The sequence below is a fragment of the Mirounga leonina genome, unplaced genomic scaffold (genome assembly GCF_011800145.1).
Source record: "Mirounga leonina isolate KUSES-001 unplaced genomic scaffold, KU_Mleo_1.0 Mir_93, whole genome shotgun sequence".
NCBI lineage: Eukaryota > Metazoa > Chordata > Mammalia > Carnivora > Phocidae > Mirounga > Mirounga leonina.
Genome location: NW_023270854.1, coordinates 46,882,776 through 47,025,434, shown reverse-complemented (window position 1 = coordinate 47,025,434; position 142,659 = coordinate 46,882,776). Strand labels below are relative to the sequence as shown.

General features: G+C 44.3%; 4 protein-coding genes and 1 non-coding gene across 11 annotated transcripts in view; 3 read left to right on the top strand and 2 right to left on the bottom strand.

Moving 5' to 3' along the window:
- TMEM241 (transmembrane protein 241) overlaps positions 1 to 15,012 on the bottom strand; it is a 113,587-nt gene extending 98,575 nt beyond the window's left edge. Inside the window, exons 1-3 of one of the 2 annotated variants that reach the window (XM_034996277.1) lie at positions 14,862 to 15,012; positions 13,594 to 13,640; positions 6,209 to 6,286 (exon numbers count right to left, since the gene is read on the bottom strand). In XM_034996277.1, coding sequence (XP_034852168.1) covers positions 6,209 to 6,286; positions 13,594 to 13,640; positions 14,862 to 14,933 — 197 coding nt within the window. In that variant the 5' untranslated portion in view covers positions 14,934 to 15,012. The remainder of the gene's footprint in view (positions 1 to 6,208; positions 6,287 to 13,593; positions 13,641 to 14,861) is intronic. The other variant, XM_034996276.1, reaches the window with a different exon arrangement.
- A 10,411-nt stretch (positions 15,013 to 25,423) lies between these two features.
- RIOK3 (RIO kinase 3) lies at positions 25,424 to 49,999 on the top strand. 2 transcript variants are annotated; one of them, XM_034996191.1, is made up of 13 exons: positions 25,424 to 25,714; positions 32,965 to 33,080; positions 33,693 to 33,838; positions 33,932 to 34,039; positions 34,249 to 34,358; positions 35,938 to 36,081; positions 36,651 to 36,778; positions 42,276 to 42,473; positions 43,693 to 43,852; positions 45,738 to 45,818; positions 45,910 to 45,999; positions 46,978 to 47,085; positions 48,355 to 49,999. In XM_034996191.1, exons 1-13 carry the CDS (start codon positions 25,652 to 25,654, stop codon positions 48,460 to 48,462), a joined length of 1,560 nt encoding a protein of 519 aa, XP_034852082.1. In that variant the 5' UTR covers positions 25,424 to 25,651; the 3' UTR covers positions 48,463 to 49,999. The 2 variants fall into 2 exon arrangements, with proteins under 2 accessions (XP_034852082.1, XP_034852083.1); XM_034996192.1 differs by lacking the exon at positions 42,276 to 42,473 and having other exon boundaries at positions 25,489 to 25,714.
- A 14,692-nt stretch (positions 50,000 to 64,691) lies between these two features.
- On the top strand, positions 64,692 to 86,172 carry RMC1 (regulator of MON1-CCZ1). 5 transcript variants are annotated; one of them, XM_034995901.1, is made up of 20 exons: positions 64,692 to 64,934; positions 65,658 to 65,734; positions 68,025 to 68,109; positions 69,264 to 69,320; positions 70,392 to 70,478; positions 73,224 to 73,364; positions 73,692 to 73,795; positions 75,186 to 75,275; positions 75,364 to 75,469; positions 76,457 to 76,568; positions 79,887 to 79,931; positions 80,197 to 80,250; positions 81,427 to 81,555; positions 82,310 to 82,416; positions 83,987 to 84,103; positions 84,388 to 84,465; positions 84,716 to 84,820; positions 84,916 to 84,984; positions 85,079 to 85,304; positions 86,046 to 86,172. In XM_034995901.1, exons 1-20 carry the CDS (start codon positions 64,833 to 64,835, stop codon positions 86,117 to 86,119), a joined length of 1,965 nt encoding a protein of 654 aa, XP_034851792.1. In that variant the 5' UTR covers positions 64,692 to 64,832; the 3' UTR covers positions 86,120 to 86,172. The 5 variants fall into 5 exon arrangements, with proteins under 5 accessions (XP_034851792.1, XP_034851794.1, XP_034851793.1 ...); XM_034995903.1 differs by having other exon boundaries at positions 84,938 to 84,984; positions 86,046 to 86,137; XM_034995902.1 differs by having other exon boundaries at positions 84,938 to 84,984; positions 86,008 to 86,096.
- NPC1 (NPC intracellular cholesterol transporter 1) lies at positions 85,876 to 134,234 on the bottom strand. Its single transcript, XM_034995898.1, has 25 exons — positions 134,112 to 134,234; positions 120,253 to 120,375; positions 119,501 to 119,607; positions 117,309 to 117,484; positions 114,307 to 114,474; positions 113,491 to 113,740; positions 111,394 to 111,467; positions 110,482 to 110,852; positions 108,655 to 108,881; positions 105,635 to 105,735; positions 103,025 to 103,127; positions 99,335 to 99,524; positions 98,546 to 98,728; positions 97,319 to 97,433; positions 95,003 to 95,130; positions 94,769 to 94,909; positions 93,468 to 93,557; positions 92,838 to 93,025; positions 92,384 to 92,499; positions 91,606 to 91,735; positions 90,125 to 90,325; positions 88,883 to 89,114; positions 88,038 to 88,151; positions 87,253 to 87,415; positions 85,876 to 86,665 (listed from the first exon to the last, which is right to left on the bottom strand). Exons 1-25 carry the CDS (start codon positions 134,166 to 134,168, stop codon positions 86,583 to 86,585), a joined length of 3,831 nt encoding a protein of 1,276 aa, XP_034851789.1. The 5' UTR covers positions 134,169 to 134,234; the 3' UTR covers positions 85,876 to 86,582.
- Positions 99,749 to 99,857, top strand: LOC118004852. The gene has a single exon (XR_004677727.1). It is a non-coding gene; the product is annotated as a U6 spliceosomal RNA (small nuclear RNA).
- Positions 134,235 to 142,659: the final 8,425 nt, after the last annotated feature.

The following is a 142,659-nucleotide window of genomic DNA, read 5'->3' as shown; positions in this document are numbered from 1 at the left end:
CAAGAGTCTGGCGTTCATGAAGACTATTGGAATTGCCTAAAACAGTAACACCTCGCAACTGTACAGTCAAATTTGCTTTATAGTTTGCAAGGACTTCTGCATTTCTCCTCCTCCTCCTCCTCCTTCTCTTTCTTCTTCCTCCCCTTCTTTTTCTTCCCCCCGCCTCCTCCTTCTTCTTCCTCTTCTTCTTCTTTTGACTTCTACATATATTAACTCCCTACTTACAGCAGAGGCCTAGATTTCATTTGTTGGGGTCCATTATTGGGAGATATGGTCCTCCAAGAATCTTACTCACTATTCTCCCTCTTTCCTACTATTCTTAGACCTCTCCTCCTTCATTCTTTATTCTTCCTCTGACTCACAGAGGGTCAACTCCCTTGACAAAATTCAGCCCTAGTATTACTTGAACTCAAGAACCCCGTGATGATACTGTTTTTCACAAAGCATAACCTAGAACAAGGGTCAGCAAACTATAGCCCACGGGCCAAATACCACCTGTCCTGTATTACCATAATGTATGCTTTAAACCTCTTACAATTTAATTTGATAATTATACCTCAATAAAGCTGAAAAAAAAATCCTGTCCTTCCACCATCCCTGGCCTCATGGACTCTTCTCCTGAGAACTACCATAATCACTACACCAACACCAATCGGATTTTATTCAATATTATGTCCCTTCAGTGGTTCTCCATGTTTCCTGAAAATGCTTTGAAAGCTAGTTTTATTACTCCCAAAAAGTCATTCCTACGTATCTACATAAAGCATTCCTCTGGAGAGAAAAAAAAAAAAACCAACAGGAAAAATATCAAAAACTCAAGAATTTGAGTGTTAACTTTCCTCAGTGGGCAAAGGTAACTGTTCGTCAAACTGTAAGAGTCACTCAAAATGAAATGCCAACACATTAAAACATATTTGAGAAATTCCAAACACTAGTAGCTTTGATGAAGGTGAGCTATCTCACTTAAAAACAAATAATCAATCATAAAAAGAACTATCCTAATTGATTTGCTCACTGTTCTTTAGGGACAGGGCTGAGTTAATTTGGAGGTTTTATCAAAGAAATTGTTTATGGTTCTCCAGCAAAGATTCTCAATGGAAAATTTCGGAGTGGGGCTTTCTTCTTCATCTGTTAGAAACCTCTAGTCATGGGGCACCTGGATGGTTCAGATGGTTAAGCATCTGCCATCAGCTCAGGTCATGATCCCAGGGTCCTGGGATCGAGCCCCATGTTGGGCTCCTTGCTCAGCAGGGAGCCTGCTTCTCCCTCTCCCTCTGCCCCCCATTCATGCTTGCTCTCTCTCTCTCTCAAATAAATAAATAAAATCTTAAAAAAAAGAAACCCTAGTCACAAAGGTATCGTGACACAGAATTATTAACTTAGAACTTCTCATACTTGAAAACTTGGGAGTTAAAAATTTGCTGTCTTAGGTATAGTGAACAAAAAGTAGTAAGTACATTAAAAAGTACTCTCCAGATGTCTTTATTTAAACATGTAGTCTGGTAATAAAGGAACCAGAGGATGGTGTGTAAAGTCTCCAATGAAATCACACCTGATTCTATAAGCAATGGTTCAAGAATCTAGTAAAGAGGGCGCCTGGGTGGCTCAGTTGGTTAAGCGACTGCCTTCGGCTCAGGTCATGATCCTGGAGTCCCGGGATCGAGTCCCGCATCGGGCTCCCTGCTCGGCAGGGAGTCTGCTTCTCCCTCTGACCCTCCCCCCTTTCATGTGCTCTCTCTCTCATTCTCTCCCTCAAATAAATAAATAAAATCTTTAAAAAAAAAAAAAGAATCTATAAAGAATGCCGTGGTCTCTCTGCCAGATGTCCGGTCACAGTGTTCTGGATGACATTCTGGAAACAGCCTACAGCACAGGACTTCAACATCTGCTAAAAAATCACATCGACGTTCGGCAATGGTTTGGCCATGGCAGTAGCTGCCATATAAGGACAAACCGGTGCCTAAAAACCAGGGCTCAGACTCCTCCCGGAGACAGAAGGCCTCAGGGCATCGCCCAACCCTTGGTGATAACTGGTTGCTGAGTAAAACTCCTGGAGAAGATTGATCCCATTGGGTCACTCAATGGAGTCAATACATGACATGGCCGTGACTGACCAACACAGCAGATATGGCCTCTCTGCAGAGTAGGAAATGTGGTGCCAGGATCTGTGACCTGGTTTTTTGTTTTGTTTTGTTTTTTAAAGATTTTATTTATTTATTTCACAGAAAGAGAGAGAGCGAGAGCAGGAACACAAGCAGGGGGAGTGGGACAGGGAGAAGCAGGCTTCCCGCCGAGCAGGGAGCCCGATGCGGGGCTCGATCCCAGGACCCTGGGATCATGACCTGAGCCGAAGGCAGACGCTTAACGACTGAGCCACCCAGGTGCCCCATCTGTGACCTGTTTTAAGAGGGAATCTGGGATTCTGCTGTGCTCCAGGCTATCAGGAGGCTAAATGAGCTCTCCTGGCATATGTTATTAAGTACCAATTTGGAGACCACCCACCAGCCCCACTGGTACAATCCCCAGTCCACAATGACCTCAGGGACTCCAAGCTGTCTGCCTGCTGTTTCCATTTTCAGTAGAGTCCAGCCTCTCCTATCTCCACCCAAGTGCACAGTCACACAGCAAAGCTGGGCTTTGGTTCTCTACTGACACGATCAGAAAGCCAAGCCCAGTAGGAAACAGCAACCATGGCAAACACAAACCTAGCCCAGGCACACACGAAGGAACACCAGTGCCGGGTCCTTGCTGCTAGCCATCTGGGAACTCCCCTTTGCCAAGGGCCCCTGGCAACTGTAAATCCTGAGCTGTACCCGCAGTTATTAACCACAAGATCCACTACAAAATAAGATGCTATGATCTTTGACAGGAGCTTAACCGAGCTGACATTGTGTGTAAGGCTGTGAATCCACCTAAGAAGGTCCAGGAGGTAGAAGTGAGAAGGTCTCTGAGAATTAGCAGGGGGACTGAAAGGGGACATGACCACAGGTCTGCAATGGGGAGAACCTAGCATCACGCAAGTTCAAGGGACAGCAGTGTCTAGTGGGCCTCCAATTTCTACCGTTGGAGGATCACTTCTTCCAGGGAAAGAACCTGAGAATTTTTTACTTTACCCAGTTCTATGAGTCATTCCTCCTTCCCCTCCCCCAAAAGGCAGAAAAATAATTCTGTCAATGGATGGATGCATAAACAAACATAAAATGGAATATTATTCAGCCTTAAAGAGGAAGGAGATCCTAACACTTGCGACAATTCTGAGGACGTTATGTTAAGTGAAATAACAAGTCACAAAAGGACAAATACTGTATGCTTCCACTTAAGTGAGTTACCTAGAGTAGGCAAATTCATAGAGACGAAAAGTAGAACAGTGGTTACTGGGGGCTGGAGGGAGGGAAGGCAGGATGGAAAGTTACTGTTTGTTATGGAATTTCTGTTTGGGATGATAGAAAAGTTCTGCAAATGGATGGTGGTGATGGTTGCACAACATTGGGAATGCACTTAATGCCACTGAATTATACACTTAAAAATTGTTTAAAAATGGTAAATTTTATATTACGTATATTTTTCCACATAAATTTTTTTAAGTATGACCAATAGCATAGCTTTTAAGGAAACATGGCTAAAGTAATGTTTTGGGGTTTTGGGTTTTTTGGTTTTGTTTTGTTTTTTTTTTAAAGATTTTATTTATTTATTTGACAGAGAGAGACACAGCGAGAGAGCGAACACAAGCAGGGGGAGGGGGAGAGGGAGAAGCAGGCTCCCCGCAGAGCAGGGAGCCCGATGTGGGACTTGATCCCGGGACTCCAGGATCATGACCTGAGCCTAAGGCAGTCGCTTAACCGACTGAGCCACCCAGGCGCCCGGTTTTTTGTTTTTTTTAGAGAGAGTATTATTAGTTTCAGAGGTAGAGTTCAGTGATTCATCAGTCTTATATAATACCCAGTGCTCATTACATCACGTGCCCTCCTTAATGTCCATCACCCAGTTACCCTATCCCCCCACTTCCATCCTCTCTAGCAACCCTCAGCTTGTTTCCTATGATTAAGAGTCTCTTATGGTTTGTCTCCCTCTGTGATTTTATTTTTTCCCTCCCTTCCCCTATGATCCTCTGTTTTGTTTCTTAAATTCCACATATGAGTGAAATCATATGATAATTGTCTTTCTCTGATTGACTTATTTCACTTAACATAATACTCTCTAGTTCCATCCACGTTGTTGCAAATGGCAAGATTTCATTTTTTTGATGGCTGAGTAGTATTCCATTGAATATATATCCTACATCTTCTTTATCCATTCATCTGTTGATGGACATCTGGGTTCTTTCCATAGTTTTGCTATTGCGGACATTGCTGCTATAAACATTGGGGTGCAGGTGCCCCTTTGGATCAGTACATTTGTATTATTTAAAAGACTATTATGAAGTAAATAATTCACATCAGAAATTATAAGATAATTATCAGGAACACTGTAAACAGAGTGGAGGACCCATGTTGATGAGCATGAGTGGACCCCAGTCCCCAATCTGATAGTTCCTTCATTCTAGTCCAGTCTCTTGCCTCTGTGAAGGAATAAACTGAACCATGTGGAATCAGGATGCTTCATTATTTAACTAAATATTAGAACTATCACAGGCCTTGTGGATTCAGGGCACTATTTGTTTAAATGAAGACCCAGCTCTCACTGAACCATCCACCGAAACAATGGAGTATAAAGTAAGCCCTCTGCTTAATATCACATATAAAATCCCAAAAGTATCTTTATTTTATGAAGGTGAGGATGTTATACAGGTGAAGGTCAATGACTTGATCATTCACTAGGGCTGTTTGTCTTGTCCATATAAAGCTGACTTCATTTGCTTGTCATTTTGTGCATCATGCCAGGTGAGGCATGATGTTCTGGAAGAATCGTGAGAGTTTATCTAGGTGAGGCAGGAGTGGATAGCCAATTCAGGTTATAATTTTGGCTGAAAAATGTCACGGTCTTTGAGATTTCTTTTAAATCTATTCAACAAGTTGTCTTAATAGATTCATAACAACTAATTTAATGTGTGATGTGAAATGGACCCTGGATCAGAATCGGACAGGGAGGAACGTAATAAAGGATATTATAGAGAAAACTGGAAAAATACAAATTTAGTCTGGAGATGAGATAATAGTATTGCATCGATATTAATTTCCTGATTTTGATTACTGAGCTGTAGTCATGTAAGAAAATGTCCTTGCGGGGCACCTGGGTGGCTCAGTTGGTTAAGCGACTGCCTTCAGCTCAGGTCATGATCCCAGGGTCCTGGGATCGAGCCCCACTTTGGGCTCCTTGCTCAGCAGGAGTCTGCTTCTCCCTCTCCCACTGCCTGCTATTCCACCTGCCTGTGCTTAATCTGTGTCAAATAAGTAAATAAAATATTTAAAAAAAAGAAGAAGAAAAGAAAATGTCCTTGCTCTTAGAAAATACACATGAAAGCAGCACCTGGGGGCACAGTTGATTGGGCGATCAACTCCTGGTTTTGGCTCAGGTGGTGATCTTAGGGTCGTGAGATAGAGCCCCACATTGGGCTTTGTGCTCAGCACAGAGTCTGCTTGAGATTCTCCCTCTCCCTCTACCACTCCCTCTTTTGCACTCGAATGCTCTCTCAAGTAAATAAGTAAATCTTAAAAAAAAAAAGAAAATACAAACTAAAGAATTTAGAAGTAAAGAAAAGAGGCATTTTACTCTCAAATCTGCAACTTACTCTCACATAGTTCAGGAAAAAAAAATATATATATATATATCTCAAGAGCAAATGGTGGGAGAGGCGTGGTAAAATAATAATTGAGGAACATGAGTAAAAGGTATGGAAGTTCTTTGTACTATTTCTAACTGTTCTATAAAGTAGTAAATAATTTCAAAATTAAAAATTTACCAAAAAAATTTAAGTTGATTTAGAAACTCATTCACCGTGCTCCCATGATCTATAACAAAGCCCAATTAATACAGTGTTATAAATTATGTATCTTGATTAATCTTAATATCATTTTAGTAACTAACCAGGAAAACACTCCTTGAGTTCTATATGATTATAAAAGCACTAAAATCTCAAGGTTAGAAGGGAACTAAGAAATGAAGCAACTCAAATAAACATCCATGTCTCCCAAAGTAACACCAGAAGTTCAATAATGTGAAAAGAATGCAGGGTATGAATCATGAATCAAGCAAGAAGAGGCTGTTCTACCTTAAACTGCTGTTGATCTCGGCCCAGCCCAGTTTCCATGACACATGAAGCAAAAGTCCACCAATTAATGTCTGCCACCTGAAAAGAATACAAGCCAATGTGAATTTGAGAGAGTGCTATGATCTCCAACACCATCCAGCCCCAGCAGACCCACTGGCTGACGTAAATATACACACCTAAGCCCTCCTACATCTCTTTTCTCCCATTCTCTCCTAACTGGTATCCCAGTTCCCAGACCCTCCTTCTCAACCTGTACTATTCTTGAGTCTAGCTGTACTGTTCAGTGCTCACACTGATATTCTTCTCTTCTTATTCTAGACTTTTCCCCGAACAATCTCACCCACAGCCCCCACTTCTCCCAGTGCCCTGCACTGATGATTCCCAAATCCCTGTGCTCACCTGGATACTGCCACCTTGATACCCTACAAGCTCCCAACGATAACTTCCCTAAAACATGACCTTGAACTTCCCTTCCCCATTCTGATCTACTGCCCCATCCCTAACCAACCAAACCAGAGCCCAGATGTCATCCTAGCTCTTCCTCCTCAGTCACCTCCCTCATCTGTTCACAAAATTCTATTGCACGTAATCCCCTAACAGTTCTCAAGTGCCACGCCTTCTCTTTCCCATACCTTCTGCCTCTGCCTAATGAGACTCCCCTCGTGGCACACCTGAACCGAACATCAGTCCCCTAACTGGTGTCCCTATCCCCAGGATGGTCCCACAACATCCATTCTCTACCTTGCAGCCACAGGGCTTGTTCTAGAATGCAAACTTAATTTTGCCACTCGCTCATTTTAAAAATGGTTGATTCTTCCCTGGTGGCCGGCAGCAACTCCCAATCTCTTTTCTGCCACGACACACCGGGGGCCACGTAGCTCATGTGAGACGCACTTCCTCAGCATGCAGAGCACAGGGGGAACCAGGCTGTGAATTACGCACCCCGGCCCCTCCCATGGCACAAAGCACAGCAAAGTTCAAAATGAGTGAGAGGCTACTACAGGCATGACTTCCCCTTGTTTCACTCTAATTGCTTTATTTTTGGTGAGCCATTCATAGACTTCAAAACCTTATTTTATGACTTGAGACACCTCACCTCGGAAGTGATTACAACACACCCGTGGGTTGTGACATAACAGTGGGGAACTGCTGGCCTCCAGGATAAAGTCACTTGCGTGTGACACACAAGCCTTCCCAGACTTGCAGTCTCCCCTTTCCAAGACCAGCTCCTGTCCATCTGCCACAGGCAGCGACATTCCAGCCATACTGAACCTCCCACAGCCTCGGGAATGTGCCAGGTCATTCCATACTTTTAAGAGTTTCCATGTGCTGTCCTCTTGACCCATCATATTCTCCCATCTCCTTTTTTTTTTTTTTTTAAGATTTTATTTATTTATTCATGAGAGACAGAGACAGAGAGAGAGAGGCAGAGGGAGAAGCAGGCTCCCAAGGAGCAGGAAGCCCGATGTGGGACTCGATCCCAGGACCCTGAGATCATGACCCGAGCCGAAGGCAGACGCCCAACCATCTGAGCCACCCAGGCGCCCTTCTCCCATCTCCTTGTGTGTTGGCGAACACCTGCTCATCCTTTAAGATCCAGTTTTTACGCCTCCTTTGTGAAACCTTCTCTAACCCAGCCAAGCAGAGCAGACAGATATGGTCATGCCCTCCAACAGCGTAATCTAGAGCAGTGGCACTCAACCGTATGTTCCCCCCCACCCAGGGGACATTTGGCAGTACCTAGAGACATTTTTGGTTGTCATAACTGGAGGTAGGGGAAGGGAGGGTGGCAACTGGCATCTGGTGAGTCGTAGCCAGGGATGCTGCCAAATATCCTACCATGTGCAGGACAGCCCCATAACAAAGGGTTACCCAGCTCAAAATGTCAATAGTAATTTGAGAGATGACAGTGGCCCGTGAAGGGGCAATTTGGATGAAGAAGGTGGACAGATTCTGAGGATATTTAGGAGGTCCTGGTGGTTAACTAGATGTCAGGGATGAAGGGGCACCTGGGTGGCTCAGATGGTTGAGCGTCTGCCTTCGGCTCAGGTCATGATCCTGGGGTCCTGGGATCGAGTCCCGCGTCGGGCTCCCTGCTCGGCGGGGAGCCTGCTTCTCCCTCTGCCTCTGCCTCTCTCTCTCTCTCTCTCTCTGTCTGACTCTCATGAATAAATAAATTTAAAAAAAAACATTAAAAAAAAAAGATGTCAGGGATGAAGGAGACAAAGGAATCAACTCCCACGTTTCTGGGAGTTCTTCAGTCAGGCAACTGGATGGAAGGTACCATTCACTGCAAGTAAATTTAAGGGACAGGCAGGAGAGAAAAGAAAGCTGTACGAGGTCAGGGATCTTTGCTTTCTCCACTGATGTACCTCTCATGTCTAAAACAGTGCCTGGCACACAGTATGCACCCAATAAGGATTTGTAGAATGAGTTACTCTGCCCAATTGTGTAACTCCTACATTCCAGGCATTGTTCTAAGCACTGGGGATAGATACTCCAGTGACAAAAGAGATTAAAAAAAAAAATTCTTCCATTTGTAGACCTTACAATCTGTTGGAGGAGGGACATTCAGTCTGACTCATCCACAGATACACAGGGGAAAAGGCAATCCAGACGTAGAGATCCTCCTTTCCCACCTAAGTTCCCTAAGGCTCTCTACCTGGAGAGAACTGCAAGACAGTCAGGACCAGAAAATGATTCCTATTCACTGAAAGAGAAAACAACATCCCAGCTTTATTGACGGAAATACAGTGGTTCCCCCCCTTACTTGTGGGGGATCATTTTAAGATCCTTGGGGATGCCTGAAACTGCAGATAGTGCCGAACCAAATATATGTTATGTTTTTTCCTACACGTACATACCTATGATAAAGTTGAATTTATAAATTAGGCTCCGTAGGAGATTAACAACAATAACCAATAATAAAACAGAACAATTATAACAATATGCTGTAATAAAAGTTATATGAATGTGGTTTCTCTCTCAAACTCTCTGTACTCACCCTTCTTCTCACAATGCTGCAAGATGATAAATGCCCACATGGTGAGGTGAAGTGAGGTGAATGAGGTAGGCATTCTGACATACCCGTAGGCTACCATTCACCTCTGACAAGTCAGGGGAGAATCATCTATTTCCAGAGAGAACTGACTGCGGGTGACCGAAACCGCAGAAAGCGAAACCGTGGATAAGGGGGGACTACTGTATATGTAATCATAAACAATATTTTTTTTAAGTTTTGCTATGAAATATTAGGGAGAAACTTGACAAGGTCATTCTGAATTTTACCTGAAGTAATATATTGGTGATACTATAAAGAACAAAAATCCAAAAGTATAAAAAAGGAAGTGCTGTAAAGTCTTCTTCCCTTGCCTGTCCACTCTCTGCGCAGCTTCCACCTTTCTAAGGGTAACCACTCTTGGTAGTTTCTTCACCTTTTTTAATTTTTATTTATTAATTTTTTAAAGATTTTATTTATTTATTTGTCAGAGAGAGAGAGCACAAGCAGGGGGAGCGGCAGGCAGATGGAGAAGCGGGCTCCCCGCTGAGCAGGGAGCCCGATGTGGGGCTCGATCCCAGGACCCTGGGATCATGACCTGAGCCGAAGGTGGACGCTTAACCGACTGAGCCACCCAGGCACCCCTTCACCTTTTTTTAAATAAGGAAAACATACACACACATTTCTACACGATGGTATTGTACCACCCTGTTACAGACTTGCTTTTGTCCCCCATTAAATGCATTTTGAAAACCTTTTCATTTCAATACCTGAGAGTGTCCTTATTATTTTTTGCCATTTGAATAATATTCCATTAAGGCTATAATATAATTTATTTAATGGGTTCTGTAGAGATGAAAATCAGGTTGTTTAAAAATGCTTGCTGTCACAGAGCTGCAATGTTTCCCACGTATGTCTTCGTACATATTTTATTTACAAAAGTGCAAGTAAACATCTCTAATAAATCCCTGGAAGTGGAACTGCAGAAGTGAAGGATTCAAACTGTTGCGATAGTGTTACATATTGCCAAAGTGTCACTCACAGATACTGTACCAATTTGCCACCCCAGATCCATGTAGGAGAGCACCTGTTTTCTACATCTTCACCAACGTTGTGTTATCAAATTTTGAAATTTTATTTTGCACATCTTATAGGCAAAATAGGATTTTTCAATATTGATTTTAATTGTATTTTTCTTATGAATGAAGAATTATTTGTAAATAGAGATTTTTGGTTGTTTTTTTTTTTAAAGATTTTATTTATTTATTTGAGAGAGAGAGAATGAGAGAGAGCACATGAGAGGGGGGAGGGTCAGAGGGAGAAGCAGACTCCCCGCTGAGCAGGGAGCCCGATGCGGGACTCGATCCAGGGACTCCAGGATCATGACCTGAGCCGAAGGCAATCGCTTAACCAACTGAGCCACCCAGGCGCCCGAGATTTTTGGTTTTGATATTAAATTCTAGCTTTACGGGCACCTGGGTGGCTCAGTCAGTTAAGCATCTACCTTCGACTCAGGTCATGACCTAGGGGTCCTGGGATTGAGTCCTACCTTGGGTTCCCTGCTTAGCGAGGAGTCTGCCTCCTCCTCTCCCTCTGCCCCTCCGCACCACTCTCTCTCGCTCACTCTCTCTCTCAAATAATTAAATAAAATTTAAAAAAATAAAATAAAATCTAGCTTTAGGGCAGTAAGATTATATAATTGTTACTTTGGGCAAATTATTGCTTGTTTTATTCATAATGAATATTCCCTGGGCATTTGAGAAGAGGGTATAGTTTCTATTTTAAAGATGCAGGGTTTAATATTTACCTATTAATTGTATTATTTAGCTTATATATATATACATACACACATACACACACATGGACACTAGCTTTTTGTTTGTCCAACTGAATGTCATGGAAAAATAGTGGCAAATTTGTCTCCTATTAATTGTATGTTTCTATGTATTCCTGATATTTCTGCCCCATTGTCTGGCTGGTAGATATTCATCACTATTTTATTTTCATTTTGAACGGCACACTCCAACATGTCTTTTCATAACATTTATGATGTATCTTTTCATTTTGAACTGCATGCTTTATTTAGCATCATAACACATCTTTCTTCATATGTTTAGTCCTTTTTGTCCTGGACCTTGTCTGGCAAAGATCATGACCCCTGCTCTTTTGTTTGCATTTGTATAATATTAAAAAAAAAAAAAAAAAAGAATGAGGGATGTCCTGCTCTATGACATATTTAAATGCTATAATAATTAAAACAATTTAGCAGTAGCCCTTTTTCATAAAAATTGACAAATACTCAAAAATAGACCGTAGAAAAATAACTTTATATATGATATTAACAACCCAAAGGCAAAAGGAAAGATTATACAATAAAATAGAAAATACAGGGCTAGTATATGAGGCTCAGTCAGTGGAGCATGCAACTCTTGATCTTGGCGTTGTGAGTTCGAGCCCTGCATTGGGCTCTATGCTCAGCATGGAGTCTGCTTGAGATTCTCTCTCCCTCACCCTCTGCTCCTGCCACTCATGCTCTCTTTCTCTCTCTCTCAAATAAATAAATAAACCTTTTTTAAAAAAACATAGGGCTAGTATAAATGAAACTAGGGGAGGGATGATTTCCTCACATTACACATTTAAATAAATGGACAATGATTAAAAATTGAATAAAGCTTTAATGAAATGTACGTAAATATCTACATGAGCTTGTGATGGAGAAGAATAAACATTAAAGCAATGGTACCAATCACAATCATCAATATTTGTCCACTATAAAAATAAAACAATTTTTTAAAGATTTTATGTATTTATATGGGAGAGAGACAGAGGGAGAGAGCAAGCATAAGCAAGGGGAGGGGCAGAGGGAGAGGGAGAAGCAGGCTCCCCACTGAGCAGGGGGCCTGATGCAGGGCTGGATCCCAGGACCCTGAGTTCATGACCTGAGCCAAAGGTAGACACCCAACCGACCGAGCCACCCAGGCACCCTAAAACGACTTTTTTTTAAAAGCTTGAGCGGAGGGGCACCTAGGTGGTGCAGTCAGTTAAGCATCCAACTCTTGGTTTCAGCTCAGGTCGTGATCTTGGGATCGTGAAATCAAGCCCTGCGTGAGGCTCCGCACTCAGCACAGAGTCGGCTTGAGTTTCTCTCTCCTTCTTCCTCTGTTCCTCTCTCCCACACTCACGCTTTCTTTCTCTCTCTAAAATAAATAAATCTTAACTAAATTAATTAATTAAATAAAAAGCTTGAGTGGGGATGAGGTGAGGAAGGGAAATGTGAGTGCCAGAGCAGCCTGTGCTGCTTCTACAACATCTCCACTATGACCTAGCTCCACACCCCTTTTTCCTCATCTCTTTTGTCTAAGAATGGCATTCTTCAATCATAAGACCACATGCTAGATTTATCTGTAGTTCTTTCTGTTGCTTCCGTCTTACATCTTAGCAATAAATTCTCCATGATGTCACTTAAAAATACATTTAAATAATCAAAATAAGCATGAACAAAATGAAAAGGCAAAGGACAAACTGCAAAAAAAGAAATTTCTAATAAACATGATGGACAAGTGGTTGGCATTCTTAAAATATGAAGAAGTCATTAAATTAATAAGAAAGATACTACAACCCCAGTAAAAATAAAAGGGAAAAGGCACAAGTAGACAATTCACTGATAAAAGCAATACAAATGGGTAACACACATAAGAAAACGGTCCAGCTTCATGAAAAATGTAAGACAAAACAATGTGATACCATTTGGGGCTCATGCATCAGAGAGAGGAGAAAAACAGTCATGGTTTGAGTACAATATTATAGAAACTTGGTCACAATGTAAATTGGTAACACATTTCTGAAAAAGAATTTAATATTCAGGAGGAATACTAAAGAAGTTCATATTCTTTAACCAAAATTTCTTACATAGGAATCTATCCCAAAGAAATAGCTAGAAATTTGACAGATTTGAATATAACAAATGTCTGATAACATCGTTGTCTTTATGCCCCCAAAATGGGACACAATTTAAATGCCCATTAATAGAATGGCTAAATAAATTACCGTATGTCTATTTCATAAAAAAATCTATGTAGTCATTAAAAATATTTTATTTTTTTTAAGATTTATTTATTTGAGAGAGAGAGAAAGCACTTGAGCAGGGGGAGGGGAAGAGGGAGGGGGAGAGGGAGAGAAAGAATCTCAAGCAGACTCCCTGCTGAATGCAGAGCCCAAAGTGGGGCTCAATCTCACGATCCTGAGATCATGACCTGACCAGAAATCAGGAGTCAGAAGCTTAACCTACTGAGCCACCCAGGCACCCCAAAAATATTTTAAAGAACAGCTAATGATGCTGGTTGGACATGTCCCACAAATGTGTATAAAGAGCATAAAAGATACTCACCCTTGGAATAATGTAGGGTAGGTAAATTTCAAGACAGACAGGACATACTGAAAAACAAATACCAGATTAGTGGACATTTTCAAATTATCGAGAATTGATTGTATAATCAAAGAAATGCCTACTGAAGAAACATAAATACACTCAAGTTTCAAAAAGGCTTTTATCCTTCCCCCCAAAAATCACACATTGGGCAAAAATTTTAAAAAAGAAAGACCTTCCAAGTCATACTAAAAAGAGCGGGTCTATTTTTCCCCAGTATTGTCAGAAGCATGACCACCTGTCGGTCGGGGAATGGAACTGGGATCATCAGCAAATTGGGATGCACAGCAGCTGGGTCTGATGCTGTGGAGGTCCAACCACTCAGCCTCTTTCCAGACCCCAGAAGTGCCATGTTGGAACTGCAGCACCTGTTGAAAACTGGACTTAAGTCTCTTTTCTCAGGGTATCCACCTTATCTACTGTCCAATTTACCTAAAAATCCAATCCCCCTTCTTTGTCTCTCTTTAAGCAAGCCAACCTGGTCTGGAGACCAAAAGGAAGCATAACTGTCCTGGTTGAAACAGTGGCATAATTTAAGAGTACAAAGTCCCTACCAGAGTCCCACTGTGAAGGACTACCTCTCCCACCCCTACCAGGAAGGTACTATGTATGGATCTTTAAAGGCCCATCACCAGAACTAAAAATCAACTGGACAGGGGGAAGGAGGGTTCTGGTGCATCCTCTGAGTATACTGAAGACAGCCACTCACATTAAGAGAGAAGGTATAGGGAAATGCTATTTAATAGTTTTTTTTCCAGAGAGCAAGAGGGGTTTGGTGTTTTGGGGGGGCAATGGAGACCCCAGAGTAGGAGAAAGTGGTCCCGGGCCTGGCATCACCACTTTGTCTTGGTTTCCAGCCCAATGTCCAGGACAGGAGGGGATGCCCCACTCTAGCTCACAGCGGTCCAACATTTCCCTGCATGGTACCAAATCCAAGGCCAGTTTCCCCCTCCCAACAAAATAAAAAACATGGTACAATTGCTTTTCTGCCGTTTCACAAACAGGGTTTCATGACATTACTTTAAATAAAATTAACTTTATATTTTATTTTCAAAAATAATTCCACGAATCCTATTCCTAAACAAGGGTTCCCTACACAGTCAGCTTCGTCTCCACCACCATCAGGAAAAATCAGATAAACAGCTGGAGGCTGCATCTGTTCCACGGACGATTTGGGGACCCAGATCTCCCACGTGCAATCATCGCCGCCCCGCGCCCGCCCCCCTCACCTTGTTCGTGAGGTAAGAAGCCAGGTAGCAGGTACAAAAGGTGAGGCCCACCAGGCACCTCCTCACGCACATCGGTGAGCCCTCGCCCCTTCCCGGGGACCCCGGGGCAGCTCCGCGACAGCCTCCGGGAGCCGGGCCACCGCCTCTGCTGCCAGGACAGCCACGTGGCTCCAAGCTCGGCCAATCGGCGAGGCGCCCCCCTCCCCGCCCCCGCGCCCGCCTCTTAAAGGAACCGGGCCTGCGCTGGTTCCGCAGCTGCCCTGTGGGCAAGCGGCTTCCGGCTGCGGGGGAAAGTCGGGGGAGAAATTAGATCGCCCTGCAGGGGCTGCGACCACCTGTGGAGAAAGGGCGGACAGTAGTCGCTGTAAAAAAGTCGAAAATGGTAGACGAGGAAAAATTGCAGTTTACAGAACAGTTCACGACACTCCATTACCGTTTAAAGAAAACTGTCCATCGCTGTCTCTAAAGGATGGACCAAAATGTTGCTTTACTGAATTTTCCCCATATTCTACATTGAGTCTGTATTACTTTTGCAAAAGACACCAAACAAAAAGTTAATGAAAACTATTATTTTAAAAGAAGGAACACTGAGGAGCTAGAATGAGTGTAGTTTTTTTTTTCCCTTAAGTCATTCCACTGTGTTGAAATTTACATAAAATGAGAAATCCTCCCAAAAGTAGAGTTTCAAGCACTGCCCCTATTCCTAGTATACAGGGTGGAAATTTTACCTAGTTAAGCTTCTGGCAAATAGGAGTTAACATACCCAAAGTATGTTGATGGACTTTGTCAGGAACTAGAGGTACAAGTGTTGCCCAAGTGCAGAAACACAGATTTTGGAAATGCCCCCCATACCAGGAAAACTTCACTTTTTAAAATTTGTATTCCCTGTGTAAAATTGTTTATCAAACTATATTATCCAAGCAAACACTAGATGTATTGTCTCTACATAAAAGATAAATAAACTAAAAAGTAATTTTCCCTTGACATTATTTTAGGAAACCTACTTCAGAGCTAAATAGTCCTTACAAAGAAAAGTTTTGCCCAGTAGAATTCCTTTGAAATCAATAGCTGGTACTTCCTTGATATTCTCTGAGCACTTTTAGTACATGGACAAGTTTGGGCCCTGTTATTTCCTAGTTATTACTTAACTTATTTTTTTGACAGAATTTGCTTAACAAGCAGGAACAACAAGAACAGTAAAGAACCATGCAAATAGAAGCTGACATTTGTAGCAAAAGTGCTGATAGATCGTGCCAGAGCCATCGATTTTTCCAAAGCTGTATTATTGTTTCACAAAACAAACTAAACTAAGACTGAGTGAAAATAAAATCATCAGGTCTTACATTGTCGAACAATCTGGCGTATACGAGATTGAGTTAGACCGAAACACACAAAAAGATTTAACTACTCGTAGGGTTAATTGAGATCTTTGAGACCGAAGATCATAGTTAATTTGTTTTTTTGATAATGGATCCATAAGTGCTCAATAAATGTTTGTTGAATAAAAAAAAGGGGAGCTCAGATAAAACAATGCCTTTGGGGGTTTTCCCCCAAGAAATCTTTTTAATAACGAATTTTTTTGACCGCACACATGGAAAATTCTCAAAAGATGGCAGAAGCAGCAGCATTGGTTTGGAAACACCATAAATCCCACTTGAAAAGCAGCCACCTAGGTGGCTCAATTGGTTGAGCGACTGACTCTTAATTTCAACTCAGGTCATGATCTCAGGGTTGTGGGATTGAGCCCCCGCATTGGGCTCAGTGCTGGGCGTGGAGCCTGTTTAAGGTTCTCTCTGCCCCTCCCCCTGCCCTCTCTCTCTCTCTCTCTCTCCCTCTCTAAAAAAAGTAATAACTAAATTAAAAACAAACATCAAGATTTCTTATGAATATAGATACAAAAATCCTCAACAAAACACTAGGGAAAGGAATCCAGCAACATGTGAAAGGAATTCACACCAAGACCAGGTGTGATTTTTCCCAGGAACGCAAGATGGGTTTAACATGCAAAAATCAATTCATGTAATACACCATATCAATAAAATAAAGAACAAAAACCACATGATCATCTCAATAGAAACAGATAAGGCATTTCAAAAATTCAACACCTCTTTATGATTAAAAACATTTTTTTTTAGATTTTTATTTTATTTATTTGACAGAGAGAGAGAGAGACAGCTAGAGAGGGAACACAAGCAGGGGGAGTGGGAGAGGGAGAAGCAGGCTTCCCGCCGAGCAGGGAGCCCGATGCGGGGCTCGATCCCAGGACCCTGGGATCATGACCTGAGCCGAAGGCAGACGCTTAACGACTGAGCCACCCAGGCGCCCCTATGATTAAAAACATTTAACAAAATGAGGAATAGAAGGGAATTTCCTCAATATGATAGAAAGCATCTGTGAAAACCCCACAGCTAGCATTATACTTAATGGTGAAAGACAATGCTTTCCTCCCTAAAATCAGGAACAAGACAAGGATGACCATTCTTGCCACTTCTATTTTACATAATATTGGAAGTTCTAGCCAAGACAATAAGGCAAGAAAATAAAATAAAAGGCGAGATCTATTGTAAAAATGAACAAACAAAAACCCAAAGAAACGGAGGGGCCTGGGTGGCTCAGTTGATTAAGCATCCAACTCTTGGTTTTGGCTCAGGTCATGATCTCAGGGTCTTGAGATCAGCCCCAAGTAGGGCTCCGCAAGCAGCGGGGAGCCTGCTTAAGACTGTCTCTCCCTCTCCCTCTGCCTTTGACCCCCAGGCACACTCTCTCTCAAATAAATAAATCTTAAAAAACACACACACAAAGAAACAAAGAACTATCTCTACTATAGATGAGAAGATTTTGAATATAAAAACCCCTGGGACACCTGGCTGGCTCAGTTGGTGGGGCATGCTACTCTCGATCTCGAGGTTGTTAAGTTTGAGCCCTATGTTGGGTGTAGAAATTACTTAAAAATAAAATCTTAGGGCGCCTGGGTGGCTCACTTGGTTGAGCGACTGCCTTCAGCTCAGGTCATGATCCTGGAGTCCCGGGATCGAGTCCCGCATTGGGCTCCCTGCTCGGCGGGGAGTCTGCTTCTCCCTCTGACCCTCCCCCCTCTCATGTGCTCTCTCTCTCTCATTCTCTGTCTCAAATAAATAAATAAAATCTTTAAAAAATAAAATAAAATAAAATCTTAAAAAGAGTCATTGAGGATGATATGGTCTAATATACATTTAATATGAGTTCTGTCAAAAAAGAATACAAGGGCACCTGGGTGGCTCAGTCATTAAGCGTCTGCCTTCAGCTCAGGTCATGATTCCAGGACCTTGGGATCAAGCCCCGCATCGGGCTCCCTGCTTGGCGGGGAGTCTGCTTCTCCCTCTTCTGCTCCCCCTGCTTGTGTTCCCTCTCTCACTGTGTCTCTCTCTGTCAAATAAATAAATAAATAAATCTTAAAAAAAAAGAATACAGAAAATGTGAAAGAGGCATTTTTTCCAGAACTAATATAAAGAGTGAATCTTCAGATACAGTTTGTGTGTTTGTTTATTTATAAAGATTTTATTTATTTATTAGAGAGAGAGAGAGCACAAGCAGGGGGAGCAGCAGGGAGAGGGATAGGCAGATTCCTGCTGAGCAGGAAGCCTGACGAGGGGCTCGATCCCAAGACCCTGGGACCATGACCCAAGCCTAAGGCAGACGCCTAACTGACTGAGCCACCCAGGTGCCCCTTCAGATATAGTTTAGACAACAAATCCTGAGCAAACTACATGAAAAGAAATCCACTTAGCCATATTTTCATATTTAAATTCATATTTTGATTATAGTAAAAAAACACAACATAATTCACTATCTTAACTTTTTTTTTTTTTAAGATTTACTTATTTATTTGAGAGAGAGAGAGAGCACAAGTGGGGGGGACAGAGGCAGAGGGAGAGATAATCTCAAGCAGACTCCTCACTGAGTGTGGAGCCGGACTCAGGGGGCTCCTGAGCCAAAACCAAGAGTCAGATGCTTAACCAGCTGTGCCACCCAGACACCCCACTATCTTAACCATTTTTAAATGCATACTACAGTAAAGTATATACGCATTGTTGTGCATATATCTCTAGAACTTCGCATCTTGCTAAACTGGGGTTTAGCAAGTTAAACCTGAAACTCTAGGTCTATTGAATGACTCCTCTTTCCCTGTTTACCCCTATCCCCCAACAACCACCATTCTACTTTCTGGGTCTAAAAGTTTGACTACCTTAGATACCTCTTGTAAATAGAATCAATGCATATTTTTATTAAATATTATTCTCCTTTCATTTATCCTTTATAGCCAGATTATTATATCAATTTTTTATATATTGTGCAGTAAAGGAAGCAAAACAAAATACCTGTTATTAAAAAATGGAGTGGGTTGCATAGGGTTCAGAACCATTAAGTCCCAATTTAACCCAACTGAACCATATCCATAACATTGCACTCTAGCAACATTTTTTTTTAAGATTTTATTTTTAAGTAATCTCTATACTTGACGTGGAGCTCAAACTCACAACTCCTAGATCAAGAATCTTATGCTCTACTGACTGAGCCAGTCAGGTGCCCCAAGTAACCTTATGAAAATGCTGAGTTGTTGCTAAATACACCACAGACTTTCCTGCCCCTAGGCCTTGTCTTACAGCATTCTTTCCCCCTGAAACTAGCTTTATAGCTTCTTTCCAACCTTCATGGCGTAGTTTGGTGGCACCTCCCTCCTCCATGTAGCCTTTCCACATCTCAATAACCCGCAGTGAATCCTGAAACATCCACTCTCTATAGATGTTTTTTGGCAATTAATCATGCACTCTTTTGAGATAGAAGTGTGTTATTATGTAATGTGTGAATATATTATCTCTCCAACTATATCTGATAGTTCTTTGTTTCTCCCACAGGGCTTCAGGAGTATTCTAGGCAGTTAATAAATATTTGTTGATTGCCTGAAACAACTACTTGCGAAATAGACTCAATTAGTGTCAGTATTAAAGACTAAAGAGTTTTATATCTATTCTCTTTATTTTTTTAATTATTTTTTTTTAAGTAGGCTCCATGCCCAATGTGGGGCTTGAACTCATGACCTTGAGAGTCACATGCTCTACCAACTGAGCCAGCCACAGATGCCCCTGTTCTCTTTAGATACCAAGAATCTGCTGATTCCATGTGTTTAGGCAGTGCTAATTCTAGAATAGCTTTGTCTCTGCTGAGCACCAGTGAGTTTATCAAGAGGTGATAGGGAGTAAATCTGAAGCTAAATCCTTTAAACATTGTGCTTATTCCATTTCACAGAGACATGGCTGTTACATCATTCAAGGACTCACTCTTAAATTACATAGGACTATATGCCATTGTTCGTAAACCACACTTTTTATATTAATAATATTTCTAAATGTGAACTGTAAACTTTTTCAATATTGTAAATTTCATTCTATCTTTCTTTTTAAGAATTATGTGGTTGGTGGCATTAGGGATATACCTTAAATCATTAAAATCATTAAAATTGTTAACCCACAAGCTCTATTCTAACCTGGAATTCCATCCTATGGTGAAAGAACTTCCCTTATTCCCACAGCCTGCTTTCTCTAAAACTTGAGCACCCTCTGAGACTGTTCATCTCCCGCTGGTGTCCAGGGCAAGGAATAAGGGTCAGCATTCTTTGCTATCTCCAGATCAACTCCCAAAACATTAAACCTGCATCCAACCCCTCAGGAAAATGGCTCTCCTCTGGCATCTCTGACCATCCCTCTCTCACTCTGTCTAAGCTTCCTTACCAGCATCCTCTACAAACCTCTGGGGTACAATCTGCACATATTCGAAAGACTCTGGCACCAGCTCATAGTCATTGCATTCCACCCCAAGCCCTGCCATCCTGCTGGATGATTTTAAGGTCCATGTGGGTCCAACACCCTGACTTTTTATCCTGTTCCCTTAAGCTTCCAAACCTCATCCTCACCATTGCTTCTCCATGACTTCCTCTAACTTGGGAATAACCTGCCTCTGCTCTACCTCTAAAACTCAAAATAGCACTCTCTCTCACTTGTGCTCTCTGTCTCCTTCCCTGAGATGAAATTCACATAACATAAAATTAACCATTTCATATTTTTAAGATTCACTTATTTATTTTGAAGAGAGAAAGAGGGAGAGAGAGAGAGAGAGAGAGAGAGAGCAAGTGCGTGGGGGCGGGGGGCCAGAGGGAGAGAGAATCTCTCCGGGATCATGACCTGAGCCAAAGGCAGACGCCTAACCAAGTGAAGCACCCAGGCACCCAGTTGGTTTCCTTTAAAGGCTGCTCTTCTTGGCTTATAGATGGCTGCCCTCTTGTTGCCCCTTCACATGGATGTTCCTCTGTGAGCAGGTGCCCTAGATGTCTCTTTCTTTTCTTATAAGAACACCAGTCATACCAGATTAGGGCCCCACCTTAGGATCATTATTTTAACTTAGTCACCTCTGTGAGAACTTATCTCTGCATATTCTTACATTCTGAGATACTGGGGGTTGAGACTTCAATATATGAATTTTGGGGGACATGATTCAATCCATAAAAGTTGCTTTTCATGGCTGAATAATATTCTATTGAATGTATATACCATATTTTGTTTATCCACTCATCCACTGATGGACATTTGGGTTGTTTCCACCTTTTGGCTATTGTGAATAATGGTTTCATGAACATTCAGGTACAAGTATTCGTTTAGTACCTGTTTTCGATTCTCCTGGGTATATACCTAGCAGTGGAATTGCTGGGTCATATAATTCTATGTTTAACTTTTTGAGGAACTGCCAAATTGTTTTCCACAGCAACAGCACCATTTTACATTCCCACCAGCCATGTAGGAGGGTTCTCCACATCTTCACCAACTCTTTGCTACTGAGCTCACTACCTCTTCACTCTTCAGCTCCGTTAGGGCTTTTCTCCCACTGAATTTCTTCACTCAACTTCATCAAAATCTCTTGTCCCTTAACTCCTTACATCCCCCTAAAAGCTATCTCCTTTTTCATTTCTTTCCATAGCTAATATAAATAACATAATTCATTATGTGTGACACTGACTCTCCAAATGTCAGTTTTCCAATCTATAAAATGGGGATAACAATATCCCTCAGAATTGTCTGAACAACCAAATGAGCTATGGGGTGCCTGGGTGGCTCATCGGTTAAGCGTCTGACTCTTGATTTCAGTTCAGGTGGTGAGATCAAGGCCTGCATTGGTCTCCATGCTCAGCAGGGGGAGTCTGCTGGAGATTCTCTCTCTCTCTCTCCCTCTCTCCCTCTGCCCCTCCCCCACCTGTGCCCTCTCTCTCTCTCTCTCTCTCAAACAAGTAAATAAGTATATATTAAAAAAAGAACCAAATGAGCTAATCTGCTTGAAGTGTTTAGTTCAACACATAGTAAGCATTCACTAAATGGTAGCTATGATAGTGACTATCAGATTTCTAATTTTAGCCCTTACTTTTTCTCATAAACTCCAGGCTGCCATTGGTCATTTTCAACTGCATCCATTCAGTTCATTCATTCACAGATTTTTTTTTTAAGATTTTTAAAATTTTTTTATTAGACAGAAAGTACAAGCAGGGGGAGCAGCAGAGGGAGAAGGAGAAGCAGGCTCCCCGCTGAGCAGGGAAGCCGATGTGGGGTTCGATCCTAGGACCCCAGGATCATGACCCGAGCCGAAGGCAGATGCTTAACCGTCTGAGCCACCCAGGCACCCCATTCACAGATATTTATTGAGGCACCATACTAGGCATTGATTTCAACAGTGAACAGAATGAACATGGTCCCTGCTCTCAGAGAGTAAAAAGAAAATAGGCAAATAAATGTGTATGTATACATTTTGATAGCTGCTATTTTCATAGGCAACTTAAGTTTAACATACCCCAAATTAACATTATCTTCCCTCCAAACCAGATCTTCAGATACCACCATCTACCCAATCAACCAGTTGAAAAATCAGAAGTTATTTCAGCTCTTTGAACTTCATTGAGATGCCTTACCTCCCATTCCACTACTACCCCTACTCGGTAACTACAAACATCAGGCACCAAAACCCAAAAATAAAATCTTGGAAATAAGAGAAATGAGATAAGAGTTGGGATATCAAAGTTGTCTTATAGAAATAAAAGAAATTTCTGAGACTTGAAATTAGTCTCAAAATATAAACACATTTAAAGAATGTGTCAGTGGAAGTCCAGGCAACCCTCGTCATTAATTGCCTGGCAGGCTTTCCAGTCTCCAGCCTCACCTCTCCCCAGTACACCCATCAGACAGCAGTCAGAATTATCTTCCTAGTAAGCAAATCTAAAAACATTATTCTTCCCATTTAAAATCTTTTAATGACTATTGTCTAAACTCTGAAGTTCTTAGCATTAAAATCTCTTAGACCTGGCCCTTCCCTGCATTCTCCAACCCAATCTTTTACTTTGTCCCTTTTGAACTCTGGGTTCAGTCTATGTCAAACCACTTGCCCTTTTCCAATGCTTGTTGTATACGGTTCCTCCTTCCCTTCTGTGGAAGCCGCCACTTGTCCTACAGGCTATCTTAGTGATGCCTGCTTATCTTTCAAGACTGAGTTCAGTGTCATCAACTCTAAGAAATCATTCCTGAACATCTAAGTAGATCTGACCTCTTCCCTTTATGTCATCCCTGTGTATACTTTTATCATAGCATCTTTAACTTAATTGTACTGTGTTTATGACTTAAAGGTCCATAAGGATGCACACCTATTTTTATTCATATTTGTCACATCAATGTTGGGTACTAAAGAGAGCACTCAATAAAAATGTGTTGAATAAAATGATCTAAAACAAATATCCAGATTCTTAGTTCTACTTTTGACTTCCTGTCCTTTTCTTATACGTCCCCCAGTAGGCCCCTCACTGGCACATTTTTTTTTATAAAGATTTTTATTTATTTCACAGAGAGAGACACAGCGAGAGAGGGAGCACAAGCAGGGGGAGTGGGAGAGGGAGAAGCAGGCTTCCAGGTGAGCGGGGAGCCCGATGCGGGGCTCCACCCCAGGACCCTGGGATCAAGACCTGACCTGAAGGCAGACGCGTAACGACTGAGCCACCCAGGCACCCCTCACTGGCACATTTTTGTCATGCACTGTGCCTCAGCCTTTCTTTCTGATATGCTCTTTTCCCTTTCATCTTTTTCTTTAGAAATTCTTGGCTAATTTTTTTTTTTTTTTAAGATTTTCTATTTATTTGACAGAGAGAGACAGCGAGAGAGGGAACACAAGCAGGGGGAGTGGGAAAGGGAGAAGCAGGCTTCCAGCTGAGCAGGGATCCTGATGCCGGGCTCGATTCCAGGACCTTGAGACCATGAGCTGAGCCGAAGGCAGTCGATTGACTGACTTAGCCACCCAGGCTCCCCTAGAAATTCTTGGCTAATTTAATAGGAACTCCAATAACTTCTCTTGGTTGATTCTCTCTCCTGTTTCTTTCTTATCCTGAATTGAGAGATCCATTTAATTTCTGGTTACATCCATTTTCCCTCAACTATCTATACCCCAATTATAATCCTTTGAACCTTAAGAGGGAATGTGATTTCCACACACATTCACATAAATGTGCAACATTTGCCAAGCATAGGTCTGTATCCTAACATATAGTTATAATTTTGCCTTATTTTAATTTGGGGTTTTTGGAAGATTCAGAACATGTTCTGACCTGGAGTAACAAAAATTGTGTGCTAAGGGAAACCATCAAGGTGGGTATCCTAGGGATCTCAAGCATAGACAATTAGGGATCCTGGCTCAGAACTGCAATTTAAGGAGAACGTCGTTATTCAGTGTTTATTTCTAGAATGTCTGAAAAGTCAACATGTACACATGTAGAGCCAGTCCCCTAGCCCAGGATGCCCGGGTTCACCACTCCTTAGCCTTGACACTCATTAGCTCTATGACCTCCAGCATGTTACTTCAGCTCTGTTGTGCCTACATTCCAGTATCAGTAAAATCGAGATCATGCTAGAAATAGAATGCACCTCTCATGATCATTTTGAGGACTGAGAGTTAATACAGTACTTTGGACAATGCATGAACATAGTAAGTGAAATATAATGCTTGGCTATTTTTACCTGGTCACTTTACCAGAATCTACAAAACATCTAATCAAAACTTTTATTAGCAGTCCTATTTTTGCTCAGTGTTTTATAACACATTTTATAAATTTTCACTTTTTATGCCCCGCTTCCTGACGACAAACTGCAGTAACAACAAAATCCGACCTCTCCACATCAGCTATTTTCTGTCCCCCACACCCTCCGAGTTCAGAATTAACCCAGAAAGTAGTGAACAGAAGCAGCCTCGTTTGTTTGGTGTTATGAACTGACTAACACGCAGCTTAATTCAGTTTAACTAGATCCAGATGGTGTCTCGGGTCCCCAGGTGGGGAAGGAAGGGGAAGGCGGTGCGGCAACAGGGTACAGCCTGGCCAGAGGAAGCCACACCCGACGCCTGCTCCGTCCCGCACGGGCGACCACGACCACTAGTCAGAGCCAGCAGCGCGGGCAGCCCCATCCCCGGGCAGCGGCCGGAAGTGCGGGCCGCCGGGGGCGGGGAAAGGAGGCAAAACCCGGAGGCCCCGGCGGGCGGCCTATCAGAAGCGACGGTCCCAGCGGAGCGGGCGGAAGAGAAGAGATGTAGTTCCGGACGCGGCCGCGCCGCCATCTGTCACCTCAGCTCCGGCACCAGCAGCCCGTCGCCCCAGGACCGCCGCCTATTTTCTCGGCGGAGGCTGCTTCCCGGTCCTGCCACCTGTCTGCCTTGTTCTCGTCGCTGGCTTCTTTTCCAACATGGATCTGGTCGGAGTGGCAGCGCCTGAGCCCGGGTCCGCGGCACCCTGGGGACCCAGCAAGGTGAGTGGCGGTCGGAGCTGACGCACCTGCCGTGGTCACCCGGGAGGCCCGGAGAAGGTGGCAGGCACCGAGGCGGCTCCGCAGGCGACTCGGGAAGTTCTGAGCGGGACTCTGGCAACCTCGGGAGGTGGGGACGGGTGGCGGGGCTGCCGGGGTGGGATGGGAGAGGTGGGGAGGGCGGCCGCGGCTGCCAGTGGCCACTCTCGGCGGTTTGGGCTCTCTGGCTATTCTGCGCCTTGATTTCTGAACCTCCGTGGCAGATATTTGGGCAGGGCTGGCTTAGAGACTCTGACGTTTGAGGAATATCAAGCACGATCTTGTTTTTCACGGGCCAAGTGAGTCAGCCGAATAACATACAAAAAGCCCGACGGAAAGGTCATTTGGGCAGCTGTTTCCTTAACTTGACACATGCGGTTATCCGGCTGAGACCGTTTCTTGTTTTTGAAGGAGTAAAAGGTAAGTCCAGGCGCACCTCCCTCCCCCAGGCTAATACTCGGGCGTACACTACACACTGTAAAAAACGGTTATGAATTCTCATCTGCTTGGGCTTTAATGTTGAAGCTTTTTCCTGTTAACGACCAACTGTTAGGTCTATTTCACATTTGGTTTCTGGTTTTCAGACTGCTCCTTTGCATGATACTTTCATCAGAAGGATGAAAAGACTCCTCTGCCGCTGTATTGAGGGTTTGCTTGAAAGCAAGAGTGCTTCAGTTGGGATGTTGTGTTCCTCAAATTAAGGTTGGAAAGGATCCAACTTTTATAGCTTCCTAAGTGTTTTTCACATGCTGTCACGGAATATCTGTTCCGTTTAAAGGGTCCCTCATTTTATTAGATCTTTAGGCTAGGCCTTAACAGAGAAAAGAGAAATAATTGGCTATTAAAAGGAATTTATGAAAGTTTAATTAAAGTTAATTTTATGAACGTTCTCATACAACTGTAGGGAGAATTTAAGATAATCCTTTGGCAAATGTGGTTACATCTACATGTTATTTTGTGTTATTTCATCTATTAAGCCTTGTTTACAAGGCCAATATCAGTAGACATAAAAAGACAAAATCAGTAGCCAGATACTAATAAATGTATGCTTTACATGTTAAATTCCTTCAGTTAAGCACCCAAAGGCTGATAAAAATGTCAAGTGAGACAAACATTGGTCAGGATACCTAATGTCAGAACAAATTTCACTTACAAAGCTAATTCAGTAATAAAATATTTGTTATCAGTCATATTTTCATTTAAGTATGCATCATCAGAAATACAAAATTTCATTTTCATCATTCAACAAAAAAATAATACTGGGGTTTATTGATATTCTACTAGGAAGACAGCATTTTCACAGCCCAAACAGTTAGATGCGACAAGTATCTCTTAATCCTTTCCTCCTCTAACCTCTTGGAAGACCTGATTATCAAAGGCTTCGTGGATGAGGTGGAGATTTGAGGAAGGTCTTGAAAAATGTAAAGAATGTCAAAGACAAGCGATTCTCAAAACTTTTTGGTCAGGACTAATTTATACTCTAAAAAAATCATTGAGGACCCCAAATTATTTATATTGGTTACATCTGTTGATAATTATCGTATCAGAAATTAAAACTGAGATATTGAAAAATTTTTATTAAGTGATTTAAAAGTCATGTGTTAATATAAATAACATTTTTATATGTAACCCCCCCATTTTCCAAAACAAAAAAAAATTACTGGTGTAGTATTGTTTTGTATTTTTGCAAATCTCTTTAATGTCTGATTTTTTAAAAAGATTTTATTTATTTTTTTTTAGAGAGACTAGAGAGAGAGCGATAGTGAGCATGAGCTGGGGAGGGACAGAGAGGGAGGGAGAAGCAGGCTCAGGGCTCCATCCCAGGACCCCAGGATCATGACCTGAGCCAAAGGCAAACGCTTAACCGACTGAGCCACCCAGGTGCCCCTAATGTCTGATTTAATAGAAGACCTTTTTTAGTCTGTTGTGGGATGTTTTATTTGAAATATATGAAGAAACTCCATCCTCATAGATGCATAGATTATAGCCGATGTAATCAAAGATGGCTAATAAAAGCATAGTAGATGTACTGAGAACAAACTGAACTAATGTTTAAAAATGCACATTTAGGGCGCCTGGGTGGCTCAGTTGGTTAAGCGACTGCTTTCGGCTCAGGTCATGATCCTGGAGTCCCTGGATCGAGTCCCGCATCGGGCTTCCTGCTCGGCAGGGAGTCTGCTTCTCCCTCTGACCCTCCCCTCTCTCATGTGCTCTCTCTCTCTCATTCTCTCTGTCTCAAATAAATAAATAAAATCTTTAAAAAAAACAAATGCACATTTATATCCTAAACTTACTACCTTAGAAATTTTTGGAAAATGCGAGAATATTCAAGTACATATTTCACAAGCCATCAGAGTGCTGTTATCAGATCTGCTGTAGACTGGAAAACTCCACTGTGCAGTCTTGAGAGAATAAGACTGGAAAAGACAGAGAATGTCTTAGTACAAAATAATTTTGATCTCACAGACAGCCTGAAAGGGTTTTGGGGACCCCTCCCCCAGGGTCATGGGGTGCCAGTTATAAAATGCCAAACTGCCATTATGGACAAAGAATTTTAGTGGCTATTCCAAGAATGGAGGATTGGCAAACTGTAGGCAGAAGTGAGGAAATGTGTAGCTCTGTTGGAAAGAGAACTGTAAAAAATGAATTCATGGTACTCCTCAGAACTGTCAGGGTCATCAAAAACAAAGTCTGAGAAACTCACAGCCAAAAGGGGCCTAAAGTGGCATGATGACTAAATGTTATATGGTATGCTGGATAGATACAATCCAGAAGTAGGGAAAGGACATTACAGAAAAACTGAGGAAATCTGAATAAAGTATGGACTTTAGTTAATAATAATATACAAATATTGGTTAATTAATTAATGGCAAATGTACAATACCACCACAGGGGAAACTGAGTATGGGATATTTGGGAACTCTGCTATCTTTGCAATTTTTCTATAATTCTAAAACTACTCTAACATTAAAAGTTAAAAAAAAAAAAAAAAGATTAGTGTTGTATAGACCCAAGTGATGTTTTCCCGAGACCCTTGTCTTGAGAAGTAAAATTACCCACTTAAATATTCTACCCAAATTATATCTTTTAGTTGCATGGACAGAAAAGAGACCTTCCTGTGGGTTATGATTCTCTTGACTTGCTTCAAGTTGAGGACTGAATTTTTGTTATGTGCCTCCTTCATATTTACTGTTTTTTATTTACTTGATTCTTCCCCACAGTTGTCTGCAGGATGAGTAGCTAGGTGTGCATCTTTAGGAGATGTAAGGAAAGGGAAATAATTTCCCTCTAATCTGCAGCCACCCTGGTGTTGAAGACCGTGGTAGTAGTAAAGAACTCCAAGGACCAGAGTTCAGTGGTGGGTTTTCCAGAGGAGAGGAAAACAGGTCAGGTCTCAGAGGTCTTAAGCAAACAGGAATGAAACAATCAGGGAGCTGGTTATGGGCTTGATAGATGTCATTTAAAACAGAATAACTAACTGGGAATGATTGTGTGGGGTTTCCCATCAGATCTTGATGCTGTGGGGAGTTTATGCTGATGAAGGGAATAGTGGGAAGTGACATTAGATAGTGAAGGCAGAGCAAGATTATGGAGGGCTTTTTTTCTTTATCTCCTCAAATTTATTATTATTTTTAACATTTAATAAAGTTTCTCTATTCACAAAGAGTGTTTTTGATTTATTGAGGAGTTACAAGATGATGACAGATGATTCCTTTATATATATCCTCTGGTGCCCATTCATAGGAGGAGCGCCCAATAAATTTTCTGAGGCCCCTTGAAATGGTGAACCCCTCGTGCCCGTGGCGGATTGCTCCCTGTCTGGCAGCTGTCTCTCATACAGCCTAAAAATTTTTATGGAGGGTTTTTGACTGCTGGTTTGAGGAATTTGTATTTGACTTAAGAGTGTGGAAGTTGGCAGCCTTTGTTACCTTATTTACCTTTACCCGTGCAAGTTGTCCCGGTGTGAGTCTGCCCAGCTGAGCTGGTCAGCAGAGGTAAAAGGAGGGGAAGTACAGCTCTAGAGTACAAGGCTCCAAGGAGCAAGATCAGTAGGAGCGGGTGATTCGGATATCTTGGTGCTCTCTGGTGGTCTCTATGTGTTTCCCTTTCTGGTTCAGTCTATCTTGGATTTAGGTCAGTCTCTGCCTCAAAATAATAGTCCCCGCTTGTCAATTTTGCCTCTTCTGAGAAATTGTCAGCTAATACTTTATTTAACATCTTCGTAAAATTAATTGACTGCTGGCAAACAACTAGAAGCACCAGAAGTGGCTGGCCAAAGGGGCCAACTTCAAGATGGAGAAGGGGATGTTCGAATAGTAGGGGTGTAGAAAGGCATCAGATCTCTGCAGCTTGGGGACAGCCTGGCAGTTCCGTGAAATATTTCCAGTGTTTCTTTTTGGCACATGTTATTCAGTGAATACTTGAGTGCCTCTTTACATCTGAAGCTCTATGCTGGGCTCTGAGAATGAGAAGACCCTGCCCTTCAAGGGGCTTATGTTGTATTGTGGCTGATACATTAACTCTAATACAGTCACTGGTCCTGCACTTAAATGTATTTGCACAGTGGTATGGGAGCACAAAGGCAAGGATCTGATTTCATCTGATGAAATTGAGAGAGCCTTATGGAGTTGGTGATGCTTACTTAATTGGAGGAAATAGAGGAGGAAGAAAATCCACTGAGAGAAGAGCATGTGTGAAGGCATGTGGGGGTGAAAGTATGCCACTATCAGCATACAATTTTTGTTATTAGAGCATAGGGTACGGAAGGGGTGAGACTGGAAAGATAAAGTAGGTCAAATTGTGAAAGGCATTCATTGTTGAGGAATTTGGATTTCATAGTGCAGGCGGTATAGACGTTTGCTTCTCACATTCCAGGACAAGGTGATTAGGGATGCAGTATAGCAAAATGCTGAGGGCAGCCCCTTAAGTTCTACTGTCTTGGTTCAAATCTAAAGTGTTATCTAGAGTTAAAAAACCTTTCTGTGTTTCAGTTTCTAAGTCTATAAAGTGGGGATGATATGGTAACCACACAGTGGTTGTGGGTCTCAAATAATTATGCAAATTATGTATATTAGGCAAGTGATTCAAATATAGTGAATATTCTAGTGTTGTCTGTTATTCTATTGTCATTGCAAAATGTGGTTGACAGATCTGAGTTAGAGAATACAGCCATTTGCCTTTTGGAGCCTGGACTTTGAAACTGATCAGACCAGACATTTCTAGGCGAGGGGGCAGCATTATGTATTCTACCTAGAGGATTCAGAAGGAAGTCAGCAGGAGTCATTGGCCAAGAGATAGCTATATTCTCCAGATTACAGAGAACTTCAAGATTCTAGACCTCAAAAGCCTCACCAGGAGAGTACTCGATTGCACTTGAAGATCTGAGTGAATGAAAGTCACACCAGACCTTGAGAAAACCTTCCTTGTTTTCTCCACATCTGGGTTTATGTGAGGCTGGAATAATTGTGCAGTAGGCTAGTATAGGTTTGTGCTGGGTGCATCTCATTAATCTCAGGATGAGACTAGATAAAACTTGATTCTGATTCACTTAGGCATAAATACAGTTATCATTTATCACCCTTAAGAGCTTCATCCTAACAACCTGAACTGAGTAAATTCCTGAGCCTCAGTGCTATGGAACCTGAGCAAGGGTGGTGGGCCAGCTAGAGGACCTAAACTTGACTTATAAGTTTTTGGCTAAAATAGATATCATCATATGCTATATTCTAAATTCTAAATTAGACACTCAGCAGTAGTTAAGGAATGAGTTTGGACTTTATCCTAAAGGCAGTGGAAAACCTTAAAACAATCAAGAGCTGTAAGTAAGGAAACCGAACTAATCAAATCTGCATTTTAGAAAAGCCGTTGTGCTATGGTGTGAAAAATGGAAACAAGCAGGACTGGAAACAGAAAGATTAGTTAGGACTCTCTTATTAGAGTAGCCTGGTGATGGGAGGGTGATACCTTGGAGTAGAATCTCAGAAGGGAGATAGAGAAAGCTGGGTCAGTTCAAGAGAGATTTAGACATATTATTCAATATTAGTGGTCTTAATCACTAGACTATCAAATGTAACCATTTGCTGCTGCTAAGTAAAGCTTGCCCCCTCAAAAATTAGGAATTGTGAAATAAACTTAACGGTTTGTATTTCAAAAGGGCTGAGATAGTGATGTCATTGAGGAAGGCTAACTGGCTGATCGTCCAAGAAGAATCTCACAGAATATTGCTTTGTTGTAGTGGCATTGTTTCAAGACTGTTTCTCAGCTTCTAAAGTTCAGAAATGTAGTTTTTATTGTTTGTCATTGTTATTTTTGTTTTAACATATCCCAGATGTCTTGAGAGGGGCTGACATACACTTTACACATGTAGAAGATTTACTCCTTAAATTAGAATGAGGTCTAACTTCTAAGTGGGTTTTGAATTGTGCTAGTTGGTGTAGTCTGTCCTAAAAGAGAATCTACAGGGGCATTTGCTGGCTCAGTTGGTAGAGCATGCAACTCTTGGTCTCAGTGTTGTGAGTTCCAGTGCCATCTTGGGTATAGAGATTACTTAAAATATTTGGAAAAAAAAAAAAAAGAGAGGGAGACAGACAGTCTACATGGGAAGCCAGATTAAAAGCAGATTATTTTGTGAGCATGGCATCAGAACAGGGTAGTTGCATGAACTCATCAGGTAGTGGGGTGATGCTATATATGCAGGAGCCTGATGTTCCTCCTCAACTAAAAGGACACACCTACCAAACAGGTTAGAAAGTGCTTTTGACAGATCTAGTTTACATATATCTTTTTTTTTTTTTACTTTTTTTTTACATATATCTTTGATTAGATTTGAGCTGGGAGATATTTTTACTTTTTTAGAGATTTGTTTTATTTATTTGAGAGAGAGAGCACCCCTGTGAACCGGGGCGGGGGGAGGTGGGCAGAGGGAAAGGGAGAGAAATCTCAAGCAGACTCCCCTGCTCGGCATAGAGCCTGATGTGGGACTCAATCCCACGACCCTGAGATCACAATTCGAGCCAAAATCCAGAGTCAGATGCTTAACTGACTGAGCTACCCAGGCGCCCCATTATTTTTACTTTTTAGATGATTTCTCTAAGTAGGTAATTATTTATTTTGGGTTGATTTTTTTTAATTCTCAAAAGATAATCCTATTTTCAAGTTTGGAAGGTACTTTAATTTCATGATTATAAATTAACCCCTCCCTTTTCTTTAAATAGTGTCCATGGGCTACCACTCAAAATACAATATCTTGTTCCTTGGCTGACGTAATGAGTGAACAGCTGGCTAAAGAATTGCAGTTAGAAGAAGAAGCTGCCGCTTTTCCTGAAGTGGCGTAAGTAAAATTTGTAAAGAATCTATATTATAGTCTAGCAGCTTTTTATTAAAGTTTTAGGATTTGATTAGTGATTGTCCTGGCCAATGATTAAGAAACACATTTTGAAAAGCAATGTGGTAGAAAGAGTACCATACTGGGAGTTCACCGATATTTGAGTTTTGATCCTGATTCTGTGATTAGTTGTCAATACTTTCTTGGGCAAACCACTCTGTTTCTCTGGGTTTTAGTTGTTACAGCAGTTGAGCCACATGATCTCCAAATTAGCAAATAGTGAAGTAGGATACAGTTTTGATCAAATGCTTGTATTTTATCTTTTCATCCATGTTCTTTCTCCAGAACACAGAACAAATGAGGTTTGAGTCTCGGTTTAGATTTTATTGTAGCCCCTTTAGCTTTCTCTTGCAGCTCTCTTAATCCTAGTTGGTGCTCTCACAAGTGCCTAACATTGGTCAGAGGGCAGCTGGACAGAAGGTAAATGATGTGATCAAGTTTTTCCCATTGCTTCTTCAGTACAATTTGTAACAGTGAAAAGGCACTCTTCTATCATGATAGGTAGCATCTGTTTATGCAAGCACATTATTTTAGTTTATGTTGCCTTATTTTGAATAGTGTCACTGAAGGACCATTTATTACTGGAGAAAACATTGACACTTCCAGCGACCTAATGCTGGCTCAGATGCTACAGATGGAATTTGACAGAGAATATGATGCACAGCTTAGGCGTGAAGAAAAAAAATTCAATGGAGATAGCAAAGGTACTGTGACCTTATTATGACACCTCCATTGGGTGGCAGAAAATGCTTGTACCGTGCTCCTAAGTAAATCTTCACCTATTTTTGTCTTTTAAGTTTCCATTTCCTTTGAAAATTATCGAAAATTGCATCCTTATGAAGACAGTGATAGCTCTGAGGATGAGGTTGACTGGCAAGACACTCGTGATGATCCCTACATACCAGGTATCAATACTTTTATTTTCTGGGGGTTGGGGTAGGACAGGGACAGAGGAAGACTAAGTTTTCCAATGGATCCTTATATTTTATATTTATCTTTGAATCTCATTTGGTAAGTTATTGTCAGATTCAAATATCTTTTCAGACAATATTGAATGCAACAATTTAGTCTTTGCTACTTTTACATAAACTTGGCTTGTCTTAATCGCCTTTAGCAAAACCAGTTCCTACTCCCAAAAAGGGTTTTATTGGAAAAGGAAAAGACATCACCACCAAACATGATGAAGTAGTATGTGGGAGAAAGAATACAGCCAGAATGGAAAATGTAAGTTACAGGAAGTATTATCGCTGAATCAAGAGTTTTATTGGTATGTTAAAAACATGGGATTCTAAATACGATATGTTTTCAACTGTACTTCTATAAAAATTTTTTTAAATTAATCAACTAATTAAAAAAATACAGTATCTTAAATTTCTAAAAATATACTTCATAAGGACGATCTAAAGATGTTGTAGATGATAATATAGCAATACCATGAAAACTGAGCCACTAATGAGAATGTACCTCAGAATAAAATTCTATAACAATATTAAGAAAACTGGTTTGATTTGCATGGATTCTAAAATTAAGAAATAGTTCTTATGAAAGTAGCATATTTATTTTTCAGCATATTATTTTCCAATAGCACCCCTACCCAAGAAACAGAGACCAGTGATGATTGGGGGACAGGGATGGGAGAGAGAAATACCCTTTTATATTTGTTGAATTTTTTAATCTTATGCCTCAACTACCCCTGCAAAATCAGAAATAAAATGTAATTAAAAAAAATTTTAAAAAGAAAAATTAGCATTTTTCCTCCTTTATGAATCTTGTGGTTAATAGAAAACATTTAGACTTCAGAACACAAATACTTAAGTAAACTTATTTATTTATAATTTTTTTAATGCCTTATTTATTTATTTTAGATTTTATTTATTTGTCAGAGAGAGAGAGAGCACAAGCAGGGGGATCAGAAGGCAGAGGGAGAAGCAGGCTCCCCACTGAACAAGGAGCCTGATGCAGGACTCGACCCCAGGACTCTGGGATCATGACCTGAACTGAAGGCAGACTCTTAACCGACTGAGCCACCCAGGTGTCCCAATGCTTTATTTTTTAAAGTAATCTCTGCACCCAGTGTGGGGCTCGAACTCATGACCCCGCAATCAAGAGTCACGTGCTCCACTGACTGAGCCAGCCAGGCGCCCCGTAAACTTATTATTAAATTCTAGAAATAGTCCAGATCTGACTCTAGAACAACCCTCTCCAGTAGAGCTTTGTTTGATAATAGAAATGTTCTATATCCGTATTAACTAATAGTAACCGTATTTGGCAATTGAGCACTTGAAATTTGAGTGATGCAACCAAGGAGCTGAATTTTTAATTTAATTTTAATTTATTTAACTTTAAATACCTACATGTGGCTAGTGGCTACCATGTTGGGCAGTAATCTCTAGAACATAATTGTCATGGTGTGGGCATAGCTTGCTATATTAACCCACTCCTTGAAAATAATTAGTTACAAGTTTGTATTTCTTTGGTAAGATTTGGGGTAGCCTTAAAAATATAGTGTGTCCTTTGTCTAATGTAAAAGCAAGGTGCAGAGCATATGCTGAAATACCTTAGTTTTTAGATGTGATTCAGTATTGTCTGTGCTTTCCTTAAATAGCCTTCCTCTTCTTTCTGTTGGGTTTTTAGTGAGTTATTTTATTTTTTTCTCCCTGTAATACCTATGGGTTCTGCTTTTGTAGCCTAATCATCGACTGAGTAAGAAACCTATTCCAAGTAAAGACTCATCTTGTTTTTTTGTTATTACCATCCCTATTTTAAAGTACTCAGATGTTAATTGTTTTCTTCTTTTTGGCAGTTTGCACCTGAGTTTCAGGTAGGAGATGGAATTGGAATGGATTTAAAACTATCAAACCATGTTTTCAATGCTTTAAAACAACATGCCTACTCAGAAGAACGTCGAAGTGCCCGCCTCCATGAGAAAAAAGAGCATTCTACTGCAGTTAGTATTCTTATATTTTTTTCTTTGATGGAAAGTTCATATTAGAAAACTTCATATTTGGAGAAGAAACAAAACTAAACTTCATGTCAAAACTGACATTTTAGTGGTCATAATTAATTAGAATATGAATGTTTTGAGATTTTAAAAAATCGTTTCTTGTTACACTGTGACATTTATAATTTAATTTCTAATGTCTTACGTTAGTGAAGATAGTATCTAATATCTTGAGAATAAAGTAATTTTTAAAACTTTAGAAAAAAACGAATAGTAACTACACTAGCAGAGCTATTTCAACTTTGAAGATAAAATAAGATTTTGACTAAGCGAGAGTCTGATTTTTAATAGTTCTTTTAGCTATTCACTTTCATAGGCATTGGAGTTAGTTATGGAAATGAAATGTATTTTGACAGCACTCTTTTTTAAGAGCCTGTTATATATACATCTAGGTAAATTAAGTCATAAAGGTAAAAAGAAGCATATATTTTGAATATACTAGATACTAGAAATGGCTTAAAAAATGTTTTGTTATTAATCAGTCATTTTCATTTATAGTGCTTTATCTTTTTCAGGAAAAAGCAGTTGATCCTAAGACACGTTTACTTATGTATAAAATGATCAACTCTGGAATGCTGGAGACAATCACTGGCTGTATTAGTACAGGAAAGGAATCTGTTGTCTTTCATGCATATGGCGGGAGGTAAATGAACAAAATGCAGTACCATTGTGTCAATAAAATCTTAACCCCTTCTCCCTATATAAATGGATTTATGCAAAATCAGCGCTACCTGGCAAGCAGAGTAATTTAAAAAGTGTCTAGAAAGTCTAGACAATATAAGGACATACAAAGAAAAACAATCATCCTAATCCCGCCACCTAGAGATAACCATTAATCAATTTGTGTAGACTCCTTCAGTCTTTTTTTCTATGCATATATTATTTTCTACGTTATTGTAATACTGTATCATACAGGCTGCTGTAAGTGACAGAGCAAAATTTGCAGTTGGGTTTGTCTCAAAACCCATGGTCTTTAAACTATGGGGTCCTTCAGCACCAGGTTGAGGGGGATATGCTTAGATCAGTTACTGATTCTTGCCCTTATAACTCTGATTCTTTAAGAAATACCAACTAAATAATGCTTGCATCATAAGGAAACATCTTGTAAAGATCTTATGCTATTTAGATCTTACCTGCTTCACTTTTGTTAAAAGGGCTTAGATGAGTAAAGAATGGCATGAGGAAGGGAGACATTTTTTAAAGTGGAGCCTGTTTAGAGAACGTGCTTAAGCCAGGAATGTGAAATCATCTGGTCACTTACTATTGAGGTCAACCAGCAAGGTTGGTTACTACCTCAGAGATTCCTTTGCCTCAGTAATGTTTACAAACAAAAATGTTAAAATAGATTCCAGAATTATTTTAGCTCTTTTTAGGTTCAGAAGATATTTACTGTGTACTTAGGGGATTCAAACAATTATTAGTTAGTCCTTGCCTTTGGTTTTCTTTCTTTTTTTTTTTTTTTGCCTTTGGTTTTCTCAACTATTTAACTAGTCTCCCTTTCTTTTCTTTCTTTCTTTCCTTTTTTTTTTTCTAAAGATTTTACTTATTTGACAGAGACACAGTGAGAGAGGGAACACAAGCAGGGGGAGTGGAAGAGGGAGAGAGAAGCAGGCCTCCTGCGGAGCAGGGAACCCAATGCGGGGCTCAATCCCAGGACCCTGGGATCATGCCGAAGGCAGACACTTAACGACTGAGCCACCCAGGCACCCCACTAGTCTCCCTTTCTGTATGAGACATACGTGTGTAATCATATATCGAATTATACTGTTAAGTTTCAAAATGAAAAGGATAAAAATGAATGTTAGGATAAAATAGCTCAACATTTTTCAAGCTATGTGATCTGGAGCAATTTACTAAACCTTTTTAAAAAACTGACCCTTATTACCTCATAGGATTTTGTGGTGATAAATGAGATCATATTTGATAATGACTGGTATAAGGAAATCTTAATAAATATTTACTTTTTCCTTACTTTAAGCTTTGTTGCCCTCTTCCTAAATTTCCTTTAAGGGTTCCCTAAGACCAGGCAGATATAACTCAATGGCACAAATTAAAATGAGAGATTACTCATGGTAGAAATTAAAACTCTATAGAAAGGATTAAAATGGAAAGTAGCCATCATCTTATCAGCTCTCATCTCACAGATCTTTTCTTCAAAGATAACCACTGTTAACAGTTTTTAGTTTAGTCTCCCAGGAATTTTTATGCACATACCCCTAAATTTGTTTATACAAAAGAGATTATACTCTCTTTTCGGGATCTTAGTTTTTCAGTTAATAGATCTTTCCAAGCTTATAGCATCCCATTTTTATAGTAGCACATTCCATTATGTTAATGGGCTTATGGCATAGCCAGGAGGAGAACATTATAGCAATAACTGTTATGGTTGATAAAAGATAATTACATAGTAGAGTACACAGATAGGAATATCCTTGTACATCTACTTTGGTGTGCTTTTGCAAATATATCCTTAAACTGAATTCTAGCTTTGAAATTACTGGGGCACAGACTGTATGCACTCTTTTTCCTTTTTGTTGAATAGTGGAAGGCCTCAATGAATGGAGAGTACCAGCTGGCTTTTGTAGCAAGCAGCATGTCTTGCTTTTATTTATTAAAAATTTCAAAAAATTCTTACATGTCACACCAAAGGTCAGAAATCTTTAATTTGTGTTTATCTTTTAATTTTAATAGTAGGGCAAATGCAATTTCCCTAGGAGCTAGTCAGATCTACAGTTGGTTGTACATTCTATAAATGTTTAGATACTGACATACTGCCCTGTGAGAAGGTTAACTAATTTATGCAACAGTATGAACCTGTTTCCCTCATCCTCATTAATGCTTATTAGTATTATCAAACTTAATATTTTTGTCAGTGTAAAAGATGAAAAGTACCATTTTGATATTTTGGTGTGTATTTATTTGTGATTAAGGTTGTACATTTTTTCCAAGTGCTTTATTGGCCATTTTTATTCCTTTGTCTTGTCAACTGCTTTGTTTATCCTTTGTCTATTTCCCATTATGCTTAATGATACTTTGATATAATGAATGATCTCTCTTTCTTTCTGGTGGAATTGGTATTATAATCTGTACTTGGGCATTTGTAATTTAGCAAAACTAGAGAACATTAGGTTTTCTACAAGCTTTCTAAAAGTAAATGCTTTTAAAAGTGTGCTAGTTTTCTATGCTATGTAGCAAATTACCACAGACTTAGCAGCTTAAAATAACACTCACTTATTATTTCATAGTTTCTGTTGATCGGAAGTTGTAACGGGCATGGTTTAGCTTGGCTCTCAGCTCATGGTCACACGGCTGTCATCTGGGTGTCGGCTTGGTTGCGTTCCTTATGGAGCTTGGGGTCCTCTTCCCTGTGGTTCAGTTCACTGCCACTGTAGGACTGTCTCTACTTTCTTGTTGGCTGTTGGTGGGGCGCCGCTCTCAACTTCTAGAGGGCCCTGCAGGTGCTGGTCATGCTGCCCTTTCACACAACAGGTCACTTCTTCAAAGCTGGCAGGAGAATCTCTCCCTCCAGTCTGCTAAGACTGAGTCTTAGACATTGGAGCATAGTCCTGGAAATGACTATACCATCACCTTTGCCGTACAGTGTCAGCTAATCGAGAGTGTCTGCTCCCCCTGCACTCGAGGGGAGGGAACTGTACAGAGTGTGTACACCAGGGTTGGGATCTTAGGGGCCATCTTGGGACTCTGCCCACCACAAAGCTGTCTGGTTTCTATCACTTTCAGGTTGGCCAAGTAATCAACCATTATTGGGATAGTAACTTGTGCTTTATCCCTGAGCTCATAGAATGTACTTCCTCCCCACCCCAACCCCCTTCTAAGACAGTAATAAATAAGCAAAAAACATCAGATATGTGTTATGGTAGTTAAAATATGGTGATGTCATAGCAACTGGTTCACTACTTTTTATTAGTAGGTCAGGAAAACTTCTCTGAGAAAGTGACATTTAAACTAAGATTTGAATGACACAGTACAGGGTACTGTGTAAAGATCAGGTGGAAGAACATTCTAGACTAGAGAACAGCTAGTGTTAATGCTTTAAGACAGGCACAAACTTGGTATCCCTGAGAGCCTATAAGAAAGCCAGTACGCTGGGAGCACAGTTGTGAAGGGGAGAGAGGAGCTGGAGAAGTAAGCAGAGCTTAGACCAGGTAGGACTCTGTTAGCCCCTCAGGGTAAGGAGCCTGCTCTAACTGTAGTGGGAACCAAAGCTGTGATTTGATTTTTGTTTTGAAGGATTACAAAGACTGCTGTGTGAAAAATGAATTATAGGAGGGGTAAGAGAAGAAGCAGTAAGGCCAGTTAAAAAGTTATTGTAGTAGTTTAAATAAGAGAGAACAGTGGTTTGGACTAAAGAGGTGTAGTGAAAATGAAGAACAGAAGAGACCATAGAGATGCTCTTTGAAGGTAAGAATCAACAGTGTGCTGTTGGATTGGATGGGTGTAAGAGGATACATTCTTGGCTAGAGCAGCTGGGTGGTGCCATTTACTGAGATGAGAGTGTGAAAAAAGGCAGGTTTAGGGTGCAATTAATAAGAATTTTGTTTTGGACATGTTAAGTTTGAGATGCCTGCTGGACATCCAAGTGATGTCAAGTAGGGATTAGGTAAATGGGCCTGAAGTTCTGGAGAATTGAGACTGAGGGTAGAAATGTAGGTGTTATCTGTATATAGATGATTTTTTTTTTAAGATTTTATTTATTGGAGAGAGCACGAGTCGGGGTGGGGGGAGCAGTAGAGGGAGAGGGAGAAGCAGTCTCCCCACTTGAGGAGGGAGCCCAATGCAGGGCTTGATACCAGAACCCTGGGATCATGTCCTGAGCCAAAGGCAGACGCTTAACCGACTGAGCCACCCAGGCGCCCCGGTATATAGATATTTAAAGCCGTGGGACTAGCCCCACTTTGGACTCCTTGCTCAGCAGGGAGCCTGCTTCTCCCTCTCCCCACCTTCTCGTGCTCTTTCTTGCTATCTCTCTCTCTCAAATAAATTCTTTAAAAAAAGTAAATAAATAAAGCCTTGGAGCTAAATGAAATTTCCCAGGTAGAGAAGACAGAAAGAGAATAGGTTGGATTACTCTAACCTGAAATGAACTGGCAGAAAAGGAATTAGCTGGGAAAATATGGTACAGAAGGAAGGGGTTGGGAGTTTGAGTCCTATTCTATCTTCTGGAAATAGAGTTCCTTTCTTTTCCAGACTAACATCCCTTCACATATTTAAAGGTAGATACTTGTTCACACTGCCACCACCATGTTTCAGGCCTTTCAGTGGCTCACTATTGAGGGAACATTACATTAGCATCCTAAGTAGGCTCCACACCTCTGGACTCTTCTGCCCCCTTCTATCCTGATATTATCGTTGACTTGATCTTCGTGAAGTCTGTCAAGCCCTTGATGATTCCTACCACCTTTAGGAATACGTCCACATCTGCCTCCATCCTGTCCCTCAGCTCTGATTTCTTTCATTTCCCCTTTCTAGCCAAGCCTCAACTATAGTGTTTCTTATTCCTCAGATGTGTCCTGTAGTTTCCAACTCTACTTTTGTTAATACCGAGCCTGTACTTGTTCATAGCCTACCCATGGTTCTGGTTCAGTTGCCACCTATATCATGAAGCCTTGTCCGGCCTTCCCAATCCAAAGGGACCTGTCCTATTCGTGTACTTCTATTCTCTCCTGCCCCTCCTTGCATATCCATAGGGCAAGGACCTCTTTACTCACCTTTTGATCTGTTAGAAGTGAAAGAGACATCTTAAAAAGCTATTCTATTTTGTTGCTTTTACTGAATTTTGCCCATAAACCATCCCAGGTAAATTGTAGCCTGTATGTCTTCATTGTTCCTCAAGTTTGATTTGATAGTCATTAAGTGAAGATTATATTATGGATTGTTGAAAACTGGTTGACAATTTATTTGAAAGTGTTTTATTTAAAAAGCCAAATCCTAAAAAATAAATAAATAAAAAACCAAGTCCTAAGGTTTTATTAAGACCCAAAACTTAAAAGCTTAAAAAACCACCAAAGCTTGACATTCTTAGAGAAGATAGATCTACTTTTGTATCATAGAATTTTTATTTTGAAATTGTTTTACTTATGAGCTGGCAACTTACACTGAATTTTTTTCCTTCCACGTAGCATGGAGGATGAAAAGGAAGATAGTAAAGTTATACCTACAGAATGTGCCATCAAGGTATTTAAAACAACCCTTAATGAGTTTAAGAATCGTGACAAATATATTAAAGATGATTTCAGGTTTAAAGATCGCTTCAGTAAACTAAATCCACGTAAGATCATCCGCATGTGGGCAGAAAAAGAAATGCACAATCTCACAAGGTAAAGAAAACCATTGTGCTAGAAGTTATCTAGGGTAATTACTTTTTTGTATTAGGCCTACTAGCCAGGCAAAAAAATCCATGCTTTCTTTTAAATTCATCTGTGGAAATTATGGAAGGCCTCGAAATTCTAGTGTTTAATGAGGCTTTCTGTAAGAAAATATTTCCTGGTATAACCTGAATTCATACTTTTGGGATGAGTAAGTCATTTTCTTTTTTCTTTCTTCAGTAACGTTTGAGGGAAGCAAAGTCATTTTCTGCCTAAGACATTTTGTATATGTCTACATGCTGTCATTGTTCAGCTTTCAATTAGGCTTATTATAAATAATGATTTTTTTTTTTGTTTCAGAAAATGTTTATTACATCTAATGTTGTTAATTTGGTGGAGGCAGTCTGACCAAATTGTATTTTGCTTTATTAGACTTGGTTCTCAATTCTCTAAGCAGAATTTATCAAGGAATTTATCAACCAAGTAATATAGTAATAATCTTTCTCAATAAACCTTCCATATCTTAATCTATTAAATGCTTAATTTTTATTTGTTCTGAAGATGTTTGCTTTCAAATGTAATTATCCATATTTATTAGTTGCAAAATTCTTCTAAATAGTCAGACTTGTAAGTAGAATAATTTTCTAAAAGGTCTTGCTGCCCTTTAATCTCTTCTATACCTTTGAGATCTCATCCCTGCCTTTCTTAAAATTCTCCAACAGTTTCTGTAGTCTTTAGTGTAAAGTTCAAAGGCCTGCTCTGGTGTGGAGCCCACCTGTCTCTGTAACCTCAACCCACATTGCCCTTCTTCCGACTCAAGATCCAGCTATGTTGATTGACACACATTCCCCAAATGGACACTGTTGAATGCCTCTGTGCATTTCCACAAGCTGCTTCCAGCCCTAGACCAGCATTCCCCACACTGTCTTAATTTGGCTAATTCCTGTTCACCCACTGCTTATACTAAGGCTTCCTTGATGCTGCGTGCTCCCGTAGCTCCTACCCACACCGTGTGCCACACGACACCATCCTTGTCTCCTCATCTATCTGTGCCTGCCAGCAGCCCATGGCTCTATAAGGGCAGAGGCTGGATTTTACCGTCTCTGCCTCCCCCAACCCCTGGGCAGAACATAGTGCCAGCTCATTGCAGGCCCTTGTTAGATATTTGTTGAATAAGTGAAATATTCTCTCCTTCTGATTTTTACATTCTTAATTATTTCTTTCTGTGTAGAATGCAGAGAGCTGGAATTCCTTGTCCAACAGTTGTACTACTCAAGAAACACATTTTAGTTATGTCTTTTATTGGCCATGATCAAGTTCCAGCCCCTAAATTAAAAGAAGTAAAGCTTAGTAGTGAAGAAATGAAAGAAGCCTACTACCAAACTGTTCATGTAAGTTGTGCTTTTTATTTTTTTATTTTTAAAGATTTTATTTATTTGACAGAGAGAGATACAGCGAGAGAGGGAACACAAGCAGGGGGAGAGGGAGAGGGAGAAGCAGGCTTCCCACCAAGCGGAGAGCCTGATGCGGGGCTCGATCCCAGGACCCTGAGACCATGACCTGAGCCGAAGGCAGACGCTTAACTGACTGAGCCACCCAGGTGCCCCTAAGTTGTGCTTTTTAAAGCGTTCATATACCAACTTAAAAAATATTTTGTCTAAACCTTAAAAAATTTCCTAAAATAATACTATTTTATGTTCATGTAACAAGGACAAACTGAAGTTTGTGACGGAATATTAACATTGAAGAATTGTCCTTAAATCAATGTGCTGCTGTCTTGAGTCACTAAAGAAAAATCAGAGCTAAGGAGCTCATGAAGCCTCATTGGTTAGCATTAGTGACATGGAAGCATAAAGCTCTTATTCACAAAACAATCTATTAAATAAAAGTTGACATTTCTACATTTGGCAGACAGATGTCATGCCTCATTAGTTTGTATGCCTTCTTGAATGTCCTAGCACTTAACAGCTAAGAAAATGCCTGTCGTTGGGAAGTTGGCAGGGAGCAGATGTAGTCTCGTTATAAGAGTGATGATAGGGCGCCTGGGTGGCTCAGTTGGTTAAGCGACTGCCTTCAGCTCAGGTCATGATCCTGGAGTCCCGGGATCGAGTCCCGCATCGGGCTCCCTGCTCGGCGGGGAGTCTGCTTCTCCCTCCGACCCTCCCCCCTTTCATGCTCTCTCTCTCTCTCAAATAAATAAATAAAATCTTAAAAAAAAAAAAAAAAGAGTGATGATAAAAGGGGAAGATGGGAGGGAGTGGTCTTAGAGCACGTCAGGAATCTTGAAGCCATTTATGCTTTGGGACAGCAGCTGAATTCCATCTGAGATCCTTCCAGCTTAAGAAAATGTTACTAAAACTGTCATTCTTCTCTAGTTTTGTTTTTGTTTTGTTCTGTTTGTTAAGTAAACTGTACCCCCAACACGGGGCTTGAACTCATGAGCCCAAGATCAAGGGTCACACGTTCTACCAAGCGAGCTGGCCAGGCGCCCTGCCTCTGTAGTTGTTTTGATTGAATAGCAAAGAAGCCTCTGTGCTTTTTACGTGGTCTCTGCATAAAGCGTTCATGTCCTGCAGCAGCGTATGTGAATATGGAAGTGTTTGCCAAATGATTTTTTAAGACAGAGCTAGGGAGATAATCCAACTTTCTCTGCTTCCAAAAAACATTGAGAGGAAAATCAAGTTCATTTTTCTGGCTTCATTGGGTGGTGGGGTAACTGGGAAAGAGATGAAGTAGTGATAGGCTTTTCCTACTTGATTCTGTTAAGGCTGAGACATAAAACATTAATGCTGATTTTTGCTATAAGAAATCAGTAATGAATATATAATGCCACTTAATTTGTAAGACTACCTCTTCCCCACTATGTCTGGCAGGAAGTACTTTTTACCTTATATAAAAAGGTGAAAAAAATCTTTCACCCACTTTTATTGAAGGGAAGTGGCTTTTAGATCTTCTGGTTAGTGATCATAATATGGCTGCTTTCTTACTCTGTGGGGAACCAGGTCTGCCATTTGGTCTCCTGACCTCATTGCTGTCACATAGACAAGGAAATAAAGTGTCATACTCATTCCCTTCATTGTCTCAGTGTTCCCCTGCCCTACCTAAAAACAAAAACAAAAACAGCTCAGTGTTAGACTGTACAAAGTAAAGAGGAAATAAGTTCTTTAACCTAGTTTTGCTTTTTCTGGAAAGTATTGGTTGGCATAGACATTTTAGTTGCATAGGTAAATTAGAATTGTTGCTCATGTCCTAAATGTCTGCCTTGCCTCCTCACAGTTGATGCAGCAGTTATATAATGAATGTACACTTGTCCATGCTGACCTCAGTGAGTATAACATGCTGTGGCATGCCGGGAAGGTGAGGAGCACGTTTTTTGTTAATGTTCACACAAAATGACTTGATGTAAATTACTGAATGTATACTGAACGTATGCTCTGCCTTTAAATAGGTCTGGTTGATTGACGTCAGTCAGTCTGTAGAACCAACCCATCCTCATGGCCTGGAGTTCTTGTTCCGTGACTGTAGGAATGTCTCACAGGTGGGCATGTAAGCTAATACATCTTTTTTATAGGATATAACAGATTCAAATATTTTTCTCATCCCTAAGAAAAATAAGATGATCATATTCTTAGAAATTGAAGGAAGGGTTAGGTTATCAACTGCTTTTGAGATAAAGATACAGAGATCAATTTGTCAGATTTCATTTTCAACAATAACTTGATTGCTTGCCTCACATTTGGGCTATTGAATTTAATTTGCAAGGGAGTGAGTTTTTATTTTGACTGCAGATACTTAAGCAGCCAGGTAGACATTTAACATGCACAGTGCTTCGAGTGAAGCTGGTATTAGCAAGCCTACGTGCTTACTGCCATTGTTATTACCATTAAAAGGAGAATAGTCTTCTTAGTGGTACTGTGTCTGATCACTGATTTCTGTGAGGTAGAGTAAACAGATTAGGGAAGGTAAAACTCAATAATCACAGAGTTGTGTCACATTTATTTGCTATTTCTAAAGGAAATTAATTGTTAGCAATAGATTCAGGTAAGAATGGTCTTTCTAAATGATCGAATAACTTCGTATTGGAAATAATTTCTGAACCTACTTAAAGATTGTAATCCACGGGATTTAGTGAATATTTTGTCTACACATTCAAAGCAGTGCCACCCAATTTTATATATGCCACTCATTTATAGCTATAGAAGGTGCATTGTGACAAATCCAGAAGGCAGCACAGATGTGTTCAAGAGGACAAATAGCAAGTAGAACCTGAGCAGCATAGTTAAATTTGAAATGAGAAAATCTGTGGTTTAAAAATTATGGAAGGAATTCACTGGTATCTTACAAGATATGGTGTATCTCATAAGATACGGTATATCTTATATACTATTGTACATATACATATATATAATATATACTATATTACAAGATATAGGGTATCTTATATACTATTCTCTGTTTTTTGTTTTCAAGAGAACCTTGCTATAATATCTTCTACTGACTTATATTTCTTTACTAGTTTTTCCAGAAAGGAGGAGTAAAAGAAGCCCTTGGTGAACGAGAACTCTTTAATGCTGTTTCAGGCTTAAACATTTCAGCAGATAATGAGGCTGATTTCTTAGCTGAGGTAATTCTGTGTGCCTGTTTTTCACCCTGCTAATAGAGAGCTGGATGGAGTAGATAGCAGAAACCCAGAGCTCATTTTCTTCGTCTTCTTTTAAGGTTTTGTTTTATTTATTTATTTGTTTGTTTGTTTATTTATTTATGGATGGATGGATGGATGGATGGACGTATTTATTTTTTTTAGAGAGAGAGAAAGTGTAAGTGGTGGGGTGAGGCAGAGGGAGAGGGAGAGAGAGAATCTCTAGCAGACTCCACACCCAGCGCAGAGCCTGATGCGGGGCTCAGTCCCATGACTCTGAGATCATGACCTGAGCTAAAACCCAGAGTTGGATGCTTAACCAGCTGAGCCACCCAGGCACCCCTCATTTTATCCTTTTATCCCCTCAAAAGCAAAAGTAGAGATTTTTCTTTCCTTGAGATGTTTTGGTCCTTTCCAGACTTAAAACCTAGGATAGACTTACAGCAAAACACTGCTTCAAGGAATTCACAGTTTGGCTAAGATGGACAAATACCACCACTACCAGTGTACTCCTGTCGCCTCTATTTATGAATGAGGGAGTGGGCTGGTGCACACTCCGGGTGATACAGAGAGCAGTCGCACGTGGTCCCTGCCTTTAACTGACTAGAGAAAGTTGGCCGTGGTCATCCTTAGAAAGGCCTAGTCATTACAATATGGATCTGCAGAACCATAAAAAAAAAAATCTTCCAACAGAAAAGTTCTCTTAAAATTGAACAAAACCCCAAAAGTGAAATAGCAGCTAATTATTCCAACAGTATACCAAAGCAGAGAATGTATAGAGTCTGTTCCAGAACTCCGCAATATGATTTGAATTTGGCCAGGCTGTGGTGGAACCTAAGGGCAGAGGAGAAGTCACAGGAAGATGGTAAATCTGACCTCTAGCACAGTACAGTTGCTCAGTAAGTAGGTGTTACTACTGTTGTTGAACCAACATTAGAATCTCCTTTTTCTTGTTTCCTGAAAGCTTTATGGAGTACACAGTAAGACATGTGATCCTAGTTGGTAGATTGATAAAGACACTAAATGTTGATCTTGATAATACAGTCAAGTAAAAAACATACCGTGTAGTATGTGTCACCCTGTAATGCAGGTCTGTGAGACATGTAATGTGTGTCACACAATGTAATTCTTATTCAAGGCCAGTGTCCTTAGGAATGACCTAGTTTTAAGAGAGTAAAAATGCTGGTTCAATCTAAAGTGTGGTTTTTGTGAAGTAAGATTTTGACAAATGGATTCAATGCATTAATTTTGTAGATAGAAACTTTGGAGAAAATGAATGAAGATCATGTTCAGAAGAATGGAAGGAAAGCTGCTTCATTTTTGAAAGATGATGGAGGTCCGCCAGGCCTATATGATGAATAGCACCAACACCCACTGCTTTCGTTGTTAACACAAGGTGGTGATTGTCAGCTGCCAATGGCAAATGAAGTTATGGGTGGCTTGAAATACCAAAACATAAGGAGTGTAAAATGGTGCTTCTGTGCTTTTTTTCCCCCTTGTAACCCATATATATGCCAGATGTGTGGAATTTGTAGCTCAGCATTGGGAGAATAAAATGTCACTACCTCTCATCTTATGAACAGGATAATATAATTCTTTAACAGCTATAGGTTATCTAGCTGAAATCAACCTGATTTTACAGGATTCGTGGTATAAAACGTTTTGATGAGAATTTTTAAAACTTAGGTAACATTTCCAAACATGGGAGGAAAGGACAGGTGTGTTTACAAGGAAGGCTTTTATTACAATATACTTGCTTTTTTTCACCTCCCTGTTTTGTGTTACATCTTTCCTCAAATATTTTATTGGCCTAAAATTAGCCCTTTTTAGTTTTTTTTCAGATTGTGACCATGATTCTAAAGGAAAATCTCTTCTCTTTAGTAGGTGACATAAATGGAAATTTGGTTTTAAAATGACTGATAAAAATAGAAGGTTATTGGTACATCATGAATATGAACTGAATTTTGCTTTTCCATACTCATATCCAAGACAGGGCATCACAGATCTCTGAAAGAGAAAAATGTATAAGAACTTCTTAACTATTCAAAGCCTTTAAATTTAACTTTCAGTTTTTCTACATTTAGATGAAGTGGTTAGGCCACTGTGGTGGAACCTAAGGGCAGAGGAGAGAACTCATGGTGCAGCTGCTTTGCATTTATAATGAAAATGTAAATTATCTGGAAGGGTAGAATATAATAATTAACCATGTTTGACATATTTTAATGAAGTCGGTGAAACAAAGTTCAGTTTACATTTCATTCAAACTATATACATAATTGATTTTGAGAGAAATAGAGCAAGCTAATTAGAAATATTAAATAATCACATCATGAAAAGTATATATAAAACAACCTGGGTACCAAATTAACCAAGTAATTTGAACTACTGGCCTCCTTCCATAATTAGTACTGGCTGGATGTCAGTTCTTAAATAAAGCAAGCACTATAGTGGAAAAGTACATTGGCTTTATTAGGGTTGAAGTTCATTAACGACAATGTAATCATTCCTCCTTACTGGAAAGTAACAATCTAAATATCATTTACACTTGAAAGCTTCTTTAACATTATTTTAAAATGCCAAATACGTTCTTTCTAGAAAAATATTTATTTTTGTTTCTGTTACAACAATAGCTTTTAACTGCATTTCAGAGAAATGTGATTTTGGATAGCTACTCGTTACATTTCTGAAATGTTTACTACTCTGAAACAAGGATTTAGATGACTGGTGATTATTGGCTTTACAGAAATTTCAGAGAACTAATTTTAAAAACCATGAGCCATTTAAAAATTGTTTTGTTTTCTGACATACTCTGTTTGACAAAGCAGCAAACCATTGCTGTGTGGCATTTTTGGAGTGTGCTGTGAACATGCTTTTTAAAATATTAAATATGAAGAGAGCATTCTTTGTGTGGTTTCTTACTGTTCTTTATGTTAACTTATGTCCTGGCACCAAGTTACTCCTTCTGTATAAAATTAAGTAGTGCTACCTTAAGCAATTTTTCCCCCATTCAACTTCTCATATTTATATTTCAATAAATGACCTACTTCACATTACAAATAGGTTTTTCTCTTGTGTATCAGAGAGTAAATATTTCACTTAGGGAAAAAAGGAAGTGGGAGGTGTTGGTTTGCTAAGTAAAGACTCAAATAGGAATGACACAAAACCACAATTTGGAAACAAGGATATTTTGTTTCACTTTACTGGAAGTAGATACATGAATATCTCTTAAGTTACAGAAATAAGGATGATTGTAGAGGATTTTTTTTTTTTTTTAAAGATTTTATTTATTTATTTGACAGAGAGAGACACAGCAAGAGAGGGAACACAAGCAGGGGGAGTGGGAAAGGGAGAAGCAGGCTTCCCGCGGAGCAGGGAGCGGGACGCGGGGCTCGATCCCAGGACCCTGGGATCATGACCTGAGCCGAAGGCAGACACTTAACGACTGAGCCACCCAGGTGCCCCTGTAGAGGATTTTTATATCAACAAAATAAGTCTTCGCATTTCCTTATAAAAAATCAACTTTTTAAAGTTGCTTAAAAAAAAAAGACATGCATGCTCATTTGAATTTAAATATTACAGGAATTCAGAAATGCTAAAGTAAAAAGTCCCTTGGTATTCCAGAAACCATTGTTTATAGTGTGGCATGCATCCCTGCCAATTTTTTCTCCTTCAGTATATGTTATTATTTAAAAATATCTAAACAGAAAGGATGCAGTGAGGCAGCTTTTGGTGAAATGTTGGTCATGGTAGACCTCTAAGGAAGATGAAGGACATGCAGTCCCTAAGATATGTTAGAGGCAGGATATTTTTTGCTGCTCATTTAGGCTACAGACATCAGAAGAGATTGGTATCTGTACCTTCTGAGATTCTGAGCAGTTTTCCAGCACTTTAGAAATTCGGGGTGAGGAGCACCTGGCTGGCTCAGTTGGTAGAGCATGCAGCCCTTAATCTCCGGGTTGTGAGTTCTTTAACAAATAGATTGCTTAAATAAACTTTAAAAAATTGGGGGTGAAACCTCATCTAATTGTATTTTCACCTCAATACTTATGTTTTGAGGATAGCTATTTCTCTATTGGAGCTTTGTATGGATTACATAAAAATTAAAGAATGATTTAAGTTTTCAAAGTTTATTTTATGCTTGGAAACCTCAGTTTATTCATTTGAAAGCCTCTTGTTTTTATTTTTTATTTATTAATTTTTTAAAAAATATTTGCCAGAGGGGCGCCTGGGTGGCTCAGTTGGTTGGGCGGCTGCCTTCAGCTCAGGTCATGATCCTGGAGTCCCGGGATCGAGTCCCGCATCGGGCTCCCTGCTCGGCGGGAGTCTGCTTCTCCCTCTGACCCTCCCCCCTCTCATGTGCTCTCTCTCATTCTCTCTCTCAAATAAATAAATAAAATCTTAAAAAAAAAAAATACTTGCCAGAGAGAGAGTGCACAAGCAGGGGAGAGGGGGAGAGGGAGAAGCAGGCTCCCCACTGAGCAAGGAGCCCGATGTGGGACTCTATCCCAGGACCCCGGGATCATGACCTGAGCCGAAGGCAGATGCTTAACCAACCGAACCACCCAGGCATCCCTTGTTTTTATTGTTTGATTTCCTATTTCTCAATGCAGAAATATTAAAAGGGTACATTGAGAACAGCATTACTTTTGCTGTCCTAGGCTTTACAACTTTTCCCCAAACATAGGTAGCTTTTTGGGAGTTAAGATCAAATACAGTAGAAAGATAAGAAAGTAGCAGATGGAGGGGAAGGTGGGGTATTCATCACAGAATAAAGAATGAGCTACTACTTATAGCTCTGAACTTTATCTTTCTAATGCCTCTGGGACAGAAAGAACATAAAATCAAATAGAATACTTGACAAAATCAAGAACAGTATCTGGGTAAAGCGTCAAATGAGTAAAAATTTATGAAAAATCTGGAAAACATCAAAAAGGGTTTGAAAGTTGAATTTGAAGAAGAAACAAGTCCATTGCTCATAGTATTAGTATATTGTTGTTAAGTAACAAGAACAACTACTCATCAATTTCATTTTTTTTAATTGTATCATATTTGGAAAACGGTAAAACAAGCATTGGACAGAGGAATTGAAGCCTTCCCTACCCCCCAGTTCATATGTTGCCTCCTTAACCCCTAATGTGACAACTGTATTTAGAAATAGGGCTTTTCAGGAGATTAAGTGAGGAGGTTTAAGGAGGCTTTTAATAACAGTTAAGTGAAGTCATCAGGGTGGGGCTTTAATCCTATAGGACTGGTCTCCTTAGAAGAAGGGAGAGGCACCAGAGATTTCTCCCTATACAAGAACAGAAGAAAAGCCATGTGAGGACACTAAGAAGGCAGCTGTCTGCACCCAAGGAGAGAAGCCTCATCAGACACCCCCTGTGCTGGCACTTTGGTCTTGGATTTCCATCCTCCAGAACTGTGAGAAAATTCATTTCTGTTTTTGAAATCATCCAGTCTGTGACAGTATTTTGTTATGATAGTGCAAATAGGCTGATACAAACCTAAGGTAGATACAAAGATTTTTTTGGTGGGCATCCTACTTCAACTGATGTAAGAATTTTGCTTGGACAATAAATATTCCCAATTTAGGAAAATTGCAGGTGAGATTGTGGGAACACTGCCCATGATCGAGGATGAATGATAGAGAATGGGAAGCTACTGGAAATCTGCAGGAGCCACTCCAGGACCCCTTTAAAAGGAAGAAGATATAGTGAGTTGCACATATAGAATTAATTATTAAAATGTTACTATCGCTTGAGCATGCATAAATTTCTAAAAACCTATTAAGCAGGCTTATTAAGAATAGGGAAATATAAGGGGTAGGATTTTGGATACATGCAACCCCCACCCAATAAACGAGAAGAATGTAGACAATTGGGGTAACTTTCGTTAAGATTAGCTGTTGAGCAACCTAGTAGCCAATCATTGTCAAAGCAGATTCAGGAGACTCAAGATGTTCCTATCAACCCTACTTTTTTCAATGTTTTTGACAATGACTTCATTGATGATATAAAGGATCCAGTTATCAGATTTGTGAAATGACAGGAATCTGTGAGTGAACTACACCAGAGTTTGTTCAACCATTCACCCATCGAAAGACATTTGGGTGGTGGTTTCTAGTATCAGGTTGTTATGAATAAAGCTGCCATGAACATCTGTTTACACGGTTTTGCATGAAGAAAATAGTGCAATTGCTGGGTTGTATGCTAAATGCATGTTTAGTTTTATAAGAAACTCAAACTGTTTTCTAGAGTGGTCATATCATTTTACCCTCCCACCTTCAACGTATGAGTTTCTCCACATTCTCTCCAGCATTTTGTATAATCACTGTTTTTCTTTCAATTTTAGCCATTCTAATAGGTGTGTAGTGATACCTAATGAGATCAGTAGTAATATTGACGTGGTTTTTTTGAAAAACACAATGAAATTATCAACATTTAAAAGATCCTTGTAATTTAGTGAACAAGTATTTTCCCAATGACCAATGCATGATGTTACACAATCATGAGTATTCTGGTTTTAAAATATGTCCACAAATTTTTTGATACCTCTCTTTCAAAAGATGGAAGCTAATTCCCTTCGCCCTTGAATGTGGACTCTATTCAGTGAATCTTGTGAATAGAATGTAGCAGAAGTGGTGGTGTGTGACTTCTGTTTAGTTCATAAAAGACATTGTGGCTCTGCCTTGTTCTCTCTGGGATCCCTGGCTCTGGGGGAAGCCAGCTGCCATGTGTTGAGGACACTCAAGAAGCCAATGAGAGACTCGTTCATATGGGGAATGAAGGCCTGACAACAGCCATATGAATGAGGTTAGAGGCAGATCCTCTGTCTTCAAACCTTCAGAGAATGGCAGCGCTGGCCAACATCATAACAGTAGCTCATGAGAGACCCCGAATCAAAACTACCCAGGGAAGTGATGCTCACATTCTGATGCACAGAAACTGTTAAAAAAGAAATGTTTGTGATTTTAAGCCATTAAGTTGGGGGGGGTAATTTGTATTAGAGCAATAGATAACAAATAAGAGATCCATTCAAAGCTCGAGAAAGACTAATGGATTTTACTGTAACAGGGTACAAAAAATTTATTGATAGTTTCAGACGCCACATTGCAACTAATCTTTAAGAAACTACCACTTGGGGGCGCCTGGGTGCATAAGTCAGTTAAGCGTCTGCCTTCAGCTTAGGTCCTGCTGGGATGGAGCCTGCTTCTCCCTCTCCCTCTGCCTGCCGCTCCCCCTGCTTGTGCTCACTCGCACTCTCTTTCTCTGGCAAATAAATAAAATCTTAAAAAAAAAAAAAAAAGAAACTACCACTTGTCGAGTACTAGTGTAGTATTAAAGAATATCTAGTAAAAACCAATGATGTATGGTGACTAACATAACAATAAAATTAAAAAAAATAAAGAATAATAAAAAATATCTAATCTACATTATCTGCAAAGGCGATTCATACACTCTTCCCTTCTCCAATTACCTACCTATATGAGGCCAGCCTCCCCCATATACTTCAACTAAAGCAAGATATCCCAACACAGAGAATACAGAAGCAGATACGAGAATTCAGCTGTCTTAAGTCAGACATTATAAAGAGATTTGCAAAAATATAAAAATGCCATTTTTCTCACTGAGGTTTTGGGAAATAGTTATTTTTCACTTACAAATGTTCTTTATATTAACTTGTAATGGGTTTTGTTATTTGTAAGTGACCAAAATTTTTTCTGTTTTAATTTTTAATATGGTAAATACCAATAAAACCCATAAACAGAATCTCATTGAGGTCCTCAATAATTTTTGATAGTGAAAAGGTGTCCTGAGGCCCAAAACTTAGAGAACTACTGCTCTACCGCATACAGGCACGAGAATGTATTTAAAGGAAAGCAATTAGAATTGGACTCGAAATCATGTTGTATGTGGATTAGCCAAAGAATTTGAAGGTGCTTGCTTGGCCTAGAAAACATTTCGGACCAAATGGCTGACTTCTAAAAGGAGAGGAGTATTGATCCATTTTAAAAACCAAAAGGAATTTTAAAAGTTCAAAGAAGAAAGTGAAAGTCACATGAAAACCTGCCAACCAGTGAGAGCCACTAAAAAAATGTTGGTACCTGCCCTTCCAGACATGTTATAAAGTCTGAAAAAGAATTAAAACACACACACACACACACACAGAAAACCAGAAAAGCCTGTGTGTTGTGCTTAGGTTTTAGAAACTGCCAGAAACACTTTTTCAGCCACTGTAGGAGGAAAACACGCCCGTGAAGTTGCTTATCTAAAACACCAGGAGTTACCCTGAGCTTTGGTGGCTCTGGAAAATACAGGTCCATAATCAAACAAGAAAGAAGAAAACAAACCAATTAATGAACTTACTACTGACTCCCTAACAGCCAGGGGCAGTCAGGGCCGACTGGCTGGAGGCCTCACTTCCTTTTTTAGTTTACCTACTCCCGGTAGGGTTGCCCTTAAGCAACCCCTGATGGCCTGGTGGTTACCAGGACTGCTCTCCCACAGCAGCCCTGAGTGTATCTAAACAGATATTTTGCTCAGCTTTTCAGCATCTCTGATCTTTCCCTTTTCGGCTCAGTGCCTCATCTCCTCAGCCATCGCTTTCAAAGCAGCAAATTCATTGTGGAACAAAGTGACAGCGAATGTCAGACTGTTCTCTGGGCCTTCCCTGCTCTTGAGGATCGTGGCTTCTCCAGTTCCAGCTGCCTTGGTAGCTCGCCAGCACTTTAATGAAAGGTATAAAAACTACTTTCACAAAGTAATGAAAACAAAGATCTTTTTTTTTTTTTTTGCTAATTGTTGTTCCAATTTTTAGTGTTTCCAGTTTCTAGATGAACCAAAAATTGTTGAGGAACCATAAGAAAATCTTTATTTTAACAATTTGTTAAGAGTTCATATTCAGACAGCAATACCATGCATGACTTGATCTTCCTGGGTTAACCCAGGGGGCCATGTGGCAGGCTCTGCCACCGCGTCTACACAGCATGACCAACTGACACACTCATTGTCCTCTGCCTCCTAAGAGCACACATGACTCAGCTGTGGGACATTCTAGAAGTGGCACACACATTGCGAAAACAGCCTGACTGTGCAGTAGCTCTTTTATCTATGACATGCAGAAAATAGCCAAGGAGGGTTCCCGTCCACCTGGGATCTGCAGTTTTCTAAGTTTGCTCTTATACAAATCTTACACACTCTGAGAGAGCTGCTAGGCCCAGCCATCACCCAATATGTCACATTAATAAAAACAACAAGCATGCAAGCGTTACTTTACCTAAACACTTTAAAACCGAGTGAATTCTAGGGCACAACTTGCTCCCACTATTTTATTTTAGTTTATTTAGATTTTATTTATTTGAGAGAGCATAAGTGGGGGAGGGGCAGCGGGAGAGGCAGACACTCCGTTGAGCAGGCCCCCAGGATTATGACCTGAGCATCATGACCTGAGCCAAAGGCAGACCCTTAACCGACTGAGCCACCCAGATGCCCCGTAGCAGTTTTTTATTTTTAAAATGCTATTGGACACCCATAGCAGTTTTTTTGTTTTTTTTTTTTAAAGATTTTATTTATTTGACAGAGAGAGACACAGTGAGAGAGGGAACACAAGCAGGGGGAGTGGCAGAGGGAGAAGCAGGCTTCCCGTGGAACAGGGAGCCCAATGTGGGGCTCGATCCCAGGACCCTGGGATCATGACCTGAGCCGAAGGCAGCCGCTTAACTGACTGAGCCACCCAGGCGCCCCGTAGCAGTTTTAATATAAGAAAAATTTGACTCAAATGTTAGCTCTGAAGAGATGAGATACTACTTTATGCAAAGCTTTTAAGTCACAAAAAGTTATGACATGGTAATAACGTAGCAGTCCTTTCCCATTACCCCTAAATCGTATGGTGTTACTCTAAACTGTTGTATCGGGTAGCCTGTTTCTTCTGCCCCTAGTGTTATGGTGTACCTGTTGTCACATGTTCTTCCTGCCTTCTTCACCTGCCTCTGCATCCTCCAACTGGCCCCCTCCCGTGTTTGACCACACCGGTCTTCAAAGCACGGTGAGGCCGATAAGCCCCTGTAGCCCTTCTTAGCTCTATTACAATATTATATTCCTTAGATTTTTGTGTATCACGTATGTGGCATTATAATGCACTTTTTGGAGCCAGGGTAATAAATACTTGACATGTTCATGTTCTCCAAAGAGCTTAAGGAAATGCTGATACAAAGTGGGAGCTTTAGAAATATGTGATGATTAAATAATCCCTACAGGGAAAAAAGAGTTCATATACAGCTTTGACCTTCACAACTAAACAGTGGTCCCCACATGTTTGTGAACAGGTGAAAATCTGCATGCACACGTTCATTTGAGGAGTTTACTAAGAGCAGAGTAACATTCCCAAGGAAGGGGATGGGGGGGGGGGGGGGGAATGATAGGACCTGGGAATCCAAATTTTAAGAAACTGCACAACTAACTTTGAAATGCAATGAAAAAAAGCTCATTGCTAGTTGCTAATCCAGTATCTATTTACATCTCCCTTACTAAAAATGTATTTTCTTTTCTTTTTTTCTCTTTCTAAGATTGTATTTATTTATTTGACAGAGACACAGAAGAGAGGGAACACAAGCAGGGGGAGAGGGAGAAGCAGGCTTCCTGTGGAGCAGGGAGCCCGATGCGGGGCTCAATCCCAGGACCCTGGGATCATGACCTGAGCTGAAGGCAGACGCTTAATGACTGATCCACCCAGGCACCCCTAAAAACTTGTTTCCTACAGGGCATAATGTACCCAGCTACAAACTACATTTCCCAGACTCGCAGCTAGAGTGGCTATCAGACATCTTTGAGGTCGCTGGGTGTGATCCTCTGGGAAAACTTTTTTTTTTTTAAAGATTTTATTAATTTATTTGAGAGAGACAGAGTACAAGCAGGGGAGGGGAGGGGCAGAGGGAGAGGGAGAGAGAGAGAATCCCAAGCAGACTCCACAATGAGCACAGAACCTGACTCGGGGCCCAATCTCACGACCCTGAGATCACCACCCTAGCCGAAATCAAGAGTTGGATGCCCAACTGACTGAGCCACCCAGGCACCCCACCTCTGGGAAAACTCTTAAAAGTTGATCAAACTCAGCCAGCACCAGCTCTTTGCCTTCTGCCTTTCCCCTTCTTCCTGCCTGGGAACTGTAGACCCCGTGTTAGAAGTAAGCATCCATCCTGCAGCTATCAGGTGATGAGCATGAGGATGAAAGCCACACACTGAGGATGAATGGCTACGTGAGAAAAAGAAGGAATGTGGCTCTCTGAACCATCATGGAACACTAGTACCAGGCCTGAATGGCTTACTTCCAGATTTCTTATTCCTTAAGAAAAATTCAAGTCCTATTTGGGTAAGCTACTATAAGTTGGGTTTTCTGTTACTTGGGCAAATGCAATTCCAACTGATACAATAGTTATAGAATTACAACAGAATAAGAAATGAGAGGGCTCCATCTAGGACCTGTGAAAGAACAACATGGAGTCCATCACACAAACCGGATAATGAACAAAAGCCAGGGAGAGCTAAAAGATACAATGAACACACTCGCCTCTGTCAACAACAAAAAGAAAAGCAAGTAAAAGCTCCAGAAAAAACATAAAGTCAACTTTTGTTGAAGTAAACAAAAACATGCCATGATTTTTTGAGCAAATGGTGAATTTTGACCTTGATATTTGGGACATTATTTTTTTTTTTAAAGATTTTTTATTTATTCATTAGAGAGAGAGCACGAGCGTGGGGGAGGTCAGAGGGAGAAGCAGACTCCCTGATGTGGAGCTCGATCCCAGGACCCCGGGATCATGACTTGAGCCGAAGGCAGATGTTTAACCGACTGAGCCACCCAGGCGCCCCCGGGACATTCTTTTTAAGTGGTCAAGTGTAGGGACCAACAATAACATTTACTTTTCTATACACCCAATAATTCCACATGGTTCTATGGTGAATATCATAATATTTTAAGAAATAATGGTAGTATTTTAATACTGTTACTTTTCAACATTTAGATATAATCCATAGACAAGGAACTGAATTTATATTTATAGAATGTTAATGCCCCAAACCTTGACAATATAAATTTGGACTAGGGAGGGGGAAGCAGAGGAGAGGGGTTGGTATAAGTGCCCTCATCTCCCCATCTTTTTTTTTTTTTTTTTAAGATTTTATTTATCTGACAGACACAGTGAGAGAGGGAACACAAGCAGGGGGAGTGGGAGAGGGAGAAGCAGGTTCCCCGCTGAGCAGGGAGCCACATGTGGGGCCCAATCCCAGGACCCCAGGATCATGACCTGAGCCGATCCCCAAGACACTTGACTACTGGGCCACCCAGGTGCCCCTCCCCATCTTATATAGTGTAGAGTCCCTGGAAACTTCTTAACATTGATGGATCAAAAATGGAGTTCTGGGTGTATCATATGAAGTTATGTGAGTAAATACTAGAAGAACTAAAAATAATAAAAGCAACAAAAATTGAGAAGTATTGGGCAAGGGAGGTGAGAGGCAGATCAGTGTGCTAAATTCCTTATCTTTTCATAGCAGAATAACATGTACTACCTGAAGCTCATAAAATGAGGTAAGTATATGAGTTATAGTGTTATCGTCAAAACCTAAAATAGAACTTGGTAACAGTGGCTTTCTCTGGGTTATGGTCTTGACCATTTTGAGGGAGGAGGGAGAAGAGAGCTTTTTTGCACTTGATATCTTCCTGTACTATTGAAATTATATTGATTTCCATGTGTGCATTGTTTTCATAATTACAATATAGCATGTTTTTATTTTTAAAACCTTTTGAGGGGCGCCTGGGTGGCTTAGTCGTTAAGCATCTGCCTTTGGTTCAGGTCATGATCCCACGGTCCTGGGATCGAGCCCCGCATCGGGCTCCTGCTCTGTGGGAAGCCTGCTTCTCCCTCTACCAGTCCCTCTGCTTGTGTTCCCTCTCTTGCTATGTCTCTGTCAAATAAATAAAATCTTAAAAAACAAAAAAACCCTTTGATTCTGGGGCGCCTGGGTGGCTCAGTCGTTGAGCGTCTGCCTTCGGCTCAGGTCATGATCCCGGGGTCCTGGGATCGAGCCCCACGTCAGGGAGTCTGCCTCTCCCCACATCAGGCTCCCTCCTGACCGGGAAGCCTGCTTCTCCTTCTCCCACTCCCCCTGCTTGTGTTCCCTCTCTCGCTGTGTCTCTGTCAAATAAATAAAATCTTAAAAAAAAAATAAAATAAAACCTTTTGATTCTGACAACCAACTGGTTTGTGGAGCCATTGAATCTTGGGAAATGTCTGAGTTCAAACACCCCTGTGAACTTTTACTCCAATGTAGTCATGAGAAGGGATGGGCAAGTTGCCTACTGGTCTTTCCACGGGTTTCAATGTAAAAACAGGCTTTTAGAAAAATTTTGCTCAAATTATCTTCCAAAACAACGAAATTCAGTTAAAAGAACAATGTTTTGAGATTGTTTAATGAACCACTTAAAAAATGAAACTTTTTATTCCCAATAAAAGTGAATTTTTAATATAAAACATTTGCATTACTCTGGTTTGCATATAAATTTTTGTCTCTGAAAATCAGATCTAGAGCTGACAAAAAGTGTGGCAGCAATAAAAAGACACTAAAACAGATATAGCTTTGCAACCTTTTGTCAATTTAATGTTTAAAGAAGGAGCAGAAATAGGAACTATGAACAGAAATAACTGAAACGAGGAAGGAAACATCTGCCTAAGTAACAAAGGAAACCCACAGAAAGAACCTTCTGATAAATGAAGGAATTATCAGACTGGATGGGGATACAATGGAAAGAATATTCTCACCTAATTCTAATTCTGGTCTGTCATTTATGGTGATTCCCAAGCTGGTATCAGGCACTTACGAATTTGAGTCCTGGTAATATCTGCAAACTCAAAATTCTAGAAATGACTGTTGATCTACTTTTATGGGCTAGTTTCAGAGTCTTAATGTTTACCAAGGAAAAGATAATTTTTTAAATCTGGGAAGAATAGGGAATTCTATATGGGCATGAGGCAAACAATCAATGTCTTTAATGCTCAACTATACAGAAACAAATACGTTTGTGACTGAAAGAAATGGGCCATGGAGAGGCAAAGATTTGGTTTGCCAAGGTAGTTCCAGATCCTCGGATTCTGCGTGGCCTGCAGTGGCTTCCCAGATGCTCTGCATTTCCTGGGCCACAGCCACTGTCAAGACCACTGTGTTCGGGGACCTCTCACCCATCACCCGGCAGTTCTCAGTGCTGCTTGCAGACCCAAGGTGAGGTGCACAAAAATTAAGCCTGGCTCTGTTGGGAACAAAACTCTGCCATAGCTGACTGAATCTAACTCTCTGGGAAGAGGGATAAGATGCCCAGCATTGAAGGAAGGCAAGTCTTTTCTGAGCACCTCGTCCCCTCCCCGCCCCCAACTGCACTACTTCCTCCCTGCTCTTGGCCAACATTCTTGTGGGGCTCTTGTTCCAAATATGCTCTTCTGTAGGGAAGGTTGGAGTAGTGAACCATGGGGGTTCCTCAATCTCCAGATTTTCCTTATCGATGGTCTATTGGCCTTTGGGCATGGGGGATGGTAAGAGGGTGAGAAGTGTCCAGGATGACTCCAGCTTCTTGATTTGTGCACTTGCGTGGGCGGAGGTACCACTGACAGGGATATGGGACCCTGAGAGAGGACCCTGGTGGCGAAGGTCAGGAGGGTTGGTTTAGAGATGCTGGTTTCCAAGTGCTCTGAGGCACCCTAGTGGAGGTGAGAAGAAGTAGGCAACTGGATGTAAGGGCCGAGGGACAGACCGCAGTACAGACACACAGCCCTCCCCTCGTGGATCTCGTGTACAACAGGAACAGATTTACTCAAGGAAGGACCAACATAAATATCAACAAAGTTTCATGAGAATGAGGGAGTGATTAAAAGGTACGGAGTCCATAAAATGACTGAAAAGTTGTCATGAACATAGTGACATGGAGCTCCCTGGGGACCTTCATGAGCGCTCTTTTGTTTCCAGTGATGGGGCCGAAGGCAAACTGGAGTGGGGTAAGGTTGGGGAAGTGGGGGCAGAGCATCACAACTCTTCGGAGAAGTGTGCTGTGAAGGAGAGAAAGGGGGTCATAGCTGGAGACACATAAGGGTTTCAGGAAAGTTTTTTTGTGTTTGTCTTCAGCTCAGGTGTTGTGTTTTTAAGAAGAAAGAGAGCAGCAAAGTGGAAGACCATTTCTAGGAGCCAGGTTGTGAGGAGAGGTGTGATAATCAACACCTTAAGTTTTCTGAGAAAGTGCGAAATGGGATCTGAAGACCTTCTTGGGCAGGACAGGCATTTTTCTGGCTCCATGGAGGCTAGGAAAGGCGGAGGGGCAGCAACGGTGGGCTGGACCATGCGTTACCGTCTGATGACTTCGCTTTTCCCCATAAGCAGAGGCCAGGTAGGTGTCTGGGAAGGGCTGCAGGCAGGCTGAGGAGAGCGGAGAAGGCTTGGCCGTGTCTTTGCAGGGAATGGAGGAGAGCCAGGCAGGACCGAGGGCCGTTGGCGTTCCTACCGCTGCTGCTGCCCGGCTGTGCCGCTCCTCCTGCAGGGGCAGGTGCAGAGAACGCAGGTGGAGTGCATCTGGGCTCAGGCTCTGTCAGGCGAGTGTGACAAGGACCGAGGAGCAAGGATGTTGAGGGTAACAGCAAAACCAGTACTGGCATGGAGGAACACGGAATTGCAGCTGGATGAGGACGGAAGGGAAGGAGGGGGCAATAGACGGGGCAGAAAAGGTAGGACAAAGGAGGCTCCTGGAGGTGGTGAAGAATGGTCGCAGGGGAGCAGCTGGGGGGACAGCATGGGGTGGGATGGGTCTTCCGCACGTATGCTGATAGGTGACGGCAGGACGTGGGTGGAAGGATTCTGTGATCCTGGTTAGTAGATGACAGAGATAAGGACAGGTATGGTCAATGGTAGGAGCCTTACAGGAATAGGTTTTTTTCGTTTTCATCTCCCTCCCTTCCTTCCTTCCTCCCTCCACATTCTTTCTTTCTTTTTACCAGAGAAAGGAGAGGAAGGCCTTCATTTTCCTACCCATAAATCTCCCAGCCTCCTTCTATCCTGTGCTTACAGAAACGACCAACCGCTCCATATGCACTCTGGGTCCTGCCCCATCTCACCTCACTTGGATATCTCGTCTTCTCTGTATATTCCATCGTTGTCTCTCTGCTAAACCATTCTCACACAAAGATGCCGCAGTCCGCTGTTCATAAATATAATCCTCCAACTCTGTCTCAGAGGTCCCTGGCCTCTACAGATTCCTGGGCTCCACAAGAGACTTGGAATGTTCTTATGCTCAGTACAGTATGCACGGCCTTGCTGCTGCTTTCATTTGAAAAACCTAACTCATTCCTACTTCCTCCCACCCTGGGCCACCTCCATGTCCTATTCCTCCGCTCCTCTCAGGGACAAGCTTCTCCAGATCGGTTACTAGGAATCTGCTGCCTATCACCTCTTCCTCACTTCCCATTCTCATTCCAACCCGCTGCCTGCCCTGTGGCTCTGCCTCCCAGTCCCTGCAGTGATGGTCCCCCCATGCAAGTATCAGTGTCTTCCTTGGGGTAAAAGTGGGGGACACTTTTCAGCACTCTCTCTGACTTCTCAGCAGCCTTTGTCAAAGTGGACTTACCCCATCTCCTGAAACAGTTCTTCACTCAGCCCCAGAGGCCTCCCCCACCCCTAGGTTTCTGTGTACTTCTCTGGCCGGCTCTGCTTGTTGTCCTTTACTGATTCCTCTTCTCAGCCTCTGCAGGTTGGTTTTTTCACTTTATGGCTCTATGGGAGGCAATGCCATCCAATTCCACGGCTTCAAATACCATCAGTATTCCGATACTGATTACTATCTCCAGCCTTGTCACTCTTGGTGAGCTTCAGCCCCACATATCCATCTATGCAGATGTCATTTCTCCTCGGATTCACATGTCCAAAACGCAACTCTTGATCTTCACCACTTCCCTGCCAAACTTCTCAAGCCTCTTTATCTTAGAGAACGGTGCTCAACTCGGGGTCATCCGTGATCCCTTCCTTCCTCCCTTCCATCTCCGTTGAATAAGGAGTTTCCCCCACCCTCCCTCAAATGTCAAAGCCATTCAAAACAGGCTTTCTGATTGCAATCTAAACTGGGTTTCCCTGTTACATGCTCACAGCATCCAGGCGCTGGCCACAGCTCTCCCCTCCCTTACTTACTAAGTTCCCAGAGAGAGGCTCAATAAACCCGCGGGAGAGACAGCGTAAGCCTTTCCTAGACCGGGGGCAGCCCTGCCCCAGGCAGGCGCGCGCCGGGCGTAAACCTCCCGGGATGGACTGGGAGCCAGGACCTGCACTTGCCCGGGAGGGCGCAGGCGGGAGTGGCCGTGCCCACACCCGCCCTCGGCTCCGCGCGGCTTCCGGGGCACGCCCTCGCCCCGCGAGCCGGGCTGGGACTCCGCCCTCCAAGAAAGGGGCGGAGCCTCTCGCGCCAACCAGGGTGCGGTCGCGGTCGCTAGGCCCCACGGCGGCCGGTCGGCCGTCGCCGTTTTAAGCGCGGAGGCCGGCGGGTCACGTGCCGGACGGGTGGGGGCGTGGCACCAGGAAGCGGCCTCCGCGCCCGGTCGGATCGCCGTCGCCACCGCCCGGCCCGACTCGTCGCGTCCCTGTGCCGGGCGCCGCTCGCCCCGCTCCACGCTGGCGGCCGCCCCCAGACTCCCCGCCGCAGCGGCGGCGCCCGCTATGGGCGAGGAGGACTACTACCTGGAGCTGTGCGACCGGCCGGTGCACTTCGAGAAGGCGAACCCGGTCAACTGCGTCTTCTTCGATGAGGCCAACAAGCAGGTCCGGGCCGGTCCGCGCCCTCCTCCCCCGCGCGGCCGGACGCGCCACGCCCGCCGTCCCCGGCGGCCCAGGGGCGTCCCGCGCGCACCCAGGTCGGGTGCCGGCCGGCGGGGGACAGGCCTGGGGCCTCCCCTCCGGTCCCGGCGCCGGAGTGGCGGCAGCTCCGGGCTCTTGGGTGGGCCGAGGGACCGGGAGCCACCTTGGCGGGGGCTTTCTTCAAAGTGACAGCTAGGTGGACCCCGAGCCTGCGCCGCCCACCCAGCAGCGCCCTTTGGCCGGTGTGGTCAGCTGTTAGCTCGCCAGCCCTTTCCCGGCGCCTTTGTTGTCTTTGTCATTAGTTACCCTTGCAGTCGAGGAATTAGACGTTGAGACTGCCCTTACTCTCGGGATTTTGGAAAGGGGGGAAAAGCAGTGTGAGGAGTAGCAGGGTGTGCGCAAGTGCATCAGGGGCGCCTTTGCCGTACCGGATTAAAATGTGTAGCCTCGGGGACCCCGGCCGGGTCTTGCCCAGTGGGCTGCACCCGGAATGGCAGTCTTTTTGGTCTCTACGCTTTTGTCCCTTAAAATTGATGTGCACACCAAGCATCTGCAGATTGATAAATGCCACGTTAGTTCAGCTGAACCAGGAGTGGGGTGTAGTGGAAATAGTCGCTTGTAGGCTGGTCTATGTGTCTAAAGTCTTTCAAAGTTCAGACCATTAACGTTGCTTCTTTTCCGTCCCAGGTTTTTGCAGTTCGCTCAGGTGGAGCTACCGGGGTGGTAGTTAAAGGCCCAGATGATAGGAATCCCATCTCATTTCGGTAACTGTTGACGTTCACAGAATAATTGTCACATGTAAACAAAATGATGTGTTTCTGTTTCTCATTCAGAAGGTGGTTTTAAAGGTTTGTCCTTTGGCTGTAAGACGCCTGAAGTGTATACTCACTTGCCAATCCCTGTGTGTAGGGAGAGGGAAGGGGACACCTGCTGCGCGGTGTTGGGGCACAGATCGGTACTAAGTGTCAGTGAAATGTGTGGAGTGGTTCTCTCGATTTGGGAATCAAATGCTCAGATACAGGGAGCCCACTTCCTGGCACTTGAAATTAGCGAGTCAGTTTACTGATGTGCCCATTTTTGGCATCTTGACTGAGGAGGGCCTTCATTTCCTCATCTGGCCCTGGTTTTTTCGAGCCGTGTGGTAGGTGAAGGAGATTTCTGGTTAGTGTTTCCTATATAATAATGTATTTTAAGAAAATCCCAGCTTCCACTAAGAGTGACTGGATATCCCAATTTATACAAGTTGAACCAGTATAATTATGAATAGCCCTTCCTTTCACTTTCAGAAGTATCTCAGTTTGGTTGATAAATTATCTGGTCTTTAACTCCTGTGATTACAGAAGGGGAAAGTACAGTGTGGGCCCTCAGTTCAGTGGTGACTTAAGTTTTTTTGCAGGTGGCCTTTGCTCATAGAAAACAGTTTTTTTTTTTTTAAAGATTTTATTTATTTATTTTTTAGAGAGCGAGCGAGAGAGAAACAGCATGAGAGGGGAGAGGGTCAGAGGGAGAAGCAGGCTCCCCGCTGAGCCGGGAGCCCGATGCCGGACTCGATCCCAGGACCCTGGGATCATGACCTGAGCCGAAGGCAGACGCTTAACCATCTGAGCCACCCAGGCGCCCTGAAAACAGTTTTTGAAGTAGAAAACAAGTCACTCATTGGTTGGACAAACTCTGATTGTAGCCCCTGTGCTAGGCACCAGGCATGGGAAAGTTATGAATCAGCCGGGCACCCTTTTGCAGAACTCATAAATTTAGTGTAGGAGACAAGTGTGTGGACACATTCTGTTGATTGTGAAAAGTGCTGTAATAACACTCTTCAGAGTTTGGGCAGACAAAAGAGCTGAGACATTTATCCTGGGGGAGGCCAGGAAACACCACTGCCCAGGATGGGGAAGGCCTGCGAGAGGAGGGAGCCTTTGAGCAAAACTTTAAAGCTTGAATGGGATGATTCTACATGGGGAATAGAGCAGGCCTTTCAGATGGAGAGAACACCGAGTGTAAAGGCGAGCAAGCATGGTGTTTGGGGGAATTCCGGGTCTGTGTAACTGACATCAGGTGTCCTTGCGGGGACGGGGAGGTGGTGGTGGTCTGGCCACAGGCAGGAGTCAGCTTGAACCGTATGTATTCTACGATGGAATTAGGGCTTTATCTTCTTATTGAAAATTGGTAAGATGGGGCATGGCATGATCTTATCAGTGCTTGGAAAGATCATGCTGTTCACCACACTGAAGCTGCGTTAGTTGGGAGCATATCAGCGTCAGGGATACCACTGAGCGGTGATTGCGATAGTCTGAGCCAGGCGTACTAAAGAGCAGCCCGCAGGCGGAGTAGACTGCTATCCCACAGACACTCAGGAGGTGCCTAGGAAGGTCTTGGGTAAGTTTTGGTGGTCATTTGGGCGTGGAAAATGAGAGTGAGCCCGTGATGATCCAGATTTGGGGGCTTAGTAGGGTTTGAGGAGGAAGATACTGGATTTACCCTCTTTTCAATTTTAATTTTATTGGTAAAAATTTTAGCAATTTTGTGTATTTTCAAGTTTTATTGTGGTAGAATTAACGGCATATATTTAACATACACAGTTGATGAGTTCTGACATGTGTTAACCGTCACCACAATCAAAAGTTTGCTGGTGCTGCCCTGTAATCCATCCCTTGACTTCCGTTTGTAACGTCTGTTGGAGGTCCTGTAGATTGGGAAGTAAACAGGAAAGCTTACACTCCTTCACACACTGCTGTGAGAGCGATGGGGAGGAAAGAGGGCAGTTTCTGGAGAAGGTTGCTGTGTGGGTATTATTTATGTTTTAAGATGAATCTCAAGGGAAAATGCACGTGTTCTTAATTCGTCAGTCACTTGTTAACCACAAAACTGTAAATTTCATCAGCAACTCGTTGCCAGTTGGATTTTGTTGTTTGAAAAGAAGTCCTGATAGTTTCAGAAACATAATTTTCAACTAAGATTTGCTGCTTCCTGAGTATATAACTTTTCTCACAAAATACTAGATGCTAGTATTCGGTTATTAACTTTAACTCATAATATACTTTTTTTCCCTTAAAGAATGGAAGACAAAGGAGAAGTGAAGTGCATTAAATTTTCCTTAGAAAATAAGATATTGGCTGTCCAGAGGACCTCAAAGACTGTGGTAAGACATATCTTTATTTATTTCAAGTTTTATTTATTTAAGCAATCTCTCTACACACAACGTGGGGCTCGAAGCCATGACCCCCCCCCATCAAGAGTCACATGCTCTTTCAAATGAATCAGCAAGGTGCCCCAGGACCTATCTTTAAAGATAGCATAAAGAAAAGGACATTAGAAATATATTTAGAAGAGAATGAATTGCAAAAAACAGCGTTAAAGGAAGCCTTTATTATTTTAATGCCATGAAAGTTATGGTTCTGTTGTATTGTATTTGAAGCCTTTGGAATTCTTGGAGAAAGACATTTCAAGGGATAAATACTCGTGACCTTAGTTTGTCATTTTTGACTTAAAAAAATTTTTTTTTAAGTATTTGGAGCCTGAGGCATTTTTTGTATTGATTGATAGCAGCATAGATTATGTGAGGTGCATTCTTGGCAACTTGGTGAATTAGCTTTACCTGGAATTTACTCACTTCTTGCATCTTGAATGCTTGACCTCCTAGGAACAGACGTTCAAAGTTGGAGCACCGTTTGGCCTTTTTGCCTTTATAAGTATTCACCATCGTCATTGGTAGAGTGAAAGCTGTTGGGAAGAGGCAGAATCTGATTTCCTTCTGTCGGTATTCGTTACTAAAAGTTTTGGAAAGCCCCTTACAAGGTGCAGCAACACTTTCTCTGAAATCAGTTGATTTTCAGTATCAGTTTCTAAACTCTAACTGAATATTTGGATTAACTTTTTTTTAATTGAGTTGTAAGGAGACGGATTGTCCACATTGGTCCTTTTAGTTTTCTTGTCAGTTTTTTTCTGATCACATTTTTTTTTTTGAAGATTTTATTTATTTACGTGACAGAGCGAGAGAGAACAAGAGAGAACAAGCAGGGGGAGCAGCAGAGGGAGAGGGAGAGCAGGTGCCCTACCCCCCCGGGAGGGAACCCAAAGCGGGGCTGATTCCAGGACTCCCAGGATCACGACCGGAGCAGAAGGAAGACACTTAGCTGACTGAGCTCCCCAAGCGCCCCTTTTCTGATCACTTTTTAAATTTGTCTTTTGAAAAAATAAAAATAAATCTGTCTTTTGTCTTGTCTACCAATATAGGTTGGCAGTATGCTGCTTGATCTAAGTTTTCTCCTTTTGTTTTCTTTTTTTCCTTTTCAGGATTTTTCTAATTTTATCCCCGATAGTTCTCAGCTGGAATACACTCAAGAGTGCAAGGTAGGGCCCGGGTCCTTCCCCAGCTGCTGGCCGTTTCCCTGTGTGGCAGGCGGATTGCACACACTTGGATCAGGCTGAGCCTTGCGCTGAGGCCTGCTGCGTGTGAGCTCTGGGACCGCGGACGGTTTTAAAAGGGCTAAAAGCCTGTTTCTTCTTCTATGAGCTGGAGTTGGGAGGATTCAGTGGGTGCCTGGGTGTGGCGCCCGCCCTTCTCCCCCTGCGGGCTGCGCCTCTGGCTAGGACCCTGGGTTCCTTTCGGAGCCGCCTCTTTGGAGGTTTTAGGAAGAGGGGTTTTTTCCTCCTCTCCTGATGATGTTTCCTTTCCTTGATTTGTTGTCCCTGTTGTGTCCTTCCGCTTTTGTTCCCGAAGTGTAGATTCTAATCTGTCTTAATTAGATTTGCTGGGTCTAATGAATGAGGTGAGGGGGGCTCAGCGAAAAGCCGCAGGGTGGCACTGTGGGAACTGGCAGAAGGTGCTAGTAGCTGGGTGTGGCTTCTAGCAGCTTTGTCATCGTTTTGTTAAGTGGAGTTCAGGGTGGGCTCTGCGACAAGGAAAGGCCCGCGGGCCCAGGATCTGAGCCCCTCGCAGACCCACTGATCCTGTGTGTGTGACAGAACCCCGTCCTAGCCCGGTGTGCCCTCGGGCTTGGGGTGCCGTGCGGCACCGGGCGAGGCGGAGGTGTGCGCTCACGGCCCGACCCCGGGTTGCTCAGCACTCACTGAGAACCTTTAGGCCTTTATTCTCTCATAGTGCCTGTTACGGCTGCCTAAGAGAAAGCCGGCTGTCCTTGGATTCCTTAAGGTAGAAGCTGGTATTTGCGAGCACCCATCAGTTACTGTTCTCCGAAATTTAGGCTTTTCCCTCTGTTCTTGAGCAGAAGGAATCCAGAGTCAGGGGCTTCAGTGAGGTGTTTCAGGTGGAAATCTGGGAACGTTGTATTTAAAAGAAAGTTTGATTTGTTAATAAGTAATCAAATATGGGTAACTTAGTAAAGAGTGATAGAGTATTTTAAGGTTTTGAAGGTTATACAAACATTTTTTTATTAAAAAAATTTTTTTAATTCTTTTCAGACCAAGAATGCCAACATACTAGGATTCTGTTGGACCAGTTCTACTGAAATTGTCTTCATAACAGATCAAGGAATTGAATTTTACCAGGTATTATGTTAATCACTTATGTTCGCGGGAGAAAGGTCTCTGATGGCAGTTTGGCAGCCTTTTGAATTCAGTTCTAAATAGATATTTTGAGATTCTAGAGTTTTAGTCTCTTGCTTAGGTTTTTATTTTTTTCTGATTACAAGAAATGTTTTTTTAATAAAACAATTAAACATTACCAGGATATATGGAAGGTGAAAGTCCCCCCTCATAATCCCTAGAAGTAACTAGTATGAAAAGTCTAGTACATATTTATTTTCATACATACATACAAACTTTTTTAAAACAAAAACAGGAATGTTGCATATAAACTATTGTGACTGGCTTTTTTTGCATAGCAGTATGTCTTGGACATGTATCCATATTTTCTTTTTTAATTTTTAGAATTAAAAAAATGTTTTTTAATTTTTAAAATTTTATTTACATAATCTCTACACCCAGCATGGGACTTGAACTCATGATCTTGAGATCAAGAGTCACACATTCCCCACACTGAGCCAGCCAGGCGCCCCTGTCCATATTTTATTCTGACTGAACAGTATTGTGTGGGTGTCATACAGGTTAACTTATTCCCTGTTGATGAACCTCTGGCTTGTTGTCATGTTTTTGTGATTATAAACAATTCTGTAGTGAACATGCTTGCAAACATTTCTTTATGTTCTTGGGTGAGGCAGTTCTTGGAATTACAGCATAGGCATGAACATCCAAAAAGCTGAACAGATATCGCTAAATTTCTTTTTTTTTATTAAAAAAATTTTTTTTAGTCTTTATTTTAAGTAGGCCCCATACCCACCGTGGGGCTTGAACTCACGACCCCGAGATCAAGAGTCACTTGCTCCTCTGAGCCAGCCGGGTACACCCACACTTTCACTTTCAATGTAGGAATCTCCATTTTCCGCATTTTTGCCAGAACTTCATATTATCAGTCCATAGACATATAGTCTGGGTATTAGCCCTTTATCGGATAGATGGTTTGCAAATATTTCCCATTCCTTTTCACTCCTTTGACTTGACTTTGCACCTGCCTCATCAACTTATAATATGTTCCGACTGCCTGACCTTGAGAAATGCATCTGAGAGCTTTCAGTGGAGCTAATCTAGAGGGTGTTAGGATTCTCTCAGGGTTTAATTTTGTTGACCTAATGAAAGCAAGAAAATTTAGAATGTAGGGATGGAGAAAATACACCCGTGTAAGCAAAATGTGAGATGTTAATGCCACGGTGCTTTGCCGTGGGCTGTCATCAAAACCTTTATAATGACCACCAGAAAGAAACTGCACAAATCTCGTACACATGGAGTTTTGTTTATTTGGTAGCGTGGAGAGGATCACTTGCTTTACTGAAGGGTTCCTTCAGTGGCAGTCATATAGCTTTCTGTTCTCTGTAGTGGAAAAGTGTATATTCACGTCATCTGGATGGTCCTCAGCTCTTCAAGAAATAAGTTAAAAAGAAAGAGGACGCTAGCACATCTTTATTTTATTATACCCAAATTGTCCAGATACCTGCGCCTCCGGACCCTGACTTCCATGTCAGTTCTTAAGCATAGTGTTCAATGAGCATTAATGTCTTGGGGCTCTGCACCGTGTTCTTTAACGTATCAGAATATTTACAGTATATTTAATACATGCCTTGACTATAAAATACTAGGTTTGCATGCAGCATCTCACGCACACAATTGTTAGCAAAAGGGAGCTGCTTCTGGGCTCAGTGCTAAGGGGAGTCGAGATGGAGGCCAGGAGGAAGGCCCGTGCTCTAGGCCGGGCGGTGGCGGATTCCATGCATGGGGCTCTGCATGGAATGGTGGATGGTGCCCGAGAGTGTGGAGGCTCAGACCGGGCCTTGCGGTGACCTGGCCTGCCTGGGCTGTAACTGCATTAACTGGTGTCTGAGCCTTGTTTTCTCCTCGGTCAGGAGTCCGTGGTGCCCACGTCTCAAGGTCGTGGTGTGAGTAAATGAGCCAGGATTTGTAAAGCACTGAGCACCGGGATCAGTAGCTGTAACAAACAAAAAATTTTCAGTTTTATTTAGTGGATTTTCTCCTTTTTCTTTTTTTTTTTTTAAGATTTTATTTATTTATTTGAGAGAGAGAATGAGATAGAGAGCATGAGAGCGGGGAGGGTCAGAGAGAGAAGCAGACTCCCTGCTGATCAGGGAGCCCGATGCGGGACTCGATCCCGGGACTCCAGGATCATGACCTGAGCCGAAGGCAGTCGCTTAACCAACTGAGCCACCCAGGCATCCTCCTTTTTATTTTTTTTCTTTTAAAGATTTATTTATTTTAGAGTGTGTGCTTGCGTGGGGGGAGGGGCAGAGGGGGAGGAGAAGCAGACTCCCCACAGAGTGTGGAGCTCTACCACTTGGGGCTGGATCTCAAGACCCTGAGATCACGACCTGAGCGGAAACCAAGAGTTGGATGCTCAACTGACTGAGCCACCCAGGCGCCCCTGTTTTTTATTGTTTTCTTAATTTCCTGTCAGTTGTCTTCCATTTTACTGTTTTGTTTTATTTTTTTAAAGATTTTATTTATTTATTTGACAGAGGGCAAGCGAGAGCAGGAACACAAGCAGGGGGAGTGGGAGAGGGAGAAGCAGGCTCTCCGCCAAGCAGGGAGCCCGATGCGGGGCTCGATCCCAGGACCCTGGGACCATGACCTGAGCCGAAGGCAGCCGCTTAACGACTGAGCCACCCAGGCGCCCCTTCCATTTTACTGTTTTAAACTAAAGATTCCGTTTCTTGAACTCTGCTTCAGGTGTTACCAGAGAAACGAAATCTGAAACTCCTGAAGAGCCAGAATATCAATGTGAATTGGTACATGTACTGCCCCGAGGGTGCCGTGATTCTGCTGTCTACCACAGTCCTCGGCAATGTGCTGCAGCCCTTCTATTTTCGGGTAAGAGTGAGCCTCTCTTTAGGAAAAGTCCCTCTCCGGGCCCCTTCCTCTAACTCCTGAGGTGTCAAGTACTTCAAAGGCGCAAGTTCCTCCAACCAACGAGCTCACCACTTCTGACCACTAGAGGGCACACTCTACCCTCCTGTCACCCCCAAGAGCGACTCCTTGTGTGGGGACGGATCCCAGGGAGTACAGGCGTAGTGGTTGGGACTTTGGAAAGGATGGAAACACACAGTGTGTGCATATCCTCAGTGGTTTTATGTAGGGAATGCTGAAGTATCTGAGGGGCTTACTCGGCTTTTCCTAATACTTGTATCACCCAAACAGGCTGGCACTATGTCGAAGCTGCCCAAGTTTGAGATTGAATTACCAGCTGTGCCCAAGTCAACTAAGCTGAACCTTTCCGAGAGAGACATCGCGATGGCGACCATGTATGTCTGTCTTTTGAGAGAATTCCTGCTTGAAATTGCTTTTGGTGTTAGAAGTAGTAGAATTGCATCATAAGCACTGCAGGGCTGCCCTTTGGCACATGATCAAGATGCCCCCTTGCCCTTTCAGTGCCTAGATTTTATGAATACAGGAAACCTGCCATCGGCCTGGCATTCTTTGCTGATTTTACTAGCTTTGTGACCTTAGGGAAGTTTCTTTTTCTTTTTTTTTTTTTAACCATTCTTGCCTAATAAAATGAAAACTTTGGACTAGTCTATTTTTTAGGTGTCGTAGTTCTAGAATTTTTTTTTTTCTGTGAGTAGTTGAAGCTTATCAAAGACTTTCTTTTAGCTAAAATATATCCTACTTGCCCTAAAGAACATAGATTTTTAACAAACATGGAACTGAATTACTTATGTAGAAAGGTATATCTTTATTTGTAAACGCAGATTATCTCAATTTTTATACTTCGTTATGGAAGTTTTAAACACACAGTAATAGAAACTGATACAAAGAATACCCTGTGCACCCCTAACCCTATTCAAAAATGTCAAAATTTTGTTCCTAGATTACTTCTGATTCTTCTTTGGCCTACAAGAGTGGTTTTGAAGTGTAACATTTTTTAGCAGTTAGAATGCCTTTTTTTTTTTTTTTAAAGATTTTATTTATTTATTTGACAGAGACAGAGACAGTGAGAGCAGGAACACAAGCAGGGGGAGTGGGAGAGGGAGAAGCAGGCTTCCTGCTGAGCCGGGAGCCCGATGCGGGACTCGATCCCAGGACCCTGGGATCATGACCTGAGCCGAAGGCAGTCACTTAACCAACTGAGCCACCCAGGCGCCCTTTTTTTTTTTTTTTTCCTTAAAGGCAGTCTTCTGTGTCCTCCTGGCTTAGAGGATAGGTACGATGGGAACAGTCCTAGCCGCTGGCAGCAGGGACCCACTCCCCCCCTTCATCTCGGCCGCCGCAGAGCAGCGCGCACACGGGAACCACTCGTAGCAGCGCTCGTGGTTCACGAGGCTTACAATGAAGATTAGATTTCCCTCGTATCGAGGAATATACTGATTACATAAAACTTGGAAGACACAGAAAGTTAGAGAAAATGAATGTTACTCCACAATAGCTATTAACACATACTTCTTTCTAGTAGTTTTGGACAGTGTGTTTGTGTTTTCCTTTTAAGGTGTTGTGATTGAGGTATATTTAGTTTTGCATCCCCCTTTTCACTTTATAATCGGCTTTTTTTTTTAACTGCACTTCGTAAATATTTTTGTTGGCTGTGAAATACTCTGTTGGTGAATATGTCATAAATAACTCTGATGACCTCATACGGCATTTAGAATGGAGGAGTTTCAAGTGGCCCGCTGCGACGTCTGTCTCTTTGTTCTCTAGATACGGACAGCTTTACGTTCTCTTCTTGAGGCATCATTCTCGGACCTCTAATAGTACAGGAGCGGAGGTAGTCCTATATCATCTACCACGGTATATTTAATGCTGTCCTCTTTCTCCAATTTTAAAATACGCACTAAAGCTTGTCGATCTATTTTTTGACCTTTGTGTTATCCTACAGAGAAGGTGCCTGTAAAAAGATGCACATATTAAAGTTAAATCGGACGGGGAAGTTTGCCCTCAATGTGGTGGATAACCTGGTGGTCGTTCATCATCAGGATACAGAGGTAAGAGTTGTGTGTGCATGTCTCGTCTGTCGGGGTTGCTGAAGAGCTGTGAAAATTGACAAAACATTCAGAACAAAGACTAGAAAGTGCTTTTGGTGCTAAAGCCTTGGTGTTCTGGATGCAAATAGGTTTGGTATTCTAGATGGTTTAGGAAAAAAAGAGTGATTCCCTGTTGATTACAGTGAATTAAAGACTATTCCAGAAAGTAGCACATGGGGATATTTGAGTCTGTCCCAATTATTTGGTTCAATCAACTAAGCTGGGAATTTACTGCAGAACCACAGTCTTACATGAGCACGTGAGCTTGGTGCTTCCTTTGTGAGGATAGAGGATAATGCTGAGTGATAATGATTTTGAGGCTCTGTGGCCCGAGAGAAAGACTAGAGTAAGGGCGCCTGGGTGGCTCAGTTGGTTAAGCGACTGCCTTCGGCTCAGGTCATGATCCTGGAGTCCCAGGATCGAGTCCCACATCGGGCTCCCTGCTCGGCAGGGAGTCTGCTTCTCCCTCTGCCCCTCCCCCCTCTCATGTGCTCTCCCTCTCTCATTCTCTGTCAAATAATAAATAAAATCTTTAAAAAAAAAAAAAAAGAATAGAGTGGGTCCTGTTTTCTATGTGGTAAGCTGGGTATCTGGTCAGAGACCGGCTGTTCTGTCCCACGCCTCCTGCAGGGTGGGGACACCCTTATCTTGACTGGTGGAGGTGGTGTGAGTTAAAGTGAAAAAGATCTGCTGGAATCACTGCGAGCTCCTCAGGGCTGCCCGACATCAGTGCGAGGAGTGTGCGTGTCCGCGTGAGCGTGGGAACTGTGTCACAGAGTTGTGGTACCCCAGCCCACTCCCCCCCACTTAGAACCAGCCTGTGGGGGTGCGGTGTGCGCAGACTGTAAGCTGACAGGAATGGCAGGGTGTGAGAGAATGGAGGGGCAGGCCTAGCCGAGTCCAGCATGGCCTGTCTGGGCATCCGAGTTTTACTTTTCTCCACTTTAGACGTCGGTGATATTTGACATCAAGTTAAGGGGAGAGTTCGACGGCACTGTCACCTTCCATCACCCGGTGCTCCCAGCGCGCTCCATTCAGCCCTACCAGATCCCCATGGCAGGTAAGGGGACGCCCGCCTGGCAGTTGGAATGACGAGGGCACACGGGTTACCGGGTTCAGGTGCTCTGGGGGAGGGGGGATTGTTTTTTTTATTTTTTTTTAATGAAAGTTCTGATCATATTAGTAAAATTGTGCTGTTGTGAAAAGCATTTTATAAGATACATGAATCTTCTTTTGAAGAAAATGGAATGATTTCTCTGAGCTTTAAAATGGAAAGTTTGGGGGCGCCTGGGTGGCTCAGTCATTAAGCGTCTGCCTTCGGCTCAGGTCATGATCCCAGCGTCCTGGGATCGAGCCCCGCATCGGGCTCCCTGCTCAGCGGGGAGCCTGCTTCTCCCTCTCCCACTCCCCCTGCTTGTGTTCCCTCTCTCGCTGTGTCTTTCTCTGTCAAATAAATAAAAAAAAATGTTAAAAAAATGGAAAGTTTGGAGGGGTGCCTGGCTGGCTTAGTTGGTAGAGCATGTGACTCTTTGGGGTCGTGAGTTTGAGCCCCACGTTGGGCGTAGAGCCTACTTAAAAAATAATAAAAATAAATAAAACAGTCGGGATTATCCATTGAAGCTGAGAGATTTTTTAGTTGTTTAATTATTGAATATGCCCTCCATTTTCTGTTTGCCCATGCTCTATAACCCTGAGATTAAACGTGGCTGCTTCTGGCTGTTACTTGAACCTGGGATCACTTTTCCTTGTCTTTCTCAGACACTCTGTGTCATAGCTTAAATACTGCATTTTCTTCTCATTGGTGGCCACCGTAAGAGCTCAAGGCTGTGCTGCTTTGGTTATTCGAAATCTGCCCTACACGAGGTGGGAGGAGGAAGTCAGAGAAGAGAGGAGGTCAGGATTTCAGGGAAGGAGAAAGAAACCGTTGGGCTTTTGTTTTTGCCTCTTCCCAGTGTAGATGATTTCAAGCTAGAGCTCACGGGAATAACCATTCAGCTCTCTTAAAGGAGATCGGAGTCTAGAGTAAGCTAGTTGAAATTTCAGTGCGTATAGCTAGTCAGAAGGGCACACGTTTGGAGCTTCGGTAGTAATGTTTTCTTCTTAAAAGGGATCCCTGTCAGATGGTATTGCGGGCTTGGGCCCCGCCTGCAGTCAGGAGGTGCTTGCACCTATCGAAAGATTCCAGGCAGGCAGGCTGCGGCTGAGAGTTTAGCAAGAGCACCACCTCCAGTCTGCCTGCCTCGAGTTGTGGAATCAGCCAGAAGCTTAATGACTCTGGCAGCATTGGGGGAAGAAGGAGCTAGTTCTTAGTTTAAGTCTTTTGGCTTCCTGTGTTCCTTCCAGCATCTTCCTTTGCTTGGGTTAATAACGTTAGCATTAAAAGAATAGGTCATGTCTGGGCACCTGGGTGGCTTAGTTGGTTAAGTGTCCCACTTTTTTTTTTTTAAAGATTTTATTTATTTATTTGACAGACACAGCGAGAGAGGGAACACAAGCAGGGGGAGTGGGAGAGGGAGAAGCAGGCTTCCCGTGGAGCAGGGAGCCCGATGTGGGGCTCGATCCCAGGACCCTGGGATCATGAGCTGAGCCGAAGGCAGGCGCTCAACGACTGAGCCACCCAGGCGCCTCTCTCCCACTCTTGATTTTGGTTCAGGTCATGCTCTCAGGGTCATGAGATCCATCCTGCTTCGGGCTCTGCGCTGGGCATGAAGCCTGCTTAAGATCATCCCCCACCCACCCCCATGCGCGCGCGCTCTCAAAAAAAAAAAAAAAAAATTGTGTCAAGTGTTTATCTTGTATCTGCTGCTTACTTGGAAGGCAGCTATGCTCACCACTATACCACCAACGCTGCTGCTTACTTGGTATGAAGGTAACTGCTGGCAAATTGGAGGGAAAAGCAACTCTAGACATTAAAAACCTTCTGCTCTGTTCCGGTGGTTTGGGACTAGTCAGAAGGCAGTCAGGTTCTAATTGGCTAGTTATAATAAATCAAGTGACGGGTGTGATCAAATAATAGTCTAGATAAAGGTTAATGATTCAGAGGTCCATTGAATCTCTGGCCTCCAGAGTGTGGGTTGGCAAAGCATTGTTTACAGTTAATGACTGTCTTGTTTTTCCTGCTAGATTGTAAGCCCCTTGCAGGCTTGTAGCATCTTTGCATCTTGCCCGCCCTGTGCGGTTGCAGGGCGTGCCGTCAGGAAGAGCTTGTTAGGCTGTTTTGCAAGATGACGCCGGCAAATTTGGGATGAGGCAGCTGCTCTCATTTCCCTTCTGTTTTTGGTCTGTTCAATCAGTGCTTCTGGAGCTGACTACACATTAGCATCACCTGGGAGGCTTTAAAAACCAAGGGCATCTGGCTCTGACCGAGGGCAGTTAAGTCCACGTGATTGGCAGCCAGAGTTGAGGCCTATGTGCAAGACCTTCACCCTCAGGGGCTAACTGCAAGCGTTCTTTGCTGTAGCTTGTCTGACCCGTGGGCCCTTTCCTCTTTTGGGTGGTCTTTTCCAACCCGCTGATTAAACACCTATCTTCTGATTGTCCCTGGGTGATGGGAACAGAACAGGGAATGACGTTTAGTTTGCAGGCCTGTGTGTCTCCGGTTCACTGAGGGCTGCCCGCCTGACGCACGGGCAGTGTAACTGGTCATTATGAGTCCTTGTCATGTGAGGTGTTTTGGGGTCTCTTTGCTAGATGAGAGCTCGGCGCCTGGACCTGCTCTGTGCAGTGGAGAATTGAGCTAATTATTTAGACAAGCCACAAAACACTTTTATTTGAAATATCAGCGAAGACTATACTTTGAGGGATCTTTTTTTTTTTTTTTAAGATTTTATTTATTTATTTGAGAGAGAGAATGAGAGAGAGCACATGAGAGAGGGGAGGGCCAGAGGGAGAAGCAGACTCCCTGCTGATCAGGGAGCCCGATGTGGGACTCGGTCCCGGGACTCCAGGATCACGACCTGAGCCGAAGGCAGTCGCTTAACCAACTGAGCCACCCAGGCACCCTCAGGGATCATTTCTGTAGTTTGAAATAATATCAGCTACTTACCTGGGGATTTAATTTTGAATCATCCAGGAACGTTTCTCAGTTCTTTGATGATGACAAGTCATCTTTGGTTATTACAGGAGAATTAACTCTGAATGAATTCTTGATACTTCTCCCTTTCTTGGGAGGACATTTTCATGGATTGTTCTCGACTTCCCCCTTCCTCTTTATATGTGTTATCAGTGGAACAAGACCGTTGACTCCTTTCTCATTTACAGTTGAATAAACATTTACCAAAGGCTTTAAAAAGTACTGCATTTCGTATCCTAAGCGTTGGTGTTGGCAGCGTTTTCTGATGGCACCGTCCTTGCACGCTTGTGTTTTTTGCATTTGCAGGTCCCGCTCCTGTGACCAGCCAGTCTCCTGTCCCGTGCAAGCTCTGTATCCTTTACAAAGGCCTTGCCGCTGTGCACCGAAGGGAGGCTGTTGCCCCCTTTTATACTGGTGTCTGAGAGGGGTCCTGTGGCCTTGGCCTTGCCAGCTGCAAATGATCTGAAGGTCTCGGGGAGTCCGCGGGGGAACTTTCCTCACCGCCCAGAGCCGAGGAGCCTCTGCAAGTAGGGGGCGGGGCGGGCAGTGCCAGTCGGAGCTGGGTTTGTCTTTTGTTTTCATCTCTTCCTGGTTTACCACTTCCTATAACACGCAGATTCCTCATCCTGGATTGTCTTTCAGCCTGATATCATTATCAGTGCAAGCCAAGGTGGGTCAGAGGGGACGATCGTCAAGTTAGATGACAGTACTTGTTGCCTTGGGATGGCAGGGGTAGCCAGTGCCGTTTCCAAGGTGAATCAGAGATGATGACTCCCTTCAACCCCAGAATGGGAAATTTTTCACTTTATACTCCATTCGCTATTATTCCGTGTTTTATCCTGAGCCTATGTTATTTTTAAAATTAACTAAGAATGGCCATTCCCCTGCTTTTGGCCCATTCAACTCTGTCCGTTCTAAAAAGCCAGACCCCATAGCACGGTGCACCAGGCCCTGTGCTGTCCTTACCCCAGGGCCACACCCGCGTGTGCCCGAGCCCTTTTCTGTTCCGTCTGTGCAGGGAAGCGCACTTTTGCTTCCCACGGTGCTGGGGAAGCTCCCTGGGGATGCTAGTTGTTTTCCAGGTAACCCCCTAGCCCCTGTATCTTCCCGTTAGAGGACTTCCTACATCTGTCTTCAGTCATCCGTGCGTTCTCCCGCCTCGGCCCCTGGGATTCTCGGGGAGAATCAGCCGTGGTGCCCGTGGGATCCACTGCATGTGGAGTTCTCTCGTCTCCATCTAGAACGGCACTAGCTCTGGACCAGCTGTGGGAGAATCGAGAAGGGGATCACTCAGATCATGTTTAATGCAGTGTTGAATTCTCTTGTGGAACCCCAATTGAGAAAGGCACTCCCTGGCAGTGTAGGTGTTCGGGAAAGTCATGGATTGATGAATGGATGCACTATGAAATTCCCTTGGGAGCCTCCAGAGTTACCTTTTGACTGAAGAGCCATTGCGGGAGAAATCAGAGTATAGGATCCAAGTTCATACCACACATTAGCATCTTGTTCAACCTTCAAGGGTAAAAAGGGGGCTAGGTATAGGGATGGAACTGCTCTGAGTCACCCCGCCCCCCTTTCGTTTCGGGAGCTCCACTGCCGATGCCCCTGTGATCGGAGAGGGTCACCTTGTAAGGAGCCAGCGAGCACGCAGTTGTACGGTGCTGTCGGTCCTACCATCGTCAGGCACGGCCTGCGTGTCCTAGGCTGTGCTTGGCTTCATAAGGTCAGGATCGTATCAGTGCTTTGCAGGATTGCCCCCCCTCCCCATGAATGTTTCAGGGAACCACCTTTTGGGCTTTTGTTCTGATTTGCATCCTGTATGAAATTTGCTGCCGCCTCCATCTAGGCTACCTCTGGAACCTCCAAGTGAAGCTTCAGCCCATCGTAAACCTCTTGCCAGATAAAGGAAGACTGATGGACTTTCTCCTCCAGAGAAAGGAGTGCAAGATGGTCATTCTGTCTGTCTGTTCGCAGAGTAAGTGGACCAGTCCTCCGCGCTCAGTCTGATTCCAGGGTTGGGCCTGTGCTGCCCACACCCTTTTTAAGATTTTATTTACTTATTTGACAGAGAGAGACACAGCGAGAGCGGGAACACAAGCAGGGGGAGTGGGAGAGGGAGAAGCAGGCTCTCCGCTGAGCAGGGAACCTGATGTGGGACTCGATCCCAGGACCCTGGGATCATGACCTGAGCCGAAGGCAGCCACTTAACGCTTAACGACTGGGTGCTCTGCCCAAGCTCTTTCTTGGGAGCTGGGCCATATTCTTCTGCTTTGTGCACAGCCTGTAGCCTCATCCTTCACTTGAAGGGTGGATTATTTAATCCTCTGGAAAGGTAATGAACTATCAAAATGACTTGTAGTGACTTGGGGAAAAAAGCTAAATAGGATGGTTCCAGGTGAGAGCAACCTAGACACAGCTGGTGCATCTGAGGGTAGGGCGTCCCCAGCCTGAAAACAGACATTTTCCAGAATCCAAGTCACTCACTACATAGATCTCTGCTTTGAGCACTTTCTGCTGAAACCCTCCGTAGCTACTTTTTCTAGTCCTCAGGAAGGGCTGGGGAGTGAATTCTAGGCTCCAGGTTTCCAAACGATTCCATTTCTCTGGGATGCCCGTTGGAGGTAGGTTTGCCCTGGGAGCCCTTTGGGGTTAGTTCTTTCTATCCTAGCAGCGTGTTTGTGTTCTGAACGGATGTAAACTCGGTTGACCTGTGTGAATGTTCTTTCCAGTGCTGAGTGAGTCGGACAGAGCAACTTTACCTGTGATCGCCACGGTTTTTGACAAACTCAATCACGAGTATAAGAAATACCTGGACGCGGAGCAGAGCTACACAACGGTAAGCTGTGTGGGCTCCACTCCACTCCACCCCCCCGCCCCCGCCCCGTGTTTCCTAATTAGGATGTGGGGTTCTGGAGGCATGATGCCACCGAGGCTCGCGTGCCGGGGGCCCGGTGGCCGGAGGCGGGAGCAGCAGCTTCAGTGCGTGCGGCCCACCAGCCCGACGCTGCCTGCACGCTCTGCCCTTTCTCGTCTGTGTCAGGTCTCACACGGGGTCGTAGATCCTTGGTCTTAACCTGTTTTAAGGATAAGAAAATTGGTTTCAGCTTTGTGTTATTTTATACCTCCTCCTGCTAAGTCAGAGCCTAGACCTAATGAATGAGAAGGATGATCATCTTGCCCCATCCTCTTACTTCTGTGGCTCTTACAGCCCAGAAGGAAAGGCTCATGTCGGCACTCAGTCAGCATCCTGTCGGGATGGCGACTGTCTTAGCGTGGGGCTTTCACATGGCAGGCTCAGGTGTCTGTCTGCAGGCCTGGAAACATTAACACGGCTCAGAACCAGGTTCTGCTGTGCCGTTAGCATGAGTGGGACGAAGTAGTTCACTTCCAGGATCTGATGAGTCCTAAGGCTTAGAGTGGAAGTGGTTTTAAGCAGTGCGAAACCCAGAGTTGCCCTCCCTTTCAGCTCCTCAGGGTAACAGGACTGACGCCGGCTGCTGAAGGCCGAGTGACCTTGGAGTGCGCCTGCCCCTGTCCTGTTAGACGCGAAGGGGGCAGAGGAGGGCTGAGCTCTTCCAGAGCCTTCCCCGCCTTGCTGCTGGTGTACGAGGCTGTGGGAAGCAGGAGGCTGACCCCCGTGGGCTTCTGTGCATCCCTGCTCTGGCTCCGAGGCTTCCTCAGCTGTCGCCCTTGCTCGTCAGAGCCTCTCAGGCCCCTGCCACAGCTCCTGCACGGTGTGCACCGCGGCAGCCTGCCTTACAGCTGAAGGGGTCCGTCTTCTCACCAGGCTTCGGGGGGCTTATTTGCCACTCGGACATCTGGACAGAGAGTCTTACACGTGGTATTTACTTACTGTAGGATCAGGGCTTCGTAAAACAAAGATGCAGGACGCCATTCTGTTTTTATTAGGTAACAAACACCAGAAAGTCCGTGATTAAGTAAATTAGGGATTTTAAGGGGCGCCTGAGTGGCTCAGTCGTTAAGCGTCTGCCTTCTGCTCAGGTCATGGTCTCAGGGTCCTGGGATCGAGCCCCACATCGGGCTCCCTGCTCCGCGGGGAAGCCTGCTTCTCCCTCTTCCCCTGCTTGTGTTCCCTCTCTCGCTGGTCTCTGTCAGATAAATAAATAAAATCTTTAAAAAAAAAAAATAGGGATTTTAAGATTAAGAAAATGTGTCTCGAGGAAACGGATTTACGCCTTTTAGTTCCCATTCGTGAACGTTAGCCTGTTTTCAAGATGACCAACTCTGGCTTCCTAAAGCCTGCCCCGGCCTGCACGGGAGAAATCGTTCTGTCCGAGTAGGAGTGCCCACCCTCTGCTCCTGTCTGAGGCTCACAGGGTCTAGGAATCAAGCCTTCTGGGCTTCTCGAGAAGATGGGTGAGGTCCCATTTGCGATGTGTTGTCAGGCCCTGGAAGCCGGGCAGAGCCGGAGCAGTCCGCTTCTCAAGAGGCCGGTGCGGACCCAGGCGGTGATCGATCAGTCCGACATGTACACGCACGTGCTGTCGGTGTTCACGGAGAAGGTGGGTGACGGGTCGTCCACACGCATCCTGTTTGCGGGGTAGAACTCCGCTCCAGTCAGACTAATCACATTCTGTCTTGGTGAAGAGCTAGTGCTAATAGTTTGACTGGTGATACTCGGCCACAACGTGACCGTGGACATGGGAGCTTCTGGAGGGATCTGTGCAAAAGCGGCGAAATACAACACGGGGCCAGATTCATGTGGAAACAAGGGGTGGGGAAACGAGCCACAGGCGGCCTCCTCACGGGTCTTTGATATGAAGACCTTTTTTCTTTTCCTCCGTAGGACGTGCCTCATAAGTTCGTGATCGCCGTTCTGATGGAGTATATTCGCTCTCTCAACCAGTTTCAGATCGCAGTACAGGTACCTTCCAGCCAGCATGTGTTGTCCCAAGTTAGAGAGGCAGGGGCCACACTCAGAATCCGAGGGACTTTCCGACACTACCGTGTTGTCCTGCGGTGGGATGAGGGGTGTGGCGTCAGGTGAACCTCTCCCCGTCATCGTGGAAACACGTACCCATCCCTTCGAACAGCTCCGGCCCTGGACCCCCTGGCCTCTCCTCTGGCGTAGGGGGTGATTGGGGAACGGGCTGTCCTTCCGTCTCTGTCCTCAGCACTACTTACACGAGCTCGTCATCAAGACGCTGGTCCAGCACAACCTCTTCTACATGCTCCATCAGTTCTTGCAGTACCATGTCCTCAGCGACTCCAAGCCTCTGGTATGTGGCCCAGGTCTGTGCTTGTGGGATTCGAGACTTCACCTTTGCCCTTCTAACATCGTATGCTGAAGCCAGTTTGAAAATGTGTCTTTCAGGCTTGTTTGCTCTTATCCCTAGAAAGCTTTTACCCTCCTGCCCACCAGCTGTCTCTGGACATGCTCAAGGTAACTTGCGTTTGCAGCAGCGTCCAAACTGCGTTCCAGTCTGTTCCTGTGGCTGGCACTTACCGGGCTTCCTCCCTCCCCCCCTCCCTCCCAGCGACTCTCGACCGCGAACGATGAGATCGTGGAAGTGCTGCTTTCCAAACACCAAGTGTTGGCGGCCTTACGGTTCATCCGGGGCATTGGCGGCCATGACAACATTTCTGCACGAAAATTTTTGGATGCCGCGAAGCAGACTGAAGACAACATGCTGTTCTATACTATATTTCGGTTTTTTGAACAGCGAAACCAGCGTTTGCGAGGGAACCCTAACTTCACACCAGGTGAGGATGTGGCGGCAGTGGAGAGAGCGGGGTGAACAGACTCACAGTAGCAAGAGAACGCAGGCACGCGGGCGGGGGGCGAGAAGCCTTTTTGGGCGCTCTCCTAAGAACTCCTGGGTTAGCAACAAAATTCTGTGATGGTGCTCGGGGGGAATTCCGCTCTGGAACCTGCAGCGAATGCACTTCTGGCCAGGGCGGCGGTGTGGGCCCAGCTCAGGCCTGCGGTGATCTGGGAATGCTGCTTTCTGAGGAATCAGGGACAAGACCAGAAACGGTGACTAAGGCGTGTCAGATGACCCGGGGTCTCAGGAAACCTAGGCTGATCTTAGCTCTTGTCTCCCAAGTTATGAAACCTAAGGCATCCGGCTTCTTCAGGGTGGGGAAGGAGCGTGTGATGCTCTGCTTCAGGCCCCCTGACTCTACGTAGCTTAGGAACCCGTGCAGGATGGCGTGGCCGGGACAGGCGAGCTGCTCTAGCCCCGTCTCAACGCGGTTTGCTGGGGTTGTGAACCGTGAAGGTGCCCAACAGCCCTGGCAGGAGCTGTATCAATAAAAAGGACAACTCAAAAGCTTAGGAAAACAAAGTATTTTATGAAGGAAAACAAGTTAAAACCCCACCGTACACATCTATGAGCTGTAAAGTGTTCATTCTTGTTTTCCTCTTTTTGTGCCACATCTGATGAAATCTGTATTTCCTTTATAGGAGAACACTGTGAAGAACATGTTGCTTTTTTCAAACAGGTTTTTGGAGACCAAGCTCTAATGAGGCCTACAACATTCTGAAATCACCTGCTAGTTTTTTTTTATATATATAAAAATGTGTACAAAGTTAATTTATTGCATTAATAAAGCTCTTTAAACTACAAAATGTTAAAGTGTATCTACAACATTCTCAAGTGTTACTAAAAATATGGTATAGAACTTGTGTGATGGCTTACTCCAAAAACAAAGGAAAAACATTGCATTGATTGGCCTTTAGAAGGTGTCAGGGAGCAGATCCCACCCAGCTTTGCCTGGGTCCCCTTCCGCCTGCCCGAGTTAGGTCTCGTTCCCGGGGAACGTGGAAGGCCCCTGGGCGTCCTGGGGCTGCCTTCCGATTAGGTAATACTGCTTCACACGTCAGATTGGCGGTCCTGAATCCAAAAGCACTAGGGCCGAGGCTGCCGCTGTCCGAGCCTGGTGTCGCTACCGTCCAGCTCCGCCCGGACGACACAGCGACTGTCCAGTAAACCGACCGACCCACACACACAGTTCAAAGTCCCCAAACCTCACAAGGGGCTAGAAATTAAGGAGCTGTTCTCGCTCTGTACCTCTGTATTGCTCTTGAGTGGCCGAACTTTTGGCTTTATTTATCGATGGGCCTGTGAGGGATTAAAAAAAAAAAATACAACTTCTGGATCATTTCTTCAGGAGAAGAGGCGATAGGGTAGTTCTATTACAGTACAAACTTTCTATCCCCCCGAGATTAATAACCCCCCCCCCCCCGGCAACGCCTCAGCTTCTTATAAAGCTCTAAAGCAAGTTGGTCCTGTCCTCTCCTTCCAACCACACGTCATTTATGGAAGCTGAAGTGGCCACGGAAGTAAAAAGATCTTAAGGACAGTCTTGAGAGGAGCAGAGGCGGCTCTCGGGGCGAGCGGTGAGTCGGGGCATGAGCACGCTCTGCAGCCCCGCTGGGCTGGCCTGGCGCCTGAGCCACTCCGGCCTCTCGGGGCGCGGGGCTGCCACGCAAGCGCCTTCCCCCTTCAGCGCTGACTTCGGGGCCCCGCGCGGCAGCCAAGCGCAGCCTCCAGGAAAAGCATTGGTTCACTAAGGACGCCGTTTGGACCACCACGAAACCTCTAGACTGGATTGTTTTCCGCTCACAATTTCCTTAAGTACCATTTAAGAAGGCTTCTAGATCTCTTTTCCTTCCTCCATCCACTTGATTAGGAACAAGAATGCTTACCTATGTAGCTGAGTAAGACCGGGAGGAATATCAAGCCATGGGTGGCTCCCAGTAAGACCATAGCCAGATACATCCTGAAGTAAAATATCTGGAAGATCTGCGATTTGGCAAACGCCAACACCACAATCCCTGCAAATTTTGTTAGTGTGATTCCACTGAACACCTGAAAGAAGAGACACGGTTGGAAAGCACTTACCAACCTACTCTAACTCAACACTTCCTCACGGCGATTTCCTGATGGGCAAGGCCCAAAGCAATGGGGCGAACCCAGCTTTCAGTTACTGACAAGCAGTACTACTCTACCTAAAAGTGTTTGATTTGCGGCTTACAGACCTGAAAAAAAAAGGTGTAAGGGTAAAAGCTGTGTATTCTGCGTAGACACTGGACTCTGTCTTTAAACAGACTTCCTTGTATTTTTAGATGAGAACTATTAAGTATTTTCTAGAGCAGCAAAGTAACTGGCTGAAAGGCGGAAGCAGGCTATGGAGTTAAACTAAGAAGATTCTCCGGGCTCTGAGGGCCACAGCTCCCTTGCTGTCAACACGTGTGCTCAAATCAAACCTCTCTGTTCTCTTCCACTCCATGGTCTACAAAGGATGCACCAAAGGGAACAGTTCTAAAGAACATCAGGATAGAGCTGTTCCGTGAAATGCCCGAAGACGTGTCATCCTTGGGAGTGGCTAAGTAATTCAAATCCTGTTTTCCCTACTGACTCTCCCGGTTCCCGAGAAGCACTGCTGATGGGCTGGGCACTGTGTGTGGAACTCTCCGGCCAGGCTACTTACAGAACTGCCCATGTGAGAGAGCGCCTCCTCGGCCCGTTGCACGCGGCCGCCCTTCGTGCTCACCGTGAACACTCTCGTGAGGTGGCTGCAGAACTCCACGGAAATGCCACAGCTCTGAAAAAGAGGGCTCCCGTCAGACTGCCCTCTTGCAGCTGAAAATGCTAAGCAGGCAGGTACTCCTCTCCCAGGATCTGGCGTGCAGGGCGCCCCAGAGGCCCAGGAGCCCTATGCATCCTCTTTACCTTGTAACACCCAGCCCCCGCCACACCAACTGAAGGTGTACCCGGTGACTCGTGGGACCCTGGCGGCACAGCACCCAGAGCTCTGCTTCTCTACAGACCTGCCTGTTGTAGGAGCACCTGTGGAACCCTCGTAGGGTTACCCCCACCCCTCAAGAGCCAGCACCCCTCAGATCTGCTTTAGCTGGGCCTCCCTGCCACTCTCCCTGCAGTGCTCGAATCCTAAGTACAGACATGCTGCTATTTTAATATTCTCTCAGCTCGTATCTTCAAGACTATCAGAAAGCACCTGGCAATTGCATGGGAAGCAAAAGGTGCTGGTAGAGAATTCCACTGGGAAGGAGCATTTTTCTAAATAAAAAGTAAACGTCGTGTCATTAGGCTACGTGTTTTTGCAAACCCTTCAGGATAGAAGTTCCAGGCGAAATACCCCCATGACACCACGCAGTCAGTCACATTTCCATTGTTCTACGCACCACCCACGTCCCCACTCCATTAGCACTCATCCCACCTGTCCAAGAGCAAGACCTGGCCCCAGTCTCTTACCCCAAGAAACAGTTCATGGAAGTGACACAGAAGGTAGGGACAAACTGGGCCAGGACTCACCATAACCAAGTTGACCAAGGAAACTGCGTTCAGACTGATGCCCCACAGCCACATGACGCCAAACATGTTGACCAAGATCATGGCGATGGTGACACACATGATCACTGCAGACCACAGTTCACAGCCCAGGAGAACCAAGGTCACCAAGAAGATGGCTCCCAGGGACACGCTGAGGTTAAAGATCGTGTCATCGATAATGGTCAGGTACTGTTCGTAGAAGACATAGAACACACTGGAGAAGAGAGAAGAAGGTTCTGTTACAGCTCGTGCTTGCTTCTGGAAGCTCTACTTATTTTTCATCCTGCTGCTACTGCAAAACTGGAACTACTCAGACATCCCTTGCATAAAAACTGCCTGTTCTGTTTGGAATTCAAATGAACCTCTGACCACTGATGCCCAAAGAAGGGCTGACCACTGATGCCCAAAGAAGGGCCTATTGATCCAAAATGTGTATTTTAGATAAAGTTTTTGTTCATAAGCCCAACCTTTTCACTTCATAGGCATTTACAGAGTATGTCATGGTACGTTGAAAACACAAGTCCTGATCTATTGTGAGAATTACCTCAGACCAAATGGGCTGTGTGTGGGGCCTGAGGAGAAAATGCTTTTTTGGCAAAGTCAGTCAGCTCTTCTCTGGAAATAGGACACCCATTCTGAGAACTTCTTCCCCAGAAAAACAGGCTGTCCTCCTGTCAGGAATGGGTCAGAACCCCTTTAAGCAAGATCACAGGGGTGGGGGAAAAAACCACCCGTTTCTTCTACTTTTTAATAGTTTCCAAATTCGGTATCTCTTAAAATACTTTATAGGAGAAAACCCCAACCAACAAAACTGAAAAACCTCCATAAAGGCACTGGTCCCAGCTAATCGGCAGTCAGGGGCAGTCAGGGGCAGTCAGGGGCGGCCGGTGGCTACCGGGCGGGAATGTCCGCTCCGCCCTCTCAGTGAAGCCCGGTCCCCCAGTACTGCGCCCTCCCCCCCGGTGCTGTTTCGGAGTGTGTCTTCTTCAGATTGTGAGCTCCAGCCCAGAGACCAGATTTTGTGGGTCCGGCACTCAGCCCTTGGTGGGTGCTCCAGACCCTGGCCTTCCTTCGCCCAGATGCTACTTCCCTTAATATTCTTTGCTTGTGCTCATGATGGAGACGGTGTCAGAATGAAAGCCAACAAGGGTCAGCATCCCACCAGGGGAGCCCCCAGGCTGTGGGCCCTAACCCAGGACACCTCGCGTACAAAATTCACACTACCTGTACGGGAACACACGGTAACCACTTCCTTCGAGGCCCATGGTTGTGGTGATGTTCCTGGCGATGAGGATGGCTTTGCTCATGGCGTCAGTGAAGTCAGCGGAGGTCTGAAGCACGGTGTGGTAGGTCATGAAGTACGAGGCTCCGACACCTGTGTCGTTGCCGAGGATGTTAACGGCTGAACTGTAAGCAGCATGTCCCCTACGGGAAGACTCGGTGGTGTCAGAGGCCCCAGGAAGTCCCCGCAGAACCTGAGCACGCAAGGCCAAGTGGAGTCACCCGATCCCGGGCTCAGAGGCACCCCAGCTGCAGATTTCAGGGACAGGGAAGGCCCCCGAGGGGAACGGTGGAGGTTTTGGCTTGTCCTCTCTCACGCTGGCTCTTCTTTACTGCTTTGGGTTGTTTGGGTGCAGGGGTGCTCGTTTCCGCACCTGTGTTTTCCTACGGCGTCTGCTCAGCAGTGTCGTGTAACAGGAAGGAAAGGACAAGGGCCCGAGTCCATGGCCGTGAGACCGGTCTCGGCCCTGCCACGTACTGGCCACGGCACCCCGGGCAAAGGGACTGCATCTGGGCTGCGGCGTCCTCTGCCGCCTCCTCACGGGCTGTGTGGTGAGAGCGATGAGGTGGGCGCGCAGGAGGCTCCCCGTAAGTGGTGGCTGTTGCTTTCCTAAAAGCTGAATGTACTTGGGATTTGTTTTATGTAGGCCAAAGCGTTCAGTCGGCAAGCAGACCAAGCTGCAAGATTCATTTTTATTTTTAGGCACCTACTTTCCTCGGTACCAGGTGTGGGTCTCCGAGCACAGCCATGATATACATGACTGACGGATGGGATTCTGGTCGAGTTATATACTCTTAGGGAAAACAGGGAAGTCCAGGCTTTACCTAACATACGTGTGGACACTCTTCCTCCTACAGAAGGTTCTGAATCATCCCACCCCAGACTTCCAGGCATCTTCCCTATTTCTGGGCCCAGACGTCCTGCGTCCCCGGCTAACCGGCTGCCCGGCTCGATGGGGTAAGGGCGCAAGACAGCCCATAAGCTCACAGCCAGACAGGCTGGCAAGAACGGCGGGGCTGCGAGAACCTAAACCTCAATCCGGGGTGACGCGACCGAGCCGAGGAGCTGTCCCTGACACCGAGACGGACGTGACCGCATTCTGAGACGCCGTGCATCCCTGCTCCCCTCCTGGCCTGCTAGACGCCGGCACGGCGCTCCGCAGCCATTCCTGCAGGGGGGCCAGGACACGGAGCCCCGAGGGCGGGACGCACGCTCGAGCCAGGGTGAAACCAGCGGGAGACGAGGAGACGCTCTCCTCCTGGGTGTCTGAGGTTCTTCTGCTCTCACAGAAGATCGGGGCAGGGTGCGGAGGGGAAGAGAGGGACCTCTCCCAGACAGCTGCCTCCACCCCAGCCCTCTGCCAGCCGTCCCGCACCAAATAACCGCAACGGGGCGCGTCTCCGCACGGCTCAATGGCACTTACCCTTTGCCGCACTTGGGGTTCGGGTTATCAGAAAGGAACATGGGCAGGAATCTCATGAAGTCTTCACCTTGAGGCCTCTGTTTGCCCTCCGGGGTCAGAGGTCTGCAGCGGACGCAGGCAGGGTCAACCACTAGCAAAGACACGGGAGGGGCCGAGGTGAGAAGAACGAGGCTCCAGATTTTATTTTCAAACATTTCAAGATCTGAGGAGAATTTCCCTGAATCAAAAGATCCCTGACCCCAAAGCTTCCAACACACGTGATTTTCACAGTCTAATACATCTGAGAGTCCATCTTCACCTGACGCAGGCTGTACAAACTTTCTTCCCCGAAGCAGGCTGCCTGCCCTGGAGGATGAACTCAGCTGGTATTATCAGAGTCCAAGGCTTCCGTGTTTTTATCAAGAAAATTCGAGAACAACCTCAACACTCCTAACAAAACTGTAGGGCAATAGTGATAACAAAGGGAAGCACCCCCGTGAGATGCTGCAGCCAGACCCCAACCAAGGACACCATTAGTGGTGTTGGGAGAACCCCGAAGACTCTGAAAACCAGAGTCCCCCGACCAGGACTGTGTTTGGCCTGCAGCCTTGTGGTGGGGGGCGGAGGGAGACAGAACACCACGACACCCTTCAGAGAGCACGGCTGAGGACAGGGATGGTGACCAAGGAAACGGGACCGGCGCCAGCTCAAACTGAGGTGAAATGCAAATCAATTTTAAATTATAATGTCGCAAGTCTTCAGAGAAAACGGAATGATCTGGAAAAGGAGATGAAAGTACCTGAGGCGTTGCAGAACCGATCTGTGCTGTTGTAGACTCTACAGCAAGAAGACTGAGGCTTGACCCAATCAAAATAATCATCGATCCAGGATGAGGGCGCAAAGCCTATTCGGGTACTAGCAAGAAGGAGGGAGAAGTTACTGACTTGCTCCACGGGGGGATGTCTCCAGATTCAGTCCTTTTTCTCGAAACCTAACTGCTTTTTCTAGATGTTACACTGCTGCCCAAAGGACAGACTTCATCACCACTTAATGGAAAACCGTTCGAGATGGGAGCTGGTCAGTTAGTCCTTTTAAATAAGCTTTTGCTGAGGTAAAGCTAGAGTTAGCATGATTTTGAGCAACACATTTTCTAGCAAATCTATTTTTAGTGAGAAACAGGCCCATGCGGACTGTGGCCGAGGGCCCCTTCCGGCGGCTTCCGCCACAGGACAAGAACGCCAGGCGGTACTGACTAGTTGTCCAGCTGGGCCGCGGTGAAGATCTGCTGCACCAGGGAGTCGTTGTTGCAGCCCATGCCCCCGCACACCATGTTCTGCCCTCTCAGAGAGGTGTAGTCGTGCCCTTCCTCCAGGACGAAGTACACAGGTGGACCTGCATGCAGGTATTTGAGGGACTTGAAGTAATCCAGCATGTAGGAGTCCTGAAAGAATGATCAGAGAACAGGACAAGGTAGGAATGTGCTGCCGATGTCGAAGCAAGGGGACAAGGGCTAAAGATGAAGACAGCACTGGGATGCTGCTGGTCGAGACGGCCCCAGCCCAGATAGGAGTCCCCTCCCCAGCCGGTTCCCTGCTCCTCACCCTCCCTGCACCCAAGGTGCTTCTCTGGCTGGCCCACCATCAGGAGGGCACCCTACGAGGTAGAAGGCTTGCTGTTCTATTTCTCCGGCTGCCCCCCTCGCCCTGAGAGTCCCAAATGCTAAGACGGCCCCCACTGCTGAGCTCTGTGGCGGTTCCTGTAACCTGGGGGAACCTGTAGCACGTGCATTTAAAAGCAGGCATTAGCCTGGAATAACTGCATGCAAGGTTGGGAAAATTTATTCACACCATTGGCTACACATGATCAAAGAGAAAGCAGCTTACATCGGGCATTGAAAGAGACTGATCCAATCCAATTTCCACTTTGTTCAGGACCGCGATACTGAATGACAGGACACCCACAAATACCGCTATCTGGAATGAAAAGTGAGTTGTAAAGACAGTGACTGCTTCGTGTACTGGAGCTTAAGAACATAAATAAGATCTTCCACACATAAAAAACAGGACTTTTCTCAACTGAAAATTTTATGCACCATGGTAAAGTAGAGAGTAGGGGACAGTGGCTGAGATCATAGTATCTTTTTTTAGAGATCATAGTATCTAGTCAAACTACCTGGGTTCAAATCCTGGCTCCAGGATTTGAGTGACCCTGGGGAAGTCACTTAACCTCTCTCAGATTCTACTTCCTCATCAGTAACACAGGAAAAATAAAAGATGTGTAACAGAAGTTTTGTGGATTAAATGAGAAAATCTCGGGGTAATCCAGGGTCAGCATTGTACCCACTATTTAGCACCATACCCAATATTAAGTGCTCATGAGATGTTACGTATTACTATTACTTTACCATTACTGCAGACTAATCCACGTTCTTTTAGTAGAGAAGTGACAGGTTATCACTGGTGGCTACATGCAGTGTGTCAACTACAAAAAGCTCCTACACGGCTGCTGGGGACTCGGGATGGTGGGGGGGGGGTGGCTCATGGCACTACAGAGGGGCAGCGTGACCAGAGCTGTGACAGGACAGTCTGTTATCCTGCGGTGGTGGTTCCTGCAGCCTGCACACATGATAAAGGGACTTGGAACTAGACACACACACTGTGCCCACGGCAAATTCCTGGTTTTGACGCTCAACTACAATTGTGTAAGACCACAGGAAGAAGATGGGTGAGGGGCACCTGGGTCCTCTCTGTACTATCTTCTTGACTTTCTATGAATCTATAATTCCTTCAAAATAAAAACTTGCTTATATTGACTGCTAAAAGCCAGCTGGAAAAATATTTTACATACTTGTACATATTTGCTTTTGCATTTTCATATATATACTTAACAGCTGTCAGAATCTCCTTCCCACACTGACTTTCTAAGATTTTATTTATTTATTTTAGAAAGAAGCACGTGGGCAAGCAGGGGGGAGGAGCAGAGGGAGAGGGACAAGCAGAATCCACGCTGAGCAGGGAGCCTGGCTCAATCCCACGACCCAGAGATCATGACCTGAGCCAAAATCATCAAGAGTTGGAAGTTTAACCGACTGAGCCACCCAGGCGCCCCACCCGAGCTGATTTCTTAGAAGGGATGTGACAAATCTGTTTTGGGGAGAAAAATGAGGAAAACCACAAACTCATACCACAATTGGTCGCATCCAATCCTTAAGCAGAAGAGGAGAATAGGAGTTTTTGAAGAACCGAAACAAGCAGCTTTCTGAGGCCTGGATGCCAGTTCCATCTTCAGAGCCTCTGACACAGCAAAGGACGTCCAGACGATTTTTCTGAGAGGACAAAGAGGAACAAAGGTGACACCCTCCTGCTACCTCACTTCGATTCTAGACTGTAAACAGACTGTCATCCTGACAACAACTTACCTCTTGACGCTTAATGTCTAACCCCAAGAGACTCACGAAACAGGTAATCTGAAGCAGGAAGTCAATGAGGACGGCCATCCCGGCAAACAGGGAGAAAGTGTGAACGGCTGGCATCTTTGACAAGGCTCCTGCAGGGGGAGAGAAGCTGCCTGGTCACTTCCACTTACAGCAGGAGACCCTGTGCGAGTCTTACACTCACGTGTACACAGCAACGCGAGGAGCCAGGACGGACCGAAGCCACGAGAAGACCCGCACTCCCCACACCCCCCAGAGGCATGCCGCCCAAGTCTGGGGGTGTCACACCAGAACTCAAAGAGCCCATATGCCCGGTGTTTTGCAAAATGGTATCAAGCATCGGAACCACTTGGGGAGGTAAAAATGTAGGTTCCTGAGCTCTCCCCTTAGCCTACTTAATCAGAACAGTGGGGATTCACACCCAATTCAACTGTATATAACAGGCTCTCCAGACAAATCTATGCATGTTGAACTTTCGGCACCATCAGTATCAGTCATTTCTTCTCGCACCTTCTATGCTTTGCTCTGGAGAGCAGTATTTTCCATCTGCTATTAGATCAACAATATGAGTCTCCCACTTCCGTTACAATCAGATGAGGGTGCCCCTAGTCAGAAGTACTGGGTTAACACCCAGAAACTGCAAACTAGCAAACAGGCCAGATGTATCCTGTATGGTCCACATTTAGGATGAAAAAACATTTCTTAAAAAAAGTAGCCAATATTAGGGCGCCTGGGTGGCTCAGTTGGTTAAGCAGCTGCCTTTGGCTCAGGTCATGATCCAGGAGTCCCGGGATCAAGCCCTGCGTCGGGCTGCCTCCTCAGTGAGGAGTCTGCTTCTCTCTCTCTCCCCCCTCTGCCGCTCCCTACCACTCGTTCTCTCTTTAAATAAATAAAAGTCTTTAAAAAAAAGTAGCCAATACTTAACAGCGAGACTCGACACAAAAATCTAGATTCACAGCTTCACTTAAAAAAAAAAAAAAAAAAGAGGGACACCTGGGTGGCTCAGTTGGTTAAGCGTCTGCCTTCGGCTCAGGTCACGATCCCAGGGTCCTGGGATCGAGTCCCGCATCGGGCTCCCTGCTCGGCAGGGAGCCTGCTTCTCCCTCCGCCGCTGCCTCTCTCTATCTCTCTCTCTGACTCTCATGAATAAATAAATAAAACAAAAATTTAAAAAAAAAAGAAAGAAAGAAACTGAACCGAGCAGCACCAGGCCAGCAACACGTGACTGCCTTTTGTAGACCTGGGCCCTCTGCTCCTCCTGTCCCCATTCAGAGTCATTCCAGTCCTGAGACACAGTACTGGTTGCTACTATCACCACAGTTTCTGATGAGAAAACAAGAGAAAATAACTTCTTCTGCGCCTGTATCCATCAAAAGCAAGTGTAAGGACCACAGGTGAAAGTGCGCCGCTTTGTGGAAAGGAGGACCTGCACCCTGGCGTCTGTTCTGAAAGCCCGCCGCCTCCGACGAGCAGCCCACAGAGGCGTTTCCGCCCGTGGCCCAGGCGGAATGATGGCATTTCTCATCCAGCCTCCTGCTCAGAAGACGCACTCGGTTTTCTCGTCCTACTGTTCCCACACAGCAGACGGGGGCAGACAGCCCTGCTAGTGAGGCTGCATGGTGACTTCTCCAGGAGAAAGACAGACAGGAAGCGCTGGCTTTTGTTCCAGCTTATTCTGGCTCCTTGCAGTGAGGTGAGGTCCAATGACCTTGGCTCCTTAATGAGGTTGCTTCCCCGATGATTTGTGTGGACCGAGAAAGACTGTCTATGCCTGTGGATTTCACTCAGAGTGGGGTGTTGGCAAGGCTCCTGTGGGGATGTGGGAATGCCGTTTTCAAAGATCCACATTTGCCACGGGTGCCAAAACGGGAAAGCAGCAGAGGAGTTCTAGGGTATCTGTCAGCCCGGACCCCAATATCCACACTGTCATGAACAACATGAGAAAGACGAGGGCCGCTGGGTGGCTCAGTCAGTCGGGCAGCCGACTCCTGATTTCAGCTCAGGTCATGATCTCAGGGTCGTGAGTGAGATGGGGTGCCGCATCAGGCTCTGCGCTGGGCGTGGAGCCTGCTTAAGAGTCTCTCTCCCTCTGCCCCTACCCCCTCTAAAAAAAAAGAGGACACTTCCAAAATGATACCCAAGATACTGCCACTAATTTTTCTTGTGGTCCACTCTGATATTTTCTGATTACAGATCAAAGCTTAAACAAGGAAGCAACACAAAGGGACATATTCAGATACCCAGATCCTTCTACCCCCAGGCTCAGAAAACGGTGGGATTGGTAGACTTCAGAGTAATTACCTAAGAAAAACGCTACAGCCTCTGAAAAGGATGACAGGAACATACTAGGAGCCACTTCTCCTAGGACCCTGCCCAGCTGTTGATCCAGAGTTTCTCCTTGAAGACGTTCATCGCGCTTAAAAAAACAAAAAACAAAACACGGGCCATTAACATTTCTTTTTTTTTTTTTTTTAAGATTTTATTTATTTATTTGACAGAAAGAGACACAGTGAGAGAGGGAACACAAGCAGGGGGAGAGGAAGGAGGAGAAGCAGGCTTCCCGCAGAGCACCCGGACCCTGGGATCATGACCTGAGCGGGAAGGCAGATGCTTAATGACTGAGTCACCCAGGCGCCCGGGGCCATTAACATTTCTAAACAACAATGCCATCTCTTTGCTTCTTTGTTGCTTTGTGTTAACTCAATGGTAATGAAAAATGATTAGGAGCTTCTACTTATTGTAGATAAACTTTGATGCGGGACCAAACTTGTCATGATAATTCATCCAGGGTAATCACTAAGCCCCGGAGCTAGGTAACAGGTGAGAAGCTCAAGGGAAGACTGGATCATCTTATCAGGAAAATACACAGAACGCAGGCTGCAGGTGGCTGGACCATTAAGTGACACTCTTCTGTGCCACTGAGTCTCCAAGTAAGGCCACCAGGAGAGAAAAAATCATGACTGAGACCATTTTCTACATCAGCAGGTCCTACGCTGCCCTATCTTTTTAGTGGCATCTCTGACAAATCTTTGATTCTTCTACACTATTGGAGACTCATTTTAGTAACAGTTGTATCCAAAATATTTTTCACAAGCACGCAAGCCCTTCTTGCACACATACTTAAAACTGAATTCTCAGGGCACCTGGGTGGCTCAGTCAGTTAAGTGTCTGACTCCTGGTTTCAGCTCAGGTCATGGTCTCAGGGTCCTGGGATCGAGTCGAGTCGGGCTTTGTGCTCAGCATGGAGCCTGATTGTCCATGCACACTCTCTCTCTCATTAAAAAAAAAAAAAAATCTTTAAAACGCAATTCTCACTTTATACCTATTTCCCCAAACAAAGAGAAGGATGAACTTCTTGGTCTCAAAATGTCCCGAACAAGTTATGGACGCCAATCGGCAACACAGAGAACAGGAAACAAAGCTGTCTCACTGTCCACACTCACAAGTACTCTGCATGGAGCGGAACAGCCATTAATGGAGCCCACTACTTGGTCCGACGGCAAGCTCTGTGAGACTATGGAAACATACCTGGTAGGTCTGGACCAAAATGAAGATGTTGTCCACACCGACAGCCAGCACCAGGAATGGGATGACTTCGATCACAATGAGGGTGAGGGGGATCCCAACGTAACTGAAGATGCCCAATGAGCACGCCACTGAGCTCAACACAATGAGGATCCCGGCGATACCAAGGGAGATTTTAGAATCCACCTAAGACATGCAACAAAGACAAATCGTCAGACTGTAATCTCTCTTATGACTAAAAGGTCCTCATTTTACCTCTTTTTGGGTACAGCCGATTTGGAGTTCAAAGTCCTCTCCGAGTTTGAGAAAAGATATGAAAAATGTTCTAGGTCTTCCCTGGCAACAAGTTTCATGGGCTTCAATTCTTAGGTGATGGTGTAGCCAAATTAGGAAAAACTGGATTGTGGGGAATAAATTCTAAGTTCAAAATAAACCAAAATTTGGAACTGAAGAAAACACATGCAGGAAATAGAAAATATTACATACAATGAAAACAGGGGAATGTAAACCAGTTTTGAACCTAATGATTTAGGATTAACTAAGTAGAGGCAGGGGCGCCTGGGTGGCTCAGTTGGTTAAGCATTTGACTCTTGATTTCGGCTCAGGTCATGATCTCAGGGTCATGAGATCGAGTGTCAGGCTCCAGCTGGGCGTGGACCCTGCTCAGGATTTTCTTTTTCTCTCTCCCTCTGCCCTTCTACCCACCCCACCCCCCAAAAAAGTAGAGGCAAAAATATGATATCATGCTGTGCACTGTCATTTCTCTCCAACATACACACACACACCACTTACTAGAAACCTGCTACAGCTTTTGATGTGGCCCAAGGCTATGGAAATGTACAGAAACATGACAGCATAGCTGATCAGAACAGTGAAGACATCACCGTTACTTTCACGATTCAGTTCATCCTCAATACTTCGCTCAGTAGTGAAAGAAATGGTCAGATTTGGATTCTCGTAGTTTTTCACAAAATTAATAAACCTAAAAGTGTGAACAAATTTTATATTCTTAGTTAAAACTTAGTGACAGCTAAGTGAGAAACGCCTTCCCAACCTCTAGGACACAAAAGCCATGCTTACTTAACCTGTACCCTATATTAGGATTTTTGACACTGGAGACCAGAAGGTGAGACAACCCCAGATTACAAAGTTCCAGACATGCTGAAGTTTCTATCACTTGAAACAAGTTTAGGACAAGTTTAAAAGTTGGCTCGTGGTGCTGGCTTAATATACTAAAATTGGAATGATACAGAGAAGATTAGCATGAGTCCTGCGTAAAGATGACAAGCAAATTCGTGAAGCATTCCATTATAAAAAAAAAGTTGGTTCATGGTCTCATTTCTTTTTTACTAAAAAGGATTTCTAGGGGCGTCTGGGTGGCTCAGTCGTGAAGTGTCTGCCTCCGGCTTGGGATCGAGCCCCGCATCGGGCTCCCTGCTCTGCGGGAAGCCTGCTTCTCCCTCTCCCACTCCCCCTGCGTGTGTTCCCTCTCTCGCTGTGTCTCTGTCAAATAAATAAAAATAAAATCTTTTAAAAAAATAAATAAAAAGGATTTCTAAATGAAGCATATTATAATAAAGATATATGCTCATAGAACAAACTTTTAAAAGTTGATTTACAAATTCAATGCAATCCCTATCAGAATCCCAGCTGACTTCTTCATAGAAAGATACGCTAATTTTTTAAAAAATTTTTTATTGTTACATTAATCACCACACATTACATCATTAATTTTGTTTTTTTTTTAAAGATTTATTTATTTGAGAGAGAGAGAATGAGAGAGAGCAAGCACATGAGAGGGGGAAGGGTCAGAGGGAGAAGCACACTCCCTGCCGAGCAGGGAGCCTGATGCGGGACTCGATCCAGGGACTCCAGGATCATGACCTGAGCCGAAGGCAGTCGCTTAACCAACTGAGCCACCCAGGCGCCCACATCATTAGTTTTTGATGTAGTGTTCCATGATTCATTGTTTGTGCGTAACACCCAGTGCTCCATGAAGAATGTGCCCTCTTTAATACCCATCACTGGGCTAACCCATCCCCCTACCCCCTCCCCTCTAGAACCCTCAGTTTGTTTTTCAGAGTCCATCGTCTCTCATGGTTCGTCTCCCCCTCCGATTCCCCCCTTTCATTCTTCCCCTCCTGCTATCTTCTTCTTTTTTTTTTTTTAACATATAATGTATTATTTGTTTCAGAGGTACAGGTCTGTGATTCATCAGTCTTACGTAATTCATAGCACATACCCTCCCCAATGTCCATCACCCGGCCACCCCATCCCTCCCACCCCCCACTACTCCAGCAACCCTCAGTTTGTTTCCTGAGATTAAGAATTCCTCATATCAGTGAGGTCATATGATACATGTCTTTCTCTGATTGACTTATTTCGCTCAGCATAACACCCTCCAGTTCCATCCACATCATTGCAAATGGCAAGATCTCACTCCTTTTGATGGATGCATAATATTCCATTGTATATATATATATATACCACAAAAGATATGCTAATTCTAAAATTCACATTTGGAATTGAAAGGGGCCCAGAAGAGCTAAACCCTTCTTTTTCAAGAAGAACAAAGGAGGAGGACACACACTTCTCGATCTCACACTTTCTACAAAATGACAGTAATCAAGACAGTGCAGTACGAGCATAAGGATAGGCAAGAAGATCAAAGGAACACAACTAAGAGTCTCAAAAGAAACCATGTATCTGTGGTCACTTAATTTTCGACAAGGTGGCAAGACTATTCAATGAAAGAAAAAGTCATCTCAACAAATGGCCCAGGATCATCTGGATTAGCACATTACATGAAAAAATGAACTCACGTGGCTCAAAGACCTAAATGTGAGAGCTAGAACTCTAAAATCCTCCGAAGACACAGGCATAAATTGCCATGTCCTTGGATCAAGCCATAGTTTCTCAGATAGGACACCAAAAGTTTGAGCAACAAAAGAAAAAACTAAAAAATTGGACTTTAAAACTAAAAACTCGTGCTTCAGTGTTCTGTTTTCAGCGAGAAAACAGAACAAACAAAACAAAGAAACTGGGAGCAAATACCTGGAAATCTGGAAATCATATAGCTGACAGTAGACTTGTAGAACATGTAAGAATTCTTATAATTTAACAGTAAAAATACAGATAATTCAGTTAAAAATGGGCAAAGGATAGGAATATTTATACGGATGGCCAGGAAGCACAAGAAAAGATGCTTGAAATCAGTAGCCATCAGGGAAATGCAAATCAAAACCACACTGAGATACCACCTCACACCCACTAGGATGGCCAGAACCAAAAGGTCACATAAGAAGTGTTCATGAGGATGTGGAGAAATAGGACCCCTCATATAGGCTGGTGGGAATGTAAAACGGTGCAGCCACCGTGGAAAACAATCTGGCAATTCTTTAAAGAGTTACCATATGACCCAGCAATTCTACTCCTAGGTATATATCCGAGAGAAATGGAAACGTATTAAAGTTCACACAAAAACTTGTATATGAATGTCTACAGAGGCATTATGCATAATGGCCAAAAGGTAGGAACCACCCAAATGTGCATCAACTGATGATGGATAAAAATGAGGCATATCCACAGGATGAACCATTATGCAGCCACAGAAAGGAATGAGGTACTGATACATGCTGTAATTTGGATGAACCTTAGAAATACGCTACGTGAAAGAAGCCAGACACAGAAGTCCGCGTGTATGCTTCCATTCAAGTAAACATCCAGAATACAATTACAATATGGAGACAGAAAGTAGATCAATGGGTGCGCAGGGCTGGGAGGTGGGAGGATGAGGATGGGGGGCGATAGCTAAAGGAGATGGGGTTTCTTTTTGAGATTAAAAAACAAAAAAGTTCTCAAATTCACTGTGGTGACAGTTGCATATCAATGAATACACTAAAAGCTACTGGATCACACTTTAATTGGGTGAAATGTCCGGTATGGGATTTATATTCCAACAAAGCTGTTAAAACAAAAACCACTGAAAGGTATAAAAGGTCAAAGTGTCCTGTCCTCCTCTGCCCTCTGTCCTATTCTCTAGGGGTTATAAACAGAGTTAACAATTTCCCGGGTCCCGTGCTTGAGATTTTTCTAGGGATGGACAGCATGTACAGCATATATTTCCCTAGGCATGCTGATTGCAGCTTTTATGTCCTTCATCTGGAATCATCTATTCACCTATCTTTAGTGACCCCAGGATTTCCTACCGTGCGTGTCCCTTACTAATGTGCATCCAGCTTGCTCCCGCTGGCTTGCTGTGAGAGATGGGTGCACGGAATGTAGACTTTGGCATTCCTGTGCAGGGTTATCTATTCACACAACGTTTACGGATGAACTGCCTTATAGACGTTTTTCTTAGCATCATTAGTACCAAGCAGGAAAAAAAATGACTTAGATCTGTTGTTGGTTAATTTAGCTGAATGAAGTTTCAGTGCATTCTATTAGCGCCCAGCTTCCCACAGAACAAAGACAGCAACTCACTCTTTCTCCCAGGCCTGGGCCCTCTGGAGCTTCTCTGTATCGTTGTAGTAATTATTGACAGGAAAGGTAATCACAAGGGCTGTGGCATTATTGTAGTTTTGATCTAGAATGGGAAAAATGGGACATCCAGAAGATGAGAAGCAGGCAGAAAATTAGATAAACACGAGGGAAAATCCCGAGACCACGAGGTGACTGATTTCTCACGGGGGCTGTAGTCTATGCTCTAAGAACAAAAACCAGTTCACTGACATAGTGTCTGTGCAGCTCAGTTAATGAATAAAAAGGATGCTCTAGAATCTGACATGGGCAGTTTCATTCAGGATGAGTAACTTCTTTTTTTAACTATGTAGCATGTGCGTGGTAAAAATTTCAAGCAGAAAGGTGATCCATGTAGACTCTCCTTCCCCAGTCCTCATTCCATGCTCTTAGTTCTCCTCCCCACCATCTGAACTATTTCCAGAGACACTCCATGCATGCTCAAGCAAACACATATACTCTTGCCCTTTCCTTTTTTTAAAAAAATATTTATATAGTTTAATATATATAGTTTTAAAGATTTTATTCATGTATTTGTGAGAGAGAGCACGCACGCAAGTACACAAGCAGGGGGAGCGATAGGCAGAGGGAGAAGCAGGCTTCCCGCCGAGCAGGGGGCCCGATGCGGGGCTCGATCCTGGGACCCTGGGACCATGACCTGAGCCAAAGGCAGACGCCCAACTGACTAGCAACACGCTGTCCTGCACATTACATTTTTTAATTTGTATCTTGGAGATGGCTCCATTTCAGGACATAAAGAGCTTTTTTTCTGCTGTATCTTATTTTCTAGAATAATTTAACCAATCTCCAGATGATGGACATTTTTGCAATTTTTAAAATTATAAACAAAAGTACTACAAAGAATAACCTGGGAAATACTTTTCATGTGTGAAGTACATATTTGGAGAATCAATTCTTATAAGTAGAAGCACTGAATCAAAAGGTATGTGCAATTGTAATTTTGATAAATTCCCCCAAACTGCCCTTCAAAGAGGCTATCCTCTTTTTCATTTCTTTATTCAGCAAGACATTTACTGAGACCCTGCTTCGTGCCAGGCATTAATTACGTTAGGTACTCTGGATATGTATCAGTGAACAAAAGAGGAAAATCCCTGCCTTCCTGGAGCTTACATTCTAGGAACCATTTACACTCCCGCCAACAATGGGGTCCCTATCATGTTCGCCCACAGAGGGTTTATCAAACTCTTAGGTCTTTGCCCCTGTGTTAGATACAAAGACTGAAGTGAGGTGCATTTCACTACCTAGGAGTGAGGTTAGGCATTTCCCCCATATAATGAACAGCCCTGTGTATTTGTTCTTTTGTTAACTTTCATATGGCTTTGCCCACTTTTCTTCTGGGTTGCTGGCCTTTTCTTTTTTTCACAAGAGCCCTTTATATATCAAGGACACGCTATCCATATGTTTTTCTTCCCCCTCTGGTTTAGTTGCCCCCCCCCCTTTTTTTTTTAAGTTTATGATGCTTCTTTTCCACATAGGAATTTTAAATTCTTATGTAGTCAAATTCATCAATGTTTCCTTTTGTGGCTTCTGGGTTTTTTGTGTCTCGCTTAGAAAATGCCTTCTCCATTTTAAAATTATTTCTGAAAATTCCTCCCGTATTTTCTTCTAGATCTTTAATAGCTTCACTTCTTATACATCTGTTTTTGACACATCTGGAGTTTATGTGGATGGAAGGAATAAGGTAGAGATCAAATTTAATTTTGATGGCTGTGGCTTGCCAGTTGGTGACACCATCTTTTCCCCACGGATTAGAAGTGGCATTTTATGAGGCAGAGTAAAATTTAAATATAGATAGGACTTATCCCTTCCTATTGGGTGAGGAGAACAACATCTAATTGGCCTCTTCCTTGAGCTGGAGAAAAACCTGTTGAGCTGCCTATAATTAGGTTTCTGATGCCAAAGTTGTCACCTGAATCATGACCCCATCATACCTGGTACAGTCTGTTCCAGGTGCTACAGGAACCAACCAGCAAAGAACAAACCCACTACTCCTCCCCCTACAGAAGTGTCTCAATTCTTAACCAACTGGTTTAGGAAGAAAACACAGAACAACTTTGTTTCTTTTTTCCCATATTTCACATATCACTCCCATTACAGACTTTTTTTTTTAAGATTTTATTTGAGAGAGAGAGAGCGTGAGAGCACAAGCAGGGTGAGTGGCAGGCAGAGGGAGAGGGAGAAGCAGGCTCTCTGCTGAGTAGGGAGCCGGACACAGGGCTCAATCCCGAAGGCAGACATTTAACTGACTGAGCCACCCAGGAGCCCCACAGATGTTCTTAACCTGAGGTCCACAGACTCCCTAAGGGTTCCCTGAACTCCTTGAAACTGAACAATGAGTTATGTGGAGGTGCACAAATGCAATATTCTGGTCAAAAATCCTTGGCTTTTGACAGCTTCCCAAAGTGTGCATCATCTCCTTCTTTTAAACTCAAAAGGAAACCCAAAGCCAAAGCCCAAAGCAAGCCTACACCTGGGATAATTACCACTTGACTCTTAGTGACAAAACCAAGACTACTTTATCTAACAGGAAAAGCAGAAGCTTCTCTTACTTACCGTCATAGCCTCCTAACACAAGCCACGGGAACACTGGCCCACCAAACGTACCCAGGCAAGGATCATGGAGCAAACTGGTATCATTCAGAGAGGCAGGAGCCCTGTGAAGTGGTTTAGAAAACACCTCCCAGTTAGAACAAGCCTCAAGACATCACAGAGACCTAAACATTTACACAACGAACACTTAAAGACGCCGATGATATCCTAAGCACCACGTGGGCCCTGTGGTTCCTTAGGTGAGTAATGCGGTCCAGCATGTGCCTCTGGGAGCCAGACTCACGCCAACTCAGCACGATGCGGTCAGTACGGCACAGCGCACGGCGCACACGGGAACAGAGCTCACGCAGTGCATGGCGCAGACGAGGGAGCAGCTAACACACAGAGAAGACTGCCGCCAAAAAGAGGAGGCTGTACGGAAGTAGGTCTCTAAGGCTGGGGGGGGATTCACCTGGGGGGTGGTTTGAAGGTGCTCTTACAACCGCAACATGGGAAGAGAAGAAAGAATGAGAACAGGGACGTGGGAGAAGAGAGCAACAAGATGGCCGTGTGAGGAGCCACACCAAGTCCTGTCTAGAGCATGGGGCGCCTACAAAGGGGAGGACTTCTGAGGGAAGGGACAGGGCTGGAAAGGGTGAGGGACAGACAATGAAAAAAAGGATTAAGTGCCCTGCTGCAGGGTTTGGATTATTACCCTTCAGGCACTGGGGAGCAATTAGAGACCTGGGAGAAAAGGATGTCATGAGCTGTTTTACACAGATAACTCAGGTGGTAAAATGGAAGAAGGTCTAGAAGTGGGACGGAAAGAAGAGGAAAAGCCCACAGACCAGTCAGGTTCGTGCAAGGGTCCAGGCAAGGGTGGTGCTGTGAAGACAGCCAGTGGGGGGACCAGCATTCCAGAACACATCCTGAGCCAGACCTCTGCTGGGCACTCAGGAAGGTTCTCACAGATGAGCCGAAGCTCGGCCCTTCAGAGCCCGTGGCTAATGGGCTCCGACTGGAGGTCAGGCCACCCGTGTGGGGCAAACACGCTGCAGGGATGTAGCCAGAGGCCAAGTCCCATCAGCCCACACATGGGACCCTGCCACCACATCATGGATTTGAGAGCTCATCCAGAGGCTAAAATCCGTAAGAATTACAGAAGGGAGGTACGGACGAGGAAGGACGAAGAGATACAGCCTCGAGTTTGAGTAACTGGTAGATGTTAGTGCCATCACACGATACAGGGGATACGGGGGAAGAAGGAGATCTGTGCTTGGTTCTGGGTGCGCCGGGTTTGCCAGGCCCGCAGGACCTCTGGGGGCAAAGCCCACGAAAAGCTGGGGAGGGAGGTGAGGGCCGGAGACACGGAAGTACAGAGATCCGCGGGTGGGAGCGAAGCGGCCCACAGCAGTGTTTCTGCACCAACCTGAACCCATCTCCCCTTGGATAAAACACTAGCCTCCTGCATCATCCTCTCTGCCAAAATCTTGTTGACTTCCATTTTGTAAGACAGAAAGTAAAGAGCTTTTCCCTTTAAATATAAAAATTGAAGAATATTAATTTTTCAATTTTCAAACTGCCCATGGCTGCCCTGTACCATCTATCCTGTGGAGAATGCTGGTTTAGCGTATACGGGCATGCCATTACTGTTTTAGGAAACAGAGCAAATGCAGCCTAAGCACCTCAAGATCACATCCCAGTAACAAAAACAGAACAGAGCTTAAGGCCATCAGACCAGACCAGAGGTCAGAGTGGCTGCCTCCAGAGATGTGGTTAGTTGACTGCACACTCAAAAGTGACAAGGAATAGGGGCACTGGGTGGCTTAGTCAGCTGGGCATCTGACTCCTGGCTTTGGCTTAGGTCATGATCTCAGGGTTGTGGGATCGAGCCCCACGTCCGGCTCAGCGGGGAGTCTGCTCGAAAGAGTCTCTCTGCACCTCCCCCGACTCGCGTGTACACTCTCGTCCTCTCTAAAATAAACAAAAAATCTTTTTAAAAAATGACAAGGAATAATTTCTCTGTCCCCAAAGTGACCCAACAGCCATGGTGGCTGTTTGACTGGCCGAACGACTGTCTCCAGGCCACGTGAGTGCATTCAGGGACAGCAGGCCTATCAAGTGCAGGCTGCTCTCCCTGCCATGGGCACAGACTTAAACATCACGTCACAGTCACCAAGCACTGTGACTAACGCAAATGATAACTGCAGCCTGCCCAGCTAGATGGGCCTCCAACGGGAAGCCGCTTCAGCGCCCTCCAGTCTGAACTGCGCACCAATCCTACCCTCACTTCTCAAGGGGACACTGCACATTTTCGTTCATTTATTTTGAGAGACAGGGTGTATGTGTGTACGTGAATGCATGAGAGGGGTGGAGGGAAAGGAAGAGAATCTCCAGCAGACTCCACGCTGAATGTGGAGCCTGATGTGAGGCTTCTTCTCACAACCCCAAGATCATGACCTGAGCTGAAACCAAGAGCTGGAAGCTTAACTGACTGAGCCACCCAGGTGCCCCAACATTTTAAAAACAATTTGATATCATGGTATGAATTCCTATTTTTAAGACAGGAAAAAGCACTACAGGCTTCTGTTTTTGTACTACGATACCACCGGTGGTATGGCAGATGCAACTATGTGTTTTCATTCCAGGCATGAGTTAAAGGCTCAGTTTATACACTATGAACACTCCCACCCCAGGACCTTTGTACTTGCAGCCTGTGTACCTGGAACACTTTTCCCTCCGATATTCACAGGCTCCCTCCTCTCCCTTCCGTGCGAGCAGGTGTCCACTCCATCTAAAGCGGCACACCCCCACTGCACTCATCTCCTTGCCGGGCTTAACTTCTCCAAAGCTCTCATCTCTACCTGGCACGAGCATACATCTATTTATTCAGTGCCAGTCTCCCTGCTTTCGAACGTGTGCTTCACAGGGCAGGGACATGCTGTGTGCTCACTGCTGGGTCTCTGGCACGAATAACCGTGCGTAGCGACAGCAAGTGCTCCCAGGTCAGTGGGATGAATGAATGACCATCTCCCGTCACGTACCGTACACAGTATAGCAAGTGCGTGTGGTAATCTGCATACACAAAGAAGTCATCGCCTATTTTGTGGTCCAGCATGGAATGGCTGTTCTGGAAGTAATTTAACACGCTCATAATGGTGCAGTTCTTGTTATAGGGTGAGAGGGGGGCCACGCAGATGTCTCCAAGTGTCACAGTCTCATTGTTATAAAACGCCGTGATATTTTCAATGGCGGTTTGTAAGTCAAGAACCTGAAAGAAGATTTTAAAAACAAATCCAGAAACACATCAGATTTCTCTCAGATTGTGACTAATCATTATTGCCCTGACAGGTCAGAAGATAAAAAGTATTTGGGGAAAATGCTTCCTCACACAAGGAAGAGGATTAAGACGTGCTGTGGTAACGTATCTGACGGCACCAGGAGCCCCCTCTTAGAGACAGCTAGCTGGGAGAGACACCCTGCTGAGAGGCGTCTGAGAGGCGGCAGGGGACACTGTCACCAGGACAGAACTCAATGCAGGACACACAAACATCCCCCCCTCCCCGCCCCCCCACAGCGGTGAGCCACAGGGCCGATGTGCCCGGACCTCCCGATCACACCCTCTTACCAACAAAACGCCCGCTACTCCTTGCTCTGTGCTACAGTCAAACTTACATATATGCCCGTATTTCCTAACACAGAATACGTTTCGGGAGGTAAATGACTACATTGTGCATCTTTTAGAACAAGTTGGGAAAAAGCAACAGTCACTGGGTGGAGAAAAGATTCTGCTACAGGGCACCTGGGTGGCTCAGTTGGCTAAGCGTCTGCCTTTGGCTCAGGTCATGATCCCATATGGGGCTCCCTGCTCAGCCTTAGCGGAGTGTCTGCTTCTCCCTCTCCCTGCCACTCCCCCTGCTTATACTCTCTCACTCTGTCAAATAAACAAATAAAATCTTAAAAAAAAAAAAAAAAAGGAAAAATTCTGAAGTCTTGAGACCATTTTGATATTTCTCAAGATAAAAGACTTTCGGGGCACCTGGGTGGCTCAGTCGTTAAGCGTCTGCCTTCAGCTCAGGTCATGATCCCGGGGTCCTGGGATCGAGCCCCACATCGGGCTCCCTTAGTCTCCCTCTCCCACTCCCCCTCTCTCGCCGTGTCTCTCTGTCAAATAAATAAATAAAATCTTTAAAAAAAAAAAAAAAGATAAAAGACTTTCTGTAGGCAAGAGCCATATTTCAAAGAAAAATCACGTGATTGTGCAACTGCTCATCAAAAAAAATCCGTGGGATGCCATTTATTCATAGACCGAGTTCTCCAGGGCAAGTGTGACCAGGGAAAATGGGAAGGCTTCGAGGCCTCTGTAAGAGAACGGGACGGATCTCATTCCGAATGCACCTCTTACCAAAGGCAGGCTGGGGCCCACATTCAGGCAATGAAAAATTCATTCCTGCAGGCGGGGGGTCAGCAGTAGCTCCTTCCTGGACCCCCAGCACAGCATAAGAGGCTTCATTCCTTGGGGTCCTGGCACATTACTTTTCAATTACCAAGGGAAAAATTTACTAAGGTAAATTATACATTCTGCTTCAATGGAGAAATGTTCATCTCAATTTCAAGAAAGAAGCCAGCCCTGCTATATGAAGTAAATACACAAGCAGTCTACAGTCAATTTCTTATAAAGTTCAACATCCACCGTTTACTTTCTTGAAAAAGTAAACGAAAAGCACCTTTCCTTTTTTCACTGTTGAGATTTTCAAGCTTTCTCACTATGTTCAGCCTCATTCTGACATCAGGCAGAACTGGTCCACATGGAAAAGCCAGTTAGCATATCCCTGGACTCCCGGGACTGATTTCTGCTAAGAGCACATTACCTGGTGCAAGATTCCTACGTCGAGCGGGGGCCCGAAGGGCACGTCGGACCCTGAGGGGTACGGCTGGTAAGTGTGCACGCTGGTGTGGGGGGCCTGGATGATGAGCTGCTCCGTGCGGAAGAAGGGCCCAAAGTGCGTGTCAAAGTACTCTTTCTCCAGGCGCGCCCGGCTGCCGGGGGCGGACCACAGGTCCACTGGGTTGGTCGTGACCCGCACAAACACCAGGCCTGACGAACAGGCAGCGATGAAGGCCAGGGAGAAGAAGATGATGCAGCCTGGGTTTCGGACGCAGAAAGAGCCCCACTGGGAGAAGAGCCGCCTCAGACTGCCCTCGAATGCCGCACTGAGTGCGTCGCAGCATGACGCCTCCCCTGGAAGAGCGGGAGAGGAAGGGAGGGTGGAGGTTAAGAGCCAAGCCATTCCTGAAAGCCGGAACAGGGAAAGCGTTAGCTACTGCCACATGGGCGGGCACTGTGCCCGCGCCAGGGGTGGCACGGGGTCCTGCGCTGCTCCCCCCACCCTGACCCTCAGCACCTAGCTGCTCAGGAAGGCACCCTGCTTGCCTGCCCACCGTGACAGCCGTCCCCCGCCGCCCGAGGAGCGATGCTCGCTCAGGGGCACAGTGCTCCGAGCGCTCTGTCCACAGCGGGTCCCAGCCAGCTTTGCGGCTACACCTGCTCTCCGCCTGTTCCACCAGCCCCTCCGGCTCTTGCCCCCGTGCCTAACTGTCCTACTACGGTTACTCAGGACTTGTTCCCGTCTGCCAGCACGGCCAGGACCCGTCTGTCTGGATCACAGCCGTGTCCTTGACATGGGCACACTGCCTGGCCCAGACCGGTGCATAGACGCTTGCGGAGGAGACCAACACTGGAGCCCACGCACTCCTAACCGTGTAAGTACAGATGCGCCTACCTTTGTCACTGGCATTTACAGAGAAAGCGATGTTGCTATCAATGGGCGTGTACTCGGAGACAAAATAGTGCTTTCTGAAAAATAAAAGCACGTAAGTAGTATCAGTGGACCTCTGACATAATGAGGCTGTTTTTCTAACAGTCCTGTAACCCCATTAAAAGCTTACTTCCTCATTCTGTCCTCTTCCTCCTGAACCGCTGCCCCCCGCCCCACAGGTTCCCTTGCTCTAAGTCCTGCTCACCACTCTCAGGAGAAAATTTAAGAAGGTATTTTTTTGGGGGGGGGGATATTTATTTGAGAAAGAGAGTGCAAGAGAGAGCGTGAGCACAGAGACAGGGGGAAGGGCAGAGGGAGAGAGAAACTTTAGCAGACTCCACACTGAGGGCGGAGCCCGATGTGGGGCTCAATCTCACCACCCTGAGATTACGACCTGAGCCTAAATCAAGAGTCATATGCTTAACCGACTGCGCCACCCAGGCGCCCCTAAGAAGGTATTTAAAAAACAGATTAATAAAGGATAGTTTCACCTTGTAGCCTTCATTTAGGTTTAAAACTTTAGGTCCTTTAAAAGCAGCGAATGGCAATTCGCATACCTAGTGCCTAGAGCACCGTTCTAAACATCAGTCTACATCAGTCTACAACACAAGGACCGAGGGCTCCCTGTGGAAGAGGTGGATTCCAGGGCTGGGGCAGGGAAAATACAAGATGAGTCTGGAACATCTTGTGATTCCAGAAACTAAGTACACGCTTGAGAAAGGTGGGGCATGTTAAAAACAAAACAAAACACAGGAGTCAACCAGAAGGCGCTCTCAATGGTCAAAACTGGAAGAATCTGAGCAACAAAACAAAGGACAGTGTTGGATAGAGCCGACAAAACTAAAAAAAAAAAGTCCATGATATAAATATAATTGAATCAATAATGAAGTAGAGCAGGAAGGATAACTGTGTGTACAGAGTAAGTCCAACTAGTAAAGGTAGAAGAAATACAACCAGACCACCAATCACCATCGGGCAAACACCACAGCAGTAACCGCCGCAGACAAGAGCCACCAGTGGATGCTACAATCAGTGGACAGTTTTAGGAGAAACAAGGTATCAGCCCAGTTTTGACCTATCTCCCTTAGGATATTGATCAACTCCAAAGGAAGAAGCCGCAATTCTACAGGAGAGAAACCCAGCAGACACCCTCTTCACCCAGTGACGAAAGTTAATATCACCAGTGAAGAGACCTATCGAGATCGTGTAGCACCGAAACGAGATGCTGAGAAAGACGCATCACTTCTCTGATACTCTTGTCACAAACACATAACCTCAATCTGATCGCGAGATCAGATAAAGATCTGATCAGATAAAGCCTGAGGGACATTTTACAAAATAACTGTCCAGTACTCATCAAAAGTGTCCAGGCCATAAAAAAATTCCAGAAAATCTGTCACAGACTGGGGGAAAGTAATGAAAAGAAGGGGAATGTGGAGTGGGGTCCTAAACAGAACAAGGGCAGCAGAGATTTTCCTGGTGATACTTGATAAAGAAAACGTACTTCCTAATCAAGATGCGAATATCTAAAAGGACTGCAGACAGTACTGCATTTAATTAGATTTTAATCAGATTCAGCTCTTAAGACTTTCTGTTAAAGAGTGGGTGGGTAATGCACAGTGCTTTAAAAATCACTCATCGTGGGCGCCTGGGTGGCTCAGTCGGTTAAGCGTCTGCCTTCGGCTCAGGTCATGGTCCCAGGGTCATGGGATCGAGCCCCGCATCGGGCTCCCTGCTTGGCAGGAAGCCTGCTTCTCCCTCTCCCACTCCCTCTACTTGTGTTCCCTCTCTCACTGTGTCTCTCTGTCAAATAAATAAATAAAATCTTAAAAAAATAAATAAAAATAAAACTCACTCATCGTTTTGAATAAATCAATGAAACCAACTTCAAATGTTCAAATGTCTAACCAGGTCTTTGCTTACTAATTAAGCAAATCATGGAGTGTACTCACGTGATCCTTGTTTCTTGGTTTAATTAACCAAGGACTGCCAGGCGAAAGCTGGGAGTGCCACTTGGATCACCTATGCTCCTCACCCTGGGGATCACACAACACTGCTCACCTGTAGCACCACACGGCAAAAAATGCTCCAAAAAACACGAGCAAGAACGCCATGTAGGTGGTCCACATGATGACGTACATGGCGTCCAGGCCCAAGAGTCTCCAGGGAGCTGGAGCGGGCGGCGGCTGGGGCTTGGGCCCACACACGGCCGAGCAGTCCTGGCAGCTGCATGGCCCCGTGACGTCGTCCACAGACTCATCACAGCCCTTGGTGGCATTGTTCATGGGCTCCATCCCATGGGCCGGAAGATCTGCAGGGAGCATGGGCTTGAGTGAATAGCTCAGTAAAACAAATGACAAAGTGTGCGTTCGATGATATTGGAACCCAGTGATGGAGCGCACTGGTGACACACGGACCACCACCGTAAGAGCAAAAAGGACAGAGGCTTCCATCTGATCACACGATGTTTTGCTGCCTCGTCCTGTAAAAGTCTGAGTTCCTTCCAATAACTTCGGGCACAAGTCCTTGAGATTGGAGTACCCCACATTCCACAGTAAACCTCCATCAAGGAGTGAGTCTAACCGGATTGCGGGGCTCCTTAAAAGGCCTCCCTAATGCTCTGGCTTTTAAAAAATACAAAACAAAAACCCAGGCTCATTCTTTCAATTGGGTAGCAGCACCTGAAGGCAATTCCTCCTCCTCCGTGCTCACTGCCAGCCCCTAAATTAACCAGGGGGTGGGGAGAGAATGTTCTAGTTACCTCTCTCACTGGAGAGAAAGTCCAGGAACTAGTTATCTGAATTTATCTTCCTGTTGCAGACTAAGGTTCCTGGGCTCTAAAGCCACATCATAAATGCGCCAAACTTGGCAGTCTACCTGAGAAAATGGGTGTGATGGTGAAAGGCGCCTGGCCGTTGTCCTTATTGAACATGTACTCGATCCAGTTGGTGGCGTTGCAGGCTTTGGCGTCCTTCCCACACAGGAGCCCCAGGGCTTTGTCATTACTGGAGGGGGCCTCCACATCCCGGCAGGCGTTGTACATGGCTGGCAGAGGAAGGAGGGGAAAGGGCTGAAACACCACACTGCTTTAGTCACTGGGGGAGAACTTACAAAAGGTTCCTTGAATGCGGGCGCGGCCATCTGCACCGCGCTCAGAAGTCATGGGCTGGTGGGCGAGACACAGTAAACACTCAGGGCAGGAGTGGAGATTACCCTTGACACAGACTTATCACCCTGCCCATAATATGCTGGGCTAGATTCCAAGTGACTTAAACAGAGAAAAGACACGGGAAAGGCTTTACGTCATCCCACGTAGCTCAGAGGAGTCTTATCACCACTGCAGAGACGAATGTACGAAGGCTGAGAAAGGAGAAGAACGAACCCTGGTGCCTTTTCAGCCAGTGAAGCTGGTTCCAGAAATCTGAGGCAGGAAGCCCTATGGCTGAAGAGTCTGGAACTTACGGAGGAAACTGATTTTAGGGCACAGGCCACATGTGAATGACCTAATACGGACCCTCTCTTTTGGCTCCATTCTAATACACATAAAGACAATACACAAAACATGGGACAATGTCAATGACCTTTTGCACATTAAAAAGCAGTAGTAATGGGGGCGCCTGGGTGGCTCAGATGGTTAAGCGTCTGCCTTTGGCTCAGGTCGTGATCTCAGGATCCTGGGATGGAGTCCTGCATCGGGCTCCCTGCTAGGTGGGGAGCCTGCTTCTCCCTCTGCCTCTGCCTCTGCCTCTCTCTCTCATGAATAAATAAATAAAATCTTAAAAAAAAAAAAAAAGTAGTAGTAATGGGTCCTGTATTAACATTCATTTACCAGTCCCTACTGCAGAGGCCGCCTTCAGGCACACAGGCTTGAGCAGTGGCAAGTAGAAAGGGCCCATCAGGTGACCCACCTCCAAATATCCATAAACCCTAACGGACCAATGGGCTACTTACAACCGGGCACAGTTACCAAAAAAGGGAGAATTCCATACTCGCCATACCTCCTCATATTCCCCCTCTAAAAACAGCCCCCACCCACTGTCTCATTGCAGTCAGCCTCTCCTGGGCCGCCCAGCCTGCTGTTCCCCCACGCCCCCACCCTCCCCTTTGTTCTACCTCAGGTGATTTTTTTTCACTGCCCCTGCCACCAGCTTCCAGCTGGTCCTTGTCCCACATTTGAGGGCCCCCATCCAATCAAGAGACACCCCATTTAGACACCACACCTACTTGTTAGAAACTTCCCAGGATCTTCCTCCCTAAACTTTAAGGAGATACTTAATAAATTCATCGTGTTTTACCCTCACTCTTGAAACGCAGTTCGGGTAGAGTGACTTAGAACTATGATGATTCCACTGCCTTCTGGCCTCTGTCACTGCTGGTAAGAAAATCTCCACATGGCATTCTTTTAAAACGATTTCTATCTTTTTTCTACTTCTTTTTAAGATACTTGTCTTGGAGTTTTATAGTTTTTCCATGCTGTATTTACATATGGATTTTTTTAACAACTTTACTGAAATATAATTCACCTACCATACAATTCACCTATTTGAAGTTCCCCTGAATACCCTTCCCTACGAATACTCACCCTTCCTGAAGGTAAACCACAACCTGAATTTGATGTTTATCTTTCCTATGCAGGTTTGTACACTTTCATGATATGTTGTATCCATAGATATTCAGTACTATTTAATGTAAACAACATGCTACATATATCCTGTAACTTATTTTCAATTTTTTAAGTCATTCAAGTTGAATGACATAATTCATACATTTTAACAGTTTTAAGTATTCTATTATAGACTGTGACTATGCTCCGTTGTATTTATCCATTCTCCTCTTAGTTAGCATTTAGTGCCTCCAATTACTTATTTTTTATTTTTTAAAGATTTTATTTATTTGAGAGAGCGAGCGAGCATGAGTTGGGGGAGGGGCAGAGGGAGAAGCAGACTCCCCTCTGAGTGCGGAGCCTGAGGCAGGGCTCAATCCCAGGACCCTGGGATCATGACCTGAGCCCAAGTCAGACGCTCAACTGATGAGCCACCCAAGTGCCCCTATTTCTTTATTTTTTAATGGACTTCTTAAAAGAGTTGTTTTAGATTCACAGTAAAACCGAGCAGAATTCTCATATAACTCCTGCCTCAACACAAGCACAACCTCCCCACTATCAACAGCACCCGAGTGGTGCATTTGTTACCTGAAGAACCTATGATAACACATCACTGTCACCCGAAGTCCATAGTCTATTTTAGGGTTCACACTAGGTGTAGTACATTCTATGAGTTTTGGCAAATGCATCATGACTTGTACCCACCATTACAGTATAAAACAAGCCTCACTGCCCTTAACATCCTTAACATCAGAACTCTTTCATTTCAATCATTTTCAACAAACGCTAGATGGTCTTTCTCAGATTGTCCCATGATTTCTAGGTGTTACAGATCTCTTTCTCCTGCTGGTAATGTGTTTCTTCTCTTCTCTTTCTCCCTTATGGTAATGGGTTTCTTCAGAGTCAAATCTCCCCTCCTCTACTTTACCCTCCCACACCCTCTTCTCAGGTTTTGCAAAAACTTGTGAAGTTACACAATTCACGTCCACTAGAAACAAAGTTCTAATGGCTTCCAAAATGTACAGAAATAAACACACATGCACTAAAAATTTCTATGTGGGAACTTACAGTTAGGAAGGAGCTAAGCAAATACTTGAAAGAGATTGTTTTATGGGCTGTAGCTCAAGTCCTAGATACACATGAAGCAGCAACTCGTGTTTCATGGCCAACAGAACTAAAAATTATCATTTTCATACAGCTGACAACTGAAAGGAACAACTGAATCCACTGTCCTGATACCAACTACAAAAAAAGAAATAATTAGAAGTTTACTCACCATTGGCAAAACTCTCTCCGACATAGTACTGTAATTCTTTTACGTTTGTTTTCGTCTGGTTTGTAACAGGATCAACATAATCTTCAGTTTCTGTAACATTCAGAAACTGACTTTGCCGGGGGCTACATGTCAGCTCGCAAAACAGGTTCATTAGGTTATAAAAACAGGATGCACATCTAAAGAAAAAGTAAACTGTATTTTGTCTGATCTCACAAACAGGGCCAGCAAAAACATGATTTATGATAAAGAACATTTAAAATCTATTATAAAGTGACAAATTACCTACAGACATCTTTAACCCAGCCATTCTAAACCTAAAATCAGAGATCTCTTTAAAAAACTGCCCTAATTATTACACATATGTTGTCGAGGTATAATTTCAGAAAGAGAAAAATGCTTTTCTGAATTCTGTGCTTTGTAATTTATGGACATGTTTTGTGTTGAAGCTAAAGGGACTAGGGACCGTCACGCTGACAATTCTTACGAAGAAGAAAAACAAGGGAAAAATGAGATTCACACGTTAGAATGTTCACCTTCCTACTGAAGGGCTTTCTTCAAGCCCCAGGTAATCCCTTGGCCCTCTCTAAACACAAGAGGATTTCCCCAGGGCTTGAGAGGCTAAAGGACAGTGGTGGTGTTCTCTGGCTGTATGCACTGCAGAAGCACACGGATTTTCATGAGAACTACAAGCTGTCTGCTCTCCTTCAGGTTCATGGCTGAAGCTCCTAATGTTGACTTACTGGGTGGCAGAACTGTCTCCCCAGTTGGGTTCACTGTTATCTGCAAAAGCTGCTGCTTCATTAGACCCGCATTCCCGCAGCACAACCAAATCGTAGTCACTCTTGACTGATCCCATGCAGGTGCCAGGGACACAGAACAGGGAAGGTGGTCCCAGCCTTCAATGCCCCTGGTCTAGTGAGGGAGCAGACATGCACACTGACCCGCTTTCAGGAGTCCCGTGCTTTACCGTGACAAGCACAGGAACCACAATTACACCATCCTAATGGAAACTGCTCCTGGGGTGCAGATTTCTACCACGTTCTATGGATCACAAACTCTTGCCACGTTACTACGTTTAATCTCCGCAATCATCGATTTCGACAGATGCACAATATTCCTTAGCTTCTCATTATTTGCTATTAAAAATAGAGCTGATGACACGGGGAAAATTTGGTTATCTTCTGATCTTGGTTATCCTTATGTCCATAATGCCTCATCTAGAGTGGGTGCTAAATAAATGTATTCTGACTGAATGATGGTTCCATCAATATCCACTAGCCCTCCAGGGGGTATGCTGGACTGATTAGGTTCTCAACTTATTGATCTCCTATATGGTATGCTGTCCTAAAAGGACAGTTTAGGGGTGGTTTCCACCCTGTATTGCCAATTTAAACTTCTGGGAAGAAGCAGGGTTTCCTTAGTGGATGCCGACTGTCCTGTCACCCGCCATGATATGTGCACAGAGAAGGGCTTCCCCTCTTCCCATGTCCCTCCCACCCACCTTTATCAGGATGCTTCAGTGAAAAATTTAGAACGATACCATGAGGTGCTATTCTACAGACTCCCACCAGCTTGTTCTTCTGCACATCTGAGAACTGCTGGGTAAGCTTCGAGAAGAACACCTATCATGCAACCCTTTTCACGGCCCTGGTCATAGAGAATGGCCTGGATGGTGGACTAATTTTGACAAACCCAGCCAACTCTGCCAGAACAATCTTGTTAACAGCTACCAAAGGCCAGCTCTAAGGAGGACTGGGACTCTAGCATCTCATGTCACTGCAGGGGGAGAGAACCACGTGCCATCCAGGGGTGGGGAGGGGAGGACAGCCACACAGAGGACCTTGTGGAGGAGGGTCTCAGGTCACAGACATGGCAGGACCACCAGAACAACCTCTCCTCCTCTGCAGAGCACCCAGAGGCTCAAGAGTGAAAGGACCCACTCCACAGTGCAGACACCCTTGGGGGCGGGGGGGCGACCTAGAGGAAGCCCACGCCTCAGCTCTGCATGGAACTGGGAAGAAAACGATGTCAGCCAACTATTACTTTATCGAGAAATTATGCTTGATTTCTGAGAAGTCCTAAGATTGCTTTCTTGAAATAACATGAAAACTAACTTAGGAGGAAATCAGAATGTCCCTGGTTAACAAGCACTCCAAACCCGTTTTTGTGTGCGTGCGGGGCGGCCAGCCTACCTGGACAGAAACTGCAGGGGCAGCTGCAGGCTGTCCTTCAGGGTCTGCAGCTGCTGCACGTCACAGCACACGCTGACGTTGTCAAAGAAGAATCCTGGGCAGAGCTCCTTTTGGGTGAGAAAGCATGGTTATCACAGCAGAAAGTCAAATAAGGACACACATTTCTCAATGAAATAAGGCAATTTTATTCACACAGTCCTTTTTTAGGTACGCAAGAGTAAGAAACGTGTTTGCAAAGTTCTTGCAGGATTCTTTTAAAAGGTTTTCAAATTTGGGGCCCCTGGGTGGCTCAGTCAGTTAAGTGTCTGTCTTGGGCTCAAGTCATGACCTCAGGGTCCTGGGATCGAGCCTGGGTCGGGCTCCCTGCTCAGCAGGGAGTCTGCTTCTCCCTCTCTCACTCCCCCTGCTTGTGTTCCCTCTCTCGCTGTGTCTCTGTCAGATAATAAATAAAATCTTTAAAAAAAAAAAAAAAAAGAAGAAGTTGCAAAGAGCAACATGTGAGGTACCAAGATCAGTCCCTAAATAGTAACCTGCTATGAGGAAACTATGAGAAAGGCAAAAAGTCAGCCCCAGAGAAACTCCAGCCCCAGAGTTATATTATCTTCTGTGCCATTGTGTGCCCCAGATAAGCATTTGGGATAAGACTTAAGCCTGTTAGTTTCAGCCCCACCCCACTGAGATATTTACGGGATCATTACAGAGGATCTTGGATTAGCATTTTGTGTTCCCAGTGCCTGGGACGACAAACTTACCTGCATTAAGTCATACCCGTCCTTTGGCAAGGGTTTTGGTGGCCCCGAGTACTGGCAGTTGTACCTCTTGTCTCCAGATGCAATTCCACACTCTCCATACCACACGCAGGACCGTGCCAACACCTACAGAGCCGACACAAAAGGTCATCCATCAGGGCCTCAAAGGCTAAAGGAAATTTCAACAGCGAAAGCACCAGTACACGACCTTCCAACATTACCCGCAAAATGAAGTGGCAGCAAGAGGCAGTGGGTAGTTAACGTTTCGAAAAAATATTAAAATAGACCAGATGCCCAGAATGGGCTTGTCAAGTCAGTCAGTGAAGGAAGGTCCTAGAAATTATTTACATGATTTCTACTTCCTGCTAATTTGCTGATGAAGGGAAGCTCCCTGTAGGGATCACTAAGAATCAGTGTAGAGGAAAGAAAGCAAGATAATATGTGAATCTGCAATTATTAAGGCACTATTTTTGTACATATGCATAAGAAACTATATAAGCTCCAAATAACGAAGGAACATTTCCATATATATTTAGATTATTAATATCAGCACATCATGAGTAACATGAAAAGCAAAACCCAAAACACCCACAAACCCTAAGAAGGAACAAGAATAAACACCTCGTCCTTGAGATTTAAGTAGAAAGCAAGGCATGTGCTAACTTTAAGGAAAACCACCTCAGCAATCTCAAAAGAAAAATGTTCAACTCTTCAGTAGAGGTTTCTCAAGAGTCACTCATATTTCCCACGTGAGAGTCACAAGGCTGGACGGGGAGGAGGGTGCAGTGTGAATCAGCACATCGGCGAGGTCGGCCACGTTGGCCAGGGCCACGGGCCAGCAGGGGCTTGCAATCATCTGTCCCACAGGGAAACAAAAGCTATCAAGAAGCAATCATGACTCCCAAGGCACCCCATGGAAAAGCCATTAAAAAGAAATCTGAAGAGAAGCAACAGAGTGAATTCCCTCCAGCATAGTGGCACATGACCAACACGTGTATACAAGGAGGTCAGTCTGTCTGCTGGTCCCCAGCATCAAGATACAAATCTCACTACAGGCCCCTGAAATGCTAAAAACATGAAAGAAAAAAACAGCTCGCAGGAGGCTGGGCTGTGTATGTGCGGGGAACTGAAGGGGTCGGGATTACTTTGAATTCATTCTTTAGATATTTTAAAATTTATTTATTTATTTGAGAGAGAGAGCGAGAGAGCGCGAGCGCAGGAAGGTCAGAAGGAGAGGGAGAGGGAGAGAATCCCAAGCAAACTCCGCACTGACTGTGGAGCCTGCCATGGGGTTCCATCCCACAACCCTGAGATCACGACCCGAGCTGAAACCAAGAGTCAGATGCCTAACCAACGGAGCCACCCCTCATTCTTCAGATATTTTAAAACAGAAACTATGACTTAACCCTATCTGGACTCACTAAAAGTCATATGTTTAGGTCACAACATTGGGAAATTATACAAAGGAGCAAGTGACAAGTAGTCAACAATGCCACATATCAAACCTTTGGCAAGAAGTTGCAAAATTCCACCACCATTTTTATTTACAAAGAATTGCAGCAATTATGCCATGAACCTAGCGATTCCAGGGAAAGTACTGCTCTTTCCAAAACTCCAGTTTTCCAACTAAAAGGAATTATTCATCTACTGATGTTTGAAAAGGCTTTTTTGCCTTTTTTGCTAAGGGGGCATAACTGCTGATACATGTCATTTAAATTTAAGTGACCCCACCCTAGACTTCACAGAATGCTCAACAGACCCAAAGAGCAAGCAGGTCCAGGCCTGGGGTACTCTGGCAAGTCACCCACTGGAGTAACAGAAACCCAGTCAACAAATCACAACTCCAGCATGACTAACAGGATGGGGTCTGGAGTCTCAGTTCCCTTTCCTTAGCCCTCAGCGCTATGATAGAAAGTAAAGGCCCAACGCAGTGTGGTTCCCATTCATGCTTTATAACCCACATCTCTTACTTCAATGCCAAGTTTCCACGGTCAGGTAGAACAGAGGTGGGCAGGGTGTGGCGGGGAGGTCAGGAGCCCCGGGTTCTGATCCTCAGAACTCACGAGGCTGTCAATCAATGTGCACACTGAGCCTGACTGCACGTGGAGCAGGTTCCTTAACTGTGCTGAGCAGTTCTGCTCTCTGTGAATGGCGGCTCATAACCGTCACCAATCTTACAGGTTTGCTGTGAAGATCGGAAAGGGGAATATTATGTGGAGCACTATGCAATCAAATGCAAAGAATTATTGTCTTCCAATTGTTGGGACCTTAGCAAAGAGGTCCCAAAGACCTGAAGTAAAATACCTGAAATTTCTTTGGGCCCAGGAAAACTGTGCTTGACTCAATGCTTGTAGGTTTGCTTCCCAAGGTCATCCTGCCTCTAGAAGCAGCCCCAACCCAGTGGGGCCCAAAGGCACTTACGAGCCATTTAACTTGTGTGCTAGGCACTGTTTCACTGCTCTTCATATATTAATCCAATTAATCCTCACAACAAGTTGATGAAGAAAGTGCTATTATACCCATTTTACAGGTGAGGAAATGGGAGGCACAAAGAGGCTAATTTGTCCAAGAGTGGCAGAGCCAGGATTCAAACCAGAACATTCCAGTTCCAGAAACAGACTTTGAATCAAGTATAATCAACTGTATAACTAAGGTCCTCACTCTAGCACCACACCCCCTCCCCACCTTGCACGAGGCATGGGCATGTGTACACTCTTTTTCCACCTCAGCTTTCTTTCGGCTCACCTCCCTCTGATCACCCTTAGCTGAAAACGCCATGGAGCTGGCCAGGCAGGGACCTCCACCACCGGACCCCTCTCCTCTACCTTCTTAACCGCATCTCTTTGTGCATCCCTTCACCTGCTCCTACCAATAAATACTCTCCGATTTCATCTCCCTTTGGTCAAACGACCCCAATTTCTCTCCAGCTGCACTTCCGGTTACCTGCCCCACAATGCCAAGAGCTCCAAAGGAAACCAATCCTTCCTCCACGGCCCGATCTCTCCTCCTGGGGAAGCTCCCAGTGCAGGTGCACTTTCTGGTGCCCCTTCCTTCCCTGCATCCCCTTCCTGCAGAGCCCACTGCCATCCTTTGTTCCCCTGGGCACTACTCCCCTAGAGACGGCCTGGCCACCTCTCCTGCAGACCTGGCAAGTCTCCTACACAGCCCAGCCTGAGCTGGGGTTCCAAAGCTTTCCGGTGCTCAGAACCCGACAATCCACCTTCCCGCTGCCGGTGAGGCAAGCTCCAGATGCCTCACCTGGTTCCGATGTGCACGCTCATCTCCCACCCCTGCTTACCTTCTGTCCCACACTGAATGGGACCTGCCTGCCCCCCTGCTGTTCGTGCCTCCCTCCCCTACACTCCCGCTACCTGCCAAGGCCACTCTTCAACCACCATCTCCCCCGTGGGCCTGCTGGGGGCAGGACCAGGCAAGCACAGCCCCTCCCCACCCTGAGCTCCGTCATTCCAAGGGCTCCCCTGAGGGTATGCGGCCACCTCCCCCAGCATCCAGGCACTGGATCCCTCAATCCTCAGATCTGGGAGGCTGGTACCGGAATAACACCATTCCTCATGCCGGTTACACAGGTAGAGTGGCTCATCTGAGGCCATACCTAAAAACGTCAGAGCCAGACCCCACCCAAGGCCTGGCTGCTTCCTGGCTGGTTCGGAAGCCAGAGCTCCTTACTCCCCAGGCTACGCCGAGGGTCACTCCTGGCTGGGCCATGCTCATCTCGGTATCCCACCAAGAACCTAGCTGGCGTTGGAACGACTGGCCTGCGGGTCTCCAAACCGCTGCAGCACAGCGGGTGGTCAGGACTTTCTGGACAAAGATGACAGGTGCACCTTAGGGTCCCTGGGATGTCAGGGCAGCACGAGCTGACGCCAAGATCAAGGGTGTGCCGCACACAGGGCACTCGCTTCCTTTCTAAGCAAAGCACCTGCTTTCCAAAACGTAAGGTGTGGCCGGGTGCTGCCTTTACTGGGATACCAGGAGGCCTGCTGCTGACTTCACATCAGTAACACCCAGGCGGAAATAAAACCTAGCAATGTCTGTGGTCTGACCGAACCTGAGCTCAGGGCTGGCGACGGACGGTGGCTGCACAGAACCAGCCATCCTTCAGGTCACTGAGCTGTACACCAAAAAGCTGTCAGTTTCATACCCTCTGTGTTTTACCATGAGACATGAGCTCAGACGCCCTTCCTGTCAGAGAAAAGCCCAGTGGCAAGGACTGCAGCGAGCGAGCACGTTGTCAGTCATCACATTCAGACCGACCAGAATCAGAAGCTGCAGGCGTGCGAGCCACGGGACACGTCTCGTTAAAGCTGCGCTCCAGTCCCCCGGATCCGAATCTAAAGGATAACCATTCTTCACAGCAAGTCTCGTGGACCCTGACCAGTCATACAGAGCTATTTATAACCACAAGAACCATCTTATTGGAGCATTTAAAAATTTTACCGATTCCTAAAACGTTAAAAAAATGAATGACTGTAGGATTTATGTCCTCTAACTACGGACTCCATACCCACTCATCACAAATCTGCAAACATCACAGGTATATGTGAAGTAACCACCCCCCTTCTCAGATTTAACCAATGCTACTGTATTAGATCTGGGTCTTCTAGGCTTTTAATTCCTCCCAACAGGTAACCTGTAGAGACGGACAAGTGCAGTAACTTTTAAATAGCTTTTTCACAAATAAGTCTCAACAACCCTGCACAGACTGGCTTTCGGCTCAACTTGAACTGCCCTTCACTATATTCATCCGGGTGTTTTCCGTAGAGGGCCACATATGAAATACTGTAGGCTTATGGGCCATAAGGTCTTTGTGGAAAATACTCAACTAGCCTGTTGTAGCTCAAAAGCAACCACAGACAACAGGTACGTGATGGGTGTAGGGGTGAGGGAGAAAACTTTATTCACAATGACAGGCTCTGGCCAGGCCGTGATCTGTGGGCTCCTGCCCTAGGATGAAGCAGAATTTATGAGAATCACAAAGTTGGGTATGTGGGAAGAGGTGCCAGGGGTAGTTTTTGGCTATTGTCTCAACTCCCTAGGAAGACCGCAAAATCATTAAGCGCAGAGCCCAGCTGTTCTATTTCCTCTGAAAGTCTCTGCAGTACCTGACCCAGTGTTCACCAATTCAGAAACCATCAAATCTCTCCATGTGTTGAAGGAGTTCAAATGGATTATATAAGAAGTTAGAAATGAGAACTACTGCTTGTTTTGGCTTTCCACCAGAATTTAGGAGTTACAACGCTATAGTGTGTCTGCTTTTAAAGGTTAGGTCATATGGCTATTTCACAACATGCTCCAGAGCTTAATGATAGGGTATACGACTGGACAGGGAAGTTTCTTCCAATAATAATAGTTCAGCAAGTTAAAAAAAAAAAAAATGCCCCTTCTGCTATATGTCGGCAACGATAGCAACTGCAGAAGAGACCCTTATGGGGAACTCCATAAAAGCATGTCTGGTCATATGGAGAAGAGGCCCTGCAAGTCAGCAACAGAGTCCTACACTCCAGGCTGCCTGCAGTAAATCTCAACTAACTCAGCATAAAATGCTTCGTGGACATCAACTGTGTGCCAGGCACGAAGTTAAGTGATTTCTTCCTTCCTGCCTCGCATACTTCTCAGATACCCTCTAGGGTGGTAGGCGGCATTTTACAGGTAAGGAAACTAAGGCTCAGGGAAGACTCTCTGAGGTCACGTGGCTCCTACGTGACAAAACCAGTAAGGAGAATGAAGATTTTGAAGGCCAAGTGAATTAAACATTCTCCATCCTCTCCCCAGTCCCCACTCCCTAGCTGCTGGACTGCTCAAACTCCAGCTCCATTTGTGCAGATGTATCCTCAGAGCGTCTGATACAGAGAGTCCCTCTTTCTACACAAACATGTTCACCTGTGGAAATAATGGCTACCATTTACATCTTCTTACGGACGTCTCCAGGCAGCTGTCAAATCACACTAGTGACCACTGACCATCCTCAGCTCCAGGCCTGCACTGGCCACCCCACGGCACGTGGAGTGCAGGGCCAGGTCCTCTCACCTCTGCCACTGTCCTGGATGGGTAGAGCTCATGGCAGAACCTGGAGCCACACCAGCTCAAGCTCCAGCAAGGCGGGTCGGGTAGGGGGTAGGGAGAGGCCTCTGCAGGGAGCAGAGGGGCTGGCCTGGCCAGTCAGGACAACGCAGGATGGGATGGACTGGAGCTAGGAGCAAACCCTGAAGGAGATGCCCTACTGGCCACCTGGAACAGCTGAACACTCATTCAATTTCGCTTGCTAAACATGCAGAATCTGGTAGCAAGATTTTGAATTTGAATAAATTAGAGCACAAGTCAGAAGACCGTGGTTCAAGCCCCCAGTCTGCCATTTACTAGCTATGTGACTTTGGGACACACCTGAGCCTTAGTATGCTTAATTTCCTGCAAAACAGGAAACACAGCATCCCATGTATCTTAGAGGGGTCCTGTGATGTTAAAACGAGACCAGATGTGCCCCAGCAATGGAGTACTACACACAAATTAGGTAACTCTTTTTTTGGTTTCCTGTAATCTAGAACTTCACTTCAAAAAACTTTTGAGTTAGCCTACATACCATACAATTCTCCCTTTTCAAGTATACAGTTGAATGGTTTTTTGTAACAAATAGGTAACTCCCCCCTACTTTCTCCGGTTTTCCTCTTGTCTACCTGGTAAGCATTAATTTACCCTCCAAAGGTCAGTTCAAAAACTGACTCCCCATAACATTTTGTTCTTCCCTTTATTAGAGCACATTTTGCATTGTATGGTAATTTTATGTATTCCCCCTCCTCCCCGTCACTATGAACCAGCCAGGGCAGAGACTACTAACATTTACAGTTTAAAGAATGCTTTCTGTACAGGTAATTCTTTTTTTTTTTTTTTTAAAGATTTTATTTATTTATTTGAGAGAGAGAGCACAAGAGAGGGGAGCGGGAGAGGGAGGAGCAGACTCCCCGCTGAGCAGGGAGCCCGATGCGGGACTCAATCCCGGGACTCCAGGATCATGACCTGAGCCGAAGGCAGTCGCTTAACCAACTGAGCCACCCAGGCGCCCTGTACAGGTAATTCTTTTGGTCTACTTTTGTATCTACACTGTGCCCATAGCAACCACTTTATATATATGAAACTAGTGAATGACAGGAACTTTGAGTTCCTCTGTGGCCTAAGGGACAATAACAAGACAAAGAACAAATTTTAAAACTTCCCTCTCAAATCCCCCAACAGTACACTTGCATCAGAAACAGGTTTGGGTACAATGTAAAAAATAAAACAAACGGTAAACAGTTTTTTTTCTTTTTTTACCCTAAGTTTTCTTGCCAAAGCAAATATTCCGAAAATATTTGAAAATAAGAGGCATAGTCCAAGCAAAGAAAAACTTGTTGGGCCAGAGTTGGTTATTGATTATCACCCAGAAAGCAATGCAATTCTGGTTTCTACCAGCCTCTGCATCCTTCCATCTTATCCCCACACCTAAACCCATGAAGGCCCAATGATCTGGTGACTCAGAAAAGAGAGTCCTGGCCATATTGGAAATGGTAAAATACAGTTCTTGCCCTCAAGAAGCCTACAATCTACTACTTCAATTCAAGCAATACTTCTCTTTTCATGAGAACGGTGAGAAGGAGGCATATATGTTAACCCGATTTTACAGAGGAAGAGACAGAGGCTCTAGGGGATCACTGGCTTACCCGATATCACTCTTGGTGAGAAGGAGAGTCCAGACCCACACCCAGGGTAAGACTGCTATTGCAGTATAAACACGGATTTAGAGCCTCAGAGAGAAGGTATTCTAGTTGGGGGAATAGGATAACAAATACCATGGATAATGCAGTATTTGAACTGGGCCTTGGAAGACGGGAAGGGTTTCGATAGCTAGTAGTTTATTTGGCTGGAGAGCTGATGCCCTTCATAGAGCTATGGGTGACAGGGCAGAAAGGGGCAACCATGATCAGATTAGAGATTGGTCTAACCCTGGTTTCCGCAGTAGATAATGTGTCATCCTTAAAACACCCTGAAAAGCCTCCCTTTTGGGAGTAGTGCAGGGTGGGGAAGGGTTACCCAGGAAAAAGAGATCATACTGTCTTCAGACCAGAGGCATTCTTTGTTCTGGGTAACATGATAAACACTGAAGCAATACAAAGACCTATTCAGCAAGTCGTTTTCTTTCTGCCCACTCGCTAAAATAAAATCCTCATTTTCCCTTGATTACTTATGTTAATAAGATATCTGAGCGCAGCATCAATCAAGGAGTAGGAGAGACTGGGAAATATTAACCATCTGAAATTGGGGCGAATGTGGGTTTTCTTCAATGCCCTTAGGTCAAAAGATTAAACTACTGCTGATCTCTTCAGGAAAAAACCATTTTAATGGCCTAATTCCTACCCAGACCTCACTATGTTCCAAGTTCCTCAAGAAAAAGCTTGTAAAAATTACAGACAGGAGAGAGACGTATGATTTCTCAAAACCGCACACATTATTTGGATGACCACAAGGTTTACAAGCCAGGCAGGCTAGTGATATTTCATCATCTGTAAAAACTAAAAATTAAGAAAGGCAAAAATCCCCCTCAAATGTCTATCAGACCTTACAAAGGACAGTTAGGTCTGTTAATTCTGTGACAGAACTTCCTGAGTGCTCAGGCTGAACCCAGACAAGGTGCTATCACTGGAAAGAATTCTAAAAGCAGACCCTCTCTTTCCCCCCAGTGTGTTCAGAGGTACTGGAAGCCTCTGCCCACGCAAGGGAGCTACTTTGTAAAATAACAAAGGCATATTTCCAGTTAAGATTTACAGACCTTTCCAAGCATTTTGCAAGAGACTCATGATGAACCTCTGACCTATCTCAAAAGTCTTGGGAAGAGAGGCACTTGTTGGCCATCAGTCTTGGATATTACCTTGAGGTGAAAGGATTTCAGAGGTAAGTTAAAGCTACTTACCAGTGTAAAGCCTGTCTACCAGATCCTGACCTAAAACTCGAGGCAAACTGAATAGCTGTATTTTCTTTAAGGCACAGAATTACTCCTGTTTCTTGAGTTTTTACTACAGTGGTAAGGTCTCTCCATATACCATGTTATCTAATAACCCCAATAATCCTACAAGGTATTGTTGGTCTTCAAAAAAAAAACCCTGAGGCTTGACAGAGTAACATGCCCACACCAAGAGCTGTAATCTACCCACTGACCCCATTCCAAACCACCTCCCTGCTCTCCTGTCTCCCCTCCCAACCAGGCACCAGAGGTGTGGTCTCCCACAAGCCCACACGGCTGGGGATCCCTTTACATACACAGAGGAGGGAGCCACAGCTCTTCTCCTGGCTCTTGGACCCTTCCTGGGTCAGCAAAACCTACCTGCTTCTAACAACTACCCAGAAATTTAAGGAGAGGTTTCCTAATCCAGGGAAGCACCCGAATCTGCTTTCCCCTCTGATTTACTACCTCCTCGTTACTGACATGTACATGAGTGGGCACAAGGGCTCACCAAGGGAGTGGATCCCAGGGCTCCACTCCTGCATCCTCATCTAGTTTAATCAGCACTATAACCTTAGACTTTCTCCCCCAACCCCTGGTTTTAGAAGAGAAAACTGTAGACGCAGAAAGAGCAGTGAATGCAGCTAAGGGTTTGTCAATTTTCTCTGTTCAAAGAGGCAGCTCTTAATTTCATTGATCCTTTCTCTTGTCTTTTTAGTTTCTCTAATTCATTTATTTCTGCTCTGATCTTTATTATTCCCTTCCTTACTTGGGGCTTTGTTTTTACTTTTTCTAGGTCCTTTAGGTATAAAGTTACAGTTACATTGTTTGAGATTTTTCTTCTTCCTTGAAGTAGGCCTGTATTGCTATGAACTTTGCTCTAAGAACTGCTTTTGCTGCATCCCATAGATATCAGTAGGTCATATTTCTGTTTTAATTTGTCTCTAGGTATTTTTTAATTTCTCCTTTGATTTTCTTCAGTGACCCATTGGTTGATCAGCATGTTGTTTAATCTCATTTTTCTGGTTTTCTGGTTTTCCTCTTGTAATTAATTTCTAGTTTCATACTAAAGTGATCGGAAAAAAAATGCTTGGTATGATTTCAACCTTCTTGAAGTTACTGAAACTTCTTTTGTGACCCCACGTGATTTATCCTACAGAATGTTCCATGTACACTTGAGAAGAATGTGTATTCTGCTGCTTTTAGAGGGAGTGCTCTGTCTATATCCATTAAGTCCACCTGGTCTACTGTGTCATTTAAGGCTGATGTTTCCTTATTGATTTTTCATCCACTGATGAAAGTGGGCTATTAAAATCTCCTACTACAAAAAAAAAACCTTTTTTTTAATAAAATAAATAAAATCTCCTACTACTATTGTATTGCTTTCAATTTCTCCCTTTAGGTCTGTGAATATTTGTGTTATAGATTTTGATGCTCCAATGTTGGGTGCATATTATCTTTAAAAATGTATCTTCTTGCTGGATAGACCTCTTTATCATTATGTAATGAATGCCCTTCTTGTCTTGTATTACAGTCTTTGTTTTAGGGTCTACTTTGTCTGATATGAGTATAGTTACTTCAGTATTCTTTCCATTTCCATTTGTATGGAATATTTTTTTTCCATCTCTTCACTTTCAGTCTTTGACTAGGAAAAAAGAGAGAGGGCTCAAAATCAGAAATGAAAGAGAAGTTATAACTAATTCCACAGAAATACAAAGGATCATAAGAGACTACTATGAAAAATTACAAACCAACAAACTGGACAACCTAGAAGAAATGGATAAATTCCTAGAAACACACAATCTTGCAAGACTGAATGATGAAGAAATAGGAAATGTGAATAGACCGATTACTAGTAAGGAGATTGAAACAGTAATCAAAAATCTCCCAACAAACAAAAGTTCAGGGACCAACCAGATGGATTCACTGGCAAATTCCACCAAACATTAAAAGAAGATTTAATACCTACACTCAGGGCGCCTGGGTGGCTCAGTTGGTTAAGCGACTGCCTTCGGCTCAGGTCATGATCCTGGAGTCCCGGGATCGAGTCCCGCATCGGGCTCCCTGCTCAGCGGGGGGTCTGCTTCCCCCTCTGCCCTCTTCCCTCTCGTGCTCTCTGTCTCTCATTCTCTCTCTCTCAAATAAATAAATAAAATCTTAATACCTACACTCAAAGTCTTCCAAAAAATCGAAGAGGAGGAAAAACTTTCAAACATTTTATGAGGCCAGCATTACCCTTGCACTAAAACCAGACCAGGGTGCTATTAAAAAAAAAAATTAGTCCAATATCCTTGATGAACACAGATGCAAAAATCCTCAATAAAATATTAGCACACCGAATCCAATAATACATTAAAAGGATCATACACCATGATCAAGCGGGATTTACTTATGGATTCAAGGATGGTTCAACATCTGTAGATCAATCAATGTGATATATCACATCAACAAGATGACAGATAAAAATCATATGATCATCTAGATAAATGCAGAAAAAGCAGCTGACAAAATTCAACATCCACTTATGATGGATATACCCTCTCTCAACAAAATGGATATAGAAGGAACATACCTCAATGTAATAAAGGCCATCATGACAATCCTACAGCTAATATCATAATCAGTGGGGAAAAGCTGAAAGTTCTTCATCTAAGAACAGGATGCCTATTCTTGTCACTTTCGTTCAACATAGTACTGGAAGTCCTAGCCATGGCAATTAGGCAAAATAAATAAAAGGCATCCAAATCAGAAAGGAAAAAGTAAAACAGTCACTATTTGCAGATGACATGATACATGAATTCAGTAAAATCGCAGGATACAAAATCAGTAAACAGAAATCTGTGGCGTTTCTACACACTAACAATGAAACAACATAAAGAGAAATTAAGAAAACAATTCCATTTACAATTACATCAAAAAGAATAAAATATCTAGGAACAAATTTAACCAAGGAGGTGAAAACCATAAGACACTGATGAAATAAATTGAAGAAGACACAAAGAAATGGAAAGATAATCTGTGCTCTTGAATTGGAATAATATTGTTAAAATGTCCATACCACCTAAAGCAATCTACAGATTCAGTGAAATACCTATCAAAATTCCAATGGCACACTTCACAGAACAGGAACAAATATTCGGGGTTTTTTTTGTTTTTTTTTTAAGATTTTACTTATTTATTTGAGAGAGAGAATGAGAGAGAGCAAGAGAGCAAGAGAGCACATGAGAGGGGGGAGGGTCAGAGGGAGAAGCAGGCTCCTTGCTGAGCAGGGAGCCCGATGCGGGACTCGATCCCTGGACTCCAGGATCAAGACCTGAGCCGAAGGCAGTCGCTTAACCAACTAAGCCACCCAGGTGCCCGTGGGCAGAAAACTGAACAGACATTTCCTCAAAGACATACAGACATCACACAAGACATACAATAGCTACATGAAAAGATGCTCAAGATCACTATTAGGGAAATGCAAATCAAAATCATGAGGGATCACCTTGAACCTGTTACAGTGAATATTATCAAAGAGACAAGAAATGACAAGTGTTGGTGAGGGTATGGAGAAAGGAAAACACTTGTACACCGATGGTGGCATTGTAAATTGGTACAACCATTGTGGAAAACACTCTGTGATTGCTCAAAAAATTGAGAACAGAAATACCGTATGAACCAGCTATTCTACCTCTGAATAGTTACACAAAGAAAATGAAAACACTAATTCGAAAAGACATATGCACCCTACATTCACAACAGCCTTATTCACGATAATCAAGGTATGTAAACAACCTAAATGTCCAATGACAGGTGAATGAATAAAGATGTGATATATTTATACAGTGGAGTATTACTCAGCTATAAAAAAGAATGAGATCTTGCTATTTGTGACAACACAGATGGACTTTTGAGGGGATTATGCTAACTAAGTAAAATAAGTCAGATGAAGAAAGACAAATACGGGTGATTTCACTGATATATGGAATCTAACAAACCAAACCAAACTGACAGATACAGATAACAGACTAGTAGTTACCAGAGGGGAAGGAGGTTGGGGATTGGGCAAAATGGGTCAACTGTATAGTGATGAATAGTAAGTAGGCTTGTGCTTATCATTTTGTAGTGTATACAGGTGTTTAAATTATAAAGCTGTGCACCTGAAACTTACGTAATAACAATAATAAATAGCAGTGAAGCATTCATGCCCTAGGCTACTGAACCACAGAAAAGCTGACCCAGGGAGTCAGGCCACTGAGTTCCAGGCCCCACTCTGTAGCTAACTAATATTGTGACAAGGGGAAACTCAGTGATCCCCTGCTGGGTCTCCGTTTCTAAAGATGTAAAAGAGAGTTAACAACAAGTAACTTGCACTCTCGAGAAGACCAAGCTGACTGACTTAGGACGGTTTCAATTTGGCGCTTGGCAATTTGTTTCCTTTCTTCACCTCCCCTCCCACCTCCACCTTCGGGAGAAGGGGAAATAAAGTGGCAGGATATTCTAAACAAATTCATAAAGAGTTCGTGCGCATGTGGCCGGATTTTTTTTTTTTAAAGGCAGGTTAAATAAATAAGATCCCGCCCCCTCTCTACCCACTTTCGTCCTTCCCTCTGATTCCACATCCTAAACCCAGAAATTAGGTGACCACAGCTGAAACGTGCTCAAAAGAGGTCAAGCGAGCTGTTTCCAGTTGCCACCTCTTCCAGACCACAGAGAAGAATGCGTGGCCAGGGAAAGAAACCGGAGCGGGCGGGGGACGCCCGGGGCTCCAACGCTGAACCAACTTCCCCAGGGCCGGCTGGACGCGCGCCGGCCCGGGGAACCGGGCGCCCTCACCGCCTCGCCTCGTCCCCCCACCCAGAGCCCTCCCGGGTCGCGGACGTCCGCTTACCTGCGCGGCACAGAGCAGCAGCAGGAGGAAGCCGAGGGCTGGGCCGCGCGCGGTCATGCTGCCGCGGTGCCGGGCTGCGCACAACGGTAGAACTCGGCTCGGCTCGGCTCGCCCCGGCTCGGCGCGCTGGGCGGGCTCAGGATCCCGTGCCAGCCGAGGGAGGGCGCGGACGCCGGCGGCGGGCGGTGAGCGCAGGTCAGGAAAGAGGAAGGCGTTGTCGACTCCTCCCCTTTCTGGGCGGTGCCGCGGCCGGGTCGCCCGAGACCCGTTCTGGGGCGGGGCCGACCCTGGGAGGGCGGGGCCGGGGCGGGCCCCAGCCGGGGCGGGGGCGGGGCCTGACTGGGCAGCGCGGCTTTGGCTGGGCTTCCTCTGCGGTTATCAGCTCTACCTCCTGCGGTCCTGCGGCCGTGGGGGTGCGGCATAGGGTAGGGATCCCAGACTGGGGCAGCCGAACTTCTGGAACCCGGCTGGGGAGGATATTTCTGGAGTTATGCCGAAAGTGTGTGGTTTTGATGTTTTAACTCTTTTCCCCCTTTTTGTCTTTCCTGAGCTGGGGACGATGGGCGAGAAGGTTTTAGTAAATGGGAGCGCTTGGAGACTGTTTTCCCAATTCCGATCCCACTCCTCAGCGGAATAGGTATTTCGGCCCCGATTAGCACTCCGAGCAAATTCTCCGCCCCAGACTCAGCCACCAAAAAGGAATCGGTGCCCGGGCTTCAGCGACGCCCGGGGCGGTGCCGCGCGGTGGCCTGACCGCGTTGTGATCCGGGAGCGCGAGGGGCGGAGCGCGATGGTGGGCGATGCTCTCGAGCCAGCCAATCTCCGCTTGGTGGCCTCTCGGCCCACGTTTGGAAAAGCTCTAGAACACCACCCGCTGGTGGAGCTGCGCGTAGCGTGACTTTGGACCGGTCCGCGGGAGAAGACCCCCCTCCCCCCAACCCAACCTCCCTCCCTCGCAAGGTTGACCCAGAGGTGGGGCCAGAGTCCATTTTTAATTTCTAGGTGAAGTCAGGTAAGATAAAGAAGCGTTTTCATTTTTGAGCCTTGCACATACTATCGTTTTTGCTCTTGCACTTATTTTTATTATATGCATTTCTAGTAACATTTTCCCTCAGATTTCATTTATTGAGACCGCTCAAAAGCGTCAGTCATTATTTTGAAGTTAAGGAAATGTAAGTAAGGATCTCTTTTCCCAACGTGGAAGCCAATTTACAATGAAAAGACTAAACATACGTCTGTAGCAATGATTAAATCCAGTCCTAGGTAGGACCATGACGCAGGTGATATTCCCAGCGTCGCTTACAAAGCGTCTGCTTTGGTTACTGTCTTGCCTCCCCACCTCCTCAGCCCTGGGATGTCCACCAGGCCGGCTGGGCGTTGAAACTATAGGGATTTCCTCTAGACCTTCAGTCCTAGATCTTACGTGAAGGCTTCCTGGCCCTCTTGCAACTGTGCGTTCTCCCGCCCTGGTGATTCATTTGAGATCAAGTAGTGTGCCTTAGTTCCGCAGGGACTCAAACTGTTGTCACTGAACCAGCAGTATCGGCAATCACCTGGGAACTTGTTTGAACTGCAAATTGAATGTTCCACCCTAGACCCACTGAATCAGAAACTCAGGATGAGCCAGCTCTTTGAGTTTTAATAAGCCCTGCAGGTGGTTCCAATGCACACTCAAATTCTAAACTGTTCTAATGGATTCCTGGGATCGTGGTGGATTAGTTACCCTTCCAATTTTAGCAAAGTCCTAATGGAAAAAAGGAAAAAAAAGCCTTCACTAAATAATTAACTTGAGTAAAGGAAATATGAGAAATGTCTGGGATGGGCAGAAATTTTGATGCCCCACACATTATTATGTTCACTATTCACCAAAAGGATAACAAAAAGACCTTTAGCTATTTTTTTCTAGTTCTTTTGTACGACTTCAATAATACCCAAATGCCTAGGAAATATTTTTAAAATAAACTATCATATTTCTAAGAGAAATGTGTATTGTTTTTTTTCTCTGATGAAGTAATTCATACTTATAGTAGAAACTTTGAAAATACACCAAAGTTTAGGGACAGAATAAAAAACCTTTTATAATTCCATCCTGGGTAATCAGTCACACTGTGGTATATTTTTTCTTTCTATAAAAATGGTTTTAACATGGTTGAGATCCTAGGAGAGACTTTTTGTTAGTTTAGGTAATATTTAATACCACTATCGTTATAAACACCATTGAACATTGACTGCATAATAATAAAGGAGAAAATAAGAGGGAAAATGAAATTATTAAACACACATCTTTATAAATATGCAGAAACATCCTTGGAAGACTCTGCATTTGAAAGCATATATGTGAATATAATATATGGACTTCTAAAATAAGCGGGACATACTGAGCACAGTTTGAAGCTTGCTTTTTTTTTTTTTTTTTTTTTTACATTAAGCCATATGTTTTTTTCCACCTCACTACTTCTGCTAGCTCTATGGGATTTCATTCTGTATATATAACAGTCCTGAAGCTGGAGTGATGGAGGCCAGTGTCATGGCAGTACCTAAGTCAGTAAAATATAGTTCACCATCCGGTAATACTTCCAAAATACTCAAGTCTCAAATTGCATTTCTTGTATATATGAAGGGTTTGTATGGTTCCAGTAATACTGCAAAAATTCACCTTTTTTCTTCCATATGCTTCCTCACATTCCTGAGCTTGTCTGGATTCCACAAAGCTTTGCATCTTTCTGTGTCCTCTGCTTTCCTCATGATATCATATCACAAAAGTCTAAAAGCTATTGAACATTTACTGTAGGGAGGGAGATGGGAAAGTTGACCCGAAACAAAATTCTCTTTGCCTTGCAGATAGAAGGGGAAGTCTAGAAATACTCATGTTAATAGTTTTGATCCATTACCTAATCAATATCCTTTTGGACATTTGGTTTGTCACTTTGGTTACTGGAAACAATAATGCAATGAACATCCTTGTGCCTAAATCCTTGCGATTGTGTACAAGTAGAACTGTTGGAAAAAATTATCATTGGCTCAAAGGAAATGTTCGTTTTAATTTTCATTCTGGCTAAATTGCCCTCCAAAGAGATTGCAGTTTACTCCTTTGCTAACAACATGTGGAAGTGCCTGATTCCCACCTCCTTGGCAACACTTTTCTTTGCCATTCTGGTAGGTGAAAAATGGCATCTGTGATTTTACTTATTTTATTTCTCTTTTTTAAAAAAAGATTTTATTTGAGACAAAGAAATGGAGAGAGGGAGAGAGAGAGAGAGAGAGAGAGCACGCGCACGCGCAGGACCTGGGGGGAGGGGCAGAGGGAGAAGCAGACACCCTGCTGAGCAGGGGGCCGGATGTGGGGCTCAGTCCCAGGACCCTGGGATCATGACCTGAGCCAAAGGCAGATGTTTAACTGATGAGCCACCCAGGCGCCCCTACTTATTTTATTTCTTATTTTTTTTTAAATGGTGATGCTTTAATTTGTATTTTATTAATTATAAGAGAGATTAATTATAAGTGAGATTAAGCATCTTCATACATTTATAAATGATTTATTTCTTTTTCTGTGTTTTTTATTTTCTATTATTTTCTTTTTCATATTGACTTGTAAAAGTTCTCTAAGAAAATTAACCCGTTTGTCTAGCATATATGTTGCAGATACTTTTACTAATTTACAATAGTTTGTAGGGTAATAAAAAAATATCCCATATTTTCCTCTAGAGTTTCAATGATTCCATGGAAATCATGATCTGGAATTATTTTGCTGCAAGGAGTGATGTAAGGGTCCAGCTCCCCTCCTCCTTACAAAGCCTGGATAATCACAGGGATACCTGCTCTCAAAGTTATCATTGGTTCTTGTGTTGCCCAATCTAATGACAACCCCTTTCCTGTCATCTCACTTGACCTCTTAGTGTATTCAACCCAGATGATCACACTGTCCTCCATAAAACAGGTTCTTTAACCCTCTCATGGGTTACCTCATTGACTAAACATTGACTGTACCTCATCTTCTAGACTCGGGATGCGCGTTGAGCAATATATTCATGTTAATAAAATTTTATTACAACAAAATGCCTTTGAATCCTTCCAATACAGAAGCTTTTTTTTCCCCTGCTGACTTGGAAACTTCAAAACAGGCCGTGATACAAGTGGGCAAAGAAAAAAGAATGCCTAACTTCGGCACAGGTTGCAAACTTGCCTGGTTTCTAATTTGAAGGCTGAAGTTCAATAACAGGAAATGAAGACAGAGCTGGGCCTTTGGGGTACTAGGAGGCAACTGACTTCACCCCGTGATATCTGAGTCCGTGCTGATGGACCCAGCCCTTCTTTGCTTACTTTTTTCACTTTTTCCCTTTGTAGTAGCTCAGGCTGCCAGAGCAAAATATCATAGACTGGGTTGCTTAAACACTTATGGATCTGGGGTGCACGATTCAGCCCATAGCACCCCACCTTTTGCTCAGGGTTGCATTATGACTTTTAGGGCCCTAGGCACCTTTGCTTTTGGGTGCCCCTTCCTCCTTCCAAAACAACCACTTAAAAGTACATTTTAAAACTGCATGGGTATAAAAATGAATATAATACAGGCTGCCTTCATTATTGCATATTCATTATTATTACATCTTATTTTTCTTCTGATTTTAAAATAGAAACTAAAACATTTTTGTGTGAATTTAGCAGTATCGGGGGCCCGAGGCACTGTTTCCTGTGCCTGATGGAGAAGCTGGCCCGTTGCTAACATCATAGAACTTCCTGCAGCATTCACAGGCATTGTAAGTTTTGCTGATGGACTGCCTAAAAAAAAAAAAAAAGAGGTCCAGGGCCAGCAAGCGCTGGCCCTAAAAGAAGCCCCTGTAGATAGTAGGAGGTTACCTAGCTGAACACAGATAATAGGAGCAGGTAACCCCCTCACAACACTCTTCTTCTGTCGGACTATGCTTTGCCATTGTCCCCTGATCACACAGACGAGTCCTGATCCAGGGCAGGAGGAGAAGTGCATAAGCACAAGAACACCAGAGGAGGAGAGCATAGGAGGCCTTCTTGGAGGCTAGTTGCCACAGATCCATGTCGCCACTATGCAGAGGAATGCTATAGAACATTTTTAGCACTGCAAAGGCTTCTTTAGGCCTTTTCCCAGTCAACATCTTCACCCCCCTCCAACCAAGAGGTAGCCACAATTCTGATTTCTCTCACTATAAATTGGTTTTGCCAGCTCTTGAACTTCATGTACATGGAATCATAGTCTCTGTGTCTGGTTTCTTTCACTCAGCCTTGTCAGATGTGTGGGTGTGAGACTCATCCACATTGCTCAGAGCACTAATTCACCCTTTTTATTGCTGAGTAGTATTCCATGGTATAAAAATACCATGGCAAACATTTGGGTTGTTCCCAGTTTAAGCTTTTATAAATAAACTTACTATGAACATGTCTTTTGTTTGAAATATGCACTCAGTGCTTTTGGATTCTGCAACAGACTTTTAAAACTCCATACTTAAGCCGAATTTTATAGACATCCTCATTTAAAATAGCTGACAGCTATCACTCATGACTTTGGTGCCAGTGGTTAGGACTGACTCAGAAATGGGGGTTCGTTGGTCAGACTTACGGTAAAACATTCTCCTTAGTAAGGACACTTGAGCTGCTGATCGATCCAGCTGTGGGTTGCGTGTGACTTCCGCTCAGAGAGGATGCTACCAACGCGGGAGTAACTTGAAACTTGGCCGTCGGTATCTCACACTGGCTTGCCCCTCTCTGTAGGATTCGGTCACACGACACAATTTCCTTCGCCTGAGGTGTCTGGGGTCTGATCTTCCCTACAGTAGGGAGTCCAACTCCTCCAAACCGAAGACTTTCTTTCTTTTTAAGATTTTATTTATTGATTTGAGAGAGAATGAGAGAGAGAGAGAGCATGAGAGAGGGGAGGGTCAGAGGGAGAAGCAGGCTCAGCCTGATGCGGGACACCATCCAGGGACTCCAGGATCACGACCTGAGCTGAAGGCGGTCACTTAACCAACTGAGCCACGCAGGTGCCCTGAAGACTTTCTTTCTACGGCTATTCTTAAAAGTTCAACTCTGGGAAAGTGAGAGCAATAGCACAATAGCAGCCTTTCCCTTGTTAAAAATCAAAGGGTGAAATCCTAGTGAAGGGAGGACAGACGACGGGGGCTGGGGGGGGGGACAACGACTCTGTTAGCAGAGACGAAGCTGACAAGGCATCCAAGACTCGAAGATCTTTAATAGCTTCCTTCAATTGATAAAAGCATGACTTCATTCAGATTTTAAAATCATCTTAAGGTTTTACTAAAAGTAAGGGTGAGGGCACCAGGAAAAGATTCTTAAGACTTTCCAGACCCACTAATGCATCAGTTACGTAACTGAGGGCTAAGTCTAGTTGGAGAGCCTGGAGAAACACCCCTCTTGCCTTGGTTTACTTATCTCACTGTGTTTGGCATGTTAAGCAGACTAAGGACACAAGCTGGGCTGTCAGCCAGTGGAATGTGAAATAAAGTATTCTAATTTTTTCTAGAGAGCACATCGCTTGTTTTGTTTTGTTTTGTTTTGTTTTTTTGTCTGTTTTTCTCCCTATTTTGAAGCACAGGTAAGTACAAGAGCCTGAGCTGACATGGACAAAGGCATGTGAAATCCCAACATGGTGGGCTCTGTTACTGTGGGGCCCCACACAGTTCTTTTTTTTTAAGATTTTACTTATGTATTTGACAAACAGACACAGCGAGAGAGGGAACACAAACAGGGGGAGTGGGAGAGGGAGAAGCAGGCTTCCCGCCGAGCAGGGAGCCCAATGCGGGGCTCGATCCCAGGACCCCGGGATCATGACCTGAGCCGAAGGCGGATGCTTAACGACTGAGCCACCCAGGCGCCCCGGGCCCCCACATAGTTCTATGCACTGATTTTTTAGCATCTTTTTTTTTTTTTTTAAGATTTTATTTATTTATTTATTTGAGAGAGAGAGAGAGTGAGAGAGAGAGAGCGCAAGAGGGGGTAGGGTTAGAGGGAGAAGCAGACTCCCTTCCGAGCAGGGAGCCCGATGTGGGACTCGATCCCGGGACTCCGGGATCATGACCTGAGCCGAAGGCAGTCGCTTAACCAACTGAGCCACCCAGGCACCCCGGGCCCCCACATAGTTCTATGCACTGATTTTTTAGCATCTTATCACAGTGAAATAACACTCACTAAACTAATTGACCAGCAGAGATAAATGTAGTTTCTCTCATTTTCCCAGGAAGGTAATAAAACATTAACTCACAGGCCCATCAACACTGCGCCACACAGATCTTGAATCTCTATAGTGTGGGCACCAAGGGCAGGAACACCTCATTTTATTGTGCTTTGCTTTATTGCGCTTTGCAGATACTGCATTTTTTTCCTCTCTTTTTTTTTTTTACAAAATGAAGGTCTGTGGCAACCCTGCATCAAGCAAGTCTACTGGCCCGGTTTTTCCAACATTTGCTCACTTCGTGTCTCTGTGTCACAATTTGATAATAAATGCTTGCAACAGTTCAAACTTTTGCATTGTTATTCTATCTGTTATGGTGATTTGCAGTCAGTGATCTGGTGCTGCTATCGTCATTGCTTGGGGGCACCACGAATTGCTCTCCTGTGAGGCAATGAACTTAACTGATAGATGTGTACTCTGATTGTTCCACCCACTGGCCATTCCCTGTCCCAGTCCCTCTCCTCGGGCCTCCCTAGTCCCTGAGACACAACAATATTGAAACTAGGCCAATTCGTAATCCTACAATGGCCTCTAAGTGTTCACGTGAAAGAAAGAGTTGCACGTCTCTCACTTTAAATCAAAAGCTAGAAATGATTAAACTTAGCGAGGAAGGGATGTTGAAAACTGAGGCAGGCTGAAAGCGAGGCTTCTTGCGCCAGTTAGCCAAGTTGTGAATGCAAAGGTAAAGTTCTTGAAGGAAATGAAAAGTACTACTTCCGTGAACACATGAATGATAAGAAAGCCGAAACAGGCTTATCGCTGATACAGAGAAAGTTTGAGTGGTCTGGATAGAAGATCAGACCAGCTACAACATTCCCTTAAGCCAAAGCCGAATCCAGAGCCAGGCCCTGCCTCTCTTCAATTCTGGGAAGGCTGAGAGAGGTGAGGAAGCTGCAGGAGAAAAGTCTGAAGCTAGCAGAGGGTGGACCATGAGGTTTAAGGAAAGAAGTCGCCTCCATGACATCAAAGTGCAAGGTGAAGCAGCAAGTGCTGATGGAGAAGCTGCAGCCAGTGATCCAGAAGATCGAACTAGAACTATGGATGAAGGTGGCTAACTGAAGAACAGATTTTCAATGTAGATGAAACAGCCTTCTATGGAAGAAGGTGCCATCTAGGACTTTCACAGTTAGAGAGAAGTCAGTGCCTGGCTTCAAAGCTTCAAAGGACAGGCTGACTGTCTTGTTAGGGGCTATTGCAAGCTGGTGACTTTAAGTAGAAGCCAATGTTACTGACCATTCTGAAAATCCTAGGGCTCTTAAGAATTATGCTAAATCTACTCTGCCTGTGCTCTAGAAATGGAACAGCAAATCCTGGATGACAGCCTGTTTTTTT

What these genes read in the sequence shown, in the direction of transcription:
- RIOK3 (XM_034996191.1), top strand. Translation starts at nt 25,652, where the DNA reads ATGGATCTGGTCGGAGTGGCAGCGCCTGAGCCCGGGTCCGCGGCACCC. An exon ending in GCCGCTTTTCCTGAAGTGGC is followed by an intron (nt 33,081 to 33,692) that starts GTAAGTAAAATT and finishes TATTTTGAATAG; the next exon opens with TGTCACTGAAGGACCATTTA. An exon ending in GAAATGCACAATCTCACAAG is followed by an intron (nt 42,474 to 43,692) that starts GTAAAGAAAACC and finishes CTTTCTGTGTAG; the next exon opens with AATGCAGAGAGCTGGAATTC.
- NPC1 (XM_034995898.1), bottom strand. Translation starts at nt 134,168, where the DNA reads ATGACCGCGCGCGGCCCAGCCCTCGGCTTCCTCCTGCTGCTGCTCTGT. An exon ending in CGGAGAGAGTTTTGCCAATG is followed by an intron (nt 114,475 to 117,308) that starts GTGAGTAAACTT and finishes TTCCTCTGCCAG; the next exon opens with CCATGTACAACGCCTGCCGG. An exon ending in CCTTGGTCAACTTGGTTATG is followed by an intron (nt 88,152 to 88,882) that starts GTGAGTCCTGGC and finishes CCTCTTTTTCAG; the next exon opens with AGCTGTGGCATTTCCGTGGA.
- RMC1 (XM_034995900.1), top strand. Translation starts at nt 64,833, where the DNA reads ATGGGCGAGGAGGACTACTACCTGGAGCTGTGCGACCGGCCGGTGCAC. An exon ending in TCGATGAGGCCAACAAGCAG is followed by an intron (nt 64,935 to 65,657) that starts GTCCGGGCCGGT and finishes TTTCCGTCCCAG; the next exon opens with GTTTTTGCAGTTCGCTCAGG. An exon ending in TCAGCGACTCCAAGCCTCTG is followed by an intron (nt 84,821 to 84,915) that starts GTATGTGGCCCA and finishes TGTGTCTTTCAG; the next exon opens with GCTTGTTTGCTCTTATCCCT.